This window comes from Acinonyx jubatus, chromosome B4, assembly GCF_027475565.1.
Source record: "Acinonyx jubatus isolate Ajub_Pintada_27869175 chromosome B4, VMU_Ajub_asm_v1.0, whole genome shotgun sequence".
In the NCBI taxonomy this organism is placed as follows: Eukaryota; Metazoa; Chordata; class Mammalia; order Carnivora; family Felidae; genus Acinonyx; species Acinonyx jubatus.
The window spans coordinates 129994098-130135430 of NC_069387.1; the positions used below are offsets into that span (position 1 = coordinate 129994098).

At 51.4% G+C, this 141333-nt stretch overlaps 2 protein-coding genes and 2 long non-coding RNA genes across 10 annotated transcripts; 2 read left to right on the forward strand and 2 right to left on the reverse strand.

Moving 5' to 3' along the window:
* The first annotated feature begins 28037 nt into the window (after positions 1 to 28037).
* LOC128316504 (uncharacterized) lies at positions 28038 to 33811 on the forward strand. Its single transcript, XR_008300529.1, has 3 exons — positions 28038 to 28350; positions 30048 to 30109; positions 33738 to 33811. It is a non-coding gene; the product is annotated as an uncharacterized LOC128316504 (long non-coding RNA).
* Positions 33812 to 33870: 59 nt separating this feature from the next.
* On the reverse strand, positions 33871 to 40420 carry LOC113602870 (uncharacterized). Of its 6 annotated transcripts, none has more exons than XR_008300528.1 (7): positions 39044 to 40418; positions 38275 to 38608; positions 37954 to 38072; positions 36858 to 37002; positions 36136 to 36261; positions 34842 to 35628; positions 33993 to 34239 (listed from the first exon to the last, which is right to left on the reverse strand). It is a non-coding gene; the product is annotated as an uncharacterized LOC113602870 (long non-coding RNA). The 6 variants fall into 6 exon arrangements; XR_008300527.1 differs by having other exon boundaries at positions 37954 to 38062; positions 39044 to 40416; XR_008300525.1 differs by having other exon boundaries at positions 33871 to 33997; positions 34118 to 35628; positions 37954 to 38608; positions 39044 to 40420.
* Positions 40421 to 56839: 16419 nt separating this feature from the next.
* On the forward strand, positions 56840 to 78559 carry LOC106981073 (DNA dC->dU-editing enzyme APOBEC-3F). Its single transcript, XM_053199639.1, has 12 exons — positions 56840 to 56956; positions 58239 to 58395; positions 60402 to 60681; positions 60912 to 61023; positions 67361 to 67517; positions 69739 to 70018; positions 70249 to 70360; positions 75320 to 75463; positions 76174 to 76483; positions 77135 to 77402; positions 77634 to 77749; positions 78286 to 78559. The coding sequence occupies exons 1-12, from the start codon at positions 56931 to 56933 to the stop codon at positions 78331 to 78333; spliced, it is 2010 nt and encodes a 669-aa protein (XP_053055614.1). The 5' UTR covers positions 56840 to 56930; the 3' UTR covers positions 78334 to 78559.
* An 18157-nt stretch (positions 78560 to 96716) lies between these two features.
* CBX7 (chromobox 7) lies at positions 96717 to 116873 on the reverse strand. 2 transcript variants are annotated; one of them, XM_027070708.2, is made up of 6 exons: positions 116593 to 116873; positions 114376 to 114419; positions 107268 to 107333; positions 103192 to 103258; positions 100230 to 100302; positions 96717 to 99879 (listed from the first exon to the last, which is right to left on the reverse strand). In XM_027070708.2, the coding sequence occupies exons 1-6, from the start codon at positions 116659 to 116661 to the stop codon at positions 99725 to 99727; spliced, it is 474 nt and encodes a 157-aa protein (XP_026926509.1). In that variant the 5' UTR covers positions 116662 to 116873; the 3' UTR covers positions 96717 to 99724. The 2 variants fall into 2 exon arrangements, with proteins under 2 accessions (XP_026926509.1, XP_026926508.1); XM_027070707.2 differs by having other exon boundaries at positions 100230 to 100581.
* Between the last annotated feature and the right edge of the window lie 24460 nt (positions 116874 to 141333).

Sequence of the window (141333 nt, forward strand, 5' to 3'; positions counted from 1 at the left end):
TTTTGATGTCCTTAAAAGTAGTTTTTGTGGGTAACTCATGGGAGCTACATTAGTGGTGAGCATAGTGTAACATATGGAGTTGTGAAATCTCTGTGTTGCACGCCTGAAACTAATGTTACATTGTGTGTCAACTATACTTTAATTTTAAAAATACTTTAAGGGGCGCCTGGGTGGCTCAGTTGGTTAAGGGTCTGATTTGGGCTCAGGTCGTGAGCTTACAGCTCACCGGTTCGGGCCCCACATCAGGTTCCGTGCTGACAGCTCAGAGCCTGGAGCCTGCTTCAGATTCTGTGTCTCCCTCTTTCTCTGCCCCTCCCCTGCTCGTGCTCTGTCTCTGTCTCTGTCTCTCTCAAAATAAACGTCAAAAAAAATTTTTTTAAATATGAGTCAAAGTAATAGATAGATAGATAGATAGATAGATAAAGCGATTGATTAAATAAATAAGAGTCGAAGTATAGTTAAATAAGCCAGCCAGGATCACAGAGCTGGTGCAGACACGAATCAAATCAAATTCAGACGGTCTGACTCCAGCGCCTGGCCTTAACTACTGCAGTGTGATACAATTGTTCAGAATTTCCGGAATGGAAGCAGCAAAATTAAAACACAAACAAATCTCAGACTTAACTTCCAGCTGACTTTAATAAAACCTGTGTGGATGGGTGAGGAAAAGTTTTTGCCTCTGAAGTTTTTACCACTTTTAGAATAGGATTTTATGCATGTCGACCAATTCTTTCTTTTACTGAGAGATAATTGACGTACCACGGCATGTTAGTCTTAGGGGTGCTGCATAATGATTTGGTCGTAGGTGTATATATTTAGACATTATTTTTTTTTAACCATTTCAAAAACGCCAACAGCACATTTATTCCAGAATGTGGGTGGTTTGATTTTTCCTGCTAAGAAAGACAAGGTATGCTCACAGCAAAAAAAAAAAAAAAAAATAGTACATAAAGTGTAAGTAAGAAGATAGGGGCGCCTGGGTGGCTCAGTTAGTTAAGCGTCCAACTTCAGCTCAGGTCATGATCTCCTGGTCCGTGGTTCGAGCCCAGAGTCAGTCTCTGCGCTGACAGCTCGGAGCCTGGAGCCTGCTTCCGATGCTGTGTCTCCCCCTCTCTCTCTGCCTCGCCCCGACTCGCACTCACTCTCTCTCTCTCTCTCTCTCTTTCAAAAATAAATAAACATTAAAAAATTTTTTGAAAATAAGAGGATAGGGGCGCCTGGGTGGCGCAGTCGGTTAAGCGTCCGACTTCAGCCAGGTCACGATCTCGCGGTCCGGGAGTTCGAGCCCCGCGTCGGGCTCTGGGCTGATGGCTCAGAGCCTGGAGCCTGTTTCCGATTCTGTGTCTCCCTCTCTCTCTGCCCCTCCCCCGTTCATGCTCTGTCTCTCTCTGTCCCAAAAATAAATAAACGTTGAAAAAAAATTAAAAAAAAAAAGAAAATAAGAGGATAAAAATCATCCTAAATTCTGTGACCCAGTGATAATCTTTGGTACAGTTTGGCCTTCTGGAGATCCTCGTTATGCATATATATACACATATGTGTTAGTCTCTATGTATGTATCTATCTATATCCGTCTGCTTCCATATCGATAAATACAGATCCCCATATCTCTTTAGCAGCTGTGTGGTAGCCCGTTGTGCAGGTGTGCATTGTTCAGCTACTCAGTCCCAAATGGATGGGTCTAGATGTTGTATCCGGTTGTCATTTTTTAAATTACAAACAAGCTGTGACGAAAACCCTTAAGCACACGTCTTCTTGCGTGTGCCCAATTATCTTCTTAGAATGTGTCTATCGGGCTGAGTTTAGAGAAAAATATTTTTTTTAAGGGAGGGAGAGAGAGAGAGAGAGACAGGGAGAGGGAATCTTAAGCAGACTCTCACAACCGTGAGATCATGACCTGAGCCAAAATCAAGAGTCAGACACTTAATCAACTGAGCCACTGAGGCGCCCCTTCGCATCTTGCTTTTTTTTTTTTTTAATTTGAGAGAGAGAGCGAGAGAGAGCGAGAAAGCACCCACACAAACCGGGGAGGGGGCACAGGGAGAAAAAGAGAGAGAGAGAGAGAGAGAGAGAGAGAGAGAGTCTTAAGCAGGCTCCATGCCCAGCATGGAGCCTGACCTGGGGCTCGATCCCCCAACCATGAGCTCATGACCTGATCAGAAATCGAGAGTCAGACACTCAACAGACTGAGCCACCCAGGCGCCCCTGGAGAATATACAGCAGCTCTTGTCCCAGCCAGTCCAGCTGCCGGTTCTCACTTCTCTGCAAACCCAAGGGCCCCCCAACTTCTCTGAACAGTGCTTTCATCCTGCTTGGGCCTCATGAGGGCGTAGCACAGCCTGAAATCCCAAAATGAAGCCGTCCTCACTGGCCGCCGGCGGGGGTAGCTGGCCGGGGCAGGGGGAACCTTTGCCTGTCCTCAGCTGGGGGATTTCCAAACCCTGAAATTTCCCTGTTCGGACAGACATAGTGATAGTTTGACCACAGAAACCTTCTGCCATCTGCCCTCTTTCCCATCCATCAGGGCCGGGCTTGCACGTAATGTTTTTCACTCTGTGATGGGCTAGAACATCCCATCGGAAGAGAGATAAGGAGGTAAAAGGAGTTGGGCCCAGAATTCTGCCAATAGAGCCTGTGAAGGCTTTGCCAAGACAGAGGCCCGGTTCCATGGCCCACTATTTCTTATATTTGCTGTACCAGCCAGGCTCGAGGCTGGGAGACCCAGGTTGTGCCCTTGATGACCTAGCTAGTAGAGGAGGCAGACCCATAAACGGGCTACTGAGAGAGCTATCAGGGTGATGAGAAACCTGCTCTGGGTTTTGTCGGAGGGGGCGTGGGGGACGGGAGGGCCTACTCCGTCTTCTTTAGAGAGGGCAAGACCTACCACACGGTCTGTTTCTAAAGTCCACGGGCAAATCACTCAACACAATATTCTCAAGTGTCCACCATTCACCAAATACTCTGCTGGGTGCCGGGGACCGATTTTTGTTATCATAGCAACAGAAGTTTCTGTTATCATCGCAATGGTTTGACAGTGACGTCAGCCTTCCTCTGGCACAACTAAATCACCGGCCATCTAGAAAGGCGGGGACGCTCGGATGCCCTTGGGTCTCGACAGGAGGGACCCAGGAACTAGAGAGCCACCAATTAGTTGTCCCCCAAGAATCCTTTATAGCTGGGTTTTCTACATTAGGATCCAGGGCCCAACCTGCTCACATCCCTAAATCTTTCTCAGTTGAGAACATCCCCTATTTTCCTACCGTGCATTCAAGAGATTAAGCTCCTGTTTTGTAGAACATTCTGCCTTCTGGATTCGTCTGATTGGTTCCCAGTGAGTTTAACTCGTCCTTCTGTCTCCTGGGGAGCCAACAAACCAAACAAACAAAAAGTCTGTGAGGGGAGAGAAGACAGGAGTTACAGAGTCACAAGCATCACATAACGGGGATGTCTAGAACATTCCACCAAGTAACTGGAGACATCACATACTTTTCAAGAACCCCTGGAACATTTGTTAAAACTGGCCATTTATCCCGCCAAAATGCAGTCTTTGGTTAATGTCAAAAAGCCGGGTTGAATAAATAACATTTTCTGACCACCGTGTAATTCCAGAAGTTAATCGCAAGGATATATAGAAATGAAGGGGCGCCTGGGTGCCACAGTCAGTTAAGCGTCAGACTCTTGATTTCAGCTCAGGTCATGAGCTCACAGTTCGGTTCATGAGCTCGAGCCCCACATCGGGCTCTGCACTGACAGCATGGAGCCTGCTTGGGATTCTCTCTTCTCCTTCTTTCTCTGTTCCTCCCCTGCTTGTGCTCTCGCTCACTCTCTCTCAAAATAAATAAATAAACTTAAAAAAAAACCCTCCCTTTAAACAATTCCTGAATAAAAAAGAAAGCAAAATGGCTTTAGAATATATGAGAAATGAACAATAATAAAAACTTGACATAGAATTTACAAGAGGCTTATATGAGATTAAAAAAAAAAGGCCAAAAATCAATAAGCCAAACATTCAGCCTACGAAGTTAGTAAGAGAACAGCTGAATAAACCCAAAGAAAGTAGGAAAAAGGAAATGTAACAGATAAGAGCAGAAATCATTGAAATAGAAACAACCACAAAATAGATGTGAATAACGAAGCCAACTCCTGGTTCTTAGAAAAGACTCATAAAACTGGCACATGTCTGGCCGGTCTCATTAGAAAACAAGAAATGGAATCCATAAACCCTTGAAAGGAATTGAAAGGAAACATGACTTCAGACAAAGAATAAATTAAAAACAGTAAGAGGACATTATGAGCAACTTTTGGCCAATGATTTGAAACTTTATTTTATTTTTTTTACTATTATTATTATTTTTTTAATTTTTTTTCAACGTTTATTTATTTTTGGGACAGAGAGAGACAGAGCATGAACGGGGGAGGGGCAGAGAGAGAGGGAGACACAGAATTGGAAACAGGCTCCAGGCTCTGAGCCATCAGCCCAGAGCCTGACGCGGGGCTCGAACTCCCGGACCGCGAGATCGTGACCTGGCTGAAGTCGGACGCTTAACCGACTGCGCCACCCAGGCGCCCCTCGAAATTTTAAATCGAATTTTCCACGTTTGTTCCCACAAGTAATAAATTTGGCTCCAGAAAAAAAATTTTAAATGTGAACAATGTTGTAACCATTTCAAAAATTGAATCAGTAGCCACTACACTGTGGAACCGTAGGCTCAAAAGTTGAATTGGTGATCAAATGTCTTCATATCAAAGAAACATCAGAACCATACTTTTTTTTTTAAACTAGGGAGTTTCACCAAACATTTAAGGATTGAATAATTTCATCCTAACACAGAAACTCCACATATGATTTTAAAAATTCCAAGTAAACTAAGAATATAAAGAAACTCTCTTGACTTGATAAAGGATTAAAAAAAAAAAAAGCTACATATTTGTACACCTGCTTTCTTTGGGTATTTTCCTGTTATGTATTTTTCACTTTTTTCCTTTCAAATTTAGATTTTGTGTTTCTATCAAACCTGACAAATACTCACCTTAAAAAAATTTTTTTTGGGAGAGAGAGAGAGAGAGAGAGAGAGAGAGAGAGAGAGAATCCCAAGTAGGCTCCACGCCCAGCGAAGAGCCCCATGCAAGGTCTCGATCTCATGAACAGTGAGATCATAACCTGAGCCAAAACCAAGAGTCCCGTGCTTAATGGACTGAGCCACCCAGAAGCCCCTCCCCTTTTTGTTGTTGTTGTTGTAAAATGCACGTAACATAAAATTAACCATTCAAAGTGAGCCATTCAGTGGCATTTAGTACACTCACAATGTTGGGCACCCCTCACCTCTATCTAGTTCCAAAACATTTTATCACCCCAACAGAATATCCCATAGCTATGGCAGTTACTCCACATTCCTCTCATCCCCAGCCCTTGGCAACCACCAGTCTGCTTTCTGTCCCTATGGGTTTACCTGTTCTGGATATTTCATATAAATGTAATCATACACCACGTGACTTTTTTGTCTGACTATTCTCTTAGGCTACTGTTTTCAGGTCTATCAATGCTGTAGCATATGCCAGTATTTCATTATTTTTTATGGCTGAATTCTATTCCACTGTATACTATAATTTATTTGCCATTCATCCACTGAAGGAAATTTGAATTGTTTCTACCTGTTGGCTATTGTGAGCAGTGCTACAGCATTGTTCAGTACACATGAACGTGAGTGTACGTGTGTTTATTTGGATACCGATTTTCCATGCTTTGGGGTAGCTACCTTGGCATGGAATCGCTGAGTCCCAGGGTAATTCCATGTTTAACTTTTTGAGGAAATGCAAAGCTATTCTCCACAGTGGCTGAACCACTTTACATCCCCACCAGCAATGTACAATAATTTCAATTTCTCCACATCCACACCAACACTAGCTATTGTCTGTCTTTTATTATAGACATCTCAGTGGGTGGAAAGTGGTATCTGATTGTCATTTGATTTGCATTTCCCTAACAACTAATGATGTTGAACATCTTTTCATGGGCTTATTGACTGTGTGTATGTCTTCTCTTTTTTTCATTTTTGTATCTTCTTTGGAAACATGTCTTTTCAAGTTCTTTGCTCATTATAAAAACTCTGTTATGTGTCTTTTTGTCATTGAGTTGTGAGAGCTCTTTACATATTTGGATTCTGGACAAAATGGAGTATAAAATGGTACGTTTAGAGCTGAGAGACAATAGCTCCAGATATATGATTTGCAAGTATTTTCTCCCATTCTGTGGGTTGTCTTTTCAACTTTCATGATAGTGTCCATTGAAATACAAAAGTTTTAAATTTGGATGAAGCTCAGTTTGTCTATTTTATTTGTTGCTTGTGCTTTTGGTGTCATATTTAAGAAACTATTGCTTAATCCTAAATCATGACAATTTTCTTCTGAGAAGATTTTGCTCTTTAGGTCCTACTCCATCCTCGTACTCTCCTTAACATCCTTCACTTCATGTTTCTTTATTTCTCTCTTTTTATTTTAGTTTTTAAAAATCTTTTTAAATATTAATTTATTATTGAGAGACAGATGGAGCATGAGCAGGGGAGGGGCAGAGAGAGGGGACACAGAATCCGAAGCAGGCTCCAGGCTCCGAACTGTCAGCACAGAGCCCGACGCGGGGCTCGAACTCACAAACTGCGAGATCATGACCTGAGCTGAAGTCGGACGCTCAACCGACTGAGCTACCCAGGCGCCCCTCTCTCTTTTTATTTTAGAGAGAGACTGCATGTGCAAACAGGAGAGAGGGGCAGAGGGAGAAAGAGAGAGAGAGAATCTTAAGCAGACTTCATGCTGAGCAGGGCTTGATCCCACAACAACGCTGGGATCATGACCTGAGCCAAAATCAAGAGTCAGTTGCTCAACCGACTGGGCCAGTGAGGTGTCCCTCTTTATCTCTTTTTCACCATCCTTTACACCAGCCTCTCTACTCTCCTTCACACAATCTCCAAGTTCAACCAAAACATCCAGAGACCAGACTCTTGGCTGGCTCAGTCAGTAGAGCATGTGACTCTGGATCTTAGGGTCATGAGTTTGAGCCCCATGTTGAGTGTAGAGGTTACATAAATAAACAAATAAATAAAGCTTAAAAAAAAAACGTCCAGAGACTGGCTTGCTGCTTCCCACAGTCTCCCCAACTTCACACAAAGGTTTGATTTCAATGCCATGGATTTGTTTCTACGTAAGTCTCCACCACTTCCTTCTTTTTAGTTTATACAATAGAAGCATAACGACACAGTGCCTTGCCAGCTCCTACAAAAGATCTTTGCCATTGCTTGATGTGTCAGATAACATGAACTGACCAAGCCAGCGTGGTCAAGCCAACCCCTAGCTTTGTTTTGGTAGATATGGGCAACTGTTGAAAGTTTGTGGTAGATGAGGATGCACTACTTGCTTTTCCCATCCAAATTCTGCCACGTATACAGAGACACTTAATAAACAAATAGTTATTGGCAAGTAGGTACAAAGTAGTTCTATATGCTAATGAAGCCCCAACTGTGTCCTTTCAGGTGCTCTAGCCATCACCTTGCATAGAATGTGCACTAAAGGTGGATATGACACCACCCCAGAGGCAAGGTTGTACTACTTTTAGGGTTGGTATCAGGCAAATCGAAATTCTCCTCATCATTGCCTGGGTACAGGGCATTTTAGGGCTCCGTTCTCAGGCATCATCCCTAACTGTGCAGCTTATAGGATTTGCTAAACTTCTATATCCTATTTATACAAGGATAAGAAGTGTCTTTCAAATAAGTTAACATACCTTGAGTACCCTTAATTTAGCCACGAGAGTCTTTGACTAACAGTCGTTATGCTACTTAGCAACTTGTTAATTTCATTAGTGAAAACCAATTCCTTCTCTTCAATTTGTTAATTAGCAAGTCTGACATGTTGGTCTAGATACAGATAGCAGAAGTGGTCCCTGCCTCTGCAATGTGTCTCCCAACACAATGCCAAAGTGACCACTCCGATAGGTTCAGACACATTATCTGTGGTGAAGTATTTTAGAGTAATCACAGACATTATGATAAGCATTTTTAAGAAATCTTATAATGAGAGTGTGTTGGTGGTAAACTCAGTTTTTGTCTCAAATTGTCCTTGTTTTGCTCCCATTATGGAAGGATTGTTTCACTGGAAATACAATTTTAGGTTGGCTTTTTTTTTTTCCTTTTCATGATTTTGTAGGTAGCTCAAGACTTCTGGTTTGCTGTTAAGAAATCAGGCATCATTATTCCTCTGTAGGTCATCTGTTTCTCTATACATTGGCTCTGAAGTCATCTTGTCTTTTTTTTTTAATGTTTATTTATTTACTTTTGAGAGACAGCACGAGCAGGGGAGAGGCAGAGAGAGAGAGGGAGACAGAATCTGAAACAGGCTCCAGGCTCTGAGGTGTCAGCACAGAGCCCAATGTGGGGGCTCAAACCCACGAACCGCAAGATCACGACGAGAGTCGAAGTTGGTCGCTCAACAAACTGAACCACCCAGGTGCCAGAAGCCATCTTGTCTTTGTTGCTGCATAGAGCCTCTAGCAAACACAAATAGGACATAAAGTACAATCCAATTGCCCAAAGTGAAAGCTCCATTTTGGCCCTGTGGGATTTCCACAGATTAAGTTAATCAAAGAACTCATGATCAGGGATTTGTAAGCATACAAGAAATTGAGGCAATTCGAGTTAGAGTCAGGAAAACAGCAACCATAAAAACATGTAGACTCTTAAGGACTGCAGATATTGGGAATTGATATATAATCTCAGATTAGGATTCTATATAAAATTATTTATAATACATTTAAAGAAATAAAGGATGGAGCACCTGGAGCTCAGTTGGTTAAGTTTCCGACTTTGGCTCAGGTCACCATCTCAGGGTTTGTGAGTCTGAGCCCCACAGTGAGCTCTGTGCTTGGAGCCTGGAGCCTGCTTTGGATTCTGTGTCTCCGTCTCTCTCTGCCTCTTCCCTGCTTGTGCTGTCTCTCTCTGTCTCTGTCTCTCTCTCAAAAAATAAATAATTTTTTTTAATCTCTTAAAAGAGAGCTGCCTGGGTAGCTCAGTAGGTTGGGCGTCCAACTTTGGCTCAGGTCATCATCTCACGGTTCGTGGGCTCATGTCCTGCATCTGCCTCTGTGCTAACAGCTCAATTCCTGGAGCCTGCTTCAATTCTGTGTCTCCCTCTCTCTCTGCTCCTGCTCCACTCATGCTCTGTCTGTCTGTCTGTCTCTCCCAAAAATGAATAAATATTAAAAAAAATAAAATCTCTAGAAAGAAAGAAAGAAGAAAAAAAGAAAGGATACACACGCGCGCGCACACACACACACACAATGAACAACCAACAGGAGACTGTAAGTAATAATGAACAGGTAGATTGGAAAAAAAATAAAATTTAAAATGAAAAATATATTGGAATCCAACATTCACTGAATGGATTAAGCAGCATATTAGATACAACTGAAGAGAGAATTAGTGCATTGAAATTTACCTCAAGAAATTTCCCACAATAAACCACAGAAAGACAAGAGGATAAAAAAAAAAAAAACTTGAAAGAGGAGTTGAGAGATATGGAAATAAAATAGAAAGTTCTGTTCAGAGTCTCAAAGGGAAAGAATAGAGAGTGCAAAGAAGAGGCACAGTTTGAGAAGATAACAGCAGTAAAAATTGCAGAACTGATTAAAAAGAGATGAATTCATAGATTCAAGAAATACAATGGAAGCATTTTACATCTGTTTAACAAAAAAAGACTTTCATTCCATTAGTAACAACAATAAAAACCTACGTAGAATTAAAATATATTTTAAAAACTGGCCTAGCAAAGGACAGTGGGTGTAAGGAAGTCCCGATGAACCAAATTACAGAAAATAATGGTTTCTTCATAGGAGAGTGGGTACCTGTATCAGCTTCTTTCCTCGAGGCAGGCCCCTGGTCAAGATATGAGTGTGTTTTCCACTGATCAGGATAAATTACCTGATCTTTGGATGACATCCAGTTCAAAATATTTTCTAAATTTTTGTGACTTCCTCTTTGACCTAAGAATTATTTCGAAGTGTGTTGCTTAATTTCCAAACTTGGAGATTTTCTAGGTATCTTTTTGTTATTGATTTCTAATTTAAGTCCATTTTAGTCAGAGTCCCTACTCTGTATGTTTCCAATCCTTTTACATTTATTGAGACATGATTTGTGCCCCCAGCATAAAGATAGCTTGGTTAATGTTCCATGTGCACTTGAAAAAAATACATATTTTAGTTTGTGAATGTGGTGTTTTGTGTCAATTAGATTGCACAGGTTGATACTGTTGTTCAAATCTAGTGTATCCTTGCTGATTTTTTCTACTTGTTCTATCAATACTGAGAATGAAATATTAAAATCTCCAACTCTAATTGTGTAGTTTTTCTAACTTCCTTTTAGTTTTTATCAATATTTATCAACATTTGTGGGGTGCAACTAAAGCAATTCTTAGAGAAAAATTTATAGCTTATAGCTATATGGCTTATAAAGGAAAACTGAAATGCTGATATTAGAAAAGGAAAAAAGATGTTTTAAAAATTGATAAGCTGGGGTGCCTGGTTGGCTCAGTCACTTGAGCATCCGACTTTTGACTTAGGCTCAGGTCATGATCCCACGGTTCATGAGTTCAAGCCCTGTGTCAGCCTCTGTGATGACAGCTCAGAGCCTGCTTGGGATTCTCTCTCTTTCCGACTCTCTCTGCCCCTCCCCCACTTGTGCTCACTCCCTTCCTCTCTCTCTCTCTCTTTCTCTCTCTCTCTCTCAAAAAATAAATAAACTTTTAAAAATTATCAAAATCAATAATCTAGGGGTGCCTGGGTGGCTCAGTTGGTTTAAGTATCAGACTCTTGATTTCGGCTCAGGTCATGATCCCACGTTCATGAGATTGAGCCCTGCATTGGACTCTGTGCTGGTGGTGCAGAGCCTGCTTGGGATTCATTTGTTCCCTCTCTCTTTTTCTCTGCCCCTCCCCCACTAGCACGCACATGCACACACATGCGCTCTCTCCCTCTCAAAATAAATATTTAAAAACCCCCAATAATCTAAGCTTCCACTTTAAGAATTTAAAAAAATATGAGCAAATTAAACCCAAGTATGTGAAGGAAGAAAATAATAAAGATAAAATAGAAAAAAAATAAAAAGAAAACACACAAGTGATTAAAAAAAATCTACAAAAGCTGGGAGTTGGTTCTTTTAATGGATAATAAAGTTTAGGACTCAATACTGAATAACAATAGCTTATAATTAAAGAGAGGTAAATTGATGTTAAAGAATTCTAAGTTCCTTGAATTGTTCAGGAGGGTGTAGAATAAGATATTGCTTAATTTTAGGCTTTGTAAATTATATGTGCATGGTATAATTTTAAAGATCATCCCTAAAAAGAAACTGAGTGTACAAATTTCAGAGAATACGTGAAATAGAAAATACAAATAGAAAAAAGGAATAGGAAAACAAAGAAAAATTCAGTCATAAAAAAAAAAAAAAAAGAGCCAGGAAAGAAAAACAAGAAGCATCAAAAAGAAAATGCAATGAGGAAAAAGATTGTAGAAATAAACCCAGATATACCAATAATCACAGAATTAGATAGATTAAACTCACCAGGTAAAGACAGAAATTGTCAAAATGGATTAACCACCTCCCCCCTTCCTGCTGTCTAAGAGATGTATTCAATCTAAAAGGGTATAGAAAGCTTAAAAATAAAAAGATGAAAAAAGTGTGAAAAATAAAACTGTTTTAATTATATTAACATCAGATAAAATATTTGTTAAAGAAAAGCCATTACTAAGAATAGAGAGAGTACCTAGATAGTTATAAATATTTATTTACCAGGAAGTCAATTCAAAATGTACATGCGTCTTATAAGATAAGATAGCCTTAAAAATGAGTAAAGCAGAAATTGATAGAACAATAAGAACTTGACAAGTCCATCATCATTGTGGAAGATGCTAGCACACTTCTCTTTATCATTGACAGATCAAGCAGAAAAACCCTGTAAGGATGTAAGATTTGATATATAGTTAGCAAGTATGATTGAATGTTAATTTATAGAATTTTTTGAACAGGAATTGGAGGACACACATTCGTTTCAAGCTTCTTTAGAACATTTGTGAAAATTAACCATATGTCACCAAGCAAGTCTCAACAAATATCAACAACTAAAATTATACAGATCACCTTCTGTGATTATATTGCATATGTTATAAACAGACAGCAGAAAGATAATAAGTTATTAATGTATTCGGAAATTAAGATACTTTCATTCAATCGGTTAGTCAAAGATGAAATTTCAACATTAAACTGAAAGATAATATAAAAATATCACACATCAAAATTGTGGCATGCAGTTAAAATAGTATTTAGAACAAAATTTATGGCCTTAAGTTCATACATTGGGAAATAAGAAAGACTAAAAATTAATGATTTACTCTTCTCAAGAAGTTAGTAAAAAATGCAGCAAAACCAACCCAAAGAAAGAGAAGGAAGGAAATAATAAAGGGTAGAAGTTAGTGAAAGCTAGAACAAACATACAGTAGAAGAGATCTACCAAGGAAACAATTAAGTGTTTAAAAATACTAACGAATTTGGGGCGCCTGGCTGGCTTAGTCCGTAGAGCACATAACTCTTATTCTCAGAGTCATGAGTTCAAGCCCCACATTGGGCTTGGAGCTACTTAAAACAATGACAAAAAAAAAAAATTACTAATGAACTCTTAACTATAGAGAACAAACTGATGGTTACTATAGGGGAGGTGGGGGGGAGGGGTGAAATAGGTGATGGGGATTAAGGAGCACACTTGTGATGAGCACTGGGTGTGGTATAAAAGTGATGAACTACTATAGTGTATACCTGAAACTAATATAGCACTGTACGTTAACTAACTGGAATTAAAATAAAAATTTTTAATAATAAAATACTAATGAACCTGATATACTTCTGCTAAGATTGATCAAGAGAAAGAGGGGAGGTACAAATAATATAATATCAGGAATGGAAGTAGGGGGATACAACTTCCAGGCTGCAGGTAGCCATAAGATAATAATGGGACGTCATGAACAAATTTGTACGAATATTTTTGTAATTTTATACTGGACACATTCCTAGAAAAATAGGTCATGCTAATATTGACTCAAGAAGATGCAAAAAACACAAATAGTCCTATAATCATTAAAGACATTGAATGAATAGTATATCAGCTGGGGTCTACTCAGGGAATAAAAATCATACATTATTTGAGCAGAGAGAATTTAAAAGAAACAACTATTAACTGGGTATAAAGGTATTAACTAGGTAACTGAAAGGGTAAAGAGATCCTTCTAAGATATGGAGGAAGCAACCTCAGGACGCAGCTGCCACTCCTAGGGTTGGGAAAACAACGGGAAGATGTCGGAATTATTAACATTTGGTGACTTAGAGGAAGAGCCTCATAAAAGTGAAACTCAGACCTCTAATGAGGAGGTACCTTCCGGCTGGAGCAGATGTCGCTCAGCTTGGAGGAGGAATCCAACAGGGTTGGAATTCAGACTTCCTAGGAGGGAACCCCGGGCTGGCTGGTGCTGGTGTCTCTGGGCTGTGCGTGAGGAGCGTGAAGAGGGTGGTTCTGCAGGTGTTGGAGAGACTTCAAACTGGGCTCAGCTGCCCTTCCAGGACTCCTTGGGTGACTCTCACAGGAAAAGCAAGCTGATGGGAATTAAGAAGCAGATGAAAAGTAGCCAGCCACTACCCCCCCGCCCCTGCCACACACTTTCTTTTTTCCCTCCCCAGGCCTCCTACTCTTCCCCTAGCGCCCCCTACTGTCAGAGTCTAACATGGCACCAGCTGACCAAGCTATAATACGGTTTGGAGTCCTAGGTCCCCTATCACAAAGCTGAGTATAGAAGTGTGGGTTTAGAGTTAGGAGACAATGCTTTCTCCCAGAAGTGGCATAGTCCTTCTTGTTGGCTTCTTAGCATTCACAGTCACTATTATACGTACATTTGACCTTCGCGCAACAAGAACACAACTCTATGTTTCCATTTAACATGATGCAACTATCTCTCATGCAAATAAAGACATTCTCAGTCTCTCCCCAAAATGGGAAGATACAAAGTTCCAATGGGCTGAATTCATCTCTGGTCAATGTTAACAACTTCTCAAATCCAGATCCGGGCAATGTCCCACCTGAATATCGTTATCTAAATACGAAATTGGAAAGTTACCCTCCAATAAAGGTTAAATAAAATAGTAATGGGAAGGAGGAGGGAGAAGAGAAAATGGTTAATATACACAAACACACACACCCACGATAGAGCAAGCAAGGAAGAAAAGATTCACCGTTGATTCATTCTTTGTTACTGGTCATGAGGCTGTGGTTGACATTTGTAATTCCTTCCTTCACTCCTCATGCTACATATCCTTTGTTCTCAACCGGTTAGAGTTCTTTACCTGATGAGGTGCCCTGAATCTTCATTTCTGAAGCCTCTGAATTCTCAGTGCTCCTGCCTTTTGGAATGCTATAGTTTTCCATTCATTTTTATGATGGGACACAGAAGTACCTGAGGGGCATCCTAGAATATCCTCTGGGTTTCAGATATAGTCCCCTCCATGTCCACTGTGTAGCACCAAACAAATTTCACCTTGTAATCAAGATCAATCACCCTGAGCAGTAGAGTAACCCTTTTTTCTCCTTTTGGTTTCATGGCAATCAGACTCAAAATGTCTGGTAGCAGTCTCAACTTCCAATAATGGAACTGTAGTTGTGCCCTCTTGCAGAATCTTTCCTCTCTTAGGAAACAAGGCCTCCAAACCTGCAGAGCTCAGAGTTGTGGGGAGGGAAGTAAAAACTCTTCAAGCAGGCTATTAGGGATAATAGCGAGAGGACGCATTCCTATTTCTATCCCTTAATTCCTGGTGATGAGAAAGGACGATTCATAGGTTGCTAACCCAAAGCACAAAACACACCCTGTAAGACAGAATTCCATCTTTTTAAGCTCTTCTTCTGCCTGGAAGCCTGGAAGATTTTCTCTTTATTCTCTGAGATTATGCATTTTATGGATGTGCCCTCATGTGCAACTTTCTCATCAAGCTAGACAGAACTCAGCGAGGCTTCCAATCGGTTGATAGACATATTTTCCCCAGCTCAGGAAAATTTTCTTCTAGTGTTCAGTTATGACTTATTTCCCATCTGTTCATGCTTGTCTCCATCTGGAGCAGCTATTTGTTCATTAGAGCTCCTGGTTTTGTTCGCCACATCTCTTTTCCCTCATAAATTACATTAAAAAGTCTTTCTTCTCCATGTTGTTGAGGTGTTTCCTGCATTGTCACCTTCAGGGTCACTAATTGGGTCTCAGTAATCTTTAATTTACCTGCTGCAGTTTTGAGTTGAAAATCATGTTGTATGCTCCAAGAAGCTGTGTGTGTGTGTGTGTGTGTGTGTGTGCACATGTGCATGCACACACTGCGCTTGGATTTTAGATCTCATTTTTAAACTAAGCAGTTCTGTTTCACTAAGCATATTAGTTCTCAGTTCCTTCTGAAACAAATAACCACAAAAAAAGTGACAATAACACAACATGAACGTATTATCTTATAATTCTGGAGGTCAGAACACTAAAATCCATTTCATTGGGCTAAAATCAAGGTGTCTGTTTCCTTCTGGAGGCTTCCAGGGGAGAATCCACTTCCTCGCCTTTCTAGCCTCTCCAGGCCACCTGCATTCCTTGGCTCACAGCCCCTTCCTCTATCTTCAAAGCACTTCACTCTAATCTCTGTTGCTGTTGTCACATCTCTTTCTGACTCTGACCCTCTCACCTCCCTCTTACAAAGACCCTTGTAAATACACTGGGCCCTTCTGGATAATCCATGATAATCTTCCCATCTTAACATCCTTAGCATAATCACATCTGCAATGTCCCTTTGGCTATACCAGGTAACATATTGAAAGGTGTTGAGATTGGGATGGGGATGTCTTTGGAGGGTGGGTCGTTATTCAGCCTACCACAATAGGCATGTGTTCTAATTACTCAACTGGATGTTCCTCCCTCTGACTGCAGGGATGGCTCAGTTATCTTCCTCAGTCAGCCCACTGGGACTCAGGTATGACTGTTGGAATATTCTCAAGGGTAGGAGTCCAGCAAGTGGTGAAAAGCAGAGGCATTGTGCACCGTGGCTCAGGGGTGGAGTCTGGCACTAAGCCCACCTCCCAGAAATTCCAGGAGGAAGCCTCTTGACAAGTGTCTCCCAGCCTTGAGTCAGAGCAGGCGTTCAGATCATTGAAAATTCTCAATATGCTTCTTTAAGGTCATTGTTCTACTGTTCTTTAAGATCACTTAATCTGCAGTGACTTCGTGCATTGATTTTGTGGGCTTTGTTTATTAGCATTAGATTTCTTTGTAGGTTTTGGGAACTCTGGTTTGCAGATATTTTGAAAGGAAACTTTTGCTTTTGTATCTCTCTCTTTTTTTCTCCCCTCTTCTCTCCCTTGCCCTGATTGCTCTCCCTGGTCAGCATGTTTCCATTGCTGGGTCTTTCAGGCCCCCAGTCTTGATCCCATTTCACAGTGGTAGTTCAAGTGGTTACTATTCTGCTGTTACATTGGGCTATGACTGATCCAGTTATAGAGCAGTGGGAGGTTGGCAGAGGCCCTTGTCACATGGCTGTGCTCTTATAACCCCAGGCTTCCTCATCTTCTTCTCACAAGTAGGGGACAATCCGCCCAAGATCCAAGACTGCAAACGAGCCTGGGCCCTGTCCTCCATTTTGTGAGCAGCCCTTGGGGGCAAATCAGCTTGTTTCTTGATTGGATTTCCCTCGGTGCATCTAAGCATCGCTGGTTTTCTCTTCTCCATCTATTTTCAGTCTTTCAAATTTCTTCGTTTTCTATCACTTCCCTTCCTTTCTCTTCCTAAGCATGGGTTCATTCATTTTTTATTCTTTACTATCATCTTGGAGGAGTCTTCATAGAGGAATGGGCTGCATGCATGTGGTCACCTCATCAACTTCAACTGGATGTCTGAACTATCATTTAAAACTCTATTCTTCATATATTTTGGTTCAGAAAATATTGGATGACTCAGTGACTTAGATACTTTTCTAATGAAAGGACGAAAGGTTTCATTATCAGATTTAACAAAAGAGGGAGGGACAGGAAGAATCACAGATGATTCTACATTGCTAGTCAAAGAGATTTGAGTTTAAGAATCTAGGAAGAATCTAGGATGGTCTATCATGGGACAGACAACCATGATAGTCCAGAAACCGGACTGATGAGGGGATGGAAAGAAGGAACAGAAGAAAGAGAAGCAGAAACAAAGAGGAAGAGGGAGAGAGGTGCTGTCTTGGTATGGAAGCGGGGCAGGAGGAAGAAGGAATGTCAATCAAGCAGTTTTTCTATGAGAGACATTGCTCTAAAAGCAGAGTCTTGAAGAGGGGAAGATTAACCCTTTCAGGTGCCACAGACAGACCAGCAGAAGAGGATCAGCCATACTTCTGGCTTGGTTCTGGGCTTCTCTTACTACAGCATTCCTCTGTGAACTTTTGTGCTTGCAAGTCATTGACTGGCTTGAATAGGAGGCTCAAAGCAGAAAAGCACTGTGACTTGGCTTAGAAATTGCTTTTGGGCAAATCCACAAATTCCCAGCCCATTTATATCTGCTTACTCTAGAAGCTGACAGTTGAATTTCCCCTTTCTTCATGCATTGATCCAGATGGAAAGTGTTCCTGGGTATTTTGGGTTTTCAGACTCATCTTCAGCCCTCAGGGGAGTGTTGTAATAGTTCACAACACGAGCTTTGGTGTAGATCCAGTTTCTCCAGCAGCAGGAGACAATCCTTTGAGAGGCAGGGAGACTGTCATCAGAATGGCTCTTATACAGGGGCAATAAGGCCCTGGGCTTATAGGACTCACCTGTTTTGGCCAGGAGCCGCATACCTGGTGCTGTTCATGGTCCTGAACTTCAGCTGCTGGTCTCTATTGCACTGTTATTCCACTTTCCACTGGGGCAACGGTGACTCCACTGGGGAAATCAGGTAAGCAAGGGTGTGAGAGAGAGAAGAGCAAAAAGCAGACCAAATCCTTTGACGAATCCTGCTGCTGAGACATTTCCTGAGAGAGGAAAATGGGATTTTTCCTTGCATTCATCATTTACAAAGTTTTACAGTCACCAAGATCTCTGTTGGGAAGCACATGACCCCACCATTTCTCTCTGATGGTAAGTTTATAGATGACGATGGGGACAGAGGACTGTGAATTCCTGGAATTCAGGGTCCATGCTGGATTCCCTTGTCACCTTGCCAGTATGTATGGTAGGTTTTCAGTAAGTGTTGATAAGATGTTGGCTGTAAGGGACAGAACCTGGACTTGGTTCTCAAAATAAGTTCTGCTTTCATCCTTGCTCTGAAGGAGGGCAAAGGGGCTAACATTTGAGATTCGACTATGCCAGCCATTTGAAATTAGGTTCTTTCATTTAATCCTCCTGGGAGATTTATCACAAAATTTTCAGTCAGGACTCAGGCTCATAGAGGCAAGCCTCCTGAGTGAGATCTCTTTGTTCTTGTGGTTAGTCTAGAGCTCAAATCCAGGTCTTGCTGACCCCACGGGCCATATCCCCCCCCCCCACTGGCTACTTTCTTTTTATGTGAGGAGAGACATAAATTCCACAGGGGGAAGATGGGTTTGCAATCCTTCCTGTGCAGCTTGTTTAATGTCTGGAGAAAGCTGATTTGGAGATGGCAATTGCTGATCAGGTGTTGAAGCCAGGAGCTTAGGTCTAAGGTTAAGCAGGGGGAAAAGATGGGCTCAAACCTCAGCAGGACCCAGAGTTTTTCCCTATCTCAATGCCTCATGCACGTTCCAGCTTTGGGGAGGCAAAAGTATTAATTCCCAAAGACAGAAGAAGTGTTTAGGAGAGCCCATAAAGACACAACAGATCTGGTAGGGGAGCAAGACACAGCTCAGGTGATGCCGTGTAAGCCTGGGTCTGAGTTGAAGGCAGGTGATTTTCTCCAGCTCCTGGAAGAATCAGCTTGGCAGCCACACAGACTTCAATCAGATCCAGAGGGGCAGCCAGCTGTCCCCTCATAGCACCAGAGGACAGAGGTTTTTTTCTAGTTAGTTGGAGGCTTATCCTGATTCCACACGGTATACTTGAGGGCTGCTGTCCGCTAACTGGGCAGCCTTGTCCCTGCCGCCCTTAAGAGCTGTCTTCTCATGAAACATGCACTTAGAGGAGGATGTCAAGATGTCTTCCAAAGGATCTGTAGGCACACTTTGAAGTACTTACTGAGCCAGGATCCCCTCCTCCCCCCCCCATACTGGTGGGCTCCCCAGGCTCCCATGACCAATTGGACCAGAGGTGGACACTTGATGCAAGCTGCACCAATCAGATCCTCTATTCTGGAGACTGAGACGTGAGGGGCAGTGGTTCTTAGGTTAGCTTTGGCCGCCGGACTTGGAAGTTCAGGGAGACCTGGGGCTGAGGCAGCCATTTTGGGACAGACAACCATTATAGTCCAGAAACCGGACTGATGAGGGGATGGAAAGAAGGAACAGAAGAAAGAGAAGCAGAAACAAAGAGGAAGAGGCAGAGAGAGGCGCTGCCTTGGTATGGACAGCCTGGAGGGAACATTGTGGGGGCAGAGTTCAGAGCAATGGTGTAGCAGAAAGGCTGGCCTGATGCTTCCAGCTCTCTCCCTGCCATGTACTGACTCCATTCACTATGAGGGGAACGGATGAAGGAGGGTTGTGTTAGGGGGTTTGAATTTGTAATAACTGTTTAAGCATTTGCTACGTAGGAGAACGTGGCTTTGCGAGGGATAGGCATTAGGTATCAGATGCTTGTGAGGCATAGTTACTCAAAGTTTTCACACTCCAGATCACCAATTTGTAGCAAAAAAAAAAAAAAAAGCAGAGTTGCACGAACGATTTTAAATTACAAGAGAAAACAGTATTTTAAACCTTAAGAATAATTTCCTATCACTCAGAAGGTCTCCGTCCCACCCTCCCGCCCTTCTCGCTCCAGTGTTGCTGGCCTCCTGCCAGGAGGGCAGGGGGAGGAGCAGTCAGAGGGTTCCACCCCCAGCCGCACTGTGATTGGCTCATAAGTGGACACGTGACCCAAGCCCATCCAATCCGTGGGAACCTCGGGTCTTTTTCTGGGAATTGGGGGTTGGTCTGGATGCCTTGTGAACGTGTGGGGCTTGGGCCTGCTGTACCGTTTTTTCTACCACAAGGGAAGCTGGTCTGAAAAGAAGCCAACACAAGGAGGAGAACAGAGCCAAGGCACCTGCAGGGAAATGGAGCCAGAGCCCTGACATCACAAATGATCTAATTAGTTCCATTTATTGCTTAATCCACTTGGAACTGGGTTTCTGTCATCCCTGACGGAAAGCATACTGACCTGTACGCTACCTGCTTTTTCGCACAGCATGCTGAAAAGATGTGCACTGAACTCTGCCAGGACCAGAGGATATTCGTTTTTCTTTCTTTTTTCTTTTTTTTTTTTTTTTTTTTTTTTTGGTTTTTGGCTTTAACTTCCGTTAACTCCGAATCAAGGTGCCAATGCATTTTGTTGACCATCAACTCTTTGCCGCGAATGAAGCAGCGCGAGGGGCAAGCTCTTTTATTCACAGAGCCGAGCCCTTCCTTATGGCTGCCATGACTCCTTCGACGCTGGCACTGAGCCCAAAGTACCATTTCTAGCCCATGACTCACAAAGTAAATAATCTATAAATGAAAAGCCTCTTAGCATACTTTGGCACGACAAACAAAATGACACGCCAGGCTGCATTCTCCTTCACGTTTCAACCCTATATGTGCCAAGGGCTTGTTTCACATCCGCACATGAGCAGTTTGGGCTTGCTCAAAAGCCAACGAGCCACTAGCTCGTGTGCCCACGGATTGCCTTTCTAGTCCGTGTGTTCTTGATGTTATGCAACGTCCAACGGTGTTATCTGATCGAGGGCTTTTGCCAATAATTCTTTTGGCTCTCTCCCCACGCACAATCTTTATCATTATTTTTGCAGCTGGTTTACAGGCTTTTTGGTCATTGTATGGGTGACTTTTCTGTGCATTTGCTAATACAGCGATCATTTGGAATGATGTCCCTGTGGCTCTGACCTCCTGACCTTTAGGAGCAAGAATACTCAATCTTACATTAGAAGGCATTATTTTGGGGTTGTTCTGGGAAAACTGGATGGGTTGCTTTGGGGGAAGATAACGGAAAACATTTTTTTATGGCCTCAGACTACTATTTATCCCCCATTTTAACGTTAATGGTAACATATCGAAGACTAGGGCCAAACAGACTGCGGTGCAATAAATGAAAATTTCCAAAATTTCCCATGGGACTTATCCTTATAATTTTCACTTACAGCTTCATGTGTAGGATCATTACCCAAGAATTTGCTTGTTCCTGGAATACATGGTTTCATATTTCATCGTTCCACTGGAGACCCGCTTACTTGCAATGTGTTCTGTGTCCTTCTGAGGATTTATGTTGCCATTTTCATCGCTTTCACGTTTACAATTCGAAGAACGTCTTTTGGGCCATTGATTCGTTTTGTGAACTAGAGATGTAAGACGACTTAATGGTAACCGCAGAAATTCAAAAATAGCCATCATAAGAACTTCCCAGCTAGAACCGTCTGTCGGCCTGATCCTCGTTCAGTTAGGAGAGGCAATATACCTCTCCTACCCAGTAGTTTTTAAGATTTTATTTTTATTCCTAGTCTTTTGAAGCTTCAGTGTGTGTGTGTGTGTGTGTGTGTGTGTGAGAGAGGGAGAGAGAGAGAGAGAGAGAGAGAGAGGGAGAGAGAGGGAGAGGGTGGGAGGGAGGGAGAGAGAGATGGGGGAAGGGAAGTAGAAGCAGATGAGTAAGACCTTGCAAGTCTTTGAAAAAATATACCAGGATTGTGAGACCATTAATACTTTGTCTTCAGCTCCTTCCCTCAGTTCTGGTCTTTCTGTAGAAGCTTTTTGCTTTTTCATGGCCAGGAGGAGGCGGTAGGTAAGGTGTGGAAGGAACACGCGAAGGCAAATACGTGCTTTGTGCCTGAGCCCAACACACCTGCGCTGGGTGGGACACAGATGCCAGCTTCTTCCAGGTTGTGACCTTCTGTCCACTTAGGCAGAAATAGGAGAGAAAAATAGCCTAGAAATAATGACAAATGTTTCCTCTTTCCAATGATCCTACCTCTTTCCTTTTCCTTCACTGACGTATTGGCTCGGACCTACAGCAGGAAGTTGGCTTAGTGGTGACAGATGCGATGGCCACCAGGGCTCCTAGTGAACATTCCCGTTTTTCTTCTTCTGTCACTTGGTGGGGTTCCACTTCCCCACGCCTTTGAGTTTCGGGCATGAGCAGGTGTTTTGCTTTGGCCAATGAAATGTGAGCAAAGAGACAGATCACTTCTAGGTGGAAGTTTTAAGAGCCAGGGGGTAAAGTGCCGGGTCCCTGTCAAGTTGCTGAGCAGTGTTCAGGTTGGAGGCTCAGGGTCAGCCTCCCTAGCTTAGCGAGGCCCAGGGGACCGAGCGCCCCCCCCCCCCGACCCCCACCGTGGACGGTTAACAGGAGCAAGAAAACGAATTCGGTGTTTCGAGCCGCTGAGATCTTGAGGATTGGTTGTTCCCGCAGTGTAGACCAAAACGGGGTGGGGTGGGGTGCACATGTAAATAAAGAGCACGGATCCCTTTGCCAGATTCGCTTCCAAAAAGCTGACCCCGATTGGCAGCCAGCCGTATCCTGTGCGAGTGCCTGTACCCCCACCCCACTCCCCAAAGCCCTAGTTTTTAGAGGACACCCGTATATTTTCAAGCGTTCATCATTCTAGTCGCCATTGGATTTTGTTTGCCAATCGCACACCCCGAGTCAGGAATATTGTCAGTAGACCGCTTTATTGGTATGGATTTTCAACAAACAAAAATAAACACAACAGCATTAAAAAACAAAACAAAACAAAAAACCCCTGAAGATAACGTTGGACTCCAGTCCCGGGTGGTAATTACAAGACAATGATCTGCTTAACATTCAGAAATTCCTGGGCCGCGGCGCTGCTGGGCGGCCGCCGAGTCCCCGACCCCGCCGCGCCCGCCGCGGGCCTGGCTCTGCGCGTGCGGCGGGGCCGCGGGCGCGGGGAGGGCTGCGGCGGGAGGGGGCAGCCGGAGGGCGGACCCGCCCACCGGCACGCGCGCGCTCCGCGCCCCCGCCTCGCCATCGCCCCCCGCGGGCGGCGGCCGGAACTGCAGCGAAGGGCGGACGCGGACCCAGCGGCGGCCCGCACCGGCTTTGTCCGGGTGGGGAGGGCAGGTTACCGGGAGGGTGGAGTCAAAGGCCGGTTCCGGAGACGCCTGGGCGGATCTGAGCCCAGCCAAGACTCCACGTTGTTAACCTTGAACAGATAAGGTTGCTATGCAAAATTGAGGGCTGTTGCACTTCAGGAAAATCGGTGTCTCTTTTGAAAAGGAGATGCCTCCCGGGACGTCCTTATGTTCTTACCGTCACTTGGAGTAGTGGAAGATCCTGTGACTATGGCAAAGCAGAGCGTGATTCCCCCAAAGATGCGATCACAGTTCTCCAGGGGAAACCTGAACACGCAGAGGATCTGGAAAACGAAAGCGGGGTTGCTCCCCCAGCAGTGCAAAGCCCCTTCCCTCCAGACCGCTTGTTTGTGACTCTGCACAGGCCTCCGCGTTGCAGAGACCGCGTGTCACAGAAAGGGAAGGACCTGACGCCGTGAACGAGCCGAGGAGAGAAGCGGCTTTATGGTCCTTGGCGACCCATCTGAATGGGAATTGCAGACTGAATTTGCCACGCAGGGTTTTCAAACAATTTGCATGCTTTCCAGATGCTTTGAAACCCCTCCACCCCGCTTTTTGAATAGTGTAAAATATTTTAATAGGCCAAAGCCATGTGGATTTATAAAATTTTTTTACAAGCCCTAACGGGGCCCCCTCCACCTTGTGTTTTTTGGTTGTCATTTTTTTTTTTCTTTACAGCGTTCAGATGTTGTTTTCTCTTTCACAGTATTAACGTATTTAACAGCTCCTTCTGAGGTGGGAATTGGTGAAAATGATCATTTTGGGGCCTAAGGAAATTTGACATCTACTCCAAAACTTGTTTCCTAGGGTCACAATTTAAATTTAATTTAATTTAATTCAAACTTCAGATTTGGGCTACTTTTATCTTGTCCAGGATATATTTTGACAAAGGGTTTATTTATTAAAACTTTTTTTTTAATGTTTATTTTTGAGAGAGAGACAGAGAGTGAGCAGGGACGGGCCAGAGAGAGAGGGAGACACAGAATCTGAAGCAGGCTCCAGGCTCTGAGCTGTGGGCATAATCTGGGGGGGGAGGGGGGAGCGGAGGTGCGTGAGTGGGGGAGGGGCAGAGAGCGAGCCACAGAGAATCCCAAGCGGGCCCCACACTGTCAGCACAGAGCCCGATGTGGGGCTCAATCTCATTTACCGTGAGATCATGACCCGAGGCGAAATCAAGAGTTCAACACTTACCCAACTGAGCCACCCAGACGCCCCTTGACAAGTGATTTAATTTGCTCTTTTCAGGAATTTGTCAGCTCCTTTGCCCCACCTTTTCACGACCGGTAGTTTGCCACCATCATCGTGCCATGATTATTTCCTCTACTAACTCAAGAGTAATTTACCACAAAGTGTAAGTCCACAGATCTGGGGACATTTAGGGAGACGTTATTAACGAAATGCAGCTTTCATCCTGAAATGTACTTACTACCGGCCGGGAGGGTTGTTTGCTTGACTCCTTGACTAAGTGACTCTTGTAAGATCAATTTCTCGCAGTTGCACTGTCACAGAGTCTAATATTGCACGTCTAGGGACCTCAGAACGCCTCATCTTCTACAGGTTCTTGATAGGTACTATTTCTCAAATAACTAACTTTCAGGGCACTGTGATAGACTCTCAAGTAAGGATTTTTTTTGGGGGGGGGTCTTCCATTTGCCTTTATACTCACTTGAAATCCAGAATCCCAACCAAAATACGCAGGTACTTTTTGTAAAGCTCTTCCGCTTCCTCCAACCAGGTTAGAAACGAGGGGGGACGAAATTGCCTTGTCTGAGAGGGGGGTTGGGAGAGTAAGAAAGATCCCCCCCCCACCCCCCGGCCGGTGGATTATACTTCCTGTCAATATTATAGCTGGGAAATCGTGAGTAGAAAGTAATCATAGTGAAAACATTTTGTTCTACGAGTTGTTAACCTTTTGAAAATACAACGGCTGCTAAAAATTGCGGGCTGCGAACCCTCAGTCGGTGCCGCTGCTTTGAAAATGAGCTCCTGTGCCATAAATGCAACTGAGCTAAATATGAACCTTAAGTTCACAAATGAATGCTGTTCAATGAGTAAAGTAGAAAATAGCTTTTTACCAAAGACATAATTTCATTCTAAATCACGTCGTATGATCAAATATGGTCACCCAGAAGTGCGGTCATCTAGTTTTCTTTGTATGGAAAATTCTGCATTAAAAAAAAAAAAATGAGTTTGATGCCCTTTGTTCAAGGGAAACTAGCCCACGGATTGGGGGAGGACGGTGTCTGTCAAGTTGTGTTCTGAGGTCTCTGGCCCCTGGATGTTTTTTAAAAGCAGACATTTTAAATCCCACAAAGTGATCTTTGCTGTCAATCTCTAGTGGATTAATATTTTTTTTCTTTTTCTTTTTTTTTAAATTTTTTAAATGTTTATTTTTGAGAGAGAGACGGAGACAGAGTGTGAGCAGGGGAGGGGCAGAGAAAGGAAGACACAGAATCAGAAGCAGGCTCCAGGCTCCGAGCTGTCAGCACAGAGCCTGACGTGGGGCTCGAACTCACAGACCATGATATTCTTAGAGGGAGGAATATATGATCCTATGTTACATACTCTGGAACTATTCATTTGACATATATAATATGCATAGCATCGCTGTTCACCATCTCCCAAAAGTAAAACTGGGTTATGAAATATTTATTCATCGGTCATCTGGACTAAGTTGTGCCACTTGGGTCAGGATTAGCTTTTCAGTTCCACTTAACAGACAGCCTGTCTTTAAGCAATGCAACTCGCAAAATTTCCAAGTCTCTTTGTGTATGCAGCACAATGCTTTACAACCGTCACGCTTTGAATTCGTGGGTCTTGCCCCAGAGGCGTCGGGGGCACAGTCTCACAAAAGCAGAAGAAAGACCTGAAAGGGATTTATTTTTCTTAGGAGAATAAATCCGAAATTTCAGGCTAAAAAGCGTTGCAACGACTGTAGGTAACAGAGAGCGTCTACTGTCCCAGTCCTCCAAGATTTGCACTGCTAGGACGGTCTTTGGTGGTTTTTGCACGGTGGTTGAATAAAATTAGCGAATTTTGCAATCCTACGCGCCTGCTAAAAAAAAACAAAAACAAAAACACCCAGAAAACAAACCACACACACACACACACACACCAGAATTCGTTATTGTAAATTTAGCCTTGTGGACATGAGGCAGACACAGTCCTGCAGATTTCCTTAACAGGTGACATTTTGCCAGGGGCTGAGGGCAAGGGGAAGGGAGAGTCAGCGTGTAATGGCACAGAGTTTCGGGTTGGGAAGATGGAAAGGGTCCCAAGAGGGTGGTGGTGGGTTGCCCAACCATGTGAATGTGCTTAATGCCACTGAGTTGTCCAATTAACAACCGGATATTTTGTGTTGTGTATATATATATATGTGTATATATATATATATATATATATATATATATATGTGTGTATATATATATATATATGTGTGTGTGTATATATATATATATATATATATATATGTATGTATATATTTTAGCACGATTAAAAAAAAAAAAAGGCCTCTGTGTTCTGGCTTCCCTGCCAGCTCAGCCCCCTCTCCACCCTGCTTGGCCCCAAGGTCACCTACCAGCAGCATGGGGAATTCGTGGCCACCCCCTCCCTCCCACACCCGGCTTCCACTCTGCTTCTTTTCCTCTGCTTTGCTCCTTGGTCCGTACAATGTCTCCTCTTCACCTGGCTTTCTGAACTAGAAAGTGAACAGTTGGTAGTCACGTGTCTTTTTGTTTTTTGAAATGTTTATTGCTTTATGTATTTTTGAGAGAGAGAGACAGAGAGACAGAGAGGGAGCAGGGGAGGGACAGAGAGAGAGAGGGAGACACAGACTCCGAAGCAGGCTCCAGGCTCTGAGCCGTCAGCACAGAGCCCAACGCGAGGCTCGAACTCACCAACCGTGAGATCATGACCAGAGGAGAGTTTGGCCCCTTAACCGACTGAGCCACCCAGGGGCCCCGGGAGTCACATGGCTTTTGAAAATCAGCTTCAGGAGTCCATCTGGGATCTGAGACTCCCTTCCTCTGTCCTTTTCATCTGCAGCTCAGTAGATACCTGGGCAGGCTCTGGGGACCTTGGAATTCTTGGCGTTTACCTTGGGCCTGGGGGGTAGGGCAGCAGCTGTGATGTAAACTCCCCCTTTGTTCAACAGCATCCCCCCCTCCACCTGCCTGCTATGCCACCCATCACTTCTAGAGGAGAGGGGGTAAGGTTCAAGTGTTCAAATCTGTCCTGGTCCTGGGAAGTCTCCGTCATCTTAGGGGAATGTTACCGACTGAATGTTTGTGTCCCCCTAAAATTTGTATGTTGAGGGCACCTGGGTGGCTCAGTGAGTTAAGCGTCCGACTTCAGCTCAGGTCATGATCCCGTTCATTAGTTCGAGCCCCATGTCCGACTCTGTGCTGACAGCTCAGAGCCCGGAGCCTGCTTTGGATTCTGTGTCTCCCTTGCTCTCTGCCCCTCCCCCACTCACACTCTGTGTGTGTCTCTCTCTGTGTCAAAAATAAGTAAACATAAAAAAAATTTGTTTTTAATTCGCATGCTGAAACCCTACCCCTGCCCCCACGTGATGATATCAGGAAGGCAAGGCTCTGGAGGTATTTAAGATTAGATGCGGTCATGAGGGTAGAGTCCTCAGAAGTGGAATCAATACCCTCGTAGGTGTCACCAGAGACCTTGCTTCCTCTCTCTGCCCTCTGCTATTCGAGGACACAGAGGAGGGCCCTCACCAGAACCCAACCACGGAGGCATTCTGATCTCAGACTTCCAACCCCCTAGAACCACGAGAAATGAATTTCTGCTGTTTATAAGCCACGCAGTCTATGGTACTTGGTTACAGGAGCCTGAACTAAGACAAGGAAAAAACCTGCAATCTTAGCACAATGGAATTTAAAGAATTTACAACCATGAAGCATGGCTCCAGTGCTAAGCCAAGCCAGTCTTTCTCCCGGATTCCTGCAAAACTGGATTCTGGGTGATACTTGGCTTTGAAGGGGTCAGCATCTAGCAAGGCTGAACGGTCACCACCCCTCAGCCCCTACAGCCAGGAGCACAGGTTGGTAATGCTCTGTTTATGGACCTTGAGGTGTTTGAAGTAGAAGCAAAACTCTTCTCTCTTTTTTTTAGTTTATTTCTTTATTTTCGGGGGCGGGGGGAGAGAGAAAGAGAGACAGCACAGGTGGGGAAGGGGCAGAGAGAGGGAGAGAGAGAGAAAATCCCAAGCAGGTTCCACACCGCCGGCGCAGAGCCCGACGCGGGGCTCGAACCCACGCACTGTGTGAGATCATGACCTGAGCCGCAGTCGGATGCTCAACCAACTTGAGCCCCCCAGGCGCCCCTTCTTAATCCAAAAGATCCAAGGAGACGGAGAGATGGTAGCGTACCCTCTCTGGGTGATCGTGCTTTCTGTCCCTCAGCTCTGGCTCCCACTGCTGGGGACACCAGGCTCTGAGGAAGAACCCCAGAGCCGCCCCATCTCTGGGCTGCTAAGCGGGGTGCAGAATCCTGGTCTCTTCTTGGTTCTGTGGGAGGTGCCGCCTGGAGTCAGGGTAGTGCTTTAGAGAGGGTCGGTGGCAGAAACTTGAAAAGCAGACATACGTTATGGCAGAAAAAGATCCATGACACCTCCTCCTGATGGCGAACGTTTTATTTTCTATTTGTTGAAACACTTTATTTTATTTCAAACTTGCAGAAAGTTGTATGGAACGAGCGTCCATATGCTCTTTACCCAAATTTGCCTGTTGGGAACATTTTCCCCATTTGCTTTATCATTTGTGTGCTCTCTCTGTCTCTGTTTATCTATCTATGTATCTCCCTATCTATGTATCTCTCTATCTATCTATCTATCTATCTATCTACCTCTCTGTCATTTATTTCTCTTTCAGATGAAAAAATGGACATGTTGCTGTATTCAGGTGACCCCCCCCCACTGCTATTTACCATATTCATTGCCAGAATATCTCTCTGTGACACAAGGGGCCTGGCCGTGGGTCACTGCTGTAGCCCAGGCCCCAGGACGGCCCCAGACATGGTCCTAACTCATTACTGGGAGATGTGATCACTGCGCTCTGGGGACCATAGCCTCTGGGGACTTATAACCTTTATAAGGTTATAGAGAAAAGGCAAAAGCTAGTGAAGTAATGTCACCTGCCCGTCTGCAGAGGCAGGGGTGGCATTTCTGGGCACCTTTGCTGGTGTTTTGGCCGCTGGTACAAAGGTGCCCAGAAATGCCACCCCCGCCTCTGCAGACGGGCAGGTGACATTACTTCACTAGCTTTTGCCTTTTCTCTATGACCTTATAAAAAAATAAATGCACGAGGCTATGAACGTGCAGGTCGCGGTGATAGGAAATGAAGGAAATGTGGACTTTTTTTTTTTCCATTCCAGCTATATTTTTCATTGCATTTTATTTTATTTTTAAAACACATATCTATTTAATTTAACTTTTAGTTAGTTAACATGCAGTGCAATATTGGTTTCAGGAATAGAATTCTGTGATTCATCACTTGCATGCAACACCCAGTGCTCATCCCGGCAAATGCCCTCCTGAATGCCCATCACCCATCTGGCCCATCCCCCACCCACGTCCTGCCACCAACCCTCAGTTCGTTCTCTCTTGTTAAGAGTCTCTTCTGGTTTGTTTCCCTCCCTTCTCTACACCCTCCCCTTTCCACATGTCCATCTGTTTTGTTTCTTAAATTCCACATATACGTGAAATCATATGGTATTTCTCTTTCTCTGATTGACTTACAGCATAATGCATTCTAGCTCCATCCACGTCATTGCAAACGACAAAATTCCATTCTTTTTTATGGGTGAGTAATATTCCACTATATATATATATATCTTCTTTTTTAATGTTTATTTTTGAGAGGGAGAGAGAACAAGCACGGGAGGATGCAGAGAGAGAGATTCAAGATCCAAAGCACAGACTCTGTGCTGACAGCAGTGAGACCGATGTGGGGCTCGAACACATGAACCGTGAGATCATGACCTGAGCCAAAGTCGGATGCTTAACCGACTGAGCCACGCAGGCGCCCCTACACCACATCCTCTTTATCCATTCACCAGTCTTTGGACATTTGGGCCCTCTCCATAGTTGGACTGTTGTTGATAGTGCTGTTATAAACATTGGGGTGCGTGCACCCCTTCGAATCTCTATTTTCGCATCCTTTGGGTAATTACCTAATTGTGCAATTGCTGGATGGTAGGGTGGTTCTATATTTAGTTTCAAGAACTGTGGTTTAAATAGACCTGGGGATTATGAAGCAGGAGAAAAAGCCTAACGCCAGTCTCCCCAGAGGCTCCTCCTCCCTCCCTTCTACCTCCCCTTCTCCCCTGCCCCAGCCTGGCCCCAAGGAGCCTAAGGAGTGAGGGAAGGAGACAGAAGGCAGGGGAGGGGGGACTGGGGACAGCAGAGAGCTAAGCTGACGTGGGCACAGGCACTGGGAAGGCGCAGCAGGAGCCTGGGACAGAAGGAAGACTGATAGAAAGGAGGGTCCCCCAGACGGAGGAAGGGCCAGTGAGGGGTGAAACGGGAAGGAGAGGGGGCAGCGGGGCTGAGGGTGTGTCACATCAGGACGCCTGCCAGCACCTCCCTGCCGGCTGTTCCAGGACTCACGGGCCTTCCCTGCCCCCGACCCGCCAGAGTCGGCCCAGCATCCTCTGTGGTGGGAGGGGAGACAGCCAGCTTCCATGCAGGGAGCAGAGGCCGCCCCACCACACACACCCCTGTCCAGCTCCTTGCCCTCACGGGGACTCCGAGAGATGGTCCCCGGTGTCACCTACAGTCCTAAGCCAGGACTCTGCCCCCACTCTCAGCGTGGGCCAGAATCCTCCCTCTGGGGGCTGACTGGGCCCTGCACACCGCCCCTGCTGGGCAGCTGACCTCCAGGGCCCCCTCCCCGAGGAGACCCCAGCCCTGGGCCAGGTCCCAGCTCTTGCCCATCTGCTGGGACCACCTGGAGTGGAGTCCGGGCTACAAAGTCCGCAGGCTGAGGTCCCTGGGCTCAAGTCAGGAATGTGGGCAAGGTCTGGGCACATTCACAACCGGGGCTCCGGGAAATGCCCCGTGGGACTGGGCACCTGTGCACTTCCAGCTTCGCCAGGATGCCCTCCGAGAACGCACACACGTACACGTTTCCACATGGCAGGATTCCCGCACATACGGAGGGCAAGACTGGTTGGGTCCTACACTGGGTCCCTCAGCCATTCATTCCTAGGTACCCAGGAGCCCCTACTCAGGGTCCCACCCTGGCAGGAACCTGGGATGCAGGGAAGGGACAGGCACGTCCCGCCCTCGAGGAGATCGGGGTCTGGAGGAGACAGGGGAGGGTCCAGGTGACCCCCACCTCTCCACCCCACAGACTCCCTTCTACCTGCCTGTGGACCCTGAAGTCTGGTCTTGGCCCCTGAGGTGAGGGCATGGCCCAGGACTGCCTTCCACCTTGGTCACACGGGAGTGATTTAGATTGTTTGGAAAGTTCTGCCTGTTAAATTAAAGGACATGTGGACTTCCTTTCTGAGAAGTGATAGTTTCCGGTAGGAGACTGTATCACTTCCTCTCCGCCTAGAAGGGAGCCCTTTTCTTTTTTCTTTTTGAACGTTGTATCTGAGATAAGGATATTGCTCGTAAAATCGCACACACTTCTCTACTCGCAAAGAAGCCTGGGTGCCCGATTTCAGGCTTTCCTCACCTTCCCGGGCTCAGAGTTGGGGCCCGTGGGCCGAGCACACGGGCACGTGGGTCAGCCCCCAGCTCTGCTTGTGACCTCTGGCCCCAGAGCCTCTGTTTCCTCCTGGGCGCAGGGCACCTGGGAAGGACCTGTCCTCACGGCTGGGCCGGCGGGCTGGGGGGTTTCAAAGAGCCGCTCCGCTCGCGTCCGTTCAGGCACGAGGCACGAGCCTGGTGGACAGCCGGCGCTCGGCGAGTGCTGCTTGTTCTCCCTCGTTCCTGCCTCGCACTGAGTCCGTCAAGTTTACCACGCGGAGCCAGCTCGGGATCCCGTGTCGGCTCCCGGGTCCCGTGGTGGCGCACGCTCAGGGGCCTCCAGGACCAGAGGCAGAAAGAGCAAGGACGCGGAGGGGGGGCCCCCGGAGAGTCAAGGTGACCCCAGGCTCCAGCCCGGGGGACTGCAGGCGACCAGCTGACCTGGGGTCATCGTACAGGAGGAGGGTGCACGGCTCAAGACCTGCATGTGTTCCTTTCTCTCTTTCTTTCCTTCCCTTTTTTTAAAATTTAACTTCTACATTTTATTTTAATATTGTACATGAAATTCTACTTAATTACATTGAGGAAAACGGTCATTAAAAATCCCACCGCAGCCGTGGGTGTTAGGAGAGCCGGTGACATGGGAATACACACGGGGGACAGCCCTGGTCCCGCCCCCCCTGTCCCCCGCGCCCTGCTGAGTGAGGGGAGCACGGCTGGGGGGCCTGGGACCCCACCCGGAGTTCTGGGGCTCACAAACACTCAGGCACAGTAGAGAAGTCAAACGTCAACCTAAAACATAGAGGAGAGCCGTCAAGATGGAAGAATGGAGACGTTCGAAGGGCATATGCCTCAGGCGCGTGCTGCGAATTCGTCCCCCACTAGAAAGAGAAGGCAGCCAGCCAGCCTGCCGCCAGTGGCACGGCTCCCGGCCACACGGCACACACAGAGCCGACCGGGCTGGCCACCCGATCACAGAAGAGCCCTCGGCCCCGGGTGACTGGCGGCTGAGTGGCCTGCCAGGGCGGCAGGTCCCCCCCCGACGTGTCCTGAGGTCCGGCGCGCATCCCCCGGGGAACCCAGGCGACCGCGCCGCACCAGGCGGGGAGCGTGCGCTTCGTATCCCGCTTCCCCCTCACCTTGCTGGGCACCTGCGCACGAGCTGAGTCCCACAGACATGCTAACTGTGGCCCTGCGCCTCCTGCAGCCCAGACGCCAGCCAGCTGCCGGATTCTGGAAGCCAGGGCTCCTGGGGGCTTCTGCTCGCTGGTTTCACCCAGACCGCGGGGAGGGGCCCTCTTCCCTTTCACGCCACGTCCTGGCTCACGTCCCCTCCCTGGTGGCCCCGGGCTGCCTCCGGCCCACGAGCCCAGGAGACATTGGCTGCATCACCATCCCCAGGGCGCAGGGGAGGAGAGCCAGGAACCGCAGCAGCCTGTCTCCTGTCATATGACCCCAACTTCCACCCCCTCCAGGCAGCTACTGTCGCTGGCAGCCCCTTTATCCCTGGGCTCCTCCTGCCCCATCATCCACGGTGGCCCTGTGCCCTGCTTTGCCCCTCTGCCCCCCTTTCCTTCCATGTCTGTGTCACTTTGCTTGGCCAGGTCTTCCCCTTTGGGGTGCCAGCCCTCCCTGACTGGGTCCCCCCCTCCCCGACGGCCACGGCCACCTATCCCTTCCTCTCTGTCCCTCCAAGGTCTCTCCCTAAAGGATTCCCCTCCCCCACCCCTTAGGTCACTGTGTGAGGGAGGCTGTGACACCATTTGGGCCCTGACAGGTGAGCAGAAGTGTGTGAGGAGGTACCGGGGACTCTTGCTGTCCTTCGGGAAGGCCTTGTGCACGCCCACCAGCAGCCGGGATTCCACTCAGCGGGGTCTGGATTCCACGGAGCCCGGCATGAGGGCCACGGTGAGCCCGGCGGCGGGAGGGATCCCGCCTGGGTGCCGGTCCCAGTCCCCTGGGCGTCCAGTCCCTTGTCTGTGCACCGTGTGCGCTGTGTCAGGAAGGGGCAGAGCTCGCCTTCTGGGCATGGAAGTCCCTCCCTCTGGCTTCCTCTCCGGGGCAGGCCAGTCAGGAGGGGTGAGGACTGGAGAGCCTCCCGCCCCCACCTGACCTCAGAGGGGAGGTTCCTCTCCAGCAGACTCTTTCCTCTTCTCTTGCAGAGCGTGGCTGTCACTTGCAGTCAGTGCTGCTGACAGGATGGCTTGTAGGAGGAGGTTTTTGGTCTCTAGATCCCTGGCCATAAGGGTTGCCCAGAATCAATTACAGTAATTACTTCTCTAAACTCTGAAAACTCTTCTGACAGCGCTGAGTGCAATCTTCATGATGTATATTTGGAACAGAAGAGAGATTTTCAATGACAAGCAAACCTACTCAGTTCTTATTTATTTATTTTTTTAAGACTATTTGCTCTGGGCTCATTGCCTTCTGCTGGCTTCATTACATCAATCTGGGGATGGCGGTGAAGGGCAAGTGTACATTTCTTGGGAGGAAGTGTTTTATTCTGCTGTCCAACAGAGGCCTCCTGCATTCTTAGCGGGACTGAGGCCCACCCTTCAGGCTTTCTGCTCCAGAACAGGAGGGTGAAGGTGGGTGGGGCGGGCAGTGAGACAGGTGGACAGAGGGCACACAGAAGTGGTCTGGCAGCCACAAAGATGGGAAGGGAGGGGGACATGAGGAGGTGGGGAAGCCGAGGCAGGAGGCTTGGGTGGGGCAGGGGTGGAGCTGGCACCCTGGGAGGGAGCAGGTGACCCAGAGGAAGAGGAGGGGGACAGGGAAAGGCCAGAGAGGACAGAGTGGAGGAGGGCAGGGGAGGCCTTGGGGAGGAGGGAGCTCACCTGTGACCTGCAGCGTCTCAGCAAGGTCCTGACTCTGGGAGACCAGCGTGTCCCGGGGCTCGAAGGCTCTTCCCTGATTGTCCACGAAGGGTTCCCGGCAGTGCTCAAACTCAGCAGTGGGGCGGGGCGGGGTGGGAGGAGAGCTGGGCCACAGGGGTGGCCACAGGGTGTCTGACTCTCAGGGACAGGCTTTGCCCTTCATAACGGCGCCGCTGCCCTCTGTCCTCCTGGCGACTCCTTTCACCCCCGGGACTCTTTCTTCAGCCTGCACTCTCGGCCAGCCGGATTCCCCTCCTCTCGGGACACCCCACCCACGTCTCTCTTGCAAGTCCGCTATTCTCCCCCCCCCCCCCGTTCCAGACTCCTCTCCTGGCCCCCACTCTCTCTTCCAGCACGCTCCGCTGTCCCCTGCCGTCCCAGGTCAGCCTGGCCTGTGCAGCCACCAGAGGCTTCCGCCAGGGATTCCACTCCTGCCCACGCCTTCGTAGCCAGTGCCCCCAGGCCTCTCCCTGCCCACCGCCCACCCCGGGAGCTCCACACGGACCGGTGGAGGTCATGATGGCGATGCGGGCCCCGGCCCCCCACAGGAGGCGCAACCCATTCTGAAATCCTTCCTCGGTATGGAGGTGGGAGGCGAAGGGGTGTGGGGTCACGTGTCTGTTCTCCAGGACAGAAAGCAGCTCCCAGGCCTGGATCCGCTGCAGCCGGCACAACTCCGCGTGGCAGTCCGGCTGACCTCCCCGGGCAGGCCGAGCATAGAGGAGGCAGGAAAGGGTTGTGTCATTTGCTGTGAACGCGGGGGAGGAGGGGACCAGCGTGAGGAGGCTGAGGTCCTGGCCTCCAGCACAGAATTAGAGGAGGGCCCCCTCAGCAGGCAGAGGGCGCAGGGTTGCAGGCAGCATCCAGTGCCCCCAGCGCCCCCAGCCCTCCAGGACCAGCACAGGACGGGGCGTTTGTCCAGCACCCGGACCCGGGGAGGACTTGGCATCCTGCCCCGCTCACTGTGGTCTGTGCCACTCTGTCCCCGATAGGTCTTCATTTAAATTGTTGCCATTTCACGCATCGTGGGATTGGCATGAAGTTTGGCTTTTAAGCTATTGCATTCAAATGGGATTCAACTTGACTACTGAGTTTCTGGAGCCCCGCCAGGTCTGCGCCCAAAGGAGGGGGCTTCAGGATGCTCACCTAGTGGGGAGGGAGGAGGCCGGGTGGGCTTCAGGGTCACTGGCCTGATGCCAGGGAAGTGAGTGCATCCTCCAGGGAGGGATCCACCCCACCCCAACCCCACTCCCACCTGTGGGATACAAAAGGGCTCCCTGTGCAGTGACAAGGGGGGAGGGGCGCCAAGGAGCGAGGCCCCCAGGGTCCATGGGATGAATGTCACTGTGGGGGCTCCTAGGACTGTGGAGATTGGTCCAACCTGTTGAGGGAAGGATTATCAACCAGGAACAGGGGGCGACTCAGGTCAGGAGTGCAAGTGCAGATTCTGGGGGGGCGTGATGGGTACCCCGACACTGACAGGGCCTCCCCGGGCCATGCTGGCGTGGGGAACAGTGCCCTTGACGGGATCTGCAAGCAGTTGGTGGGGGTCCTACCAGAGCCCCCTGTAATGACGGGCGGGGGGGGGGATCTTTGAGAGCCAACAGGACTCGGGCTCTCTGGTGGGAGGCTGTCCCAGGCAGAGGCCTGGGGAAAAGCTGACCCCTTGTCCAGAAGCCTTTTCCTCTGTCCTCACACTCCAGAGGCACTGCAGGAGGGGAGTGGCTGAGCCCTGGGCTTCGGGTGACAGGGGCTGATGGTGCCAGATCTTGGGCCACTGTGACTGCTTTCCCATGGGTGGCCCCAAGCCAACGACCACAGCAGGAACAGTCCCACCTGACTCCAGGCTGACGCGTAGCAGCTGCAGGGACCCCAGGTGACTGCTCTGGGGGACCCCTGTGTCCACTGGGAAACATCTCCCCTGAACGTCCCAGGATTGGGAGGCCCTGCGTGCTGTCGTCAGCCTGGGCCACTCACCTTATTGCACAGGATGTCCTTGTGTTGGCCCAGAGGGACCCCGGGGTCACCGCTGGGGAGCTCCGTCTCTTAGCAGATGTAGGCCTTATTTGGCCACCACTCAAGGTGGAAGTTTTCCAGGAAGGTGTCCTTGTCCAGCAGGCAACTGCCAACAGGGGGGTGGGGGAGAAGCTCAAAGACCGGGGCCCCCCCCGGAGGAGGGAGTGTCATCTTACTGACGTATGTTTGGAACAGAAGAGAGATTTCACATAAGACGTAAAGATGCTTACAGCTTTAGAAACCTAAACTATCTCTTCTGGGCTCATTGCCATTTGCTGGTTTCTTTGGATCCCTTACCTCACACCCCTGACCCCTGCACCCCACATACCGGCCAGACCCACAGAGGACAGGCTTCCACTCGCTTTGCTGGAGCCACCCATCCTCCCTCTGGGACCCCTTGTAGGGGCTCCAGGGGGGCCAGCCCACTCTGCTCACAGGTGCCCCCCCACCCCCCGAGCAGCATGGAACACTCAGACCCTCAGATGGGGCCTCTCTGTCTGCTCGGGTAGGCTCCCATCCCACCTCCTGGCCTCGGTGTCCCATCCCTGTCCCCGCTGACCCACTCCCCTGGGGCCTTTCCCCCTAGACTTCAAGGATAAGTAACCATTGCCACATAGTGCACCGAGGCCCTACACATGCCTGTGCCGAAAAAGAGAATACCAGAGACTATTTTTCTTAAACAATTATGGGAATTTCTGTGTTACAAAAATAATGCGTGCCCTTTGCAAAACCGAAATCGTAAAGCCGAAAGAGACTTCCTGGCCCACAGCTCCGAAGGGATTCCCTAGCAGCACGGATGGATTCCCTAGGGGGGCAGAGGAAGCTGAGGAACAGAGGCGTCGGGGATGAGTCCCCGGGAGCCTGGGGAGGCCGGCTGGACAAGCAGACTGGGCATCAGCCCCAGGGGCATGGTGGGCCCAGGACGGGCCAGCAGGAGAGAGGCAGAGAAGACGAGGAGCCCTCAGAGGCCCGGGAGGAGACCTTGAGGGAGTGGCGGGTCCCCATCAGCCCGGAGCAGGGGCTCAGGAGCAGGGGCCATGCAGGGGGCTGAGATTACCTGTCCCAGGCCCGGGCGCCAGCCTCCATGTCGGTCCCTTCACCGTCTCCGGCTCTCTGTCCGCTGCTTCTCTGCCTGGTCACGGTCTATGCCCGCCTCTCGGGGTGCCCTGTAAGGACCTGGGAGCCTTATATGCCATCAGAGCTCCTGGAAGCTGCTGAGTTGGCATCGATGGCCCCACCCCTTCCTAGACTCAGGCCGCTCGTGCCACCCTCACGGGCATCAACGTGGGAAGAACTTCTCTGCCAACTGCCATATCCCTAAGTCCTCGGGGGCAAGTTTAGGTTTTGGTTTCTCTGTTCTGACAAAGGCCCTTCCTACCTGGAAGCCTCAAGGAGTGTCCAAGGGCAAAGGAGGTCCGGGGAGGGGAGGGTCTCTCTGGGCAGCAGGGACCAGCGAGGCAGGAGGCGAGAGGACAGGTGTCTGTACCCTGGAGGAAATCCCCGACACAGGACACGGAGCCCCCGGAGGGCAGGCTTCGGGTGACCCGTCCCTGAGTCCCCTTCAGCAGCCCGTGCGGGCATGGCCTGGCCCAGGCTCCCTGGGCCTGCTGGGCTGAGACATCTGCACACCCCGCACACGACACAACACGACTGGGGCGGGTAGGGCGGGAGCGTCTGGTCTGATTAGCCGCAGCCTGGCCTCAGCCCTGGTCCTAGGAACGGAGGAGGACAAACCTGTGCCGAGCTGTCCTTAGGAGTCCCTCCCCCCCCCCCCCCCGTGAATGACTGCGACGTAGACATGGAGCATGTCACCCTTGTCCCCGCAGGAGAAACGCAAGGGTCCCAGAGGGGATGGGGCTTGGCCAGGACCCCACAGGGAGCAGGTGGATGCAGGGATGTAGGGATGCAGGCCTCCCACAGGGCGGCCACTGCGTTCTCTCCGTCCACCTCCAGGCCCCAAGGAACGAGGGGGAGTTTGCATTCCAGCCCCGAGAGGGAACCCTGAGCCCCAGCTGGCCGCCCCTCTGTCCCACAGACTCCCCCATTCTGGCTTCCCTTTGGCCACCTGGCCTGGCCCCACGTTCCTCTCCAGCCCTCGGAGGATGTGTCTTTCTCAGGGAAGCCGGGCAGCCCGCGCTGAATCACACGTTGGTCACCTGCACCGAGAGGCAGGCTGTTCACCCTCCCAGGCTGTCTGGTCACAATCCCGAGGGTGGAAACCTTAGCCGGGCGTCCCCTCCTTCTCGGGGGGGGGGGGCACCCCTGGTCCTGGACCAACAGGAGGGTGTCCCCCCCGACCCCCGGGTCCTGTGCCTTGGCCCCTCCCATCTCCTCCACTCTCTAGCCTGGACTCTGACCCCTTGAGCGCCTAGATGGTCTCCAGGTGAGAGTTTATCTGGCGGGTCCGATCTGGTGCCCACACTTCCCAGGTCACAGCCTCCGCACAAACGGACCAGTCACACCCACATTGGTCCTGCCCTCCTGAGCCACAGCCTTCCTCCCTCCCTGCCCCAAGGTTGCAGAGACCAGTCCTGGACCCCTGAGGACTTCCCAGCCGGGTCCCTAGCTCTTTCCTTCCAGTGGGAAGGATGTGGCCCTGATGTAGTCCCAGCTGTCCCTCCGGACCCTCAAAGTCTCTCCAGTCACTTGTTCCACTTGAGTGAGTGCTGCTGGTCCCAGACTCCGTAGATTTCCCAGGTGGAGATTCCTGGGCACGAAGCGCCGTGCTGGGGCAGAGGGTGGCTCGAGGAGTGTGGGGTCCCGCAGCACCAGCCCCTGGAAGGAGGAGGGAGGTCCCGGGGAGGCCCTGGAAGGGCCTAGCCCTCCCACCACCTCACCTCTGCCTTCCCAGGTGGCTCCTGCAGCCTGAACGCCAGCATCCCACTGGGCTCAGCCCCGCATCCCTAGCTCTCCAGAGTAAATGTGCCCCTTCGATCGTTCTGGAGCATCTCGTGGGGACACCGATGGGGGCTCCATTGCAGGGAGGACACTCCCCTTCTGCAGCCCCACGGGCAGTCTGCCTACTGGTCTAGCTCCTCTGCCAGCAGCTTCGAGGTCTCCAGTTCTGGAATATTCCCCCGCACCCCCCCTTCCCCGCCCCCCTGGCCCCTGCCTGGCCTGATCACCCGTGCACTGTCTGCTCCCTCCTGCCGCCCGGCTGCCCCCTCGAATGCAGACAAGACTGGCCCAGCATGTCTCCACGTCGGGAAGTTGCTTTGCAGTGAGTGACCAGAACGTAGGCGGTAAGAGGATCCATGTCCTGGGAAGACCAGAGGGCACGCCACCAGTAACAAGGTTCTTGCTCTTCTCCTGAAGGTCTACGTCCTGAACCACCTGTCTGAGTCAGGCCGTGAGGGGAAGGAGCATGAGGAAATACCGCCTGAGACCAAGGGGGCTTCACCTCTCTGTTCTCATGCCCGTGCCCTTCCGGAAGGATTCCCGCCCCAGCATCCTCCTGCACCCTCTCTCTGGAGGCAGCAGAGGCCCGGAGGCTAGTTCTCCCTGTCCCCACCTCCCTGAGCCGGTGGGGGTGGGGGGGTGGGGGAACAGGCTTCGGTAAAGGCCACAGTCGAGACTGGTGATGAACTCTGGGTCCAGGAGTAGCGCTCAACACCGCTGACGTGGCGATGATCTAAAAGCTCGAGGCTACCTCAGTCCCAGACAAGAAGTAAGAAGGAGGCGATTCTGTCCTCTCGGGGGAATGACAGCCCCCCTCTGCCAAGTCTGCCTCTGGAACGCTGAGTGAAAATGTGCAAAGATCCCTACGTCCAGCTCGAGATCTCCACCAAAGTGTGCGAGGGTCCAAGAAGGGAAGGAAGTATCTGGGTCCCCCATGAGAGTGGAGGCGTGGTCTCCTGAGCAGGTGCAGGCCATGCAGGACTAACCCCCTCCCATCAGGAAAACTGGGAACAGGGCGGGCTGCCCCGGGGGGAGACAGACTGGAGCCAAGGGAGCCCAGGGAGGGTACAGGGCCCGCCCAGCCTGAGTCTCTCTGGGACTCAGGCAATGGAAGGTCCGGTTAGTGTCTGGAATCTGGGCCAGGCTACTCTGTGTGAGGTCCCAGCTCTGTCACCCTGTAGGTGGCCTCCTTTCCCTAGAGCCAGGGGGGAGGTCAGGCTGGAGGTGCCCAGCCCAGGGTTGAGTAGTGTTCCCAGGCTGTGTCGTGTCCCCTTTCCAGCACCTCGGGGTCCCTGTGTCATGGGCAGAACTCTAAGACCAGGGTCCTGGGGAGACAGGGTCCTGGGGAGATGGCGCCTTGGGACCCTGGGGAGATGAGGTCTGGGAAGATGGGGGCAGGTCTTCCTGGAACCGGTCCTCCGCCAGCACTGACTGTGGGGACCCTTCCCCCGTGTAAGGCCATCTGTCCTCTACCTGATTGCCCCCGGTGCCCAGAGTGACCGCATCGCGGATTTTTTTAGTGACTTGCTCCCAGCGACAGAGGTGGGGCCGCTGTCAGAGTCTAGAAAGCAAAACCAAAGGGCTGATGGGATGATGCGTTTCTTCTAATAATTCTCCTTTAGGGAATGTTGACATCCTTTCAGTTCCTGTCATGGTGACAGTGCTTCTGGGTGGGTCTGCTGAGAACCCCAAAGCAGTTCCTTTCTGTGACATCATCACTCTGTGTGTGTGTGTGTGTGTGTGTGTGTGTGTGTGTGTGTGTTGTGGGTCCGGGCAGGTGCCCAGGCACAGCTGTGCCAGGCCCCACATTTGTAATGTATGGAATGCCTGAGTTCCCGCAGGGCATCCTGAGGTGAAACCACCAGCTGTAATCAAGCATAAACCGCCGGGCACAGATCCAGAAAGCCACGCCACCAAAGTCCCTGGGGACGGACACAGAACTTCCGCCACACCCTGACCCCCTGCGACCCCGGTGCTGCAACTTTGTGTCCGTTTTGCAAACACCTGCCCCACTCCTCTGTGGCGGGGGCTCTGTCTCTTGCTGGCCGCTCCTCTCTCCCTGCTCCTCTCGGGACACGGCCCTGGACACCCTATCCTTTGCTCTGCTCCTTCCCCAGGAACTGGCCTGTCCTGAATCTCAGCGGTGACCACTCCGCTGAGGCCACTGTCGCCCCTGCCTCCCTCACGCCAGACTGCACACGGGATGAGCCACAGTGTTTGGAGCACGGGGTGGATGAACTGTGAGTTGAGTGATTTATTTTCTTTTTCAGACTAAAACACAACTTGTTTTCTTTTTAAAATGTTTTTGATGTTTATTTATTTTTGAGAGAGAGAGAAAGAGAGGGGCATGGAGTCCGAGTGGGGGAGGGGCAGAGAGAGAGGGAGACACAGAATCCGAAGCAGGCTCCAGGCTGTGAGCCATCAGCACAGAGCCCCACGCGGGGCTCCTGACTGTGAAGCATCCCTATAGAGACTTTACAGTAAAGACTAAGGCTGCTGCTCAGACACTGGGGGTGCAAGAGGAGCACGAGAGGGGCTGCAGGAGGCAGGGTCGGCCCAGGAGACTGGGGGGGAGATGTCTGGATGGGGCTGCAAGTAAGGAGGGGAGAGAGAGAGAGAGGAGGGGTGTGGCCAGAGCAGGACCAGGGCCAGAAAGAAGGAGAGAGAAGAGCTTGTGGGAGGCCTGCATCCCTACATCCCTGCATCCACCTGCTCCCTGTGGGGTCCTGGCCAAGCCCCATCCCCTCTGGGACCCTTGCGTTTCTCCTGCGGGGACAAGGGTGACATGCTCCATGTCTACGTTGCAGTCATTCACGGGGGGGGGGGGGGGGGACTCCTAAGGACAGCTCGGCACAGGTTTGTCCTCCTCCGTTCCTAGGACCAGGGCTGAGGCCAGGCTGCGGCTAATCAGACCAGATGCTTCCGCCCTACCCGGGAGTCGTGTCGTGTCGTGTGCGGGGTGTGCAGATATCTCAGCCCAGCAGGCCCAGGGAATCTGGGCCGGGCCACGCCCAGGAAGAGAGAGGGTGGACAGTCCCAGAACCTGGGAGCCATCCCATCCTTTAATGGACAAGAGCCGGGTCCCACCCTGAAGGGCGGCTGGCGGGACACCCCATAATCACGGTTTCTCTCGGGGATTCCTTAGAGCCCCTCTTGGGCCGCACAGGGAACAAGATTGTCTGCGGGACTCCTGCCTGGAACATCTGGACGGTAATAGTGACCGACCGCGGGCTGTGTGACAGTTAAGTGGCCAGGGCTTAGGACGATGCCCGAGGTGGTTGTTCGCGGACACACGCTGGTGCTGGTGTGGAACAGGGGATATCTCTGCCTCAGTGGATCCCTCAGTCCACACAAGCTCCGTGGGTCCTACCCATGCTGCTCCCACCTTTAGCAGCCAGGCGCAGGGAAGCCGAGCTGGGTGGGTCGCTTTGGGGCCTCAGTAGGTGGTCATGGCTGAGACCAGGACAGGTCCGGTCCCCTCCTCGGGTCAGGAGGTTTCCCTGATAGGGAGGCCCCTCCTCCCCAGGCTCCTCCGGTCCCCCTGCCCCTCCCCCGGGGCCTGGACCCTCCCTGTGGCTCCCAGTCATGTTTCCAGGGCTGGTGCCCCGACTTCTGGGTGTCCCCCGCCTTGTCCAGCTGCAGGCGTGCCAGGGAGTGCGCGAGTCCCCAGAGGGGAAAGGGTCACAGCCACGTGAGGAGATGGATTGAGAAGGGACTCCTTTCCCTCACCTGACATTAGCATCTACCTTTTGTGGCAAACTGGGGCCTGTGTCCTGGGCTGGGCTCAGCCATTTAATGCCCGAGCCTCTCCTGATTTACCCGTCTCAGCCTGGGGAATTACTACTTAGCACACTTTGTCTGGAGGCAAAACCCTTGTTCCCCTTTCCCGAGGTTTCTAAGGCAGGATGCTCTAGATTCCAGATTCACACCTGGGTCTGTGCAAACCCACAGCCAGCACAGCACGGAGAGAACTTTCTACGACAGGCTACGTTGAGTTACATGAGGATGTGCAGAGTGGGGCAGAGAAGGACACAGGGAAGCCGGGATTTTTAGCCTGGAGGGGAGTGTGGGCTTGGCCTGGGGGAGTGCAGAGTGCCCTGAGGGACACTTTAGGGCAGAAGGAGGGACTGTGACAGGGCCAGATCCCAGGGAAATGTCTGCAGGGTCAGGGAGGGGCAGGGTGAGGGCTGGTGGAGGTTCCCAGCGAGGGGACAGGAGCATGTGTCACCGGGAGAGCTGGCGGGGAGGAATCCTTGTCGTCCTGGAACACTTGAAGCCATGGGGCCTGGAGTCTGGGTGTGTGGGGGGGGGTGGGGTGGGGAGGGCTCCAGACCCACGGGAGCTATCAGAGCACCACCAGTGATGAACGCCCCGTTGGCTTTGACTTTCAGGAAAGCAACAAGTGATTTGGAACCTACGTAACTAAAACAGGATTCACACCGCCTGCTGTCCTACATTTTCACCTGCTCAGTCTGTCTGTCCTCTTTGCTAGCAGACAGTCCGGGAACTTCCATCCGAGTGAGCAGGCTCCGCACCCTCCCTGGGGACCTTGGCCCCAGTCCTTCTCTGTGATGCCAGCACCCTGTCCCGTTCGCAGCAAGGTTTCCAGCATGATCCAAGCAGGAGTCGGGTTCCCCAGGCCGTGCCTGGCTGCGGAACATCAAGAGGGGGCGGCATCTGAACTTGGCACTAACAGGACATCCTGGAGACACACCAGTGACATGGTAGTCCCCGCCCCAGAAGGAGGGCGATCTCTGCTCGCTCCTGCAAGACAGATGTCTGCGTGTCCTTAACATTTAAACTGCAGAAAGGACTAGGTGTTTGACGCAGCACAGGGTCTCTTGTTCTGGATGGAAAAAGAGAAGTGAGTGGGCTTCTCTCAGGGGGCAAGGCTGGGGGTGGGGAGCGGGGAGAAGAACAGGGAGCCGAGCCCTCATCTTCCAAAGACGGGAGGCAAGGGAGGCCCTGGGCGGCGGACTGATGGAGAAATGGAGTTTAAGCCGGAGAGGGTGGAACTGAGGGTCAGGGAACAGCGGTGTCCCTTCGACGCTGGGAGCAAGGGAGGGGAGATCCGTGGTGCCGATTCTCAGCATCAGCAGCGAGGTCAGACGGGGTGGGTCCTGACCCAGCAGCACAGGCGCAGCTGGTAAGCCTGTGACGGACCACACGGTACAGCGAAGTGGCCAACGGTGGTGTTAGGCAGGTGCTGAGTCAGCAGGAAAAAGACACAACGCTGGGTGTGGTTTGGGGTTTTTCTGTCGCTGTGATTTTGTGAGGGTGCGTGTCCTGACCTTAGTACCTTCTCATTCCCTTCTCGACAGGGACACAGGCTCTAGAAAATGCTCTGTAATGAATGTAATAGGAAATACTCGAACTAAAGCGATATATGAAGGTGATAGGAATCCACAGGAAAGCAGTGACTGCTTCCCCCTGACCCTGATCGTTGGACTTGTAGAAATGCCACTGGGTTCACGGGGCTAGAGAAAGGGCTAAGGTAGCGTGTGGGGGACGGTGACGCAGCCAATGTCTCCTGGGCTCGTGGGCCGGAGGCAGCCCGGGGCCACCAGGGAGGGGACGTGAGCCAGGACGTGGCGTGAAAGGGAAGAGGGCCCCTCCCCGCGGTCTGGGTGAAACCAGCGAGCAGAAGCCCCCAGGAGCCCTGGCTTCCAGAATCCGGCAGCTGGCTGGCGTCTGGGCTGCAGGAGGCGCAGGGCCACAGTTAGCATGTCTGTGGGACTCAGCTCGTGCGCAGGTGCCCAGCAAGGTGAGGGGGAAGCGGGATACGAAGCGCACGCTCCCCGCCCGGTGCGGCGCGGTCGCCTGGGTTCCCCGGGGGATGCGCGCCGGACCTCAGGACACGTCGGGGGGGGGACCTGCCGCCCTGGCAGGCCACTCAGCCGCCAGTCACCCGGGGCCGAGGGCTCTTCTGTGATCGGGTGGCCAGCCCGGTCGGCTCTGTGTGTGCCGTGTGGCCGGGAGCCGTGCCACTGGCGGCAGGCTGGCTGGCTGCCTTCTCTTTCTAGTGGGGGACGAATTCGCAGCACGCGCCTGAGGCATATGCCCTTCGAACGTCTCCATTCTTCCATCTTGACGGCTCTCCTCTATGTTTTAGGTTGACGTTTGACTTCTCTACTGTGCCTGAGTGTTTGTGAGCCCCAGAACTCCGGGTGGGGTCCCAGGCCCCCCAGCCGTGCTCCCCTCACTCAGCAGGGCGCGGGGGACAGGGGGGGCCGGGACCAGGGCTGTCCCCCGTGTGTATTCCCATGTCACCGGCTCTCCTAACACCCACGGCTGCGGTGGGATTTTTAATGACCGTTTTCCTCAATGTAATTAAGTAGAATTTCATGTACAATATTAAAATAAAATGTAGAAGTTAAATTTTAAAAAAAGGGAAGGAAAGAAAGAGAGAAAGGAACACATGCAGGTCTTGAGCCGTGCACCCTCCTCCTGTACGATGACCCCAGGTCAGCTGGTCGCCTGCAGTCCCCCGGGCTGGAGCCTGGGGTCACCTTGACTCTCCGGGGGCCCCCCCTCCGCGTCCTTGCTCTTTCTGCCTCTGGTCCTGGAGGCCCCTGAGCGTGCGCCACCACGGGACCCGGGAGCCGACACGGGATCCCGAGCTGGCTCCGCGTGGTAAACTTGACGGACTCAGTGCGAGGCAGGAACGAGGGAGAACAAGCAGCACTCGCCGAGCGCCGGCTGTCCACCAGGCTCGTGCCTCGTGCCTGAACGGACGCGAGCGGAGCGGCTCTTTGAAACCCCCCAGCCCGCCGGCCCAGCCGTGAGGACGGGTCCTTCCCAGGTGCCCTGCGCCCAGGAGGAAACAGAGGCTCTGGGGCCAGAGGTCACAAGCAGAGCTGGGGGCTGACCCACGTGCCCGTGTGCTCGGCCCACGGGCCCCAACTCTGAGCCCGGGAAGGTGAGGAAAGCCTGAAATCGGGCACCCAGGCTTCTTTGCGAGTAGAGAAGTGTGTGCGATTTTACGAGCAATATCCTTATCTCAGATACAACGTTCAAAAAGAAAAAAGAAAAGGGCTCCCTTCTAGGCGGAGAGGAAGTGATACAGTCTCCTACCGGAAACTATCACTTCTCAGAAAGGAAGTCCACATGTCCTTTAATTTAACAGGCAGAACTTTCCAAACAATCTAAATCACTCCCGTGTCAAAATACAAACCCACCATTAAAATGCTTTCTTAAAAGTTTCCGTAAGTAAAGATTTAAATGTGAACGCCCAGTGTCCACTCCCCGACTTGAGAAATGAAGACAAGAAAGCCGACTTCGACCCCGGAGCCTCCCATCTCCTGTCAGCTGGAAAGTTCGAGAAAATCAGTCCCCCCTGACTTCCAGCACAGAGCTAAGCCCAGGAATATTCTTGTGTTTCTTCTGCCTCATTTTGTTTTTGCTTAATTATCTTTGCATCAAAGACCATAGAGGGTAGCCCTGAAAGGCGTGTGGTCACAGATGTCCTGGGTTCAACACCCAGCTCTTCCCCCTCCTACCTGTGTGGTCTCGGCTGAGTGACCAACCCTCTCTGTGCCTCAGCACTGGAGTCAGGAGATTTGAAAGAGTAAAGGGAGGAACACAAGTACAGCACTGGCCTCAGGGGCAGCCTCTGTACCACAAATCATCAGCTGCCCTTCCCTGGAAAACCTACTGTGCGCACAGTTGGGGGCCTGCTTTCGCCCACACATAGCATGACACACACATTCCCCCAAGTTTTAATATGTGTCATAAAAGGAATGCATACTCTTCGAGTATTGAGACAACGGCATCAATATTCAGAAGGATGCAGAATACTCTATGTACGGATGGGCCCCGATTCAGGAGTGGGTATGCCAGTCCCCCAATGGAGCACCCTTGGGTCCTTTCCAAGTGTTCGGTACGTTCAAGAAAGCTGTGGCGCTGAGTTTTAGAAACAGTCTGGCATTTGGACACACGGTTGTAGGAAATCCCAGAATTGGATACTGAAGCTTGGTGCACTTTGACAGACTTCCCCATGAAAACCTGCTTGGAGATCCTCTCCCCGGGTTGGCCCAGAGACACACCTGGTGAGACCCCTGCCTGCGGTGCCCCACATCTGGGGTGTCATGGCAGGGGAACAACAGGACCGCCCCGTGGCTTGGGAGGAGATCAGCCCCAAACCAAGTCCTGGCTGCTATTCTGGAACAGATCTGAGCTCAGATCACTCTGATGTAGGCCCCACCTTCCACAGCTGGGCTTAGCGGAGTTACCCAGTTAGAGGGTCCCATGTTGGCCACCTAGGGCTGCTTGCTAAAGGAGTAGGGTTTCAGGTTGGGACCCATGGAGTCAGAGGTCATGGGCAGGGGAGAAGCCCAGTGGACAGGGGGATCAGTGGCCTGGGACAGGAGGCCTGGGGACAGTCATCACACAGAGGGGGGCCTGAGAGAGGGAGCAGACAGCCACTGGGTTTCAGGGGTGACCACGTTCCCAACTCCAACAGAGAAAAGCATGAGTTGTGGCCACAGGGAGCAGCTGAATTCAGGGCACATTGGCCTGAAGGCTGCCAGCAAAGGCAACGATAGCTTCCCAAGCTCGTGTCAAGTGGTTGGAGACGCAGAGACAATAAGGCAGCTGCCCGGACCCCAGAAAGCCCTTTGCACCGCTCTTTTTATCTCCCCTCTCTGGCTCCAGGTGCTCGGTGTCCCTGAAGTCTTTAGCTTTCACGGACAGGTGGCACAAAGCTCCCCTACGCTGCCATCTGGTACAACGGGCCAGTGACACCCGTCTTGCTTCACATCGATGTCCTTCACAGCTGGGCGCCAGGCAGGGACAAGCCCGGACGTGGCCGATGTGCAGGGGGAACGGCGAAGCTCTCCGGTGGGCTTTTCACAATCATATACCCATCCTCCATCACGCGGGAACAGAGATGGTAGCAGTGTGGAGGTGGGTGGGGCCAACCAAGGTGGAAGGCGGTCCTGGGCCGTGCCCTCAGCTGAGGGGCCAAGACCAGATTTTGGGGTCCACAGGCAGGTAGATGGGAGTCTGTGGGGTGGAGAGGTGGGGGTCACCTGGACCCTCCCCTGTCTCCTCCAGACCCCGATCTCCTCGAGGGCGGGACGTGCCTGTCCTTTCCCTGCATCCCAGGTTCCTGCCAGGGTGGGACCCTGAGTAGGGGCTCCTGGGTACCTAGGAATGAATGGCTGAGGGACCCAGTGTAGGACTCAACCAGTCTTGCCTTCCGTATGTGCGGGAATCCTGCCACGTGGAAACGTGTACGTGTGTGCGTTCTCGGAGGGCATCCTGGCGAAGCTGGAAGTGCACAGGTGCCCAGTCCCACGGGGCATTTCCCGAAACCCTGGTTGTGAATGTGCCCAGACCTTGCCCACGTTCCTGACTTGAGCCCAGGGACCTCAGCCTGCGGACTTTGTAGCCCGGACTCCACTCCAGGTGGTCCCAGCAGATGGGCAAGAGCTGGGACCTGGACCAGGGCTGGGGTCTCCTCGGGGAGGGGGCCCTGGGGAGTCAGCTGCCCAGCAGGGGCAGTGGGAAGGGGGCCCAGTCAGCCCCCAGAGGGAGGATTCTGGCCCACGCTGAGAGTGGGGGCAGAGTCCTGGCTTAGGACTGTAGGTGACACCGGGGACCATCTCTCAGAGTCCCCGTGAGGGCAAGGAGCTGGACAGGGGGTGTGTGTGGCGGGGCGGCCTCTGCTCCCTGCATGGAAGCTGGCTGTCTCCCCTCCCACCACAGAGGATGCTGGGCCGACTCTGGCGGGTCGGGGGCAGGGAAGGCCCGTGAGTCCTGGAACAGCCGGCAGGGAGGTGCTGGCAGGCGTCCTGGCGTGACACACCCTCAGCCCCGCTGCCCCCTCTCCTTCCCGTTTCACCCCTCACTGGCCCTTCCTCCGTCTGGGGGACCCTCCTTTCTATAGGTTTTCCTTCTGTCCCAGGCTCCTGCTGCGCCTTCCCAGTGCCTGTGCCCACGTCAGCTTAGCTCTCTGCTGTCCCCAGATCCTACCCCTGCTTGCGGTCTCCCTCCCTCCCTTCTTCTGTTCTCCCTACCTACTTCCCTCTCTCCCTGCCTCCTTCTGTTTCCTTCTCATGGATCCTTTGTTTCTCTCCATTTGCCCAAAGGGTTTTATCTTCCTCTTTGATCCTGATTCTTTTTCCCCACCCCATGTTTCTCCTCTTCTCCCTCATGGCTGCCTCTTTCCTCCTCTTGGAGCTTCACCTCTGACTACTAAAGTTTTGTCTCTCTTAGATCCAGCATGAACTAAGACCTTTAACTTCTCCTTCCACTCTCTGGAACTTTCCTCTCCAAGATGACTGGCATGAGTCATCTCAGATGACCTCGGCCTGAAGAAGCCCTTCTTTGAGATGCTACCTTGAACCTTGAGCCACGTCCTTGGATCACCACAGACAGCAGACGCCCCCTTGTGTCTCTGTGTCTGGATGTCTTTCTGGGCTCCTCAGTAGAATTTGGAGTCTGGTGTTTCATCCTTGCTCTTTTAGAGCAGGAAACAGCATCCTTTGTTCTCTCGTGTTGATGTCCAGCTTCTACCAAGTGGCTGCCACAGTCCACTTGTCCTGTGATGCCCAGCTCAGTCCATCTTGGAAAGATTGTGTACCTGTTGCAACAATGGACAGAGACCCTGGTCCACCCCACTGCTCATTCAGTCCTTGGCTCAGCAACTCTGGTTACAGGCTATGTCCTTGGCTTTCAACTGGGTCCCATAAAAGGAGGACTCCTTAAAACAATGGTGGGATACATTAGTTACCACAATAAGGAAAGTTATTGGGAGCTCATTCTTCTATATTTAAAAATTTGGTGGGGTGGGGGGGAATGCCTGGGTGGCTCAGTCAGCTGAGCGTCTGATTCTTGTTTCCAGCTCAGGTCATGATCTCATGGATCGAGCCCCATGTCTGGCTCCACACTGACAGTCTCCCTTTCTCTCAGTCCCTCCCCTGCTCATGCTCACTCTCTCTCTCAAAATAAATAAACTTAAAAAGATCTGCAAATCTTCATAAATACTGAATAATGTAAGATAGAGTTGAAAATGTCCCTCCTCAACACCCCAGCAATTGAGGAAGAGAGATCTTGCTGTGTCATAGAATTAGTTCAAAGAACTAGTTCGATAAATCTGAATACGAGATTAAAATCTCACATTCACTGAGTATCAGTCTTGATTTTCTGTGCTATTGTGTGAACACCAACAGCTATTACCAAGTAGTATAGAGTAGTAGTGGAAGGAGAGACTCTGGAGCGGCTGCCTGAGTTCCAATCCTGCCCCCACCACTTACTGGATTATGACATCTGGCAAGCTGTTTAGCCAAATTGTAGGCATGTAAAATGGAGATAATAATAGAACTTTCACCTACGTGGTTGTGAGGCTTAAATGAATTTGTTTATATTTATATCTGCATATATTCTGAAGAGTGCTTGACCTATAGTCAACATGATGGAAGGTTTTGCTGTTACCTATTCCTAGAAATCTGTCTCTGAAAACAGCACTAAACATCATCTTGAAAAAGTTGTTTAAGACCCGTGCACTGAAAAATGCAAAACATTACTAAGAGAAAGCAAAGAAGATGTGAAAATATACAATGTTCATGGATCAGAAGACTCCATATTGTTAAAATATTAATTCTGTAGATTCCATGTAATCCCAAATGCATTCTCAGGGTTCTGCCACCTTGCAATAGTTCTGATGCAAGGACTTGGCCAGGCTGAACTACATTTGCCCGAATTCCCCTTACAGTAGTCTTAGATTGGGCCTAGTTTGGCCAACTAAAGAAGCAGCCTTTTTTAATGTGCTCTCGTGTTGAGGTACTGACTTGACTCACCTCCTTTGTGTGAAGCCACAACTATGAGAACCTCCCCCACATCCTCCTTGAGCTTCTCCTACCCTGGAGCAAGGCATGTGTTCTAGCTTTGTGGTGAAGGGAGTGTTAAGAAAGAAAAAACAAATACAAAATGGAGTCATTCACCACCCCCCCCACCCTTGACAGCAAGCCAAGACTTAATTACAGATGCAATCACATCCTAGGAATGTGACCTTTTAATAGTCAATCTGAAATTTCATGATCAGCATTAGTGAGGTCATCTGCATGATAAAAACACTGCTGGTCCCTTCACTCCCCAAAGAAGATGTCCTGGCCTGAAACAATCCTTTCTTTTGTTTGCTAACAACTTCCTTACTCCAGTCTCTATGAAAACCTTCATTTGTACAACCCCTCAGAACAACTCTACTTGCTAGGTGGGGTGCCACCCAATTCATGAAGTGCTTAATGAAGCCAATTAGATCTTCAAATTTACTCTGTTGAATTTTGTTTTTAACAAGACCCCACAGGACACCCAGACCACTGAAATCAGGGACAAGAAAAAGGACATGGATTTCTGCTGTTCCCCACATGCTCTACAGCTCATCCTTATACTCTCCAGTTTGTTCTTGCTCTCCCACACCCTACATCCACCATCCTGTCACAAAGTGTTTATCCCATGGACTTTATGTCTGTTGCACACCAGACATGAAGACAATACCTCACCGACACTCCTTAACCTGCCCCTACACTGGCATAAAGTCAGAGTCCCATAAGAAGTCCTTTTATGTTCCATATGATTCAGCAATCCCACCTCTGGGTATATATCTATAGAGAGCAAGATAGTCATTCCTGTCAAGCAGAGATCTAAGCAGCCAAGGGATGTTGCAGGTAAGACCAGATATCCTCGAAACCAGCACAGGCTGACAACACCCAGAACTGATAACCAGCAGAACCAAAGGAGGTCTGCTAAGGCCCAAGGCTGATAAAACTCCAACGAGCTTAAAAAGGAGCTGCAGCCAACAGTCAGACTCTCCAGATGCTGACCCTTTCGCATCTATCTGACTGCATCAGAAAGGCAACTGTGGCCAAAGGCTCTGCCAGATTGATCTCTGAGCATAATACAGATCCTCCACTGCTTGAATATGATAGGCAGCAAATGCCAAGAGCTGACGCAGATCAGATGGAGGCCTCGTCTCAACTATGCGCCCACAGACTGGCTTCAAGTTAAGTTCATTAACTTCTTACCCCTTGTAACTTGTTTGTTGTGTGACTTTGTCTTGTGCTTTGCTTGGCACGGTGTGTATGAAGCCAAGTTAAATGCATTATGAAATGTCATTGAGTTTGGAATCCTGAACCAGTTTTACAATTACATTAACATTGTTGTGACTGAATAACGCTGACATTGTGGAAAGACAACTTGTGTGTGCATCTTCATAGTGTGCTTGTGACAATATCTAAAGGAAATGAAATCAATATTTTGAAGAGATATTTGCACCCCTGTGTTCATTGCAGCATTATTCATGATAGCCAGGATATAGAAACAACATACATGCCCAACTGACTGATGAGTAAAGAAAATGTGGGAGATATATATATATATATATATATATATGAAATGGGAATAACAAAATTTGATTTTGATTAAAATCAAAACCTGGTACTTTGAAAAAAAGTAATGAAGAAAGAAAGCAAAAACTATATTATCAGTGAAAAATGGGGTCATCTTTTTTAAAATATAGATAGATTTATTTATTTATGTATTTATATATGTATGTATGTATGTATTTATAAGTAAAGCTCATAACCCTGAGATCAAGACCTGAGCTGAGATCAAGAGTCAGACACTTAACTGACTGAGCCATCCAGGTGCCCCAAAAGATTTTATTTTTAAGTAATCTCTATACTCAACATGGGACTCAAACTCACAACCCTGAGATCAAGAGTCACATGCTCTACTGACTAAGCCAGCCAAGCACCCCTGGGGTTGTCTTTTATAGAGGTGTAAAAAGTCAGAAAAGAATACTGTGAACACACTTACACAATCAATCTGACAAATGAGACTGAATGGACAACCTTCTAGAAAAAATATGATAAAAATGATACCAAAAGAAACACAACACACGGATTAACCCTAAACCATTAAAGAAATGCAATTATTACTTAAAATGACTACATAAACAACCATATCAAATTACCAGACCCAGAGGTTTTATGGTGAGTTCAATCAACCATGTAAGGATCAGAATTGAGCTTTCCTAGGAAATTGGAAAAAAAAAAAAGCCAAACTCCCCAATTGATTTTGGGCAGCTACAATAATCTTGATTTAAAATTAAATAAGAAGAGGGATGTCTGGCTGGCTCAGTCAGTGGAGTGGGTGACTCTTGGTCTCAGGGTTGTGGACTCAAGCCTGGTTTTGGGTGTAGACATTATTTAAAAATAATAATTATAAAAAAGCTAAATAAGGAGAACATGAGTAAGAAAAATTACAGCCATATTTATAATCATAAACGCAAAAATCATAATTAAATGGTTAGCAAACAAATATTCAAGCCAAGAAAGATTTAAAGAATACGGGACTTCGACTATACTCAAAAAATTATTTTTTAAAAAAGATAAATGAAGAATTTGGGACAGTTTTCTATTTCCCTCTTAGAAATATTCCCCTAAAAATAGAATGACACAAAAGTCCCCTTTATGATTGTCACTGTTCAACACTGTGTTGTTGTCCAAGCCAGTGCCCCACAGGCTTCAATAAAGGACAAGAGCTGTGGGGATCGCAAAAAAACACAAAAAACAGAAACTATGAGAAACAGCAAGCAAATTCTCAGTGAGGTTGGTAGATCCAACTTCAGTTTAGGAATATTAATAGTGTTCCGAGACACTAGCAACAAACAAAAGTGTAGATAAAGGTAAAGGTAGATAAAGGTTACAATATCTCCCAAAGAGTTTACTAGAAGTGAACCTAACAAAATGTGTGAGGCCTTTATTTTAAAAAGTACAAGATTCATTGAAAACATAAAAAGAAGAACTATATAAATTGAAGTATGTACCATGTTCATGGATAGAGACCTTCAGTGCCACAAAGATGTCTATGCTTCCCAAAATTAACCTGCACGTTGATAGCAGGATTTGTCATGGAACCTGAAAATTTGTCCATAAATTCATGTTGATCTATAAAGAGCCAGTACAATTTCGAACAATTTGAGGTTTGTTCATGTGTCCCATTTCTTTTTTAATTTACTGAGGTGAAATTCACATAACACAAAAAGAGGCTGGACAGGTGGGCACAACACTGAACTTGTCACTGGATTTCCTGTTTCTTTGCTCCATGGACTCTGGCTGTTCAGCGGGACCCTGCCCACCACAGGAGCCCTTAACTGAGCCAGCCCTCAGAGCTGAACCTGACCTGGAGCCTGGGTCACGCAACCAGTGACAAGGGACAGGGATCGAGGGGTTCACCGGCTGTAGATCAAAACAGACACTCTGGCACTACCTTGTTTCTTGAAACCTGGAGCCCGCTATACCATCCCTGCCCCTCTTGCCCGTCCTTCCAGAGACCTGCCTTTCAGTTCCACTTTCCCTGACTCACGCAGGCACCAGTGTTCCTGAGAAGGGCCTGGGGCTCTCTGAGGGAGCACTTGAAACTCTGGGAACCAGAGATTGGTTGGAAATGCAGAGAGACACTCAGGGTGAGTGTGGGGAGAGGGCCATGAGCGGCCAAATTCTTCATGGGGTCCTCAGAGAGCTGCATGTTGATTTCACCTCCGTTCACTTGGGCAGAGCAAAGGTGAGACAGCGCCCAAGGGGAACTACCTCCATGATGGCATGGAAATGCCACCTGTCAAGACTGGGCCTTGTGATAAAGGGTAAAGAAGCACCCAAGGGAACTTGCCCAGCCAAAGAGCTCAGGTGGGTGAGGTAGAAGGAGGGACCCACTGCCTATCACTCCTTTGTCACGATTGCACCCAGGGCACAGTGTGAGGACTCCCCACAGCCTCCGCCTGAGACACCGGCTTCAGTTAGCTCCTCTAATGCACATCCATTATGAACCTACTTCCCAGCCAACACACCTTTGCTTCTTTTATTCCCACCAGGAAATCTCCATCCTGCTAAGGGCAGCAATGGCCCAGCTACCATCACTAACATTCTGGGCCTCCCGTGAGGAAGTGGTGAGCACGAACTCGATCCTCCAACCTCCAGAAAGGCAGCACCAGGGCCTAGAGACTCAGCTCTGAGTGTAAGGCAGAACTCACCCCTCATGTAGCAGTGTGATGACACATCAGCCATCCTGTCCCTGAGTCATCGAAAGGAATCCTGTCAGTCACAACTGTCATGGGTTGAAAGATTGTATCCTCCAGATTCATATGTTGAAGCTCTAAACTCCTGTGGGATGGTGTTAAAAGTAGAATCTTTGGGGTGATTCGGTTTAGATGTTATCATGAGGGTGGGGCCCGTGAGGGGATTAGTGTCCTTCTTCTTTTCTTTTTTTAAAATGTTTATTTGGGAGAGAGAGAGACAGAGACAGAGACAGAGACAGAGACAGAGCGTGAGCAGGGGAGGGGCAGAGAGAGAGGGAGACACAGAATCCCAGGCAGGCTCCAGGCTCCGAGCTGTCAGCACAGAGTCCGACGCGGGGCTCGAACTCACAACAATGAGATCATGACCTGAGCCAAAGTCCGAATCTTAACTGACAGAGCCACCCAGGCGCCCCAGGTGTCCTTCTAAGAAGAGAAGAGAAACCTAAGCTGTCCCTCCTTCTCCCTCTCCCTTCCTCCCTCTCTCCGTCTCCACCTGTCTCTGCCCTCTATCTGCCACATGAAGGCTGAGGGGATTTATGCAGAGGACCAACCACAGAATTAGGAACCCAAAGCCCATCTGTGCCTTTACTACTGTGGAGTCAGGAGAAAACACAGGAGTTCTGACATAAAGTACACACAGCATCCTTACCTTCATTCTTTCAACAGGCTTGTGGAGAGCAACACCTGGGCCCAGATCTGGGGACATGGGGACGCAGGGGTGACGCGGAGAGGGCTCACCCCGAGTCCTCAGAGAGCCTGCCCCTCCCCAGGAGCCAGCTTCTGTCTTGCTCTCTCCACCCAGTCTGTTCCAACCCCCTCTGGTATCCTCCTTTCTCTTTCCCTTTGCAATAACTCAGCCCAATGGGGCCGGTCTCCTTCTGGGGGCAGCTGTGCCCAGGGGAGAGGCTTCAGAGGAGAGGCGAGTCTGAACCCGAGGCAGTGCAACCACCTGAGGGCTCCCCTGAGAACAAAGCAGGAAGGAGGTGGGGCTTCTGAGGAGGCAGCCTGGGAGGTCACTGTCACACTGGGGCTTTCCCAAACCAAGGCTGGAGAGAGGAATGGAGCCCTGGCGCCCCAGCCCAAGGTACCCCTGCTCTCTGCTCGCTCTGTCCTGCTGAGCCCCCTTCTGTAGCCCCTCCTTCTGGCGGCCCTGCAGCGTGTGTCTCTGTCCTTGGCCTCCTCCTCCCCGCTGTCCCCCTTCCCTTCTCTCCCTCTCTGGGCTCCTTCTCTGCAGGACCCACTCCCAACTGGATCCTCACCCTGTTCCCGGGATGTTCCCGGGATGCTCCCGGGATTGCTTCTGAACGCACCCCTCCCGCCTCCCCCCCCCCCCCCACCCAGCCCTGTGCCTCCCCCCCAGGCCAGCCTCTGGGTCTGAAAGTCTGTTGGGCATGTCTGGCCCTGCCTGTGCCGGGTGATGCCCACTTTCAGAGGCTTCCGGAAGTTCCTGTGCTCTGTTAAATGCTTCGAATCTAACCACAGGGTGGTCGAAGCAGTTGGTGGATTTCCTTTCAAGCACTTGAATCGATTTTCTCTCATATTTATGATGTGGTTTGAAGTGTAGGGGTTCGGGACCCCCCAAGGAAGAATTCTTGAAACATCTCTGGTGCAAAAAAAAAAAGTGGTTTTATTAAAGCGCGGGGACAGGACTCATGGGCAGGAAGAGCTGCACTTGGGTTGCTAAGAGTGAATGATAAGGGAGTTAGGGACAACATAAGACTCTAAGGCATTTTGGAAACAAGGTTTTCAGGATCTTGAGGGGCTAGCTGCTGTTAGGACAAGGTCATTTATTACTGTTCAGTAAAAACAAAGTGAGGAGGGGTGCCTGGGTGGTTCAGTCGGTTAAGCATCCGACTTCGGCTCAGGTCATGATCTGGTAGTTCTTGGGTTCCAGCCCCACATCGGGCTCTGTGCTGGCGGCTCGGAGCCTGGAGCCTGCTTCAGATTCTGTGTCTCCTGCTCTCTCTGCCCCTCTCCCACTCACATTCCGTCTCTCAAAAATAATTAAATTTTAAAAATTAAAAAAAAAGAATTAATTGAACTGAAGTCTTCACAGAGCTGTTCTTTTGGGATAGAGAAGTTTCTCTTTCTCTTTGCTATTTTTCTAATGGGTTGGGGGTAGGGCGGGCAGGAAAACAGGAGTATGTGTGCTACTGGAAGGAGCAGGGCCCAGGGGGCCCTAGAGGTGGGGTCCCTGTCCCTACTGTCCCTGGAGGCACGTCCCCCTTCCAGCCTGGAAAAGCAGCAGCACTGCGTAGGGCCCAGGAGGGCTGGAGGGAGCCACCGTGCCCAGGGCAGGCAACCCACCAGGGACAACTCCAGAGGGCACTTTCTGCATTTTCTGTTTTCTCTTTTTTTGCCCCCAGAAACCCAATGGACAGGATAGATCCTAACACCTTCCGTTTCCACTTTCCAAACCTGCTCTATGCTTCTGGGCGGAAACTCTGTTATCTCTGCTTCCAAGTGGAGAGAGAAGACTACTTCTCGTGTAATGACAGCGACTGGGGAGTTTTTCGGAACAAGGTACGCACCCCCCCCCCTCCTCCCCGGGGCCCTATCAGGCAGGAGCAGAGTCAGGGGGCAGTGAGAAGAAGAATGTTATAAGTAAGATGCCAGATGGGGGCTCTTAGTGGTGGATGCTCCTTCCCACGACGTTGTCCTAAGTCATGGACCCAATGAGCTCCCTGCTTGACCCTCTGAGAACCTGATACGGGATGGCATTTGACCCATCCAATGAGCCTCGTTCAGAGAGTCTGCTGGCATTCCGGCCATCTTCAAATCTTGTCCTGGACCTTGGCCTCTGGCAGTCTTGGATGAAAAAGCATCTTTCGAAAGTCAGGGCCTGTTGGACACCATTGCCTTCTCTGCCCTGGTAATGGCTCCGTTGGTAGAGCCGTCCCCTGGCCACACGGCTGACTCCTCCATTCCCAGGCCCTCTGATCTCTCAGAGGACAGCCCACACCCCTCGTCCTGCCTACCCCTGGCCTGCTCCCAGCCACAGCCTCGATGTCCCTGGAAGGAGGTCACGGCACCAGTGACCAGCATCAGCAGTTGCTACACCCAAGCCACCACCCTGCAGCCCTGTCCCCTAACCACTGCCACTCCTGAGACAGGTCCCACCACACCCCTGCCCTCTCCTCTCCCCTGATACTGCGGACTTTGCAGAGTCTGTTTCCAGGAGAGAACCATGATGGGCTGGGTCGAGGGTATGCTTCAGCAGTACTAACAGGTGAAAGGTCGTTTCACCTGTTCTAGTACCCGGTGTTCAAAGAGCTGAAGGCAATTTATGAAATTAGCATTGATAATGTATTAGGCAATATATCTAAGAGATTCTTTCAAATTGTAATGAATATAAAAGTTCTTCATGAGGTCATTTACTTTCTTCTTTTTTACTACGTTGTTGGAACGGGATGTGTATTTACACTTGCCCCCCCCCCCCCCTCAGTTCACACCAGCCAGGTCAAGTGGTCTGAAGATGTGTGTGGCTAGTGGTTCCCCTGTGGGGCAGCATGGCTGCCAAGGTGCCATCACCCAGGAAGCCAGCCTAGACCCCAAAGGGCATGGCTCAGGGCAGGATGGATGGAAGGATGGATGGTTGGATGGTTGGATGAATCGATGGATCGATGGTTGGTTGGTTGGATGGTTGGATGGATGGTTGGATGGTTGGATGGATGGACGGATGGATGGATGGACATACAGTTAGACTGATGGACAAATGGATGGATGGACGGTTGGACTGATGGACAGATGGATGAATGGACAGTTGGACAGGTGGAAGGATGGTTAGATGGTTGGACGGATGGACAGATGGTTGGATGGTTGGATGGATGGTTGGATGGATGGCTGGGTGGTTGGATGGACAGATGGACGGATGGACAGATGGACAGATGGATGGATGTTTGGTGGACTGATGGACGGATGGTTGGATGGTTGGAAGGATGGATGGATGGATGGACGGTTGGATGGACGGATGGATGGTTGGATGGATGGATGGATGGTTGGATGGATGGTTGGATGGTTGGATGGATGGATTGATGGATGGATGGATAGATCGATGATTGGATGGTTGGATGGATGGTTGGTTGAATGGATGGATGGAAGGATGGATGGTTGGATGGTTGGACGGATCGATGGATTGATGGTTGGTTGGTTGGATGGTTGGATGGTTGGATGGATGGATGGATGGATGGATGGATGGATGGTTGGATGGACGGATGGACGGATGGATGGCTGGATGGATGGTTGGATGGATGGTTGGATGGATGGATTGATGGATGGATGGTTGGATGGATGGATAAATGGATGGAAGGAGAAGAGATGTTAGAATTGATGCATGGTGGATAACTATGGGAAGGGATGGCTCAGTAAAAAAAGACAGGGCAGGGAGAGATGGAAAGGAGCGATAAATCAATGAACGACATACCCCTGAGACTCCGGCCCCTTTACCCTTCCGTCCACGGCACCCAGTCCTGCCACACTGTCTGCTCTGCCAGCCAAGAGTGTCCCCTTCTCTTCTCTACTTCTCCCAGGTCCATCCCTGGGCTCGATGCCATGCAGAACAGAGCTTCCTCTCTTGGTTCCGTGACCGGTATCCATGCCGTGATGAATATTACAATGTCACCTGGTTCTTATCCTGGAGCCCCTGCCCCACCTGTGCAGAGGAGGTGGTCGAGTTCCTGGAGGAGTACAGGAACTTGACGCTGAAAATCTTCACCTCCCGCCTCTACTACTTCTGGGACCCAAATTACCAGCAGGGGCTTCGCAAGCTATGGGACGCAGGGGTCCAGCTGGACATCATGTCCTGTGATGGTGAGAGCAGAGGGGAGCTGGGGACCCAGACTGTGGGAGAGAGTAGTACCGAGCCAGGGGTGGGGGAGGATCTAGAATGTCCCCAGGGCGAGTGAGTGGGAGGAAACTGAGGCAAGACTGGTGGCACTTGGCAGGGAAGAGACTAGGCCCTGAGGAGGGGGGCACAGAAGGGTCAGGAGGAGAAGGCCTCCGAGGGCCCACATGACTGCTCTCTTCCCTCTTTATCTCAGATTTTGAATACTGTTGGGACAACTTTGTGGACCACAAGGGAATGCGCTTCCAGAGACGGAATCTGTTAAAATATTATGATTTCCTGGCTGAAGAGCTTCAGGAAATCCTTAGGTAAGTGCATGCTCAGCCTCCTGTGCCACTGCTGTTCCTTGCGACTCCCATCGCTGCACCTCCCTCCCCAGTGCCTCAGGTCTCCACCCCCTCTGCCCCACCCCCACTTCCTCCTGCGCATCCTCCCTCCTCCCTCAAGGCCTCCTTCTCCCCCATGAGGGAGCCCCCAGCCTGGTTCCTCCCATCTCACCACATTCACCTTCTTGTTAATAAACTGAATGTAAATGGGCTTGAGTATGTCTAGCTGTGAAAATTGGAAGATGTGAGTAACATCCTTACCGGGGATGTGACTTATCAGAGAACCAGGGTCCTTGAGGACAGTGACCACATTCCTCTGCTAGGGCTTCCAGAACAAAACCCCACAGACTGAGGGACGTCACGGCAGGTGTTCGTTTCCTCACAGCGTGGACACTGGAAGCCCGAGATCAAGGTGTCCCTGGGTCAGGCTCCTCCTAGGGCCTCTCTCCTTGACCAGCAGAGGGCCACCTTCTTGCTCCGCCCTGGCATGGTCTGTTCTCTGTGCTCACTGTGGGGAGCCCCTGGTGCCCCTCTGTGTGTCCCAGTTTCCCCTCTCATAACAACATCAGGCAGATTGGATCAGGCCCATCCTAAGGGCCTCCTTTTAACAACCATCTCTTTAAAGCCTGTGCCTCAAATGTAGTTACATTCTGAGGCACCAGGGGTTGGGACCTTAGCAGTTGGATTTGGGGGACACACGGTTCAGCCTCTTGGAGCTAAGAGGGTGGGAAAGAGCAGGATCCTTGTTCTGTGTACCTGTCTCCTGAGTTCTGCCTGACCTGCCACCCCCCGCCCCGGCTCACCTGCTTCCATTCCAGCCCTTGCTGCCCTGGACCCCCCACCGCCTGTCACCGGGTCACCGCCACACTCATCCTGGCTCCCTTGTCCCTTCTCCCCTTTCCCACGTGGCTGCCAGAGGGAAAGTTCTGGACAGGTTGCAGCCTGGGGATGAGGACAGAGAGTGAGCAAGAAATTAGTTATTAAGGAAACATGTAAATAAGTGTGTTTTATTTTTTTTAAACATAGCATTGGGAATGGGAGGACTTTTCCATAAAGCAGAATAAAAAGTGGTAGGTGGCTGAGAGTCAAGTTGGGGACACAGGGAAACAAGCAGAAGCATTAGAGGCAATAAAGCAGAAACAGAAACAGAAACAGAAACAAACAGAGGGAACACCTGGTCCTTCGACCGCCGAGCTGACTACCGCGTGAACTTTGGAAAGTCAGTGGCGGTGCCCCACGGGGTGGCCTGGACCAGGGCACGGTGAAAAGGAGAAGAGATCAGCCTGAGATGCTGGGATTCTGGGCAGACAAAAGCCAGGAAGGAAAAGCAGCAGGGCAGGTGTGCGGTTGGTCACATCCAGAAAATCACTGTGGAGAGCGTCTTGGGTCCCACATGGACCCGTTGTTTCTTCCTCTGACCTTGGCCCATTAGGTGTGCATAGCGGTGGCCCCCGACACTTGTCTCTTCACTCCCTTCCCTGTCTGCACTGCTGCCTGGAGCAGAGGGCACGGTGCAGAAGAGTTCTGGCTGTTCAGTCAGTCTGTCCCGCTGGTCTCCCTGGCCACGCGTCCTCCAAGCTGGGGGGCACCGAGGGCCACACCCGTGGACCACACGCCTCTCCACTGTCCCGGTCATGCAAACGGGCCCCCGTGGCCAGCTCACAATATCTGCTCCTTCTGGAGAAAAGAACAAGGCAGGAGGCCCATCTTAGAGATCCACAGGGGCCTCCGGGAGGTCTCCTCCAAGAGTCACTGTCGCGCTCTGGCACAACCCCCTTCTCTGCCCATCTCCGAGGGCTAGCGGGAGTTCTCCAGGCCAGAGCTGCAGGAGTGCTGTCACGAGGGAAAGGCGAGAAGGGCTTTGAGCCTTGCTGCCCACCCTTAGTGCTTCTCGGGCCAGAGGCCGTGTAGCTGTCAACTTGAGCCACAGCTGAGTGTGCAGATCTGATCACTCTTTTGGAAGGGCCCGGCTCATTCTGGAATCTTCCATTGGCTGCAAACTCTGGACACTGAAAGAGATGGGAGTGGAGGGGACGCCATTCCCGGGAATCCTCCAACTCTTGCCCACGCTCTTGTTACCCTCCCGCCTTGGGGCCATCCCAGGGCCGGTGGGCAGAATGAGGTGGTGTGGGGGCACCAACCGGAAGAAGCTGTTTGGGGATCGCATGCGTGTGCGGTCTGGCCTGGGGTGACAGGTGTCTGCTCCAAGGCCTCCTCTTCCTGTCTAGGAGTCAACTTTCCCGGTTGCTCTTTGTTTCTCCATCTGGGGTCCTGGTGGACACGTGGCGAGGCAAGCACACAGCTCACCGGATGCACGCTTCAAGCCCAGATCCCTGATCCCTGACCTGGGAGGCCTTTAGGGGCAGCAAGGGCCCTCCCCTTGGGCCCCCCACCCACTCCTATCCATGGAATAATGAGGAAGCAGGAGGAGCCAGGCCAGGCCCCCTGGAAGGCATTCCAGCTCGGCCATTGCTTTGCTGAGTGGCTCCAGAGAGTACCTTAGCCTCTCTGTGCTGGGACCTCATCTAAGATGGGAGGGCAGTGATCGGCCCCCCCAAAGCTCTTGGGGGCTGTGGTAGAGGATGTGCTCAACACACCTGCCTTCTCCTGGAATGGGGATGAAGATCTGCAGGGCTGAGCCCTGGCCCTCCCTTTCCAGACACCCAGCGTCCTGCTGGGGGACTGAATGGCTCCTAAGGGTCACACAGTGGTGGACAGGAGAGGGCTCATGCCACTCAGAGAGCCCGCCCCTCCCAGCCACCGGCCTCTGTCCTGCTCTCTCCAGCCAGTGTGTGTCCCAACCCCCTCTGGCAAAGTACTTTCTCTTTCCCTTTTCATTAACCTGGGTCCTGCTGCCCAATGGGGCCCATCTCCCTCTGAGGGAGGCTGTGCCCAGGGCGGGGGGAAGGCCTCGGGAGAGGAGGCTCTAAGCCTGAGGAAGTGCAACCATCTGAGGGCCCTCCCACCCCTGGGGCCAAGGCAGGAAGGAGGTGGGGCTTCTGAGGAGGCAGCCTGGGAGGTCACTGTCACACTGGGGCTTTCCCAAACCAAGGCTGGAGAGAGGAATGGAGCCCTGGCGCCCCAGCCCAAGGTACCCCTGCTCTCTGCTCGCTCTGTCCTGCTGGGCCCCCTTCTGCAGCCCCTCCTTCTGGCGGCCCTGCAGTGTGTGTTTCTGTCCTTGGCCTCCTCCTCCCCGCGGTCCCCCTTCCCTTCTCTCCCTCTCTGGGCTCCTTCTCTGCAGGACCCACTCCCAACTGGATCCTCACCCTGTTCCCGGGATGTTCCCGGGATGCTCCCGGGATTGCTTCTGAACGCACCCCTCCCGCCTCCCCCCCCCCACCCAGCCCTGTGCCTCCCCCCCAGGCCAGCCTCTGGGTCTGAAAGTCTGTTGGGCATGTCTGGCCCTGCCTGTGCCGGGTGATGCCCACTTTCAGAGGCTTCCGGAAGTTCCTGTGCTCTGTTAAATGCTTCGAATCTAACCACAGGGTGGTCGAAGCAGTTGGTGGATTTCCTTTCAAGCACTTGAATCGATTTTCTCTCATATTTATGATGTGGTTTGAAGTGTAGGGGTTCGGAGTCGATGGCCGAGAAAACTCTTGAGACGTCTTGGGTGCAAAAACAGTGGTTTTATTATTTTTTAAATTTGTTTTCAGTAAAAAAAATTTTTTTTAATGTTTATTTATTTTTTGAGAGACAGAGACAGAATGTGAATGGGGGAGGAGCAGAGAGTGAGCCACAGAGTCTGAAGCAGGCTCTAGGCTCTGAGCCGTTAACACAGAGCCTTATGCAGGGCTTGAACCCATGAACTGCGAGATCATGACCTGAGCCGAAGTCGGATGCTTAACTGAGTGAGCGATCCAGGTGCCCCCAAAAAGGTGGTTTTATTAAAGCATGGGGACAGGACTCATGGGCAGGAAGAGCCACACTGGGGTTCTGAAGAGTGAATGATTACATACATACAGGTTGGGAGGGGGTTAGGGACAGCATAAGTCTCTAAGTTATTTTGGAAACAAGGTTTCCAGGACTTTGAGGGTCTAGCTGCTGTTAGGACAAGGTCATTTATTACTGTTCAGTAAAACTCAGTCATGAGACCCTTCACGTGTATATCGGTCGGTCATATGTCTGGAGGATGATTGCCAACATACGTCTTGGGGGGTAGAGATAAAGGAGGTTCCCCAAGGAATTTGTATATGTTAAAGTAGACTTAGCAGGTCCTAGGGGTTGGGATAATGTTTAGCTAAGATTCCCTTTGGCCCTTAGCAAAGTGTCATCATTGAGGCAGCTGAGCTCCTAGAGGAAGGTCACTCTGCCTGTGCCAAGGACTTCTAAATGGGCCATCCGCAGTAGGAAATTGAAATTTTTTCTTCTGCCTTTGTTTCCCACATCATTTACAATACAATAAGCACAGTGTGAGGATAGCTCTCAGAGGCAAGAAGAGAAGTCATCTATTGCAAAGCTCTCTCCACCACAGAGGAGTACAGTAAAACCTTGGTTTGTGAGCATAATTTGTTCCGGGAACGTGCTTGTAATCCAAAGCACTTGTATGTCAAAGCGAATTTCCCCATAAGAAATGATGGAAACTCAGGGCGCCTAGGTGGCTCAGTCGGTTGAGCGTCCAACTTTGGCTCAGGTCATGATCTCGCAGTTTTTGGGTTCGGGCCCGGCGTCGGGCTTTGTGCTGATGGCTCAGAGCCTGGAGCCTGCTTCGGATTCTGTGTCTCCCTCTGTCTCTGCCCCCTCCCCCCTGCTCACGCTCTGTCTCTCTCTGTCTCAAAAATAAATACAACATTTTAAAAATTTTGTTGAAAAAAGAAATGATGGAAACTCAGATGATTCATTCCACAACCCCAAATATTCATATAAAAATGATTACAAAGCTGTAATAGAATACAAAATAATAAGGAGAATACAAAAGAGAAAGAAAAAGAAACAAATTAACCTGCACTTACCTTTGAAAACCTTCGTGGCTGGAGCGAGGGAGACAAGAAAGAGGAGGGTTATTGGTAGGACAACTTTCACTATTACTAATGGATGTTGGCTATATAGTACAGTATTAATAAACTCTTGTCATAGACTGTATTTAATGCACCTGGCGATAAGGCAGCAGAGGAAAGGGTCTATATCCGCAGGCAGCCTCACCTGGAATGAAGCAAAGCATTCCTAAGCTTACTCTTGTCTGGAAAAGCAAAGGACTGTCCATAGGAACTTTGAAGAGACAAAAAAACACATTAGTGCCAGTTGTGGGCACCTTCCAACGTTCTGAAAAATCACCGATTTCTGCCAAACACACCTGCCTGAGACCGAGCATCCGAGCATGGGAGATGATCACCCACCATCCTGCAGCCAGAGAGAGAGAGAGACAGAGAGACAGAGAGACAGAGAGAAGAACCATTGGCTCAGTTGTGATCGTGTGACCTTTGGCATCGCGAACTACTCATATTGAAAGACATCACTCCTTTATCAAGTTAAACTTTATGAAAAATGTTTGCTCGTCTTGCAGAACACTTGCAGAACAGGTTACTCGCCATCCAAGGTTTTAGTGTAAATGCAGACTGTTCTCAACCTTACCCACAACCTAGGGGAGAGAGCTTCATGCTTCACGTTTGTAACTACCACCAGCATGCATCCGGAAAGAAGATGCCTTGGCTGGAAGGAATGTGCCTATTTAAAAGGAAGTAGAAAAAAAGACACATTTAAGACTGCATATGCTGCTGCGGCAGCCATGTAAGGTCCCTGCTGGAAATAACCTGTCTGGACAGGTGCCCCAGCTCCATCACTTACTAGCCGTGCACTTGGCTAGGCTGCTTCACCTGCCAGAGCCCCTGCTCCTGTCCCTCTAAAGTGTGGGTGTGACTCCCCCAGGATCTGGGAAGGAGTCGGTGAGTTCAGATATTTGAGGCACTTGGAACAGTAGCCTGAGCCTCCGAACTTAAGCATTAACCTGATACTTAAAAAGAAAAAACAAACAGGTGAAAAATCAGGAATGAATTGAACTGAGGTCTTCAAAAAGCTGTTCTTTTGGGATAGAGAAGTTTCTCTTTCTCTTTGCTATTTTTCTAATGGGTTGGGGGTAGGGCGGGCAGGAAAACAGGAGTATGTGTGCTACTGGAAGGAGCAGGGCCCAGGGGGCCCTAGAGGTGGGGTCCCTGTCCCTACTGTCCCTGGAGGCACGTCCCCCTTCCAGCCTGGAAAAGCAGCAGCACTGCGTAGGGCCCAGGAGGGCTGGAGGGAGCCACCGTGCCCAGGGCAGGCAACCCACCAGGGACAACTCCAGAGGGCACTTTCTGCATTTTCTGTTTTCTCTTTTTTTTGCCCCCAGAAACCCAATGGACAGGATAGATCCTAACACCTTCCGTTTCCACTTTCCAAACCTGCTCTATGCTTCTGGGCGGAAACTCTGTTATCTCTGTTTCCAAGTGGAGAGAGAAGACTACTTCTCGTGTAATGACAGCGACTGGGGAGTTTTTCGGAACAAGGTACGCACCCCCCCCCTCCTCCCCGGGGCCCTATCAGGCAGGAGCAGAGTCAGGGGGCAGTGAGAAGAAGAATGTTATAAGTAAGATGCCAGATGGGGGCTCTTAGTGGTGGATGCTCCTTCCCACGACGTTGTCCTAAGTCATGGACCCAATGAGCTCCCTGCTTGACCCTCTGAGAACCTGATACGGGATGGCATTTGACCCATCCAATGAGCCTCGTTCAGAGAGTCTGCTGGCATTCCGGCCATCTTCAAATCTCATCCTGGACCTTGGCCTCTGGCAGTCTTGGATGAAAGAGCATCTTTCGAAAGTCAGGGCCTGTTGGACACCATTGCCTTCTCTGCCCTGGTAATGGCTCCGTTGGTAGAGCCGTCCCCTGGCCACACGGCTGACTCCTCCATTCCCAGGCCCTCTGATCTCTCAGAGGACAGCCCACACCCCTCGTCCTGCCTACCCCTGGCCTGCTCCCAGCCACAGCCTCGATGTCCCTGGAAGGAGGTCACGGCACTAGTGACCAGCATCAGCAGTTGCTACAGCCAAGCCACCACCCTGCAGCCCTGTCCCCTAACCACTGCCACTCCTGAGACAGGTCCCACCACACCCCTGCCCTCTCCCCTCCCCTGATACTGCGGACTTTGCAGAGTCTGTTTCCAGGAGAGAACCATGATGGGCTGGGTCAGGGGTATGCTTCAGCAGTACTAACAAGTGAAAGGTCGTTTCACCTGTTCTAGTACCCGGTTTTCAAAGCTGAAGGCAATTTATGAAATTAGTATTGATGATGTATTAGGCAGTATATCTAAGAGATTCTTTCAAATTGTAATGAATATAAAAGTTCTTCGTGAGGTCATTTACATTCTTCTTTTTTACTACGTTGTTGAAATGAGATGTGTATTTACACTTGCCCCCCATCTCAGTTCACACGAGCCACAGGTCAAGTGGTCTGAAGATGTGTGCAGCTAGCGGTTCCCCTGTGGGGCAGCATGGCTGTGTGACCCTCCCCAGGTGCCATCACTCAGGGAACCAGCCTAGACCCAAAAGGGCCTGGCTGAGGGCAGAATGGATGGATGGATGGATGGATGGATGGATGGATGGTTGGATGGATGGTTGGATGGATAAATGGATGGATGGTTGGATGGATGGATGGATGAGTGTGTGGATGGATGGATGGATGGATGGATGGATGGATGGATTGGTGGTTGGATGGGTGGATGGAGAGATGGATGGATGGACGGATGGATGGATAGATTGGTGGTTGGGTGGGTGGATGGACAGATGGATTGGTGAATGGACGGATGGATGGATAGATTGGTGGGTGGTTAGGTGGATGGATGGATGGATGGATGGTTGGATGGATGGATGTTGGATGGTTGGATGGATGGATGGATGGATGGTTGGATGGATGGATGGATGTTGGATGGATGGATGGATGGATGTTGGATGGTTGGATGGATGGATGGTTGGATGGATGGATGGATGGTTGGATGGATGGATGGATGTTGGATGGTTGGATGGATGGATGGTTGGATGGATGGTTGGATGGATGGACAGATGGATGGATGGATGGATGGATGGATGGATGGATAGATTGGTGGTTGGGTGGGTGGATGGACAGATGGATTGGTGAATGGCCCTGGGAACGGACAGATGGATAGATTGGTGGGTGGGTAGGTGGATGGATGGATGTTGGATGGATGGTTGGATGGATGGATGGATGTTGGATGGTTGGATGGATGGATGGATGTTGGATGGTTGGATGGATGGATGGTTGGATGGATGGATGTTGGATGGATGGATTGATGGATGGTTGGATGGATGGATGGATGGATGGATGGTTGGATGGTTGGATGGCTGGATGGATGGTTGGTTGAATGGATGGATGGAAGGATGGATGGTTGGATGGTTGGACGGATCGATGGATTGATGGTTGGTTGGTTGGATGGTTGGATGGATGGATAAATGGATGGATGGATGATGGTTGGATGGATGGATAAATGGATGGAAGGAGAAGAGATGTTAGAATTGATGCATGGTGGATAACTATGGGAAGGGATGGCTCAAAAAAAAAGACAGGGCAGGGAGAGATGGAAAGCAGTGATAAATCAATGAACAACATACCCCTGAGGCTCCTGCCCCTTTACTCCTCCTCCCACGGCACCCAGTCCTGCCACTCTGTCTGCTCTGCCAGCCAAGAGTGTCCCCTTCTCTTCTCTACTTCTCCCAGGTCCATCCCTGGGCTCGATGCCATGCAGAACAGTGCTTCCTCTCTTGGTTCCGTGACCAGTATCCATACCGTGATGAGTATTACAATGTCACCTGGTTCTTATCCTGGAGCCCCTGCCCCACCTGTGCAGAGGAGGTGGTCGAGTTCCTGGAGGAGTACAGGAACTTGACGCTGAGCATCTTCACCTCCCGCCTCTACTACTTCTGGGACCCAAATTACCAGCAGGGGCTTTGCAAGCTGTGGGACGCAGGGGTCCAGCTGGACATCATGTCCTGTGATGGTGAGAGCAGAGGGGAGCTGGGGACCCAGACTGTGGGAGAGAGTAGTACCGAGCCAGGGGTGGGGGAGGATCTAGAATGTCCCCAGGGCGAGTGAGTGGGAGGAAACTGAGGCAAGACTGGTGGCACTTGGCAGGGAAGAGACTAGGCCCTGAGGAGGGGGGCACAGAAGGGTCAGGAGGAGAAGGCCTCCGAGGGCCCACATGACTGCTCTCTTCCCTCTTTATCTCAGATTTTGAATACTGTTGGGACAACTTTGTGGACCACAAGGGAATGCGCTTCCAGAGACGGAATCTGTTAAAAGATTATGATTTCCTGGCCGCAGAGCTCCAAGAAATCCTTAGGTGAGGGCGTCCTCAGCCCCCCTGCAGCTGCTGTTCCTTGCGACTCCCATCGCTGCACCTCCCTCCCCAGTGCCTCAGGTCTCCACCCCCTCTGCCCCACCCCCACTTCCTCCTGCACATCCTCCCTCCTCCCTCAAGGCCTCCTTCTCCCCCATGAGGGAGCCCCCAGCCTGGTTCCTCCCATCTCACCACATTCACCTTCTTGTTAATAAACTGAATGTAAATGGGCTTGAGTATGTCTAGCTGTGAAAATTGGAAGATGTGAGTAACATCCTTACCGGGGATGTGACTTATCAGAGAACCAGGGTCCTTGAGGACAGTGACCACATTCCTCTGCTAGGGCTTCCAGAACAAAACCCCACAGACTGAGGGACGTCACGGCAGGTGTTCGTTTCCTCACAGCGTGGACACTGGAAGCCCGAGATCAAGGTGTCCCTGGGTCAGGCTCCTCCTAGGGCCTCTCTCCTTGACCAGCAGAGGGCCACCTTCTTGCTCCGCCCTGGCATGGTCTGTTCTCTGTGCTCACTGTGGGGAGCCCCTGGTGCCCCTCTGTGTGTCCCAGTTTCCCCTCTCATAACAACATCAGGCAGATTGGATCAGGCCCATCCTAAGGGCCTCCTTTTAACAACCATCTCTTTAAAGCCTGTGCCTCAAATGTAGTTACATTCTGAGGCACCAGGGGTTGGGACCTTAGCAGTTGGATTTGGGGGACACACGGTTCAGCCTCTTGGAGCTAAGAGGGTGGGAAAGAGCAGGATCCTTGTTCTGTGTACCTGTCTCCTGAGTTCTGCCTGACCTGCCACCCCCCGCCCCGTCTCACCTGCTTCCATTCCAGCCCTTGCTGCCCTGGACCCCCCACCGCCTGTCACCGGGTCACCGCCACACTCATCCTGGCTCCCTTGTCCCTTCTCCCCTTTCCCACATGGCTGCCAGAGGGAAAGTTCTGGACAGGTTGCAGCCTGGGGATGAGGACAGAGAGTGAGCAAGAAATTAGTTATTAAGGAAACATGTAAATAAGTGTGTTTTATTTTTTTTAAACATAGCATTGGGAATGGGAGGACTTTTCCATAAAGCAGAATAAAAAGTGGTAGGTGGCTGAGAGTCAAGTTGGGGACACAGGGAAACAAGCAGAAGCATTAGAGGCAATAAAGCAGAAACAGAAACAGAAACAGAAACAAACAGAGGGAACACCTGGTCCTTCGACCGCCGAGCTGACTACCGCGTGAACTTTGGAAAGTCAGTGGCGGTGCCCCACGGGGTGGCCTGGACCAGGGCACGGTGAAAAGGAGAAGAGATCAGCCTGAGATGCTGGGATTCTGGGCAGACAAAAGCCAGGAAGGAAAAGCAGCAGGGCAGGTGTGCGGTTGGTCACATCCAGAAAATCACTGTGGAGAGCGTCTTGGGTCCCACATGGACCCGTTGTTTCTTCCTCTGACCTTGGCCCATTAGGTGTGCATAGCGGTGGCCCCCGACACTTGTCTCTTCACTCCCTTCCCTGTCTGCACTGCTGCCTGGAGCAGAGGGCACGGTGCAGAAGAGTTCTGGCTGTTCAGTCAGTCTGTCCCGCTGGTCTCCCTGGCCACGCGTCCTCCAAGCTGGGGGGCACCGAGGGCCACACCCGTGGACCACACGCCTCTCCACTGTCCCGGTCATGCAAACGGGCCCCCGTGGCCAGCTCACAATATCTGCTCCTTCTGGAGAAAAGAACAAGGCAGGAGGCCCATCTTAGAGATCCACAGGGGCCTCCGGGAGGTCTCCTCCAAGAGTCACTGTCGCGCTCTGGCACAACCCCCTTCTCTGCCCATCTCCGAGGGCTAGCGGGAGTTCTCCAGGCCAGAGCTGCAGGAGTGCTGTCACGAGGGAAAGGCGAGAAGGGCTTTGAGCCTTGCTGCCCACCCTTAGTGCTTCTCGGGCCAGAGGCCGTGTAGCTGTCAACTTGAGCCACAGCTGAGTGTGCAGATCTGATCACTCTTTTGGAAGGGCCCGGCTCATTCTGGAATCTTCCATTGGCTGCAAACTCTGGACACTGAAAGAGATGGGAGTGGAGGGGACGCCATTCCCGGGAATCCTCCAACTCTTGCCCACGCTCTTGTTACCCTCCCGCCTTGGGGCCATCCCAGGGCCGGTGGGCAGAATGAGGTGGTGTGGGGGCACCAACCGGAAGAAGCTGTTTGGGGATCGCATGCGTGTGCGGTCTGGCCTGGGGTGACAGGTGTCTGCTCCAAGGCCTCCTCTTCCTGTCTAGGAGTCAACTTTCCCGGTTGCTCTTTGTTTCTCCATCTGGGGTCCTGGTGGACACGTGGCGAGGCAAGCACACAGCTCACCGGATGCACGCTTCAAGCCCAGATCCCTGATCCCTGACCTGGGAGGCCTTTAGGGGCAGCAAGGGCCCTCCCCTTGGGCCCCCCACCCACTCCTATCCATGGAATAATGAGGAAGCAGGAGGAGCCAGGCCAGGCCCCCTGGAAGGCATTCCAGCTCGGCCATTGCTTTGCTGAGTGGCTCCAGAGAGTACCTTAGCCTCTCTGTGCTGGGACCTCATCTAAGATGGGAGGGCAGTGATCGGCCCCCCCAAAGCTCTTGGGGGCTGTGGTAGAGGATGTGCTCAACACACCTGCCTTCTCCTGGAATGGGGATGAAGATCTGCAGGGCTGAGCCCTGGCCCTCCCTTTCCAGACACCCAGCGTCCTGCTGGGGGACTGAATGGCTCCTAAGGGTCACACAGTGGTGGACAGGAGAGGGCTCATGCCACTCAGAGAGCCCGCCCCTCCCAGCCACCGGCCTCTGTCCTGCTCTCTCCAGCCAGTGTGTGTCCCAACCCCCTCTGGCAAAGTACTTTCTCTTTCCCTTTTCATTAACCTGGGTCCTGCTGCCCAATGGGGCCCATCTCCCTCTGAGGGAGGCTGTGCCCAGGGCGGGGGAAGGCCTCGGGAGAGGGGGCTCTAAGCCTGAGGAAGTGCAACCATCTGAGGGCCCTCCCACCCCTGGGGCCAAGGCAGGAAGGAGGTGGGGCTTCTGAGGAGGCAGCCTGGGAGGTCACTGTCACACTGGGGCTCTCCTAAAGCAAAGCCGGTGAGAGGAATGGAGCCCTGGTGCCCCAGATAAAGGCAGGGCTGCGACAAATCAGCTGAGGAGGGACAGCTGCACAGGGCCCGTCAGGGGCAGGTAAGTCAGGAGCAAAGAAGGGGGGTGGGAGCCCAGAGAAGCAACACCAACCTGGGGCCTTCCATCCCTGCTGTGTCAGGCAGGAAGGGGCTGGGTCCACCCTCAGACTAATCTGGGAGGACCCTCACAGATAAGGGGCTTTCCCAAGGCCAAGGGCAGCCTTGTGAGAGAGAACTGGTGCTGGAGAGCCCAAAGCCCAAGGCAGGATAGGACAAGCCTGCCCCCGAGTCTGCTGGCTTTCCTCTCTGCCCTCGTCCTGCCCCAACCCTCGGTCCTCTCCTTCTCTGACACCTCATCCGCAGGGTCTGCTCCTGCCTCTGGTCTGTGGGCACCGCCAGGGCCGATGTCCCACCACTAGCACCCCCCTCCCCGCCTCCAGCGGCCCCTCTGCCTCCCATCCCATGGGGGTGGCCATGGGTCTTTCTAAAGTGCTTTGTTTAGGCTTCGTTACAGACTTTCCATTCAAGGATGATTGAGACAATTGTTGGAGTCAGCTATAAAAGCTTATTCATGCATTTTATTCTAAAGACTTGCACAATTTGGCCAAGAATCCTCTTGTGTCTGTAACCACCCTGAGCAAGAGTTCATCTGCCGGATGCTCAGGAAACCAATGAGACACTGACACTGGGCTTCTGCAGGGAAGAGAGGCTCGCTAAGAGTGTGGCGCCACCCAGGACAACAGGGGGCGCATGTTCCAGAGTCCTGAACTCCCCTAGGGTCTGCAAGTGCTTACGGGCAAAAATTAAGGGTCAGGGGTCCAGGGCCGTGGGTTCTTCTGATTGATCAGGGGTTAGGTAAACGTCAAGACTGATTAGCTTGGCTTTCTGGCACCCACCGGTCTGGTTTCATCCAGATTGCGGTCCAGGTCTGAGGACCATCTCGGCAACGTGCATCAGCGATGCTGTCTTTGTTGGCAGAAGCAGCCCAACGCCTCCTGACCGTGACGACCTTGCGGGCTATTTCACTGTTGTTCCCTGGGTAGCATTCATCATCTTAAGCAAAGCACAGTCTTAAGTTTCCTCTCGGTGTTTGTCCCGTATCTCTAACCGTGGGCGTCGCGCCTTTCTGCAGACTTCATTCTGTGGATGGTTTCGTTTCTGTTCTGTGGACGCAACACTCATTTGCAAGACAAGAAGATAAACTGTTTCCCATGAACTCGCTACCAGCTGTGAAAAACTAAATTAGTCCTGAAATGTTTCTTACAAGTTGTTTCTATCATCCCTGAATTTTAGCCGTTCAAGGTCAAGCTTCAACATTTATGCTGTTACCATAGTGCACTTGTCCAAAACTTGAAGTGTTTCTGCCTTGAGCGTCTGGGTTTGCCAGGGACTGGGGGAGTTTCCCAGAACGTGGGAACTTCAGTGCTAAAATCAGGAAGCGAAGCCCTGGGCCAGTCAGCTGTCCTAAGTGTGCTATGAATGGGGGTTTTCAACCCAATCCTCATGGTGAGGGCAGCTGGGGTCTCTACCTGAGAGTACCAAGCTTCCGGTGAGGTCGCTGAGGGGTGATCCAAAGCCACGAGGCAGACATGGCTTCTTCAATGACAGTCATCCAAATCCACCTGAAGCTTTACAAATGCCCATAAGAGACATCAGAGATGGGTTTCCATTGATGAAATTGGTGGCTCTGTTCATCAGCAGATCAGAGGACAGAAATGGCTTGGTTGGTGGAATCGGTGGTCTTTCAAAGAGTTGGCCGGAAATCTGGGGAAGGCATTTCTGGCCTTGCAAGGAACACGGAACGGACCCCATAGTCTGTGCCCTGAGCAAGGACACCCGCGGCTTGATTCCTGTGTCCAGTTCCAAGTGTCTGTGGTCACCTGAGCCAGACTCCGTGGTCACCCAGGTCGCGTTGCCTTTGGCTGGAGTGTCCGGAAGGAAAGCGGCTGGGGCTCCATCAAGCTCCCCCAGTTTCTTCAGACCGTTCGGTGTCTGCTTGGTCAGTAACGTCCACACGCAGTGGGGCTCCGCCAGACGGAGATTCGCGCACCTGTCCCGGGCAGGCAGGCAGGCAGGCAGGCTCCCAGGTCTGTCCACCTGCCTCTATCTGTGCAGAGCCAACAGCATTTATCAAAAAGAATCCGTGCACGTACGCCCACATGAGCCACGTCACTTTGCGATGTGACATTAAATGAAAACACAAAAAGCAAGATACGGGACGGAAATGTCTATAGAGTGTAATCACCGCTCGGGGGAGGAAAAGCTGTGTGAGTCCTGTGGCCAAAGTCACCATCACAGCTCTCCCTCGGTGACAGCAGGTTTTCCTGTTCACCAGCCTCTCTGGGCTTTGTACTGACAAAGCTGTGATACCCACGCCTAGGCAAAGAGCACGGAGTTAGAAGTGCCAGTGCACCCCCTCCCGCCCCAGAGAGAAGGGATCTGCACTGGACGTGTCAGGGTTGAGACGCCTGTGGGGCCTGAGCAGAGGGGTCTGGGGCACAGGACAAGATGGGTGAGCCAAAGAAGCACAAGTGACGCTGGTTCTCGGGGCGGGGTCCCCCACCCAGCTCAAGGCATCCTGCCTGCTAAGGCCTCCAGGGTGGGTGACGATGGGCGCTCCACCAGACTGGAGGTGGGGCCGTGTGTCGCCGGGGCGGGGGGGGGGGGGCGGCGGGCACTCACTTCACCCTCTTCCTTTTCTCTCCCCAGTCCCGGCCAACAAAGAAAAAGAGACTGGCCCTTCCCTCCCCGCCCAGGGGCCCAAGTAGACCCAAGGAGTTGGGTTCAGGAGGTGACAGAGCCTGGGATAAACACCAGAAGACACTCTCTGCACCTTTTGGTTTCCTTCCTCTTGCCCAGACCCACAATGAATCCACTACAGGAAGACATATTCTGCCGTCAGTTTGGCAACCAGCACCGAGTCCCAAAGCCCTACAACTACCGGAGGAAAACCTACTTGTGCTACCAGCTGAAGCTGCCCGAAGGCACCCTAATTGACAAAGACTGCCTTCGAAACAAGGTGCTGAGCGGGCTCTCTGGACACAGGGCAGGCTTAGCCGGGTCTCCGTTAGCCCCGCTCCCCAGGAACTCTCCACAGTTTTCCTGTCCCCGGGCCTCTGCAGAAGCTGTTCCCTCCAGCAGAATGCTCTCGCTGCCCCTCTTTGAGAATTTAATATTTACTTGTCTTCTGGATCTCAGCTCAGTCGTCGTTTCTGAGAAGCCAAGAGGTCCTCCAAGGACGGAGCGCTCGACCCCACCTGCGAGAACCCCCTCGTATCCCTGCCCTCTGTTTTGCTGCCCGCCTTCCCGCCTGCCCTGTCCCGCCTCCCTCCCATTCTGACCCGCTCCTCGCTCCTCAGGACCCCCCCCCCCATTCAAACATCTCCAGATGTCCAAAAGGCGAGGTCTGCAGAGCATTTGAGACCGTGTTGTAGGGGTGTCTGTGGCCGAGGGGGGGGTGCTGCTGGGTCTGATTCAGATCAAGCCGCGGGTGCTTTGGGGGTACTCAATTAATGGGTGAGTAAGAGAAGGAAGGAGGGAAGGAAGGTTCTTTCCCTGTCCCAGGTGAGTTCACAGAGCAGAGCCTGTCATCCCCAATGGCACCCACAGCGAGTGACCTCTGGCCTCTGCCTTGTAACCAACCCTTCTCTCTGTCTGGGACACTCCCTAGAAAAAGCGCCATGCAGAAATGTGCTTTATTGACAAGATCAAGTCACTGACGCGGGACACATCCCAGAGATTCGAAATCATCTGCTATATCACATGGAGCCCCTGCCCCTTCTGTGCCGAGGAACTGGTTGCGTTTGTCAAAGACAACCCCCACCTCAGCCTGCGGATCTTTGCCTCCCGCCTGTACGTCCACTGGCGCTGGAAGTATCAGCAGGGGCTGAGACACCTGCACGCATCCGGGATCCCAGTGGCTGTCATGAGCCTCCCAGGTGGGGAGAGGGCACAGCTGTCAGGGGATGGGAGGGTTTGCGGTTCCAAGAGGGAAAAGCCACTGCGGGGGGTGGGTGGGGAGGCTGGACCGAAGCGGGGTGCCCCAGCTGAGGCCCAAGATGTGATGCCGCCCGGAAGGGAAAAGGAAGGAGGAGCCCCTGGCTCTGCAGGCTGCAGGCAGGCTGCTCCCCTGTCCTGGGACCTCACTGCCTTCTCCTCCTCCGTCTCAGAGTTTGAGGACTGCTGGAGGAATTTTGTGGACCACAAGGACAGGTCGTTCCAGCCCTGGCACAACCTGGAGCAATACAGTAAAAGCATAAAACGTAGGCTCGGGAAGATCCTGACGGTGAGAAGCTGTCCCTGCTGCAGGCACCTGGCCTCCCTCTCCCTGGGACTGCCCTTCCCAGCTCACCGCCCCCTTCTCTCTGTCCTTGCTCTCTGTCCTCAGTGCCCCTCCACACCTTTCTCTTTTCTTGAGACACCCTTCCCCCCAGTAGAGGCTCCCAGGTTCCCACTTCCTTCCTTAGCTCCCTTTTCTTAGGATCTTGGGGCACCTGGGTGGCTCAGTCGGTTAAACGTCCGACTTTTGATTGGGGCTCAGGTCACGATCTCAGTTTGTGAGTTCCAGTCCCGCGTCCGGCTCTGCACTGACAGCAAGGATCCTGCTTGAGATTCTCTCTCTCTGCCCCTTCCCCCCACCCGCCCCCAATATAAAGAAACATTAAAAATTAAAAAAAAAAAAAGGATCTCATCAGCTTTCCGTTTCCTTCAAGGCCTCCCTGGCCTCTTTGACCAGGCCCCTCTGGTCCCCTCTCCCTCTCTTGCCCCCTGCACTGCTTGTTGCCAGTGACACTTTAAACTGTTCTCTTTCTCTCTCAACAGCCCCTGAATGATTTAAGGAATGACTTCAGAAATTTGAAACTTGAATGACCATCAACCCCCCACCACCACCACCACCCACCCTGTTCCTGCAGCATCTCAATGCTTCATAAACTGCTGACTCTTAGGAGCAAGTTGTGAGCTCCACGTGCACACCAGGCCCTCCTCCCCGAGTCCAGGAAACCTTTCTTTTCCCCTTCATTCTTCTGTTTTCTTGTGTAAGTGGGTATATATTTTTGTAATTGAAAAAATAAAGATGATTTTCAAGTCTGTAAAACTTGGGTTACTTTCTGAAAGGGAAATCAGGGCTTTCCTTCGTAAAAAATGAGCTTAAAGGATTTTCATTTTACAGCACCAAGAAAAAAAAATGTGTTTGGGAATTTGCTCTTGTAGTCTAGAATAGCTGGATCATTTCATCGCCCAAATATGCTCTGTTCTTTCTCAGTATCTACTATGTATCTAAACAAATAGGGTAAAACTGTTGAACGCACACAGTTGCTCATAGACTTGATTGGGGAGGGGGGAAGAAAACCACTTGGAATAGTGTTATTTGGTGTTCTTAGCTGAAGAAATAGGCACCGACTCTGGCTGATTAAAGCAGAAAAGAAAGATTTGTTAAAAAGATGTTGGGTGATTCCTTGAAACTCTAGGAAAGAGGGAGAGCTAGATTTGGAGGCTCCCAAGCCAGGAAGGAGCCCCCACACTGTGCTGCAGAGCTGGTCTAATGAAGGTGGCATTGCCAATGGCTGCGTGCTCTGCTCACCCCAGCCGTGCCTGGAAGCCGGATGCTGACACAGAACGGCCTGCCTTAGCTGCCTCCACTAGGGACAGCCCTGCCCAGGATGGAGAGAAGGAAAGAAGAAACAAGTGACAATAAATAATGAACACAGCAGAAGATGAAAAAAGTAAAATCGAGTGTGTAACACTAAATAAGAACAGAATAAATTCTTCCATGCTGCTCCCAAGAGGCACTCTTTAAAAAAAAAAAAAAAAAAAAGGAAACAGAGATTGAAAATAAAAGGAATGAACAAAGAGAGCAGGCAAATAAAAAAAAAGCAATATTGGCAATATCACACAAGGTATACATTAATGGATCGAACAGGTTAAAGGACTTAATTAACATAATGATATAAAGGAACAATGAAAGAATAAAATAATAATCAAGAGGCGGAGTTAAGATGGCAGAGAAGTAGGGGGACCGCGATTTCCCTCCTCCTTCAAACAGAGCTGTATTGAGGTCAGATCACTTGGAACACCCAGGAAATCAATCTGCAGTGGCAGAAGGATCTCCACGTTGGAAGGAGACAGCTTGGCGGGATCAAGGTGCGGTGCATGTATGTGAATTGGGGGAGATAAAACAGAGTAGGCACAGAGGGGAGGGAACCGGTTCCGTGGACAGACAAAAGGAAGAGAAAGGCAGAGAGGAACTGTGAAATTGAGGTACTGAGTTAGCAGAAGAGGAAAACCTCTCCGGACCATGGACGGGGAAAGAGAAATACAGAGAGAACTGGTTTCTATTTTGCAAACAGCCTTAGGAGCTGAAACTTGGAGGTTCCAAAGTGTGGGACTTTCTTCAAAGTGATGCCGCCGCCGTGTGCACCCACTGTGGGGGAGCCGACCTCCAGCCGGTAGCGATCTGGGGGTGCACTGGGAGACAACAGTCCCCTCCCTCGAGCACTGTGGGAAGAGGGTCTATTGCCGCCCCCCCCCCGTCCCACAAAAGCAAAAGACTCTGCAGACACCAGCCAAAGGCCTTTGTCGGCTGGGCAGAGTGGCACTACCCCAGAACTGGGTCCACACAGTGCAGGATCCTTTAAGACAGCGGGTTTTAGATCCCAGCTGAGCACCTAGGAGGCACAGGACACCTTACAGCAGGACAGATGGCCCCACCCGCTACTCTCTGAGGGCCGCTGGAATAGCATGGTTGGAGACACCCATCCTGGGGAGGGGAGATTGGGGTGTTTCCATTTTTCTCCCCATCACCAACACGATGGGTCTTCCAGGAGTAAATCAGCAGCCCCCAGTGGAGGCAGGACCCGTCTATACCAAACCCCGCCCCTCTGTGCCTGGTAACTGCTTATCTACACTGACCACACTCCAGACCAGCACAGCTACTGGTCCCCAGGCACCACCAGACAACTGTTTTTGCTTGTTTCTTTTCTGTTCTGTTCTTTTCTTTTTCTTTCTAACCTCTTCTTTTCTCCTTTTGCAATCAAGCTATAGTTTCTGATTTGTTTTTAGTCAATTCTTATTATATATATATGACACACACATACACACATGTAATTGCTTGTTTGATCAGGCATTTTTATTCTATTCTTTTTACACCTTTTCTATTTCTTCTTCTTCTTTATTTTCCTTTCTCTTTCTCTGGATTTAGTCTTATAGTTTTTTGATTCTCTGTTTGGTCTTCAGGGGGAAAGCTCTCCGTTTTTCCCCATTGAGGATGATATCATCTGTGGGCCTTTCATATATGGCTTTTATGATGTTAAGGTATGTTCTTTCTATCCCATCTTTCTTGAGGGTTTTTAACAAGAAAGGATGCTGTATTTTGTCCAATGCTGTTTCTACACCTATTGACAAGATCATATGGTTCTTATCTTTTCTTCTATTAATGTGGTATATCACGTTGATTGATTTGTGAATAGTGAACCAGCCTTGCATTCCAGGAATGAATCCCACTTGATTATTGTGAATAATTCTTTTAATGTACTGTTGAATTCAATATGCTCATATCTTTTTGAGAATTTTTGCATCCATGTTCATCAGGAATATTGGCCTGTAATTCTTTTAGTGGGGTCTTTGTCTGGTTTTGGAATCAAGGTAATGCTGGCTTCACTGAATGAGTTTGGAAGCTTTCCTTCCGTTTCTACTTTTTGTAACAGTTTGAGAAGAATAGTTATTAACTCTGCTTTAAATGTCTGATAGAATTCCTGCTAGGAAGCCATCTGGCCCAGAACTCATTTTTTGGGAGATTTTTGATAACCGATTCAACTTCTTTGCTGGTTATGAATCTGCTTAAATTTTCTATTTCTTCCCATTTGAGTTTTGGGAGTGTGTGAGTGTCCAGGAACTTGTCCATCTCTCCCAGATTGTCCAGTTTGTTGGTATATAGTTTTTCTTAATATTGTCTTACAATTGTTTGTATTTCTGTGATGTTGGTTGTGATCTCTCTTCTTTCATTCATGATTTTATCTATTTGGGCCCTCTCTCTTTTCTTTTTGAGAAGTCTGGTTAGGGGTTATCAATTTTGTTTATTCTTTCAAAAAAACACAGTACTTTCATTGATTTGTTCTACTGGGCTTTTTTGATTCTATATCATTTATTTCTGCTCTAATCTTTATTATTTCCCTTCTTCTACTGGCGTTGGGCTTTATTTGCTGCCCAAACCTAGCTCCTTTAAGAGTAAGGTTCAGTTGTGTACTTGGGACTTTTCTTGCTTCTTGAGACAGGCCTGAATTAAAATGTATTTTCCCCTTGGGACTGCCTTTGCTGCATCCCAAAGGGTTCGGACTGTCGTGTTTTCATTTTCATTTGCTTTCATGTATTTGCTAATTTCTTATTTAATTTTCTGGTCGACCCATTCATTCTTTAGTAGGATGTTCTTTAACCTCCATGTATTTGGGGGCTTTCCAAATTTTTTCTTGTGGTTGATTTCAAGTTTCATAGCGCTGTGATCCGAAAATATGCACGGTATGATCTCAATCCCTTTATGTTTGTTGAGGGCTGTTTTGTGACCCAGTATGTGATCTATTTTGGGGAATGTCCCATGTGCACTCAAGAAGAATGTGTATTCTGCTGCTTTAGGATGGAATGTTTTAAATATATCTGGTAAGTCCACCTCATCCAATGTGTCATTCAGAGGCATTGTTTCCTAATTGGTTTTCTGCCTAGATGATCTGTCCCCTACAATTATGGTATTATTATCCAAAAGTATTAATTGATTTATATATTTGGGTTCTTTCATGTTGGGGGCATAAATATTTACAATTGTTAGCTCTTCTTGGTGGATAGACCCCTTAATTATGATATAATGCCCTTGTTCATCTCTTGTTACAGTCTTTGTTTTAAAGTCTAGTTTGTCTGATATAAGTATGGCTACTCCGGCTTTCTTTTGATGTCTATTAGCATAATAGATGGTTCTCCATCCCCTCACTTTCCATCTGCAGGTATCCTGTGGTCTATTTTTTTTTATTTTTATTTATTTATTTTTATTATTAACTTGTTTTATTTTTTATTTTTTAAAATTTACATCCAAATTAGTTAGCATCTAGTGCAACAATGATTTCGGGAGTAGATTCCTTAGTGCCCCTTACCCATTTAGCCCATCCCCCCTCCCACAACCCCTCCAGTAACCCTCAGTTTGTTCTCCATATTTAGGAGTCTCTTCTGTTTTGTCCCCCTTCCTGTTTTTGTATTATTTTTGCTTCCCTTCCCTTATGTTCATCTGTTTTGTCTCTTAAAGTCCTCATAGGAGTGAAGTCATATGATTTTTGTCTTTCTCTGACTGACTAATTTCACTTAGCATAGTACCCTCCAGTTCCATCCATGTAGTTGCAAATGGCAAGATTTCATTTTGATTACCAAGTAATACTCCATTGTATATATACATACACCACATTGTCTTTATCCATTCATCCATCGATGGACATTTGGGCTCTTTCCATACTTTGGCTATTGTTGATAGTGCTGCTATAAACATGGGGGTGCATGTGTCCCTTCGAAACAGCACACCTATATCCCTTGGATAAATGCTTAGTATTGAAATTTCTGGGTCATAGGGTAGTTCTATTTTTAGTTTTTTGAGGAACCTCCATACTGTTTCCCAGAGGGGCTGCACCAGTTTGCATTCCCACCAACAATGCAAAAGGGATCCTCTTTCTCCACATCCTCACCAACATCTTTTGTTGCCTGAGTTGTTAATGTTAGCCATTCTGAGAGGTGTAAGGTGATATCATTGTGGTTTTGATTTGTATTTCCCCGATGATGGGTGATGTGGAGCATTTTTTCATGTGTCGGTTGGCCATCAGGATGTCTTCTTTGGAGAAGTGTCTATTCATGTGTTTTGCCCATTTCTTCAATGGATTATTTGTTTTTTGGGTGTTGGGTTTGATAAGTTCTTTATAGATTTTGGATACTAATTCTTTATCTGATATGTCATTTGCAAATATTTTCTCCCATTCCATCGGTTGCCTTTTAGTTTTGCTGATTGTTTCCTTCACTGTGCAGAAGCTTTTTATTTTGATGAGGTACCAGTAGTTCATTTTTGCTTTTGTTTCCGTTGCCTCCGGAGATGTGTTGAGTAAGAAGTGGCTGCGGCTAAGATCAAAGAGGTTTTTTCCTGTGCAGGTATCCGGTGGTTTTAAAATGAGTCTCTTACAGGCAGCATATAGATGAATCCTGTTTGTTTTTTTTTTTAATCCATTCTGATGCCCTATGTCTTTTGACTGGGGCTTTTAGTCCATTTACATTCAGAGTGATTACTGAAAGATATGAATTTAGCGCCATTGTGTTATCTGTAGACTTCGTGTTTGTTGTGATGTCTCTGGTCCTTTGTAGTCTTTGCTGCTTTCCACTTACAGAGTCCCCCTTAGGATCTCCTGCAGGTTTGGTTTTGTGGTCATAAACTCCTTTAGTTTCTGTCCTGTGCCTCCTAAGTGTTTGCATCATGACTGGCCTGTATCTATCATGTAACCCTATTGCCCTTTGCCACATGTTAGCCTCTCTTGAAGCTAGGAGTGCCTTGTGTCCCACTTATGACCAATCAAACATAAGAAAATGTCTACTAGGAGAGCTTTTTGGTTTTGTTTTTGCTTTAGAAAGACATTTCAGGCAAGTAGGGTTTCACTGCACTGTCCCTCCCTTGTTTTTCCTATGAGTGGGAGAGAACACGTGATGACTGGAACTGTGGCAATTATTTTGCAACCATAAGATGATAATGCCCATGAGGAAACAGAGCCAACATATTGAGGATGGTGAAAAAGCTAGAAAAAATATGAGTTTTTGATAACATTGTTAAGCCACTGGAAGTAGAAACATCTACCTCCAATCTCCCTTTAAGTAAGATAATAAATGTCTGCATTATTCAAGTGATTGTGAGTCAGATATTTTGTTACTTGTAGCTGAATGTGCCCTAACTGATGTAACTTCAAACCCAAATTTAGAGAACACAGCAAAAGTTATACTCAGAGGGGCACCTGGCTGGCTCAGTCCATAGGTAGAGCATGAGTTTTGATCTTAGGGTCATGAGTTTGAGACCCACATTGGGGGATAGGGTTTACCTAAAAAAAAAAAAAAATGATTTAGGGGCTTGGCTTAGGGGCTGTTTATAAAACATGGCTTAAAAAAAAAGTTAGGGGCACCTGTAGGCTCAGTTGGTTGAGCATCCGACTTTGGCTCAGGTCATGATCTTGCAGCTTGTGGGTTCAAGCCCTGCATTGGGCTCTGTGCTGGCAGCTCAGAGCCTGGAGCCTCCTTCAGATTCTGCGTGCTCTCTCTGCCCCTTCCTTGCTCATGCTCTGTCTCTCTCGCCCTCTCAAAAATAAACATTAAAAAAATTTTTTTAATTAAGAAAAAATTTTCAAAAAGAAATTAGAAAAATGAAAGGAACCAAAAATTGGAAATTAATAAAGATCAAAGTTGAAATTAATTAGAAAATTTTAGATGGTAAGAAAAACAAATAAATTAAAAAATCTATTCCTTGAAAAGATTAGTGAAGTAAATAAATCCAGCAAGAACCTGATGGAAGAAAAAAGACAGCAAAATATACAAAAATAAAGTATGAGAAAGAAAATATAACCTTGATACAGAAAAGACTAGAAGAATTACAAAAGAATATTTCATGTTAATTGATAGAAATGAATTTGAAAACCTTGAGGAAATGAATAATTTCCTGGCAAAACATAAATTAATAAAACTGACCCAAGAAGAAATCGAAGACTTGGATAAACCTATTCTCATGGAGGAAATTGGAAACATAATTAAAGGTCTACCACTAAGAAAGAAAGAAAGAAAGAAAGAAAGAAAGAAAGAAGAATGAAGAAAGAAAAAACAAAAAAAAACCCACCAGGACCAATTGTATTCACAAATCGTTTTTTAATTTTTTTAATGTTGTTATTTATTTTTGAGACAGAGAGAGACAGAGCGTGAACAGGGGAGGGGTAGAGAGAGAGGGAGACACAGAATCAGAAGCAAGCTCCAGACTCTGAGCTGTCAGCACAGACCCTGACGCGGGGCTTGAACTCATGAAGTGTGAGATCATGACCTGAGCTGAAGTCAGACGCTCAACTGACTGAGCCACCCAGGCGCCCCAGAAATCTTTGTATCATACATCTAAAGAATATATAATTTCAGTGTTACTAAGAGATTAAAAGTTATAGAAAAATATGGAAAATTTCTCCCAACTCCTGTTGTAAAGAAATAGCCTTAATACATAAACTGATAAAGATAGCACCCAAAACAGAAAACATTAAGTTCTATAAGTCAATATCACTTATGAATATAGATGCAAAAATTATAAATAAAATATTTACAAATAGAATCAACAACGTATGAGGAGAACAATATATTATGACCAAGTAAGATTTACTCCAAAAATGCAAGTATAGTTACACACAGGAAATAGATCAACGTGATCCATTATATGACTGATTAAAGAAGAAAAACCATGTGGTGTCACGTCAATAAATGCTGAACAGAATTTCATAAGATGTGGCCAGCGTTAAAAGATTAAGCAAAAAGAAAAATAAAAAATGCTGAAGTGTAGGAAAAGATTTTCATGGAAAATGCAGCAATGAATATTATAAATGGTAAAACATTAAAATCATTTCAATTAAATTGGGAATATGACAGGGAGGGCACCTATCACCATTTATTCCACGTTTTCTTGGAGTTCTAATGCATGAAATACGACAAAGAAACTCCATAATTAGTGTAAACACTGGAAAAAAGATATTAACTGTCTTCTGTTGTTGACAATTTGACACCCTCCAAACCCAAGAGACTCCAGTTTGTGGGGAAAAAAGAAAGAGTAAATAAGACAGCTGAACACAACATAAATATATAAAACCTTTTCTCTATATCAACAACAATCATCTAAAAATGGAAAAGGGGAAAGTATTATACTTAGAATAGCAATAAAAAGTATTAAATCCAATTCATACAAAAATCGATTGTACATCTATCCACTAACGAACAATCTGAGAAGGAAATTAAGAAAACAATCCCGTTTAAGGAAAAAGACTAAAATACTTAAGAGTACGTTTCATCTTTTTATCATACATCTAAAGAATATATAATTTCAGTGTTACTAAGAGATTATAAGCAGGCATAAGGCCTGGACATGGCCAGTTTTAAAACACTGCTGAAAGACATTTAAAAAGACACAAATACATTCAAAGATGCCTCATGTTCATGGATTAGAAAACTTAATATGTTAAAATGTCAAAACTACCCAAGGCGACTGACAAATTCAGTGCAGTAACTATCAAAATCTTAAGCTCATTTTTTGCTGGAACAGGAAAAAGTATCCTAAAATTCCAGTGAAATCTTAAGAGACCCCAAATTGCCAAGCAAACTTAGAAAATGCAGAAATTCTAAGAAAGACGCCAAGTTTCAAAAATAAAGTCTCGATGACAAAGGGAAACGTAACAGTCCCTGATGATGCCACAAATAAATATCACAAATTCATTGTTAAAAAAACCAAGCCTAACAATCGAAGATTTCAGTCTAAATTTCCTTCGTGTGTGCATTCAGTAAAGAATCAGTCTAGATTCCTCAGTCCTGAAATCTCAATCAGCCTAAAATAATGTTTGACCTGTTATTTAAGACACCAAAGGGTTGGGCATGTGGGTGGCTCGGTTGGCTAAGCGTCCGACTTTGGCTCAGGTCATGATCTCACGGTTCATGAGTTTGAGCCCCGTGTCGGGCTCTGTGTTGACAGCTCCGAGCCCGCGGCCAGCTTCCAGTTCTGTGTCTCTGCCTCTCTCTGCCCCTCCCCTGCTTGTTCTGTGTCTCTCAAAAATAAATAAACATCAAAATCTTTTTCAAATGTCTAAAGGGTCTAAAAAAATCAATCACACTAGATTTATAATTGCCATTTAAGTTTTAAGGACGTGTAATTAATCACATTAATAATAATGTTTAAATGTTCAAGGAAAATTGATTTCCAGAGTTCTATTACTTTCATAAATTGTCCAATACACTAAGTACCAATACAATTGAGTGCTCCCCTCCGGGCACAAAAACCTACTGGATATTAAAGAACTGTCAAAAATGTACTCGTGAAATCAAGACTGCCTGAAAGTAACTGAAAGCCCCCAACTAGAGGCTGAAACCAGCCGGGAGCAGGGGCCTCTGAGGATGGTCTGTTCACCTCAAAGCTCCAAGGTCTCCTTTCTGTCTTCTACCGTGTGAATGCACCCCCTAGGTTTGTGCAGTATGGGACAGTATATGCAGTATGGGACGCCCTGGGTGGAGGTTTATCTCAAACAGAAAAGTCCAGATATAAGCTGCAGAGGTAGGACGATCTGTCAGCCCGGCTGGGGAAGCGGAGGAGAAAGGGGCAAAGGACCAAGCTGGCTGTCTCTTAGGAAGGGTCCCAGAAGCTGCCATTTGGCCTTTATTGTTACATCCCATTGACCAAGACTTAGTCATTCGGCTACATCCGGCAGCAAGGGAGTCTGGGAAATGTAGCCTTTATTATGTATGGAGGGCCATGTAACTTGCAAAAACTCAGGGGTTATACAGTGACAAAAAGGAGAATAAATAGAGTGGAACAATTAGTAGTCTGTGCCACATACATGAGAAAGTATCTAATAAATGTGAAATGTGTATGTGTTGAGTTGGATCATATTCCCTCCAAAATGCATATCCTTTCCAGAACCTCCGAATGGGACCTTATTTGGAAACGGGTCTTTGCAGACATAATCATTTAAGATAAGGTCACAATGAAGCAGCATGGGCCTTTAATATGACCGGTGTCCTTATAAGAATTGGAGAGGGGCCTCCTGGGTGGCTTGCTTGGTTAAGCGCCCAACTTCAGCTCCGGTCATGATCTCATGGTTCAGTTCATGAGTTCAAGCTCCCCCATGAGTTCAAGCTCCCCATGAGTTCAAGCTCCCCATGAGTTCAAGCTCCCCATGAGTTCAAGCTCCTCGCTGAGAGCAGAGAGCTCATTTTGGATCCTCTGTCCACCCCCCCCCCCGTCCCTCCCCCACTCGTGCTTTTTCTCTCTCTCTCTCTCAAAAATAAATAAACATAGAAGAAGAAGGAGGAGGAGGAGGAGGAGAAGAATTGGAGAGACTCAGGGGCACCTGGGTGGCTCAGTCCTTAAGTTTCTGACTTCGGCTCAGGTCATCATCTCACCACTTGTGAGTTCAAGTCCCATGTCAGGTGAGCTCGAGCTCCACTTCCGGGTGAGCCCCGGTTCTCTCTCTCTCTTTCTCCCTCCCTCTTTCTCTCTCTCTCCCCTCCCCTCTCTGCCCCTCACTCATTTGCACCCTCTATCTCTAAAAAACAAAACAAAAACAAAACAAGAGAAGAGACGCAGACAGACTTTCAGGGAGAAGGCCATCAGAAGGGCAAAGTCCCCATGTATAGAAGATGCGAGAAAGATCCTCCCCTAGAGCCTTCAGAGAAAGCACAGCCTGCCTTGATGACAGAATTCCAGCCTCCAGACCGTGAGAGAATTGATTTCCGCTGCTTAAAGCCGCCCAGTTTGTGATCATTTGTCACGGCGACCTGGAAATGAGTGCAATGTATATATGAATAGGGGTCCTATGAACTAACAATCTCCAACTTAAAAATATTCATGTGTGGTTAGTGGGGGGATACTATTCACAACTGTCACGAAAACTGTGACAGGCAGAGGAAAAGCCCTGAGACGAAATAGGTACACTTTATGAACATAATTTAAAAACTTGAATAAAGGGCATAAAAATAGAAGCTACGCGAAGGGAGGCAAAATGCAATGTCCTTACAGAAAATATTTTACTTTTTTTTTTCTTTTTCTTCTCTAAAGTCACAGGAATCTTAACCAAAGTTTCCCTTTGAATTTTTTTTCCCCCATAATTGGCCATATCAGTTTTCATCTCAGTATGAGAAGAGAAAATCTTCAAGAATAGCCAAGAGAATTCTGGAAAAGAATAACAATGTGGGGGGGAGGGGGGGAAGGAGAGGAATTGCCCTGCAAAGTATTTTTAAAACCTTAAAAATATTGAAGATTAAACATACCCTAAAGCTAGAGTAGCTAAACGAGTTACAAGGGCTCCCACCAGCCAAATCTGAGAAATTTTGAGCATTCAGGTAAATAACGGTACAGCGAACGACAGCCCGTTGAATGAAATAGGAAGCCATGAATCCATACTCATAAATACATAACTACTTTGCAAATGTGGGGAGGGATCTTAACCGAATGATCCAAGCGGATGCCAGGAGCGGTGGGACAAACGGACACCGGGTGCTCTGTGCCAGGGTACCCTGAGAAGAACACAGCATCACTTTGGTCATGTCCCTGTGGAAGATGCATGAGGACCGGAACCTAATCATGAGGACGCATCCGATGAGCCCCAGTCCGGGGCCGCAGACTCTACAGAGCGCTCACCTGTTACCATCGGTCGGTCGTATAGCACCCCTAGCGGTGGGGGAGCTGGGGAGGGAGGTTGGGTAAGTCGTGGCTTCCACTCCTCGCAATTGAATGAAGCTTCTGTCAGCAGCAAGATGAGTAGGGTGTTGGTGGGCAGGTGCGATGGGCTGGAATGTGTCCCCTGCAAAATTCCTGTGCTCAAGTCTGAACCGCCCGGACCTCAGGACGTGACTGCATTTGGAGACAGAGCCTTTAAAGAGATTAGGTTAGGGGCACCTGGGTGGCCCAGTCGGTTACGCTTCTGCCTCTTGATCTGGGCTCAGGTCGTGATCTCACGGTTCGTGAGATTGAACCCACGTCAGGCTCCACGTTGACAGCGAGGTGTCTGTTTGGGACTCTTCCTCTCTCTCTCTCTCTCTCAAAATAAATAAATAAACTTTAAAAAAATAAAATAAAGAGATTCAGTGATGTCATATGGGTGAACCCTAATCCAGTATGACTGGTGTCCTTATAAGAGGAGGAGATTAGGGCACAGACACGCACAGAAGGAAGGAGAGGGCAGGAGAGATCAGACTTCCAGGAAAGCGCTTCAGAGCTCAGGGCTGTTAGGATCACACCAGGCTCAGACACCGTCCTATGCCACCTAAGCAGGGGGCCCAGGAGAAGACGGAAGGCCCTGTCGTGCGGTGTGGGGAGGGGGCGGGGAGGTGGGGCTTGCAGCCCCCAGTCCGGGGACCTGGCTGTCTCTTCCCCTTTCCAAAGTTGGGAGCCTTTGCAAAGCCAGGGCGGCCTCCCTCTCCTTTCCCCCACCATCAGCCCGCCTCTCCTTGACCGTAGCTGGCCCTCCCCGAAGCCTCCCCTGGGCCGGACCCTCCCTTCCTCCAGACCAGGGTCCAGCCTCTGCCCCTTTCTACCCCCAGCTCCACTGCCCCCCCCTTTCCTCCCACTGGCCTTAAATCCTCCCTCTCTTGCCTCGCTTTTCTCTCCCACCTCTTTCTTCCTCCTCCCTCCCTTCAAACTTCTTCCTCAGCCTTCAGCGAAGCAGGTGGCGGTGGCGGGGACTTGACAGATGGCAGGGAGCTCTCTCAAGGCCACACCCGGGAGAAGCCGGCAAGGGCCTTCTAGGAGGGCGGAGGGCATCAGACCCAGAGCCCCGCCAGCCTCCGTCCCAGAGTCACAAGGGGAAAAGCGGCGGCTCTCAAGTGTGGCCCGGGGATCCTCTCAGGGATCTGCAAGGTCCAGAGGTTTTCCTAATATTGCTTGAGATCAAGTCTGGCTGAGGCAGCCCGTGGGCGCTTTTTACACTGTGGCCTCTGCTTTGGGATAGGTTGGAGCTTTTTCACCTTAAAAGTTTTAAACCTGAGGCGCCTGGGTGGCTCAGTCGGTTAAGCGTCTGACTCTTGATTTCGGCTCAGGTCATGATCTCACCTGAGTTTGTGAGTTCAAGCCCCGCATCGGGCTCTGTGCCGACAGCAAGGAGCCTGCTTGGGATTCGCGCTCTCTCTCTCTCTCTCTCTCTCTCTCTCTCCCAATAAATACGTAATCATTTTTTTTAAAGTTTTAAAACTAAGAGACTCCTTCAAACATGTTTATCTCCCCAAGCTTCAGCACGGCATGTGGACTGCTTTTGGGACCTCTCTACACACAGACACCTTCAACTCAGAATGAAAAACGTGCCTCTCTCTTCTACTGCACACGTTTCTGGGCTCAACTCGGTCCTCTCGCCCGCATTTCTGATTTTACCTCCGGCTGGGTGGACGCCCCCCACCTTCACCCCCGGCCTGGGGGGCTCCTCTGACCCTGGGTGGGAACTCCCTTGCCCTCTGCACAGCTCGGAAGTACAAAGGAGTCGACGCCCCTTGACATTGAGGGATAGAGGCCTGTGAGTGAGCAGGCCTGTGTGGGTCCTTCCGTAGGAGAACACTGGAGGGAGAATCTGGAGGCTTCTCAGAAAGTTCAGGCAGAACCAAGCCCCCGTTTCCTACAGCATCAACCTCAATGACCCCCCGTCCTCACTCTTGCTTCCTAGGACCACCTCCCAAATACGGTGCCTGCACGCTAGCCTCGTCTCAGACTCCATTCTCACGGACGCGGTAGTGGTTCCCTGGGGCCTCCGTAACAAAGGGAGACCAGGCGGCTCAAACACCAGAAATTTATTTGCTCAACGTTCTGGAGGCTGAAGTCTGAGGCCAAGGTGTTTGGCAAGGTTGGTTCCCTGAGGCTGTGAGGGAAGGGTCTGTGCCAGGTCTCTGTCATTGGCTTGTAGACGGCCTTCCCCTCAGCGTGTCCTTCACATCGTCTTCCCTCTATCTCTGTCTCTGGGCCCCACATTTCCCCTTTGCCTAAGGGCATCAGTCACATCAGAGTAGGGCCCATCCTGTGGCCTCATTTTCACTTAACTATCTCTGTAAAGAACCTGTCTCCAAATTAAGTCGTATCCTGAAGTACCTGAGGTTAGGGCTCTAATACATGAATTTAGGGAGGCAGGGGGAGGCGGGGACACAAGTGAACCCGTAACAGGTGAGGGTGCTGGGATAGCGAGGGCTCTAGTCTTTGAATGGTGGCGTTGGAGAAAGAAAATGGCGGCCTCAGACCAGCCACCATCAACTCTGGTTATGCTGTGAAAGCTCTTGTAAGTTTTTTGTTTGGGAAAATAGTTATTTTTCATTTATACATATATATATATATATGTCATATAAAAATATGATATATATATAGACATATATATAGACATATGTATATAGCATATATATATAGACGGTCTATATGTCTATATTATATATGTCTATATATATGTGTCTATATATGTGTCTATATATATGTCTATATATTTTTTTTTTCATGTTTTATGACATATATTCATATTTATGACAGCGTTTAAAGAGCCCCTGATCTCCCAAAGCCCTGGGGTACGTCTTGCTGACCGTCAGGCCCGATATTTAGCTACAGGAGGTGCAGACAAGGCTGGGCACATTGCCTTGGCAGGCCTCTTATTGGGGACCCTGACAGGGAAGGAACAGAACCCTAAGCCCCGGGATGGAAACATTTGGGATAAGGTGTCTGAGAAACTTGACCGCCAGAGTCTCCTGACCCCTCAGGCTGGCATTGGAAGCCCATCACCCTGACTGGGGAAGGGCAGACCCCTCGCTTGGTGACCGCGTGAAGGCCTCACCTGAGACAGATACCCCTCCAGATTACACTCTTCCTTCTCAAGGTTCCCCTCTGCCTCCTTTCCTTATCCCGGTGTGGACCAAGCAGGGAAACACGCTCCCTCCCCAGGAGGAAATTGTCAACTCGCTCCCAGGAGCCGGGGCAGCCGCGGACACAGCGGAGCAGGAATGCGCAGCCCGCAACGCGGGGCTGGACTGGAGGGTTTGAGACTTAGTGGCGCGAATAAACCGTACAGGAGATGTCGGCGTGAGAGCGTCCCCAGGCCGCAGGATCTCCCCAGCCGACAAGGACACCTGGTGACAGCGCTGGGGCACGGCCAAGGTGGCCCCGCGAAGCCTGGCCCTGACGGCCTACTGTGGGATGGAGATGCTGTCGGGAGGGACCTGAATCCCCATCTTGGTGTTTAACTGCTGCCAGCTTTTAAGCCTACATCTGGGCAAAAGATTCAAACCCGGCCAGTACCGGGGAGCTTGGCCCCGGCCCGCCCTCCCAACAGCGAGAAAACCCGGGCCACTCTCCTCTCAGGTCATTCTGGGCCCGCCTGAGAGACACCCCGCCCCCACTCTCCCCAGAGATCTCAATTATGCATGTAATCGGTAGTTCCACACCCTTCTGGTGTGTGTGTGTGTGTGTGTGTGTGTGTGTGTGGCATGAATCTCAACATCTGAACCAAATTTGGGAGGGGGGGCGGGTGGGGCTCATTTGCCTCTACAGGTGACCGCAACAGGTGCTAAAACCCGCCTGGGCATAGTTGCCAGGGAGGGGTCGGAAGGCTTGGGTTGGTGGAAATTTGGGGATGGATTTCTGACATCTGACCCTGCTCTCCCCTGAAGGGGGCACATGGTGACGGCCCGTCACCACAACGCGATGATTGGAGAAAAACACCACGCAGAGCTATGCCAGAAATAACAGAGCCTTGAGAAAATGTGTATTGGAAGGTCTCTCTGGAGAGGCGGCCGATGTACGTCGCGAAGCCGAGCAGCTGGGAGACCCGCTCAAGGTGGACCCGCCGCTTGCCTCTTTGGTCTGTACTTCTCCGCTTCCTCAGAGACCACGACCACCTGCCACGGATCCGATTGGGGTCTCTGTGCTCGCTCGACCCTAGATGACTCCCGCCACGCGCTTAAGCGAGTTCTGTCCTTCTCCGGAGAAGGCTCTTTGAACGCTGTAGTGAATCTTGAAGTCTTTTTGTTGATGGTTCGCACTTTCCCGATAAATATGGGAATGAGGAGCCGTGCGGGGCGACTGTCCTTCCAACTGTCGACCCCTGCTCCCTTTCTCTTGCCCCTGACTTGTTCGTGCCCCGTTCTTCTCTCGTGCGCCGCTGGATTTGTGCCCATTGGAGAGCACTCGCCAGAGAGGATCTCACAAGGAGGACAGGGTGAGCCATCTATCCATCTGACAGGGGACGACAGCCAGCCTCTGCCCTTGACAGCCAGTGCCTGCACAGTAAACCCACCAGTGGAATGACCATAGTGGGTGTGACACGGAGGGTGTGCGTGGCCTGGCCGCCCGGGCTTCCTTTCACAAAGTTGTCCCGAGGCTAGTTCCCATCACTGATGAATGGCCAACCTGTCAGAGGCAGGTGCTGAGGGTTCGCCCTCGATATGGCATCATCCTTCAAGGAGATCGGCCAGACCCTTCGTGGCAAGGGTCGATGACCCTTCGATTACACTGGCTTCCTTCCCTGCTGGAGAAGTCGGCAGTTCGCGCTTACCAGATCGGACACCAACATGCGATGAGGGTTTGTCTTCTCTGCCCACACCACCCATCCATCCCATCACCGCCACCATCGCCCCGCAGAGCTGGGCCATTGCCCGCCAGGACCTAGTGTAGACACCAACAGTGCTGTGTCCAGGGAGAGCCGAGGGGCAGACGCTACACTGGTCCTCCCCACCGCGGCAGTGTAGACCCTGGTCAATCAGAGGTCGACCTGGTTTCCGGCACAGGGTAAGGAATTCCTCGGAAGCTACAAGTACCAACCGGTCACTTTGGCGAAAAGCGTGGTTACTTAACTGATGTGGCGAACTGACCTCGCTTACCCGAGATGCCAGGGTCACTGCCACATGCTGCGGGTAGAGAGGTCACTGAGGCATCTCTCGGTGCCCGGTGGCGACTTTAAACGGGCACTTGCGGCAAACTCAGCTGATCTGACAAAGACGAGTCGACAAGGACTCAGACTCTTCGTGGACAAGAGGCTGGGTCACCCCACCGGGCAGACAGCCTGGACCAATGGGAACTCGGGCTGAGTGAGGGAGATGGTGAGGGTCAGACACAGGCTTGGGGTTGGCTATGGCACCGAGGACTCTCGCTGCTAAGTCTTTGTTTAGAGAGTGTAACTGGCCACCGCCTGGAAGACTCCACGAGAGTGAATTTGCGTGGCGAACGCACAGAGGAGCGGGGTGAGGCGTGGGCCGTGTCAGACGCCTTTAGTGGCCCCCCGGGCACACTTGGCCTCGGCTCTGGGTCAGCTGTGGAAGGGGACGGTTCCGCGTGTAGACTGGCAGCGCGTCTGCACTTTCTGCCCCAGGCTCTTCCAATAAGACAGATGGGGTAATGGACGGTGGCCGCCAACATGTGCAAATCTTGGAAGTTGGGGGCTGGGTTCGCAAACCCTGGGGCAACCCTTGACCAGCGCTCAGGGAATAATGCTCCTGGCCCTCATCCTTCGGGAATGGGCGACTCTGGGCGACACGTGTGTCCTTCTGGGGTGACCTCAGGTGGAATGACACGGTAGTGCCATAATGGTGACCTCAATAGCCCACCTCATTGCGGCTTCTCCTCCTTCCCTGACCCATTCTACCCCCCTCACCCCTACTCCTTGGATCACTTCCCAAATAAAGCCCCTGTCTTGGGCTCTGCTTCTGGGGGTGACCAAGGCACCTCCAAACCTGCTTCTCCTCCTCTAGCCTCCACCCACACGAAGAACCACCATCTACCCAGTTGTCCAAACCAGAAACCGGGGCATCATCGTGACGCCTCCCTCGCCCTCACGCCAAATCGTTTCCCAAGTCTTGGTAATTCTACCACCTAAGTCTATCGCCAGCCGATCCGTTCTCCCTCTTTCCCTGACACATCCGTGGCTGTGGGCACCACCACTCCCCACCTGGGCGGCCACTGGGAGGGTTGGGACACAAGTTGACTCTTACCTGTTCTCTGTTACCAGTCCTGCACGCTCCTGTTCGGTCTCTACCCTGAGCCCAGCATGAGCCTAAATGCAGAGGAGGGTAGCGGACTCTCCCAGCCCCCACTCATGTTTGCTCTGACCGCCACTTTCTGGGCCCAGACAGTGTGCCGAGCTTAGGTGAACGGTAGGTGAGCATCAGCCTGCAGGGTTCCAGAACCTGCAACTGCAGACTCGGGATATGGACCACCCCTGGGTTCTAGAAAAGAACACTCTTGGCAGGAAGCAGAGAAAAGGTGAAGGGATCCCGGCCTCTGATGACACCCTGGAGGGACTCTAATGGTGGGCGCCTGCCCATCTATGCTCCAGCCTCCAGTCCCCAACCACTTTCCCACCCCCACCCAAAGTAATCCTGCTGTACATCTGGAGGGCTCAGAAAATGTCCAAGATCACGGTCAGCAAATGGCAGACCTGGGACCTAAATCCCTGGGGGCTGGAGCTCCTTCCACGGCCCAGCTGTGACTCCGCTGAAAACGAAGGCTTGAATGCAAGAGCTTTTTTTTTTTTTTTCAAAATCATCTTTAATGTATTTTTAATAATTTTTTTGCCTCATTTACCAGATAAATCATCTAAATAAATAGATGCTATACAGTCTCTTACCAATATCAGTACAAAAATAAACCGCGCTCTGCGTCCGCTCTAGCCCTCCCAGCACACACTCACTCGGAAAAGGCATGTGCTTGGAATCAACTCACACCCCCAACCCTCCCAAATACATTCACGTTGTCTGAACAAAGCTCGACGCTCATTCCGCGCAAAGGCAGCGTTCCTGTGCTGAGACGTGGAGGCCGGGCTGGCCACTTACAAAGCAAAGCTAAGCCACCTGACACGGGCATAGCGGCCCCCGCAGGAGGGAAGTCAGCAAGGGGATCATCACCCCGGAGGGATGACAGGGCTCGGCTGGGCATCACAAGTGGCCGTGTGGGGGTGGAGGAATCCTCTCCTCGCCCCATCCCACAGCAAGAGGAAAGTACCGACCGGGCTCTCTACATTCAAAATGGGTGGGGGCTGGAGGTGGGGAAGACAGGGGGTCCAACTCTTTCTAAGAACCCCCACCCCTGCAAGTACTGGCCTTCTGGGGAGGGGTGGGGTGGGAGCTCAGTGTCCCAGGCCCCACTGGGACGCTCAGGGCTGGGAAGAGGCCTGCCAGGCCGCACCCAGCCCCTCATAGAGGTCTCCATCCCAGGGAGCCGCGGGGAGCCCCGGCTCCCAGGGTTCTGCCCTCTCTGAGACGCGGGATGCTGAGGAAGGGGCAAGAAGCATTTTGCTGCAGCAGACAGAACATCAGCCGTCTCACTCCACAAAGAGCCCCCCAAATCTCCAGGCCTGCTAATTGCACAAACAGTTCTTTCAAAGTGCCCATGAGGCAGGAAGAGGTCCCATGTCCCCTGGGGGAGGGGGGGGTTCCTTCTATTGCAAGCCGCCAGCCGGGTCCCAAAGCCACGGGCGACGGCATTCAATCAGACAGACCCCCACCCCCAGCCACCCTCCCCACCACCCTCACATCTGTCGGGAGCCCCTGTCCTGGGAGACACCCCCCCAATTCCAAACTGCCCTTCCCCGACCCAGGGTCTCCCAGCTGGTCAGGGTGGAGGTGTCCAGCTGCCCCTCCTTCCCTGGTCCACCCCCACATACTCCTCTAGAGTCAACTTCCCAGGCTGGGAGGAACCACCAGAGGGGACCACCCCCCAATGGAAGCACTGAATTGACCCTGGACAACGAAGGATTAAGGAGGGAGGGGAGAGAGAGACTCAGGGATTTAGGAATCTTGCCAGCAGGGCACCCCAAACAAAAATGGGGTACAGGCTGTCTTTGGTTTGGGAACTTGGGGAGAAGGGGTCTGGGGGAAGAACCGCCCTATCCTTGCCTCAGCAGGGTTCTGCTGACTTCCTCAGGACAAAGCAGAGTGGGGAGAGAGCCCTGGGAGAGGGCGGGCAGGCCCCCCCCAAGCGCCCCCACTCTGATGATGGGGGAAAGGGAGAGGGAGCCAGCCTTTTACTTTTGCTCCCCTGGCTCACCGCCCCCCCCACCCCCCACCCCCCCCCCCCCCCCCCCCCCCCCCGGCCCCTGCCATCTGGCTTTTTCTCCCTTACAGGGCTGGGGCAGGGGAGAGGGGGAGAGGACGCTCCTCATCGCCTGGGAAGCCACTTGCCCTCAGGGCACATTTGCGCAAACCAGGAACCGAGGGCCCCTCCTCCTGGCAGCCACAGCCCCTTGCCGGGTGGGCCCGGGGCTTACACACAGCCTGACCCACCGTCCACCGCAGCCAGACGGCAGAGAGACTCGGCAGAGGTCCCCCCAAAAGGAAAACTAGGTCGCTCCCGGCTGTGGCATTTCGGACGAATGGGAAGGGGACACGGAATGGGAGGAGGGAGAGTTTCGGGAGTTGAAGGCTGCCCTGAGAAGGTGACGGACGCTCCCTCCCTCTCTGGGAGGGCAGAAAAAGAGAGGAGTGGGTAGGGTTGAAAAGTCACCTGAGTCAGAGAAAACAAGAGCCCCTTGGGGAAGAAGGACAGGGCCCAAGTGCCTCAGAGCCAGTGCTGACCCACGGCGCACCTGCACAAACACGTGCACACCTGTGGCCGGTCAGGTGAAGCCACAAAACCCCACTGCGTGCTGGGAGCATCGGAGGCCATCCTGCCCTCTGCTGACAGCTGTGAGCAAACGGAGTTGGGACAGAGCCCGTCACACACGATGTGCTGTACAAGGGTGGTTAAGGGTGGGGTGCCCCCGACAAGTTCTCAGGTGCTGCGAATCGCCCCGCATTCCCCAGGTCAGGGTTTCTGAACAGGAGATTTGCAAGGCCCACGGCCCACGCCTGCAGGCAGCGCGCGTGGTCGCGAGGGCACAGGGCCGGGTGCGCCCACCTCACGGCTCAGGCGATGCGGGTGGGGGAGCTCCCCGGAGAAGGGGCTCGGCAGGCAGCCACCCCCAGGGGAAGGCCTCTCTGAAGGGTCTGGAACGCACCCCAGCGACCTCAAAGCCTTCCTCCTGCCCCCTCATTTTGACCCAGTCCTTTTTGGCCAAAGCCAGCCTCCGTATCCCGCCACAAAGCTGGGGTGGAAAGTGACACACAGCGACCCACCCCCACCCGCCGCCCCCAAAACGGAAAAGGGAAACCAACCGAAAAGGCGGGAGGGGGTGGCTCAGGGGGAGGGTCTGGGCCTTCCCGTTCTCCTTTGGTTCCTGGGACCAGCTGCTGCGTCTCTAGAGAACACTGGTGGTGGAGGCATCCAGGGGTGGGGGGCCCAGAGATGGCACCCTGACCGACAGAGCGATGCCGGGCCTCCCCAGCCCCCCAGACAGACCACCGAGCCTTTCTGTAAACATCACACGCAGAGAAAGGGGCGAGGTGGCGGGAAAGTGTCAGGATCTTCCCCCCCTTCTCCTGTTCCATATATTTTTAAATAAAATAATTACCCCGCCCCCAACCCCTCCCCATCTCTGGAAGTCCCCACCCCAAGCCCAAAAGCAAACAGTTTACGAAGAGTAAAAACGGTGACTCAGAACTTCCCGCCGCGGTCCCGGAAGAAACCTTCAGCCGCCTGGGCCTCGCGGAAGGTGACGGTGACGGAATTGGCGGTGATATCGGTCACTGTCACTTCGCTCGGGGGGAGCACAGGAGTCCAAGGAGGGGGCCCCTCGGCCAGGTCTGCATCTGCGGCAGCCACAGGAGAGAAAGGCAGAGAGATGGGGGACAGCGTTGACGACAGCGTAGGAAAGGTGGGAGCGGGAGGCGGCATGCAGACCCCCGCCAGCCCAGCACCGGGTCCCCCTCCACGTCCGCGGCCAGGTCGGGGCCTAGCTCAAGGCTGGACACACGGGACGATGCCACTACATTTATCTTCCCTGCCTGGACCAGTTCACCCACAGTGGGACCACGGGAGGAGGGGGACCAGGCTGAGCCGGGCCCTCTCTGGGCCTTAGGGCAGCTGAACCTGATGACTCGCGGGGACTTTCCAGCTCTGAGGGGCTCTGGGACTGGGCCTCGGGGCCTGGCCACCTTACCCTCCTCCTCGGGGGGCTGCTCAGCAGGCTCCCACTCGCTGGCCGCCTGCAGGACGTCCGGGGCTGCTGGCTCCTGCAGGAAGAGCTCCCGTGGATGGCTGTGACTCTCCAGGTCGGGCCCGCGGGGCGGGAACTTCTTGCGTGAGAGCCGCAGGTACTTGTGGGCCTTGCGCGGCTTGCGGAGCGGGAAGGGCAGGGTGGGCACCAAGGGGCCCTTGTCCACCAGCTCGGGCGCCCCTGCCTTGACCACCCCCTCAGGGCTCCCGCTGCCGAGTGGGCGCGTCAGGGAGAAGCACAGCTTCTCCTTGCCCTTGGCCTTGTGGGAGCTCCGCAGGTCCATGCTGTACAGCCGCTGCGGGGGCAAGCCAGGGCACGGCGGGTCAGCCCTGCCCTCCCCGCCACTGCCGCGCCTTTGCTCATGCTGTCCCCCCACCCCCCCCCCCCCCGCCTGGAGTGCCCTTCCCTGCGTTCCATGGCCCGGAGCCGGCCATCACCCCGACCCCCACCCCGGCCCAGAAAGCCAGCCCCGAGCAGCCCAGCCCCAGCCCTGGCCGGGTACAGCCACTCATCCTGGCCCACGGGGCAGCCTCATCTCCCCAGGGGGTTGTAGGTGGCACCGGGATGGGGGCTGCAGGGAAGATTACTCTGGTGCACAGCAGAGGAGCGTACAAGAGGTACAGACTGAACATCGACCAAGAGAAACCAAATCTTGGTTCGTGAAGCAGACAAATGAAGGAGTTCTTCTTCATCACAGGAAAGGCACTTCTGCTTACTAAAGGACCCCCAAAGCCGAAACAGCCAGGCCGTCGAGGAGATGGTGTGAGATGGAGGCCCTAAGGCTCCCGGGGCAAGTAACCAGGGGCGCGTGCGGCACTGGGCGCACGGTCACGCGGCCACAGGGACAGTGCTCTGCCAGCAGCCTACAGGTGCTCCTCCCCCTGAGCGGCGCGGGCCCAGCCCCCTGCCGATGCCCCGTCTCACTCTCGTGAAAATGGGGCCGGAGGGCACGTTCTCCCACCACGCAAGGGCTGGATTTTTGTACTCCGGGGATTTGACTAATTGACTTTGGCAGAAATTTAGACAAATCCACGAGAGATCCCTGGTGCTAAGGCGTCGGGAAGGCGTGGATCACGCTGGGACGGTACCTTATGCTGCCACCTGTCACCAGGGGCCAAGAGTCTCCACGGAGAGTGAGGCCCTCAGATGGGGCCTGCCGGTCAAACATCTCCCAGTTGGGAGCAAAGCCCACATGCGCAGGCTCCATTTGCCAGTGCTGCCCACTAATGCCCGTCACATGGCATGGGGCATGGGTGGTTATGGGACAGGAGGCGGGCCGACCAGGCGGAGATCGGGACAACACTGCCATGCTGGGAGGGCTTATCCGATGGCAGCTTTACCAAAACCTGCTCCTTCGGCCCGGCTCACAGACCATCACGAGCCCAGTAAGCTCCTCCCTCCTGCTGCCCACAGAGCGAGAACCTGCGGCTGCCCACAGCCATCCAGGAGCACCCAGGGCCAGACCTGGGTTTGAATCCAGCTCTGGGTAAACTACCGGCCTCCCTGAGCCTCGGTTTCTTCGTCAGTGAGACGACGAAGAAAAGAGTGGCCAGCCTCTGAGACCGCCCCAACGATGCCCGCCTCGGGGAATTCACAGCCATGGGCAGTCCCCTGGAACCCTGGGCACTGTGGGTTGGGACCTCCAAGGCTAAGTCAGTAAAGACCCCGTGCTCCCACCTTCCCCGTGCTCTCTCTCTCTCTCTCACATCATCCACTCTGGGGGAAGCTAGTGGCCACGCTGCAAGGCCACCCGGGAGCCCTTGGAAAGTACCAGGCCTCTTGTCAACATCCCGTGCTGACCTGCTGGCACGCGAGCAGCCGGCCGACGGTCCAGCCCCGGTCAAACCTCCAGATGAGTGCGCCCTGGCTGACATCGTGACCCTAACCTGAACTAGAAATCACTAAGGAACCAGCCACAGGACCCCTGACTTCCTGACCCATCGGGACTGGGTGAGGTACTAAGTGTCTATTGCTCTAAGTTGCTAAGTTCGGGGCTAGTTTGCTACTTTCCTTCCTGGGACCCAATTCACACCAATCCCTGTGAAAATACCCATCGCATGAAGGGAATCCCACCTTATCTGGCAAAAGTCCCAGGTGATCTCTAATCAAGGGTGGGCAGGAGACTGGACATGTCTCCTCACCCTGCGTGGGGACCAAGAAGCCTTATTTTTGGCTTCAAATACCCGGGTGAACCTTATTCACTTAAGGAGGGCAGGTACGCTGATCACCCCAATTTTACAGAGAACGCTCGAGCTCAGAGAGGCAGAGAGACCTGCCTCAAATCACACAGCCACATCACTTCAAACTTCACCCGCGTTCCAAGCAGACCAGTGATGTCAGCAAAGTGGCCCCAAGACCTGGGTAACTTGGGGTGTCCCAGAGTCTAGACACAAACCCCTGCCTGTGGCAGAGGATTGGAAAAGGGGGCCCCATAGGTTTCTTCTCACTCAAAAACGACACATTTCTAGGGCATTTCAAGACTACGGTCTCAGAATTCTGAGTGTCCTTTTCTTGGATTCTAAAATCCCAGGCTCCCACGTTTCCTCAGTTCTAACGTGTATGTGTCTGAGGCTCTCCAATGTTACAATCTTGTGTTCTGGTGACTTTGAGCGTGATGAAGGCTAATTTACAAGATTCTAAGCTTTCAAAAGTCTAGGCTCCCACCAGCCATAGACCCATCTTCCCCCGTACCCACAGCACCTCCCACCCAGGCTGTTTTCCTTCCTCACCTCCCCCCGTGGAGACGGACCCACTAAGTCCCCACCCGCCCCCGTGCCCTGGGCAGAGCAAAGAGGTTAAGTGGTTCGGCTCCACTGGCTGGTGCAAATGCATGGGGTGGGGGAGGCTGGTAGGAGGAACAAGGAGGGGGGGGCCTGTGGGTGGGCACCAAGGCTGGTGGTGTTACCTGCAGCAGAAGCCGCTTGGGTTTCGGACCTCTCTTCCTATACCCCGACGCTCGGTCTCTCTCCTCCCTGGGGTGCAAAGCAGATGGCAGAAGAAAAGCAAACACTGGTGACATTTAAGGGAAAGGAAAGCATCCGCTCCGCCCAGCCCTCCGCTGTCTATGGGGAAAGGGGGCACCCACCACAGGCCAATCCCCGACCCCGGAGTAGGGGCTCCTCCCCATTGCCCTCGTTAGACCGTAACAGTGGGGTCCCATGTTCATATCCCAGGGCCTCAGTCTTCCCCTCTGACAAAAGGGGAGGGCACAGCCACCGGTCCTAATGCTGAGGAGGGACGTGGGCGACATCTCCAAAAGCAGGCGTGTCTTTACCAGGCTCCAAGGTCACGCCAGAGCCCCGCTCTGCACGCCACTGGGAACACCCTCCAAAACAAAACAGTTTCCACCCTCAGGAGAGTTGTATAGAAGCCTGCCAATCAAATTTGCCTCAGACGTCCCAGGGGGGCTGATGAGCACGGGCACGGTCCTTCTGTAAGCGAAGCCCTGCCCAGATGTCCCCCCATTTGGGATCTGCATGAACCTGGTGGAGAGGACAGGCCCTCACTGTATCACCTGGTTGGGGAAAGGGAGGAAAGCTCGCCTGTTCGGAGTCCCTGGTGGATGCCAGGTTCTCTGTTGGGTGCCCTCCCCACAACCCACCTGCACAAACACACACACAACCCAAGGATGTGTACAAAGTCACAGGGGACACATGCGAGACATCGCAACAGAGACTCCAGCAACAGCTTCAAAGCCATTTTCATTCCACCTTTTCATTTCATTCCATCCCACTTTCTATAGCTAGCCCCCACCGCAGAGGCCATGTGGGCAGGAGAGAGAATGCGGGGGCCGGGAGCGTGCCCCCTTCCCGCTGCGGGCTGTGTGACCCGGGGCGGTCTCTCCATCTGAGCTCAGCAAAACCGGCGAGTCCCAGGCAGCTGTTCCACCGCCAGCCCTCCTCGGGGCGGCAGCTGTCTGCCGTCTCCAGGGGTGCTGGGGAGACGCACCTCGCGTGGGGCCCTCCCTCCCTGCCTGTGCGCTTGGCCGCAGCAGGTCTGCCCCGGGGCCCCGGAGCCGGTGTCTGAAAGCAGCAGCCAAGGCCCTGTGATAGCAGCCACTCGGCTGCCAGGAGGGACCTGCCAGCCTTTAAGGGTGAGAATCTTCTCTCAGAAGCTGGTGCTGGGCACCAGGACACCCTGTTCCAGGCCCAGCTCTCCCCTGATCCACGGGAGACCTTGGCCGGTTGCTTCCCCTCCGGACCTCAGTGTCCTCATCTGGAGCGAGCGGTCGCTTCTCAGCCGGCCACCAGGGCTCCTGGGAGAAGCAAGAGGGGTCCCTGGGATTTATCGAAATAGGGGAGAGAAAAAGCTAAAATGATAAAGTGAGGTGGAGGAGGAAGGGAAAAAAAGAAGAGAGGAAGAGGAGGAGGAAGTAGACAGGGGGAAAGGGAAGGGCCTTAGGGGAAAAGAATAATGATGGGAGTGTGTTTGTGACATTAGGTAAGTGTGGCGTATGATCATCACGTACCGGACGCTCTGCACAAGGCACTGCTCTACCTAAGGCCCCTCTGTGAGGGAGCCACTATTACTATCCTCATTTTATAGTTGTGGAAACTGAGGCACAAAGACGCTAAATGACTTGCCCCATGCCAAAATTCTGACAACTTCTGCCGCTGAGCTCCGGGCTCCAGGCCTAGTGAGGGTCAGGCCCAGGGTCCAATCAGGGCCCCCAGGGCAGGCCTGGAGCCCAGGCCACACGATCCGGGTTTCCAATCTGCAGTGTGCATGCGTGCGTGTGTGTGAGTGTGTGCACGTGCATGTGTGAAGGGGGAGAGGTCCATTCTATCCAGTCCTTACCACCCAGGGCCTGGTTTCTGCCAGCCTTGGCTCCTACCCATCAATGGCCAGTGCTGTAGGGCTGTGGCGACTTAGGAGTCGTACCCTCTCGGCCTCTCCCTGCGGGTGGGACTCCCCAAAAGAGCCCCCTTGCCAGACTCCCTCTGAGTCTCTTTAAAACCCTGCAGAGCAGGTGTTCAATGGACATCATCCCTCTTTCACCTCCTTTTCACCAAGACTGAGAGAGAAGTCGGCTGAAAGTCACACAGTGGGTCTGTACAAGCTCTTCGTTTGTTCCTTAACTATTGACTTTCCTGACTCACTCAAAATAACATCCGGATCTTGCACCAGGACCTACACGGCCCTCCCTGAGCTGCGCCCCCCATTCCCTCAGCTGCCCCATTCCTGCCTCATCTCCCACACCTTACCCGGCTCACATCACCCCAGCCAGCCACACTCACGGCCACGCTGGCCTCCGTGCTGTTCCTTAAACACTGGCTCTCACCCCGGGGTCTTTGTACTGGTTGTTCTCTTTACCTGGGATGTCCTCTAAAATACTCACTGGGCTCAATCCCTCGCTTAATCCGGGTCTCTGGTCACACCCCCCACCTAACCACCCACTGACCCCTGCACCCCTACCTATCCCCTCTCTCTGCCCCCAACCCTGTCTTTGCAGCAGTTATGACCATCTGATACTGTACACGGGGTTTTTGTTTTTTTTTTTTTGATGGTTTTTTATTGCCGGTCTCTGCACTGGAGCCCATGAAAATGGGGTTGTCTGTTGGTTTCGTTCCTTGCTGTGTCCCCAGACACCTGGAATAGTGTCTGGCACACAGCGGAACCTCAACACCTGTTGCACAAATGAATGAACGACCCTTAGTTACCATCGGGAAGATAATTCACACACGTGTGCCCACACTTACTGGCCTACAAAGTGCTTTCAGAAACCTTGGTCCCCATGAGAGCCCCATGAGATCAGCACTCTTATCCCCACTTCACAGATGGGGAAGATGAGGCTCCAAGAGGAAAAGGCCTTGCTCACCGCCACACAGCTGGCGAGTAGCAGAGCTCGGATGCTAACCCAGGACTTTGGCACATGCCCGGCACTCTCCTCGCTACAGTCCGGGACATCCCACAGGATTTTCCCAAGCACCCAGGGGCAAGAAAGAAGCTGAGGGACAGGGACACCCTGATTTTTAAAGGAAAGAACCATGGAAGGTTTTCCTTGGAATCGGCAAGAGGAAAGTTCCTGGGGGAGAAGCCATGGGAAGAGGGCAGGGAGGGCCAGAGGAAGGGCATCTGACTTGGGAGTCAGAAGCCCTGGGTTAAGTCCTAGGCGGGCTGCTTCCCAGCTGCGAGACACCCGGACAAGCTCCTCAGCTCCTCAGAGCCTCAGTTTCCTCACCCATCCAATGAGACCCTCATCCCTGTCTCAGGAGGCTACCGCGAAGGGCCAAATGAAAACAATTTTATGAAAAGATCCCGCCCTGCAGGGTCTCCAGGGAAGAGGCAGGAGGGTTTGGGCTGCCTGCTGGCAGGGAGGTCGGTCAAGCTGGAGCTCATGCAGCAGACGGGGATGGCGAGACTCAAAAGGCTCCCACATCAGGAGAAACAACATTTTGTCAAAGGCTCCCCGCTGAGATGCGCCCTCACTGCCCACCGGTGGAGCTGCCGATCGCTAACCAACCTTCGGAATCGGAGCAGAGCACTGGCAGGTAAGGGAGACTGAGGTAAGGGAGCTTTGCCCAGGGCCACTGAGCTGGGAGGCGGCCAAGTGGGATGGACCAGAACTCAGATGTCCTTGCTCCAAAGCCATGGTCCCTGTCCCTTCTCCAGCTTCACCGGACCTCCCTTCACTTGGTGGGAGAATCTCTCTCTGATCTGTCCCCAACGCCATGACTGGGCATTACTGATACTGTGCCCCTCACACAGGACATCTGTGAAAAGCATTTTTACACTCTTCGCAGCAACTGAAACCCCAACTTTAGGGAAACCGGGGCCGGTGTTATTACAGACGGCCCATTTTACAGCAGAGAGACCGAGGCCTGGGGAGGTTAGAGAAGTGGCCAGCGTCACTCAGCGACAGGAATGGGACCCAGGACCCCCAGCTGCAGACTAGACCAGGCTGTCCCCACCAAGTCCCCGAGCCCCATGCCCATGACCCTCATCCGGAGCCAAGCCAGCGGCAGGCTGAGGCCCCCTTACTTCTCCTCGTAGGCCATGACCAGGCGGGGGTCCAGGATGTGCTCTTCTGGCTCCCATGTGCTGTACCTGGGGAGAGAGATGAGAGGTCAGACGCGGCCCTGCTCCCCACTGGCATTCACAGGAGCTACGGCAGTTCCACCTGGGCCCACTGGGGGCAGGGGCGGGGCAGGCTTTTGCCCCTTCCCAGGTCCAGCATAATTGTCACCAACTCCCGAGAGCTGTTCCTGGCTGCCCAGGCTGGGTCAGGAGGCTCCCACGACACTAGGACTGCCCTCATTCTGAGCACCGATCACATCAGCCTCTAAACAAGTGTGTCTAACTCCCAGTTAGACCTCGTGTTCACCTCAGAAGCCCAGGGTCCTTCTCCCAGGATTCCCTTCCGATGAGAGGCACGAGCATGTGGTCAAGAGTGGAGGCTCTAGAGCCAGACCAGCTGGGTTCAAATCCCAGCCCTGCCCTTGCTCGCCACACAACCTTGAAGGATTTCCTCAACATTTCTGTGCCTCCATTTCCCCAACCATAAAGAACTCCCGTGCTGCTTAATGCATTCACCTAAGGGCTCCGTGCCTATTCCTTTTGTTGTCCCTAGCCATCCTCAAGCCCTGGCCCCAGCATGGCCCTCTCTGCCTGGGCCGAGCTACTCCCTCCCTCCTCGGTACACATCTGCACCTTCACGGCCAGGTCTGAAGTTCCCTTGTCGGGCCCGGCACGCAGCAGGAATTTGGTAGACGTCTAGTGACTGGTACAGAGATGCCACGGCAGGCCCCTTGGTATTTCCACCACCCCCACACCAGAGACCATCCCCTGTTGGGACAGATCTGGAAGTCGGAGCTCAGGAGTTCCACAGCTCAAGCCACCTTTGTTCCACATGCACTATCATTTACTTAATATCTGCCTTTCAAATAGATCACTTTTTTTTTAAGTGTATTTATTTATTCTTTTGGAGACAGAGTGTGAGATGGGGAGGAGCAGAGAAAGAGAGAAGGAAAAAGAATCCCAAGCAAGCTCTGCGCTATCAGCTCAGAGCCCCAAGCGGGGCTCGAACTCACGAACCACGAGATCATGACCTGAGCCGAAATCAAGAGTCGGACGATTAACTGACTGAGCCGCCCAGGTGGCCCTAAAGCAGATCAATTTTTTTAGTTTAATCATTTTACTTTAAAATCAAACTTTAGGGGTGCCTGGCTGGCTCGGTCAGAGGAACATGCAACTCTTGGTCTCGGGGTCGTGAGTTTGAGTCCCATGTTGGGTGTAGAGATTACTTAAAAACATAGATTTAAAAAAAACAACTTTATGTCACTTCATGAATGGAAAAACTAGTATAGTTCACCATAAACAGATGCCAGTGCATAAAAAACTAAAAGTTTTAAAACACAAATCTAAATGTGTGTATGCATACACATACTCAAACATACAATACACATACAAACATATAAATACAGATGTGTGTTCATGTGTGTGCACGTATGCATACAAACAACACCAGAGCCACGGACTATGATTCTGACCCAGGTGGCCCCCAGCTGCGCTGGGTAAGAAGGGGGGTGAGAAGTGTCACGGAGGTGTTAGGAGGCAGAAAGAGGCTGGGGGCAGCCCCTCCTCGGCCTGCCTCCTAATCAGCGGAGCTAAAACCTTCACCTTCAACTGTCCTGGGACACTGATACCCACCAGCAGTCCAATCCGGATTCAAACAACAAGCTACCCAAGGACAGAATCCTTTCCTCCTTCCTTCCACGGATGCCTCTGCGCACCTACTGTGCATTGGGCCCCGTGTCAGGCTCTGTGGACTCAGCGACAAAGGTCTGTGCCTTGAGGACCTTATAGCCCTTACCCAGGTGCCACAGGCCCAGCCTGATCAGGCACAATGACACCTTCCTTGTACGTGCTGTGCTCTCCTCCTGACGGCCAGTCCCTCGGTGACCACCTCCTCATCCTTTAGGAGCCAGGCCCTTGTAGCTTCCCCTGACATCCTCTCCAAGCTGTCCCACTCCCAGCCTCCTCCCTGCTGCTCGCCACAGCCTGGGCACTTGGTACTTCCAAAATTATTGATGAACCCAGCTGGTATCTTGGTTGGCAGGCTGTAAGCCCTCCCCAGGGTGCCCAGCCCAGCCCCAGTCCCTCGGTGCTCTGGGAAAGGTGACAGAAACCACTGCAGAGTTTTGCTCACCCTGAAGAAATGCTAAAAGTGAAACTTTTTTTTTTTTTTTTAGTAGTTGGAGTAATGCCCAAAGTGTAAGCAACCAGAGACTGGCAAAGACTCCAAACCTTCCTCTCCCAAAACAAAGGTTGACTTTCCCCAACTGTAACTAGAAACAAGAAAAGAGGAATCTTGTGTTCCTCCTGTGTCCTCTGTCCTCTGCCTCGCCCTCTCTGCTCTGTTAAAATATCCCTACAGTGTTCTAGTCCTCTCTGTCCTGCCCACTTCTCCACTGCCCTGCCCATTTCTTTGTTGATGGAGGTGCTGTGTGGTTCCTGGCAAGTCCCCAACCTCCTCTGGACCTCAGTTTCCTCATCTTAAGAATCACCACCATCATGGTAACAGCACGACTGCCAGGGACTCCTCAATTCCTCACAAAACCCCTATGAGGTAGGTTACCCCACTTAAAGACGAAGAAACGGAGGCACAGAGGGTAAGCATCTTGCCAAGGTCACTGAGACAGCACGTGACCAGTCTATGGTTGGAACTGTTGAATCTTGGCCACCCTCTACCTTTGGGTCTCTCACATGTCACTGCATCTGGCTCCCCGCCGGACTGTAATGTCTTCGGAAGAGGGGCAGTGCCCGACTGACCATGCCCTGTGTCTGACGGGGGCCTCGTACACAGTACGTGCACAGAAAGGGTCAGTGGATTCAGGGGACATTGTTACTGGGCTGGGGCTGCTGGGGGTCTGAAACAATGGGAGAGGGTCAGACCAGGCAGCAGGCCAGGTCCTGCTCCGTGCTGCGCGAGAGAAAAAGGAGGGGGACTGCGCTACGTCTCACTTCCCCCGACATCCCTGTCCCATGAAGTGGAGGCCATTAGCCCCGCTCCGCAATGTGGAGAGAGAGACCACGTCGAGGGCAAACCCGCTTTGCGAAGAACTGGGCGCGGGCAGATGAGCACCCAGCCGGCGGGGCCCACAGCCTAGATACCACGGAGCTGAGTCTGCGGGTCGCAGGGCGGGCTGGGGCGGGGCGTGCAGGGGGGCGGGCGCGGGCTGGGCGGGAACGGAGCGCTCCGCGGGGCGGGGCGGAGAGCCCCACTTGGCTCCGCCCCGCCCCCTGCAGCGGGGCCGCCGTGAACGCGCACGCACGAGGGGCGCGCCCCGGACCAGGCCAGCCAATGAGGGGCGGGGGCGGGGACGGCGCGCGCCGGCTCCGAGGTAAACACGGCCACGTGACCGACCGCCCCGCCCCCTCCCCCCCGCCCCCCGAGTCCGGGTAAACAGGCTCGCGGCCGCCCCGCCTGGGCTCCGCTGCGCAGGCTCCCGCCGTGCAGGGGGCGGGGCCCCCCAGAGCCAGGCCCGCCCTAGTACCCCCACCCTCCCATTTAAAGCCCTCCAAAATACGAAGCAGCGAGGCGGACTCGGGTGCGCCAGTAAGTCCGCCGCTGGAGCCTCCAGTTACTCATCCGTGAAGTGGGACTAATGTGAGAATTAGTTGTGCGAAGCCACGTGAAGCACTTAGTTCAGCGTGACACATAATAAAAGCAAATACTCGTTAAGAAATCAGTTCCAAGCAAGTGCAAAAACGTCCCAGGCCCCAATCCTGGACTCTGCTGCTGCTGCCCAAACCCTGCGCTGGAAGGAGATGACGCCCTTCCTCTGCCCCTGGCATTGCTGTGAAACTTTTCTGGTCTCAGGCAGCCTTGCCAGGGTCCTGTGAGGCTAGGGCGCCATTTTACAGGTGGAGAAATGGAGGTGCAGAGGTTGAGGGCTTTGCCCTGGGTCACACAGCTTGTAAATCTACAGAACGAGGGTTCAAAGGCAGCCTGGTCTGCCTAGGCACTCCAAAGCCTAGGCACTTCTTACTGAATAGTCAAAAGACCAAAGGACAAAAGATCCTCAGTCACCTTTGGCAGAGCTGACTGTGTATCACAGGGGCTAGGTCCCCAAATTCTGGGGTCAGACAAACCATAGTTCAAATGATCCCAGCTGTAGATGACCCTGGGCATGGCCTCCTCTGCTGTGGATTTGTTTCCCCATCTGTAAAATAGGTTGCCATGAGGCAATTAAAAATGGGCCAATACCTGACTCAGACAAGGTGCTTACTGACCAGCAGCCTGATTATTGCTGCTCCCACTGACAATATCATTACCAAAGCTCCATGGAGGCAGTCCTCCCTAAAAGATGGGGTAGTATTCACAAGTGGTAAAAGAAGGAAGGAAGGGAGGAATGCATTCCCAAAAGGGGAACAGCAGTCCTGGGCAGGCTGAAATAAGTGGGGTATCTGACAGTCTCTGTGGGGCAGAGAGCCTGTACCTGGTGACTTAACATCCATCACCCTGTTCCCCTGGCCCCTCCCTGGGCAATTTGCAGTACCTTCCAGAACAAACAAGATAGCTCCTCTGCCCCATCTGCTGGGGATGAAGGGCAGTCATTTGTCTGCAGTTGGGGAGAGAAAATGGGCAAAGCATGTAATGGCCTAAAAGGGGCCTGGCACAGAGTGTTTGTTTAAATCATGGTTTCTGTTATTAACATAAGCCTCCTTGGCCACGGCGAGGAAGGTGCTGCTGAGCAGGAGAATCAGACTCTCCCCCCAGCCAAGGCTCCCAGGCCTGCCCAACTACCCACTCCCCAGCCTCTTTCTCAGCCTCTTCTCCAAGCAAGGCCCCCTGAGAAGAGGAGACTAAGCCCCAGTGGATTATAAAAGGGCCTGGGTTCTCCTGCTCTCCCCCTGCCTGAACCTGTCTTCCCCCAAGTCAAGTGGGGTGATACAGCAGGTGGCATGGGGTTGGAAGTTATACTCTTGTAACGATCCCCCCTTTGGGCCTCAGTTTCCCCATCTGAGGACTGACCCAAATCATTTCTAAGGCTATGTTGAGTTTTTGTGGCGAATGGGATTTCCCAGATCCCTTTCCTGGCTGCAGGGAAACCTAGAAGCTGAGCTGTCTGACTTTGTGTTAACGACAAACATTTCCTAAGTGCCTGGTCACCTGAGAAAGCACCAGTACTTTATCTCCATCGTCTCATCCTCACAACAATGCTGTGACACAGGCCTCATTATTCCAACCTGGAGATGAGGGACCACAGGCCCCACCATGTTGGGGACCTGGACGGCTGTGAACCAGGCCAGGAACCCAGGACCAATGTGCAGGAGAGTCAGGGGTGCCCCAGGTCATCTGGTCAAACAGGACTCCCAGAACCTTTGGGGAGCCACCAAAGGCAGGCATTAGGGCCCCCCTGGTGGTCTCGGCCTGTTAAGAAACAAGTGGCATCGGGGTGAGGGGCTCAGGCCAGCAGAAGCACGAGGGACTGCCTTTGGAGTGCCAGGCCCTTCTCTCCTGGCTGACGCTCTGGTAGGCAGACATATCCGTTTGGGATTTAAAAAGTGGAAGAAGGAAAAAAAAAAAAAATAATAATAATAAAATAAAATAAAAAAGTGGAAGAAGGAACTTTTCATTGAGAGGTACCTCTGTTTAGAGAAGGAAATCTTTCAAAAGATGGGAGTCTACAGAGAAGGAAAAATAGCCAACGGTGCTGTGAAGGCCAACAGGCTGGTGACCACACCCCAGTGCAGTGCCTTCTGGAGCACAAGCTGAGTGGGGAGCGTGCACCCAGGGAGTCAGCGCTCCTGCGGCCGACCCTAGTAATCTTCCTTTTCTAGCTCCCCCTCAACTCGTAACTGCTTCTTCACCCCGATGAGTCCACCTCTCATCTGCCGTGAGGAGCAGGGGATCCCCCTCCAGTTCTGGGGTGTTGGGGAGGGGGCAGCAGGGGCAGCGGGAGCCAACCAGCGCATTATCTGGTGGGCCAGCCACCGACCCCAATCCTCAGGACGCCTGCAGGGTGCCCTGAACACACGGGCCCAGGACTTTCACCCGCAAGGTGAAGGAGCCTGGGAGAGGGGAGCAGGGCCTGGCCTAATGAGCCTGTTTTGTAGAAAGGGAAGCTCAGGTGACATAGGCTGTATTCCCCTCTGCTCTGTTTCCCCACCAGGCTCCCATGATGCTCCTAGAATCCAATACCAGTTCAGCCCTCAACATAAACACAGCAGAAAGCCCCCTGCACAGACAGCAGAGGCTCTGGGCCAAGGGGGTTTCCAGGAGGCAGGGCACCCACAGACCAATGAAGAGGCCCCACGACTTGCTCAGTCCCTCCCACTCCCACCGCCCTGTTGGGAGGTGATTGGCTACTAGGAAGGTTCCTGATTGGACCTTAGCAGGAGAGGTGGAGCCACTGAGAGAAGTCCTGGATCCAGCACCCGGTCCCCCAACTCCAAGATGGAAGAGGCACAGAGGAGACATCCGCAAGCGGGGAGGCCCAGTTCAAGTCCCACCTCTGCCTCCACTTGCTGTGGGACCTAAGGCAAGGTGCTTACCTTCTCTGAGCAAGCTTTCTCATCTTTAGAGATCACCACCATACCTGCTTCACAAGGCTGTATGGAAACCTGCTTGGTAGACCGGGGAATGCTGTCCAAAGGCATAGGGGGCTCAGGCTCTGCCCCTAGCTCTATGGCACTGAGGACTCATGCTGCACTGGCTAGACGTGCCTAATCCAGCCCCACAAACCCGCACTCGGCCTGTATTTGTTCTGCCTCCACCTGGCGAGCAGCCGTCTCTGAAGCCAAGACGCTGGGCCTTCACCTCCCAGGTGCCCGGAAAGGCCAGAAGGAGGGGAGGGGAGGCTGCAATCAGTAGATGAAGCTCAACCCAGAGAAGAGCAGGAGAGAAGAGGAGCTGGGGCCCACCTTGGCCCTCATGTCCTTCTAGCCCCTCAGCTGGCAGAGGGGACACTGAGACCCAGAGAAGATGATTTAACCAAGGTCCAATGGCCAATTACTAAAGCAGCTAGCTAAAAGCTAGGCAGGAGAGAGGCAAGAGGCATAGAGAAGGGTGAACAGGTAGGCAGACACACAGACACACGGACAGACACACACACACACACACACACACACACAGGAGCCTTACTTTGGAGGCCATCCTTTCCATTTCACCAGATATTCGACTTTACCCTGGGAAGAAAGAAGAGCAGAAACAGTGAGACACACGGCTGCCCCAAAAACCACTCCCGGGACAGTAAGGCCCAACCCCTACTGTGCACTGATGTTCCCCCAACACATACACAGCCCAGGGACACGCCCCCTCCCACAAGATCCCCCACCAACCCAGAGACACCCAAACTTTGGCTGCTGCGTGATCACCCCTGGACTGTCCTTCCTGCGAAAGCACAGGTGCACATCTGGCCCCAAACATTTCTGGGGCTCCTGTGGCAGAAGCTCAGAGCTCGTGTCACACATGGGGAAACTAAGACCAAATGGGGCAGGGGTCGCCAAAGATCCAGTGTCCAGAGTCCCAGTGCTAAGACCGTAAGTCTTAACTTTTTAGAACAGAAGACTCTCCAGGTCCTAGAAAAATTCCTCACTGGTGTGTTTCCCGTGGTGCTGGCCCCACCAGCCAGCCCCCTCTCTGGGAGAGGATGCCTCCGGCCCAGAGGTGACCCCCAGAGACTTTAGGACTCTCAACTCAAAAGACCCCAGAGAAGACTAACAAAGTCTCCACCTTCAGAAGTGGTGGTCACATCTCTAGTAGTTACAAAATAGAGCCTGACCCCTCCCTTCCTCACTGACCGGGCCTGGCTTTCCAGTCCAGACCCATCCACACCGAAACGTTAAGACCAAGACGTGTCACCTCCTCAAAGAGGCCTGCCCTGACCAACCTTGCTAAGGCCATCTCTCCCACCTTCCACCTCTCTTTCTGCATAGCACAGGGCCCCACTTGAGGACATCTGCATGTATTTCCTCGTTCGTTATGTGTCTCCTCTGCCAGAATGCCAGCTCCATGAAGGAAGGGATGCAGTCTTCCCTGGGGCTGAGCATGCTGCCTGGTACATAACAGGCCCTCGAAAAATATGTTTTGAATGAAGGCTGAAGGAACGATGTTCCTCACCCTCCACGAAGAAGGAAGGTAACCGCTGTATCTGCTTAGGCTGCAGTGCATGGAAAACACTGGGCTTTGTGGAATAAATTAAAATCGAGGAAACCTTGGAAGAAGGGAGAAGGAGGTGGAAGGGCAGCCCCAAGAGTTCAACCCCATCAGAGCTGGGGGAAAGAAAATCCCCACCTCAAACTTCACCCTTGGCCCAAGATGCCGGGACTGAGTTTTCTCTCTCCAAAGAAGATGAGCTAGCAATGAGCCAACTTGAGCTCCCGCTCTACCCCCCATCTCTAGCTTGCTGTGTGACCTTGACCAGGTCATTTCCTCCGCCTGGGTCTGAGTCTCTGCCTCTGTCAAACGGGAGGGAGAAGGCGATCTCTAAGACCCCTCCCAGCCCTGCCACTGAAGCCTCCCAAGGGGCTGCAGAGAGGAGATGAGGGGACAGGATGGTGGTGACTGCCAGAGGATGAACTTTCCCCAAGGGCTTCCATCCCCAACCTCCAGCGCGAGGCGACCACTCTGCAAACAGGTGCACAGGACGTACGGACCGCCAAAGCCAAGCCCTGAGGCGCGGGTACCCGAACCCAGTGGAATAGATGCCTCCTTAAATTGCAGGCCGTCTGTTTGGGAGGCGAAGGGAAGGGGGAGGAGCTTAGAGGATGCCCCGGCGCCGTAGGCGGCTTCACTGAGCCTGGCCGGGCGGGGCTGAGAGTTGGGGTGGGGAAGACAGAGAGGTGTGCGCTGGAAGACCGGGAAAAAGACCGAGGTGGGGGTAGAAGGGATCCGAAAAGGTCGAAGTCCAGAGTTAGTCTTCGGAGGCGGGAGGCTGAAGCTCCGCCTCCAACTTCAAAGGTCTCGGTACCGAATCGAGAGTCTTGAGTTCGAGACCCAGCTCCGACGCTAACACACCAGGCAAGCCTTTTCCTCAACTTGGGCCTCAATCTCCCCTTATTTAGAATGAGGGGAGGTTGAGGAAGGATGGCGTTCAGGATCCCTACAGTCTGATCCTACTCTCCAGCTCTGGCGGGCTCAGCTGCCCCCAGGATGCTGGGGCGACAACTTTTATTCTACTCCGTCCTACAAGGCGGCGGGGGAAACTGAGGCACGGACTGGGGAGACGAGCCCAGCAGCGCGGAGCTGCCTGGGCCCCCCGCCCCACTTTTCCCCCTCGCCGCCAGCGTGGAGGGGACGGTGCTGGGGACAACAGGGGACCCCACAGGGGTCCTGGGAGCCGCCCCCAGGCAGCCTCACCTTCCGCACGCGCTTCTTCCGGATGCTCTCCACCGCGAACACCTGCTCGCCGATGGCTGACAGCTCCATGCGGGGCGGCGGGCGAGCGGGCCCGGGGCCGGGCCGGGCCGGGGGCGGAGCTGCGGGGCCGCGGCTGAGGCGCGCGATGCTCGGGCCGGCGGGGACCCCGTCACCCTCGCCCGGGCGCGCACGCGCACGCGCACGCGCGCACACCCCCTCGCGCTCCCTCACGCCGCCGACGTTCCATTTTTGAACCTGCGCAACGTTTTCCTCTGCGCGAGCGAGCCAGCGAGCGAGCGCGCGAGGAGGGGGCGGGGCGGGGGCTCGGCTCGCGCCCGGCAGGTCACGCCCCTCCCTCCCGGGCCTCCCTCGCCTCGCCGGCCCCGCCCCCTGGCCCCGCCCCACGATGGAGCCCCGCCCCACCCGCCGCCGCCGCCGCGCCGCGGGCCGCGAGCTCCTGTTCTGCGGAGCTGGCCCGCGGGACTTATTTGGCGCCGGTGTTGCTTGGCACTGGGGCGGAGCGAGATCTTAATACCGAGATGCGTTTCTTTAAATGCTCCCGGCGACCCTGAGAGGCCGGAAACGACATGCCCCGGTTGGGCAGATGAGAAGCGGGCCGACCTCGGAGGCCAAGCGGCCCACCTCCTACCGGGGACGGGCGGGGCCGGGGCGCGGACCCCAGAGCGGCGGGAGGGCGGGGCCAGCCGAAATTTCCTTCTGAAGACAGAGGCCTCTAGATCCGGGCTCCGCGGCGGCGTGGTTTGGCCAGTCCTAAGCCGGCGCCTGCCTGTTCGTCAGTCTGTCTGTCCGTCCGTCGGGGGCTGTGCGGAGGGCCCCGGCTAGGCGATAATTCGCGGCAGGTGTGGCCGGGGCGGATGGAACGTGCACACCGGGACCGGTTTTGCTGCCACGCGCTTGGCGCTGGGCATCCAGTAGCCGCTCCACTGTTTGTGGAATGAATGGATCTCGAGGTCCCAGCCTCACCCACCCCAACCCGCTTCCGTTTTCGCTCCCGCGCCACCATTCATCCCCGCCCGGAAGCGCGCCCCTCCGGCTCCCACCGCCTACCTGCATCCATCCCAAGTCCTGCCTCTCTGCCCTCTCCCCTCCACACCCCTCGTCCTTTCCTCTGGGCTGCAGCCCTTTCCGAGCCCGCGTCCACACAGTGCCAGAGAGCGCTTTCTAAAATGCAGATGTGACTGGGTCACCTTAGTGCTTAAAAACCTCCCATAGCTCCTTATTCCGCTTAGGATAAAGTCCAAAAGCCTCAGTCTGGAGCACAGAAGAAATGATAGATTTACACTTGATTTTTTTTTTTTTTTTTTAATCAGAAGCCAGCCAGAAGGCGCTGGAATGATTTATCTAATGTCCCGGGAAAAAATAACCATCATCTTAGAATTATATACCCAGTGAAAATTTATTCCAAGAATTATGTGCCCAGTGAAAATATCTTTCCAGGAGGAGGTGGAATAAGATTTACAAATGCTAAGAGTAAGTCTTTGCCACTAGCAGACCCTCCCTAAAGGAAATTCCAACGGAAGAACTTGAGACAGGAAGAAGATGATCACAGACAGGTCTGATGCAATAGGGAATAAAGAACAATGAAGAACATTGATAATATAAAACAATAACAATGCCTTCCGGATAAAAATAGAATTAAAATACACAAGAACAATAGCATATAACTTGGATGAGCGGAGTTAAAGGGTTCTAAAATCCTTTTTTTTTTTTATTCAGGAGGACAATGGAGATATGAAATAACACAGACTTGTTAAGAATGTAAGTTGTCATTACCAAGGTACACTAAAAGAATGGAACTGCAGTTTATAATATTTATTTCTTACAGGAGGAAAATAGAATGAGAAAATCAACCCTCTCAATCCTAAACCCAGTGAGAATGGAGAGAAAAAGAAATACAAGACAGGTGGGACGAATGACAGATATAAATTCAAATGTGCTGTAATTCCATATATGCAGGCGGACTAGATGTTGTTAAAATACAAAGACGGAGCACTTGGGTGGCTCAGTCGGTTGAGCGTCCGGCTTCAGCTCAAGTCATAATCTCTGGGTTCGTGAGTTCGACCTCCGCATCGGGCTCTGTGCTGACAGCTCGGAGCCTGGAGCCTGCTTCGGATTCTGTGTCTCCTTCTCTCTCTGCTCCTCCCCTGCTTGTGCTCTCTCTCTCTCTCTCTCTCTCAAAAATAAATAAATAAACATTAAAATAAATTTAAAAAAATAAAATACAAAGACTATCAGACTGGGTAAAAATCCTACTACATGCAATTTGGAGAAGACATCCGCAGGAGACACTTCCCAAAACAAGGGTAGAGAGACGATCAAAGTGAATGCATGGAAAAGGACATCATACAAAGGCTAACGAAAAGAAGGCTGATTTATTCCCTTTAATTCCGGTTGGGGGGGGGGGGAGCCTCACTAGAGATCAAGAGAGTTGCTTCATAATGAAAATGATCCAATTTGCCAGAAAGAGAGAACAATTTCATATCTGTGTGCAAATTCCATAATCTTAACATATAAGAAACATGAAGAAAGCTACACAGAAAAATAAACCCACAATTATGGTGGGAGATCTAAAAACACACCCCTCTAATTGGTAGAACAAACAAATATATTCAATAAGAATATGATGAAAACATTTGACTAATGGACTTTCATAGAACACTGTGGCTACAACAGCAGCATACTTTCCAAGACTTGTGGGATATTTACAAAAACAGTAAATCTCAAGAAATTGCTAAAGTTTGAAATCATACAGAGTACATCCTCTGACCACAATGCAAATAAGCCAGAGATCAATAATGAAACGATTTACGATTTCTTCTTTGGTCCATCAGTTATTTAGAAATTAAGATGTGTGTTTCTAAGTAACTGATAGACCAAAGAAGAACTCATAATAGAAATTATAAAATACTTTTAACTGAATGGAATGGAAATATTACATATTAAAAACTGCATGGGTGCCTGGCTGGCTTGGTCAGTAGAGTGTATGACTCCTGATCTTGGGGTTGTGAGTTTGAGCCCCATGTTGGATGTAGAGACTACTTAAAAATAAACTCTTTTTTAAAAAGTTTTTTAATGTTTATTTTTGAGAGAGAGACACACACTCAGAGTGCAAGTGGGGGAGGGGCAGAGAGAGAGGGAGACACAGAATCCGAAGCAGGATCCAGGCTCCGGGCTGTCAGCACAGAGCCCAGCAAGGGTTTCCAACTCACCAACCGCGAGATCATGACCTGGGCTGAAGTCGGACGCTTAACTAACTGAGTCACCCAGGCGCCCTTAAAAACAAAGTCTTAAAAAAAAAAATTTAGCAGGATACAGCTAAAGCATGACTCAAAGGGAAGTTTATGGCTTTTAATGCTTATATTAGAAAAGAGAAAAGGCTGAAAGTAGTAAGTGCCCATCTCAAGAAGCTGGAAAAAGGACAGTAAAGTAAAAGAAAACAAAAGGAAGGACAGAGTAACAGCAAAAGCAGAAGGTGATGGAAAGGATCAGCAAAAAACCAAAATTACTCCGAGAAAAACACTAATTATATCTGACAACCGCTGGTGACATTGATCAAGAAAAAAGAGCGAGGGCACAATTAACCAATATCGGGAATGAAGAGCGAGAGAGTCTGCTGAGGTTGAGAAAAAGAAGATAAAAGATAATTATGAATAACTATTACAGTAACTTCAAAATTTTAATGAACTGGGAACATTTTTAGAAGACTGTAACCTACCAAAACTTATTTGAGAGAAACCATGAATGAGCACCCCTGGTCACAGTACCAAAGTATCTAACAACGGGGCACCGGAGCATTCATAACAGGTGCCTGCCTTAGCACTGAGCAGAGTCCAAGAGACCCCTGGCTATGCCAGGCATTAACTCTTTTATCTATGTGTCATCAGAAGGTCTGGGGGATCTGGGGCAGCCATGGGGTGGCTGTGGCACTTGGCGGGTTGGGAGTGGTGGCTCTGTACCAACGGATATGAAATTATCTTGGTGCTATAGCAACCTGATGTCCCATGGAACCAACTGAACATCGGATCTCCCCATAAGCATTGAAAGAATTGACTTGACCATCAGTAATGTTCCCACAAGGAAAACTCAGGCCCAGAGGGCTTCACCTAGGAGTTATTTAAAGAAGAAATCATTCTAGTCTCACCCCAACTATTCTGCATGCCACCAGTACAGCGCCAAAAAAAAAAAAAAATTATAGACCAGTGTCACTCAGGAATATAGATACAAAATTCTTAATCAAAACATCAGCAAACCAAATGTGGCAGTGTAGAAAAATGATACTACCTCATGACAAAACTGGGTCTCATCCGGAAATGCAAGGTTGGCTTACCATTTGAAAATCAGTCGATGTAATTCACCACATTAAAAGTTCAAGGAGAAAGACGTAGGGCCATCTCCACAGATGCAGGGAAAGCTCAACATTCATTTAGGTCTTAAAATGTGTAGCAAACTAGAAATCCAAAGAGAATGTCTTTATCCTGGTAAAGGTATTTCCAAAAAGCCTACAGCAAATATCCTGATTAATGGAGAAATATTGAAAGCATTCCCCTTGAGATTAGTAACAAAGGCAAGGGTGGTTGCAATCTCCGTTTCCATGAGACATGACACCAGATACCCTAGACCTGTGTTGCCCAATATGGTAGCCACTGGCCACCTGTGATTATGAGAACATCACCTGTGACTAGACCCAATTGAGTTGTAAGGGTAAAGCTTAATACTTATTGGACTTTTAACGACTTAGTACAGAAAAAAAAACTTCACGCCATAAAATGTTTCATTAGTAGTTCTATATTGGGGCACCTGGGTGGCTCAGTCGGTTGGGCGTCAGACTTTGGCTCAGGTCATGATCTCATGGTTCATGAGTTCAAGCCCCGCGTTGGGCTCTGGGCTGACAGCGCGGAGCCTGGAGCCTGCTTCGGATTCTGTGTCTCCCTCTCTCTCTGCCTCTTCCCTGTCCACGCTGTCTCTCTCTCTCTCTCTTTCTCAAAAAGAAATAAAGTTTAAAAAAAAATCGTTCTATATGGGTTACCTGTTGAAACAATATTTTTTATATACTGGGTTATATGAAATATAAAAATGAATTTCACCTACTTCTTTTGACTTTTTTTAATGTGCTAGCAAAAGATTTCACATTATGCATGTGGCCTGCATAAATGACCCACATTAGGTGTCTCTTGGACAGTGCTGTCCTAGACAGCAAGACAACAAAATGAAAACAAAGGTAAGAGGATTGTTTTACCTTTGTAGAAGTGTCATTGTTTTCAGATTCCATGTAGAAAATCCAAAAAAATTCTTCAGATTATTTTTTCAGGTTAATAAAAGCATTTAGCAAAATGGTTGGATTTAAGAAAAACAATATACAAAAATCTGTTGTTCTGTGCTTCTCTATGCCGGTAATAAATGATTAGAAAATGAAGTACAATAAGCTATCACTTATAGCATAATACAAATACGTAAAGTGCCTAGGAATAAATCGAGTGAAATATGCAAAGTCATTATGGAATAAAATTTTATACTGAGAGGGGTGCCTAGGTGACTCAGTCAGTTGAGCATCTGACTCTTGATTTTTGCTCGGGTCATGATCTCACGGTTCATGAGATCCAGCCCAGGGTTGGGCTCTGTGCTGACAGCCCAGAGCCATTTGGGATTCTCTCTCTCCCTCTCTCTCTCTCTGCCCCTCCCCCACATGCACACATGCTCTCTCTCTGTCTCCAAATATAAATAAAGAAACGTTTAAAAAAATTCTATACTGAGAAACATTAAAGACTAGATCAAAATGGCTGGCTGGCTCAGTCCGCGAAGCACGCGGTTCTTGGGGTCGTGAGTTTGAGCCCCATGTTGGGTGCAGAGATTACTTAAGAATAAAACCTTTCATAAACAAACAAACAGGTGGTTACCAGAGGGGAGGTGCGTGGGTCGGGGGTGGAGGAAATAGGTGAAGGCTTACGAAGAGTACACTTAACCACGATGAGCACTGAATAATATATACACAGAATTGTTGAATCACTGTATTGTATACGCCAAACTACTCTAACACTGTGTGTTAAGTACATGGGAATTAAAATGCTTTAAAATGGAGAGTTAAGCCGTGTTCATAGATTGAAAGACTCCGGACTAGAACCATGTCAATTCTCTCCAAATGGATCTGTAGAGTCAAAGCAATCCTAATCAAGATCATCCAATTTGGGGGAACTGGAGAGGCTGTATGGAACATTTATTGGGAAGTGCAAAGGACCGGGACTAGCCAGGGCACCCTTAAAGGAGGAGATGGTGGAGAAGAAATTGTCCCTAGCCGCTAGCAAGACATTACCAAAACACTCAACAAACACATACAGAGATTTGGAGGGAGGGAGAGAGATGGAGATCGCTCAGTTGAGCATGTACTTTGTTATAAATGGTGCTGAATAATTAGTGATTCATATGGGGGGAAATGCCATCATTTCTCCTACATCACGAAAATTTACTCCATATGACTTTCAAGCCTAAATGTGAAAAGCAAAACGCTGAAACTTTTAGAAGATGATATTTGGAAATATCTTTATTCACGTGAGGTAGAGAATAATGTCTTGCCTGAGACACAAAGAACATGTCACACAGGAAACAAATCAATCACTCCGACAACATCCACATTATGAACGCTATCAGAGACTAGATAGTTACAAGAGGAAGAGAACAGGGTGTCTGGGTGGCTCGGTGGTTAAGCACCTGACTTCGGCTCAGGTCATGATCTCATGGTTCGTGAGCTCGAGCCCTGCTTCGGGTGAGACCCACTTCTCTCTGTCTGTCTCTCTCTCCGTCTCCCTCCTCCCATCGTCTCCCTCCTCCCATCGTCTCCCTCCTCCCATCGTCTCCCTCCTCCCATCGTGGGACAGACTCTCTCTACCCCTCTCTCACTTGCGCCCCCTCCTTTCAAAAAAGAGAGAGAGAAAAGAAAGAGGAAGAAAACATTTAAAATACTCATTAATTGACAAAGGAGACTATGTAAGGAATTCCTATGAATTGATAAGGAGGATAAAAAAAACTGGGGCACCTGGGTGGCCCAGGGCTTGATCTCAGGATCTGAGTTCAAGCCCTGAGCCGGGCTCCACACTGAGCGAGGAGCCTATTAGAAAAAAAAAAAAAAAAGGCTAGGCACGATCGTCTCCTAGGGACACACCTCAGAGCGACGCTTGTACACATGCACCTGAATCCCTGTTTTGTTTTGTTAAATGTTTATTTATTCTTGTGAGGCCGGGGGGGGGGGGGGGGGGAGTAGGGAGAGATAGAGAGTGAGGGAGACAGAGGACCCCAAGCAGGCTCCGCCCTGACAGCAGAAAGCCCCGATGCGGGGGCTCGAACTCACAAACCCTGAGATCATGACCTGAGCTGAACTGGGGAACTGGGACGTTTAACCTGCCTGAACCACCCAGGCGCCCCCAAAAAAACCTGTTTTTAAATGTCTGTACCAACAATACTTGTGAAAACCAGGAACTGGAACCAGCTTCGAAATCCAGTAGGCTGAGCAAGGAAAGCCTGGACTATTTATACACTGGGTTATTATCCGGCATTGAGATTTATTATTGCAGAGATCAAAATAGTGATTCCTCCTTGGGGAGCGACGTGTGTATGAACACAGAGGAACACGCAGTCCTGGTGATGTGCCCTTTCTTAATTTGGAAGTTGTTTATGTGTTATTATTATTCTTTGAATTTCTGTATGCTTTGTACACTCTTACATATATTATGTGTCGCAACCCAAACATTAAATTATATTAAATTTTTTTTAAATTTTTTTTCAACGTTTATTTATTTTTGGGACAGGGAGAGACAGAGCATGAACGGGGGAGGGGCAGAGAGAGAGGGAGACACAGAATCCGAAACAGCCTCTAGGCTCTGAGCCATCAGCCCAGAGCCTGACGCGGGGCTCGAACTCACGGACCGCGAGATCGTGACCTGGCTGAAGTCGGACGCTTAACCGACTGCGCCACCCAGGCGCCCCCATATTAAATTTTTTTAATGTTTATTTATATTTGAAAGAATGGAGACAGAGTGTGAGCAGGGTAGGGGCAGAGAGAGAGAGGGGGACACAGAATCCCAAGCAGACTCCAGGCTCTGAGCCGTCAGCACAGAGCCCGGCTCGGGGCTCGAATTTACGAACTGTGAGATCGTGATCTGAGCCGGAGTTGGATGCTTCACCGACTGAACCACCCCGGCGCCCCCCCCCCCCAAATTAAATTTAATTTAAAAGAAATGTTTCTGAAACTGTAGTCAGGGGGCCACACTCTACAGGGTAGTATTTCAGGCTATGTTGAGGATTTTTGTCTTTATCCTAAAAGTAGCAGACAGTGCGGGGGCAAATTGCAGCTGCAGGAGAAATATAAAGAGTGATAGAAAAAAATCACTCAAAAGAAAATAAAAATAAGTCAGGATATTTGGGATGAAAGCTCCTCAGAGATATTTTAGGAGACACCCCATGAGCAAAACAAGAACGGGCTGCTTTGAGAAAGGAGCAGTCAGAAAATGAGAACGAATTCTTGGGTGTGGAAAACATCACTGCAATTTTCAAACTGGATGAAGAGTTAGTGGATCCCAGCACACGGCACGAAGATGTAGAACACGAAAGAATAAAACAAGAGCTATAAAGGATCCGTCGGGTCCAACATTTGCTATCAGGAGTTTCAGTAAGGGAAGGTAGGGAGGCCACAGGGAACGAACTAGAAAAGAATTTCCCAGCGCCGAGCAGATACCACCCTGATCTGAAAAGCTTGTCAGCTGACGGGCAGGATGGATTTTCAAAAGGCTAACGCTTCTCCACGCTAAGAAATGTCTGAACACCAAGGATTTAAAAAATTAAAAGCTTTCCATTTAAAACAAAATCACAAAGCAAGGAGTACGAATCAGTCTGGCATCACCAGTAACAGAGGCCAGAAGGCAGCAGAGAAAGAAATCCAAATTCTAAGGGGAGATTACTTTGAACCAAAAATTATATACCTTCTGGGCCAGTTGCAAATGGTCTGCAGAGGGGCGCCTGAGTGGCTCAGTTGGTTCAGCGTCTGACTCTTGGTTTCGGCTCAGGTCACGATTTCACGGTTTGTGAGATCGAGCCCCACGTCAGGCTCAGCGCTGACGGCATGGAGCCCGCTTGGGATTCTCTCTCTCCCTGTCTATCTGCCTCTCTCTCTCCCTCTTTCTCAAAATAAAAATAAACTTAAAATAAAAATGTAAAAAAAAAAATGGTCTATGTAACAAAAAATAGTGGCTGACTGCACCACAAACTACTAGGAGGCCACTTTTCTCGTCTAATAAGACACATGCAGGAAGTCTCGCTTTCTTGTTCCATGGATCAGCGACATTAGGAATATTCAGCTGAGGGGCGCCTGGGTGGTTCAGTCAGTTAAGCGTCCGACTTTGGCTCAGGTCATGATCTCACGGTCCGTGAGTTCGCGCCCCGCGTCGGGCTCTGTGCTGACAGCTCAGAGCCTGGAGCCTGTTTCGGATTCTGTGTCTCCCTCTCTCTCTGCCCCTCCCCTGTTCATGCTCTGTCTCTCTCTGTCTCAAAAATAAATAAACGTTAAAAAAATTAAAAAAAAAAAAAGGAATATTCAGCTGATAGAGAAAGCAAAGAAGGCATGTCACTTCCTCTCTCTCTCTCTCTCTCTCTCAAAAATAAATAAACATTAAAATTTTTTCTAAATAATAAGAAACTAACGGATTTATCCAGAAGTCCACTGGAAATGTACCTGCGGCAGCATGCCTAGGAAGTTATTTTCACGTCTCTTCGGTAGCAACCTAGGAGCAGAGTCACCGGGTTGTAAACTTTCTGAGAAACCGTCCAGCTGTTTTCTACACCGGCTGGACTATTTCGCGTTCCCCTCAACACTGTTGGAGAGTTCCAGTTGCTCCACACCTTTGCCAACACTTGATATTGTAAGTTTTTTCCACTTCAACTACTTATTGTACATGTGCTGATAGAGTGGAAACAACTTGCGTTTCTCTAATGACTTGCGACATTGAGCATCTTTTCATTTGCTTACTTGCCCTTCTGTATCTTCTTTGGTAAAATGTGCTTTCAAACCTTTTGCCCATTTAAAAAGTCAGGTTGTTTGGGGTGCCTGGATGGCTCAGTTGGTTAAGTGTTCAACTTCGGCTCAGGTCATGATCTCACAGTTCGTGGGTTCAAGCCCCATGTGGGCTCTGTGCTGTCAGCCCAGAGCCTGGAGCCTGCTCTCGATTCTGTATCTCCCTCTTGTTCTGCCCCTCCCTCACCTCTCTCTCTCTCTCTCTCTCTCTCAAAAATAAACCTTAAAGAAATATTTTTAAGTCTGGCTGTTTGTCTTATTTCTGAGTTATAAGAATTTATAAATTTATTCATACATTTCAAGTCCTTTACCAGGTAAAAGTTTGCAAATGTTTTCTCCCAGACTGTGGTTGTCTTTTAATTTTTTAAGGTGTCTTTCAAAGAATGAAAGCTCTTACATTTAGGTATATGACCCTTTATGAGTTAATTTTTGTATATGATGTGAGACGAGAATCAAGTTTCATTTTTTTCCATGTAGTTACCCAGCTGGCCAATTTCTACACCCCCCCCCTCCCCCCAGAAAAGGCCTGATCAAATTTCTATTGAGATTATGCTGAATTTGTAGCTCTTTTTTGAAATCACTGACACCTCGATAATATTCAATTTTCCAATCCATGAAATGTTATAACTCTCCCTTTAACAACATTTAATATTCAGTTCTTTCAACAATGTTGAAATTTTTAGCAATGTTCTGTGGTTTGGGGGATACTGTTGCTACACATTTTTTATCAGAGTTATCCCTAAGTGTTTTGTGGCTGTTGTGACATTTTTCAATGTCAGTTTTCAATTGTTCACCACTAGCATACAGAACTAAACTTGATTTTTTTGATATTGACCTTGTATCCTACAACATTGCCAAACTCGCTTATTAGCTCTATTAGCTTTTATGTAAATTTCACCCACTTTTCTACATAGATGACCATGTCTGAGATTAAAGACAGTTTTCTTTCATTTCGAGTCTGTATGCCTTTCTTTTTCTTGCCTTATTGCACTGGCTAAGACCTTTAGTATGATATTGACTAGAAATATTGAGATTGGACATCTCTGCCTTTTTCCTGATCTTAGGGAGAAAGCACTCAAAGTTTTACCAGTATTGATAATATCAGCTACAGATTTTTTTAAAAGCACCCTTTATTAGATTCAGAGAATTTCCTTCTTTTCCTAGTTTGCTTAGAATTTTCATTATAACAGAGTGTTGAATTTTGTCGAACGCTTTTCTGCACCTGTTGAGATGAACATATGGTTTTTCTTGTCTAGTTAATTAATATGGCAAATTAGCATGTGATTTTTAAAATCAAAATAAAGCTAAATATAGTGTTTAAAGTTTGAGTTTAAATATAAAAAGTGCAGATTCTCAGGGTGAAGGGTGTCCCAGACCCTCCTTCTGGCTCAGCTCCCACCCAGCTCTCAATTCCATCCTCTTCTCCCAACCGGGATGGTCACTACCACACCATCACTCTACTCTCCCTCCCAGATCAAGCCACCAGCGCCCCTCCCCTTGGTCCCTGCCACCTCTTCCATCCAGCACTTGTAGCCAGAGTGACTGCATCATTTCCTACTAACCATTGATGATATTGTGATACTAATAAGAAATATGTATTTGGTCTTCTGCCCATTTCTGGTACTGCACTTGGAATTCCTTAAATGTTAAGAGCCATAAAGATGTCTCGATATCTATGACAAACCCCTTTCAAAGCACATCTGAGTTGATGTTAATGAAGTGACTTTTGGAACGCAACTAAGGATGGGGGCTGGTTGCCAAGGGAACCAAGCGGGTGATTCCAGGACACCAACTTTCAGCCCCACATCCATGACTTCCAGGGAGGGGAAAAGGGCTGGAGGTTGAGTCAATAGCCAACGGCCAATGATTGCATCAGTCGTGCCTGTATAATAAAGCCTCCATAAAAACCCAAAAGGATAGAGTTCAGAGAGCTTCTGGATTGGCTTTCACCTGGAGGTCTCCGGAGAGTGGTGTGCTGGGAAAGCATGGAAGCTTCCCACCCCTTTCCTCAAACCTTGTTCTGCGCCCCTCTTCCATGTGGCTGTTGCTGAGCCATATCCTTTTATCATAAACCGGTGGTAATCTAGCAAGTCAACTGTTTTCCTGAGTTCTGAGAGCTGCCTTGGCATTTGAACCCGAGGAAGATGTCATGGGAACCTCCAAGTTATAGCCGATCATTTGGTCAGAAGCACGGGTGACAAGGTGGCGTTGTGATTGGCATCTGAAGTGGGAGCTGGTGGCGGGGGCGGCAGGGGCGGGGGGAGACTTATGGGACTGAGGAGCCCTTGGCCTGTGGGATCCAACACTATCTCCAGATAGATAGGATCAGAACTGAGTTCATTGCTTGGTAGTGTTGGGAAGAACACATACTGGACCATCCTTCAATGGCTCCCAGCTCAGGACCTCCATACCTCCTGCCTTTGCGGTTCCTTTCACCGGCCTTCCTCCCCACCCGTCCCGTGATTACTGAGGACCTCTGCCAGTCGCTGTCGTGTCCATCTTTCAAAATGAAGCTCAACCATCTCCTGCTCCGTGAAACATCCCAGGCTACCCTTCTGCCTGATCCCCGGCAAACCCTCCGGGCTTCCCCTAGTCACAGCCCGGATCTTGCCGTCTGTTTGTGTGTGTCTCCCCATCAGACCGGGAGCTCCTGCAGGACAAGGAACACATCCGGTTCATCTCAGCGTCCTGTGCCCTGCCTAGAGCCAGACACTGCATAGGAGTTTAGTGTTTGTTGAGTGAATTAATAATGCTCAGTAGGAAGCCGGCCTTCAGAAATGCATGGGGAAGAGGGCAGAAGAATGGGGGGTGGGGGGCAGGTGGAAGGGGCGGTATGAGAGGAAGCAGGGGCGTGGGGGGGGGGGCTGTTAAAGGGCCAGCTCCAGCGGAAAAAGTAATTGCAGAGAGATGGCTACAGGCTGTCAGGTGCCTCTTCCGAGTTGAGAGCTCAGGAGGACAGTGGGACTCACTGTGACCACCAGGTGGCACCAGGCTCCCAGGCGTCTGACTGCCCAGCTCCTGCTGCCCCGCTTCCCTCAAGGTACGGAGCCCCAAAGAGGGCAGAGCCAGAACCCGCAGGACCCACAGCAGCAACGAAAGAGGTGTCCCCTGGTGTCACTTCAGATCCTCAGGGGGGTCTCACCCCACTTGCTTCTCTGTGCCTGAGATTCCACCACGGGAGATGGGATGCCCGCTCTTCTCTGCAAAACCCCTCGGGGAGGGGGAGGGGGAGGGGCGTGTCACAAGGAAAACGGAAGGGAACAAACTCAAGTCCCCACTCTGACACTTACTGGCTGTGTGACTTGGGGGCTCTGAGGCTGGGTTCTGCTACACGCAGGCACATTCTGAGTGCTTTCCATTTATTCCTCAGTTCCTTCCCCGCCCCCCCCCCCATCACCCTCGGACGTAGAAACTATTAGCCCTGGTTTCCAGGGGAGGGAACTGAGGCACAGAGAAGTTAAGTAGCTAACTAAAGGTTGCACAGCTCGGTTGTGGTTGTGGGTCGCGGCCCACTGAGCCCCTGCTGGGGAGGGGTTCCACATGGATGTGGTGCCTGGGCTGGGAGGAGAAAAGAGGGCAGGGTTGAGGCCCCAGGAAGGCCCCAGAGGGTCCAGGCTGGCAGCCAAAGTCAAGCAGACTGAGGAAGAGCCGGTAGGGGCGGATCTTGGAGCCAAGCAGCTGGGAGACACGGAAGGCGCTGAAGGCCCAGGAGAGAATGTGGCCGGTTCCAGAGTGCTGGCCACGGCATCTGGTGAAGGTGGAGAGACAGAATGGACAAGAGGGAAGGGGGAGAGGGCTGGGTCAAGGGCTTTGTCCGTTTGTTCTAGGGCAGACTCTGAGGATGAGTCTAGACTGCCGGGGGAAACCCAGCAGAGAGGTGGAAGCTGGTGGGAGGGCAGCTGATGATTCTGGAAGGGGAAGGCAGGCGAGGGGAACGCCGGGAGCCTCTAGAGTGTGATGTCCTCGGGTCCTCGTTCCACTCTCCTTCTCCAGAGGAGCACACTGGAGTCTGGAGGGGTTAGGCGACTCACTGAGAGCCCAGGCCATGACCTCTCCCCCCAGGACGTAGGCCTCCCCGCGAGCTCAGGCTGTGTGCCGAGCCCCACCCAGCGCAGGGAGGGAGACAGAAAAGCAGGACCCAACGGCCAAGCCCCAGGACCAAGATCACTGCCAGGAGACCGAGGCCAAGGGAGGCGGTCCCAACCTCTGGGTCGGAGAGTTTCCCACTTTCTCTCCGTCTTCCTCCGCCTCTTCCCATCTCTGTCCTGAGGGCCAGGAGGGACCAAGGTCCAGAAGTAAAACCGTCCCTGGGGATGCCTAGTTAGAAGGCATCTGGGGATGGTTCTCTGGACACTTACAATCTATACTGTTCTGCCAGTGTGGGCGTATTTACTCTCTGGGTCCTCCAGCCCCCGCAGAAGGTCGGTCTGACCCCCAGACAGGCCAGACTCTTAAGCACAAGACCAGCTTGCTGCCCGTTCTGACAGCACCATGCCTTTCACAGATGAGGAAACTGAGGCCCAGAGGGGGAAACAGCTCAAGAGATCCCCCATCCCTGGTGTAGAGCAGAACCAAAACGGGACTCTGGCCTGGTGGCTCCAAGGCCACTGCCCCTTCCTCAGCCATGTGTGATGCCCCTCTGTCCCCTCCTGTCCTAGAAGACAAGCCTTGCTCCCATCTGGCCTCCCGTGGCCCCCACTCCCCCTCCCTCCGCCCCCCACCAAGCTACAGTTCCCTCACCTGCCCCAGACACAAACCACCCACAGGGCTCTATCCCTTTCCTGCATCCCGTTTCAACAGCCCCCGTGAGGATTTCCACCAGGGATTGGAAGAGATCCTGGCCCTGCCCCAGTCCCGAGGCAGGTGCATGAGGGGCGCCGGATGAGGGGGCAAGAGGACCGGTATGGGCGGGTCCTCTCCGGGGCACACCTGAGCCCTTGGGTGGGGCCCAACCCCCCAGCCACAGTGTTGGGAGCCTGGCTTCCAGCTAAAGGGCCAGGGCTTGGGACTGGTGTCCATTTCCTCTTGGACCCTCAGCACCCCTGCTCCTGCCCCTCGCCCAGCCCAGGTCTCTGCTCCTTTTCTCAAAGGACACCCCGCAGTTACCTGATCTCTGCTCACGTGCCCTTCCTTCCCTCCTCCACATCAGCTTGTCTTTCCCCCAGCCGGGCCCAGGACAGCCTCCCTGCCCTCCACAGTGGCTCCCCACCGCCACAGCTCGTCACTGAGGCTGGTTGTGTGGCAGCTCGGAGGGACCTAGGGCTCCCTCTGCCACCCCTCAGTCTGTGACTGGGCAAGCTGAGGGCACGAACCCAACGGGCTCCTCAGAGGCACGGCTGGGGCTTGACCCTCCGTGTGTCCCCAAGGCCTGGCATGGAGCCAGCACAGGGTAAGTCCTACAGGGTGGCATGCCTGAGACGGCAGGTGGAATCAGCTGGGGCTGGAATCCAGCCGACAGGCTGTGCAGCCTGGGGCACGTCCCTCAACCTCTCTGAGCCCCGGCTTTTCATTTGTCAACACTGGGAGGAGCGAGGCCTCCCTCACCGGGTTGTAGGGAGAATTAGTTAAGACAACGCATGCAAACTGTGCATCTCAGCATCAGGTGGTTGTTATTCATTCAGTAAACACTCATTGAACACCCAGTATGGGTCATTGATTCTGAGTTCCAAAGGAAAGAAACCAAGTCAGCAGACCCCAGCTTCCCCGATCTCCCACCCTGTTGGTCTTTCCTGGTGCACCTGCACCCTGTCTTCCTACTCTGCCCAGAGACGGCCCCCTAAATGGTCCAACTGCACATATCACTGCCCTGCTCAGAAGCAAGCTGTGGGCACTGGTGCCTGGAGTATGGTGAGCTGACTCCTGGGCGTGGCAGTCAAGACTCTCTGGGATCTGGCTCCGACGTCTCTTTCCCATCAACTCCCCCCTTGTTTGGTGACACCAAGTTCCGCTGCAGTCACGTGGGCCCAGTGCCTATGCCCAGAACACGCTGGGCTTTCTCGTCAGCACACCTTTGTGCCCTGAGTAGAACAGCGACCCACTTTATCACCGCCAGGCCATCTCCAGGCCACCATCAGCCTCTTCCTTCTCCTCTGTGTGGCTTCCCTGACGGCCGGGGCCAACCCCGAGCCCACATCAGGCTCCTCTGAGCGTCCCGTCCCTCACGCCCCAGCTCAGGCCCTGCACTGCCTCCTGGGTCACTAACTTGGGCAGGAACTGCCGGGCCCACGTTGCAGGATGGCCTGTACTCTGCCACGGTCATTCATATTCATCATGTTCCGAGGGCCTTGAAGGGTGGCCTCCGCCGTTCCAGAGCCCGATTAGCTTTGTCCCAAGTCCTGGTCCCCTTCCGGGTAATGGAGAGAGGCCTGGGGTCCCGCCACTTCCAGCTGCCCTCCCGAGAGGTAGGCTGTCCTCCGTAGTCCCAGCACCTGGCGGGGAGACCCGATTAGATTGACTTCTCCAGACAGAATCCCTGGACCCGCCCCTCAGCTGGTGGAGGGAGGGATCCCCGAGGCCCCTACGCTGTACCCTCCCCCACCCAGGGCTGGGTCCCCTCTCCAAGGCCTCAAGTCTTGTCAGCCTGAATTCGCCCATCTCTACTGACCGGGAGCTCTGTCCCTTAAGGAACATCTTGTCCATCTCTGTTCACACTGAGCTGAAAACCCCCTCCACGTAACTTCCGCCTGGCTCAGTTGTCCTTCTTCTTGTTCAGCCGGCACGCATGGAGCACCTACTGGGTGAGAGTTGAAGCACCCACTCATTTAAGCTTCGCCCCACCTCAGTGGGCTGGTGAGGCTGAGGCTGATGGTGATGATGGCCAACTAATGACGAGACTGAAGTTCAAGAGCGATGTCTCCGCACAGAATCTCACAGTCAGGAGCAGTGGGGCCGGGAGGGGTGAGTTTCCATCTGAGGGCTAGACGGCCTGTGCTCTATCTTCCACGGGGCTGGATGCCTCCCTCTCAGGCCCCGGGGAGTAATGATGCCGTGGGGAGACAGGGGTCCCCCAAAACCTTCAGTGGAGGTTACGGAGCTGGGCCTTGGTCAAGGCTGTGGAGGGGAACCAGGGGGAGCCAGGCTAGCCTTGGGGGCCTTAGAAGTTGGGAGACTCAGCAGAGGAGCCACTGGGAAGGACCCTTCTTCCCCAGGAGCCACCGACATTGTGTTGGGAGGGGAAACACGGGGTCCTTGGAGCTCAGCCAGCCTCCTGCCTTCAGGCTGTTTGGCTTTGTTTGTTTTTTTGGCCTTTTTTTTTTTTTTTCCTTTTTCTTTGGGCTAATTGTTCTCCTTAAATCTTTTTGTCCTGTTTTGTTTTTTACGAGGCTGACAATGCTGCGCCCTGCTCAGCGCAGCTTCCTGTGTTTCTGCCCCAGCACAGGCCTCCGCGGGGGCCTTGCTTCCTGTTGTGAGCTGTCGCCATGACGACTCAAGGCCCGGTGGGCTCCGTGGGGTTGGGGGGGGTGGCTACCAAGGTTGACATCACCGGGTGAGGAGGCAAGGGTCCCGTCCGGAGGGGGTTGAATGGGGGCCGGGCAGGCAGTGGCGGGAGCCTGGCGCATTGCTGAGGGGTGACTCACAGCCTGGGAAGGGGAAGAATGCCCTCACATTCTTTTGGGAGGTAATCAAGGTCAGGGAGTGCGGCTGGGATCCTGTTTACCTGACCCTGGCCCCCCGGGGGACCAGGAACCAGTGCGGGACAACACGCTGGAGCAGAACCAGCCAGACCTCTGGGGCTAAGGGACCAGGAGGGAAGGCCAGGAGAAGGTGAGGGGCCGGTGGTTCTAGCTCAGACACCCTTCTAGAAGGCCAAGACAAGACTGGGATTCAAATTACAGCTCTGCCAGGTGACAGCTCTGTGACTTTAGGCAGGGCACCTGGTCCCCCTGAGCCTCGGTCTCCCCTGTTTTCAATGGGCTCATCCCCCTGTGTAGATGGCTGTGTTCTCCAACCGCTTGGAGGCCAGTTTTGGGGGGACTGGGGCTGGGCAGTTCTGCAACACAGCCCGGTGTTCTGCAGGCCTCTCTGTGGCCCACCTGCCGGCAGAGCTCGGTCCAGGGCTAGGCACTCCAGACTTCGGGCCAGTGTGGGAGGGCCGCATCTGACCCTCCGGGCGATGCCCCCGAGGTGCAGCCCAGCGGAAGGGCCAGGGGCAAGCCGGTCTCGGGAGGGAGGACACGTGTGCACAGAAGGCAGAGGAAGGGACACCTATGGCATCACAGGGTGGGGTCACTGGAGCTCACGCTCTCCACCCCCCCCCCACAACCTCTGCATCCCCCTTCAGCCTTCCCAGAGCCCCACCGCCTCTCCCTGAGCATCCCCGCCCGCCCCGCCCATCACAACCTCCCCTGCCCATCACAAGGGGCCCAGAGGAGCCCCTCCTGAGCCAATGGAATGTATCCTAGATTCGCTGGTGCTGGGACCTGTGCAGGAAGAGCCAGGAAGAGGCCTAGCACTGGCCTGCCAGCCCCTGTATCTCAGAGACAAACCTCCACACCCCGACCCTTGGCCAACTACAAAACAGACCAGCTGCCAGGGAAGGGGCTACCTCTCTGCAGCACGCCCCACCCCCATCCTCTGCAGGGGCCAAGGGGGCCACCAGGAGACGGCCCCCGGCGGCCACAGTGGCATTGAGACCACCTGGCCCCGTGGCCGAGAGCAAGGACATCAGTGTCAGGCTGACCTGGATGGGGTCTGGCTTTGCCACTTGCCAGCTGGTGCCCTCCAGGCAGGCTCCTTAGCCCCTCCGAGCCTCAACTTCCTGATTTGGAAAACAGACTCTCCCAGGGTGACTGCGAGATTAGGGAGTCGATGCCCATGAAGCACCTCGCACATAGTAGGTCCTCAGTACCCAGCTGAACCCACACAGACCCACTGTGTCCTCCCCTGCCGTGCCGGCCCCCTAGCATCCTGTGCACCGAAAGCCCATCCCAGGGCAGGAGCGGTGCCCACCACATACCCTGAGGTTTTCCCATAAGGGGGCTGGACTTGGGCTTCCCTGTACAGGGAATATCCTGTTCTAGGAGGTGGGGGGAGGAAGAGGAGCGGGAAGGACACAGCCGCTCCGCATTCCTGGAATTCTTGGCGGCAGCCCCGTCCAGCTGCCTTGAGCTGCCACTGCCGGGGGCACTGGCCCAGGGCCAGGCTGTCTCGGCACGGCAGGGCGACATCCCACTTGGGGTGCCACTTGGACATGGGGTGATAGGAGACCCCCCCCCCCGGCACCCGTCCCACTCAGCCCCTGCCATCGCAGAAACAGACAGACCTCCACCCTGGACCCTGGAAAGAAAGTTTGGGGAGGTCTCGGGGCATTCAGTCAACAGAGGAGGGTTTTCTGTTTGGGGTTCTGCCTTCAGGGGTTCCCCGGTCTCCTCCCTTCACCCCCAGGGAAGCTCTGGAGGGTGGCCAGAGGGCAGAGGTGAATGGGTACAAAAGGGAGAGGCAGAGGGATCCTCGGTTCTAGTCTCTAGTGCCCGGGACAGTCGTTTTCCTTCTCTGAGACTCAGTTTCTCCATCTACAAAATGGGAGGGCTGTCTCCCTCCTTTGAGCAACCTCAGCACTTGCTACATTGTGGCGTTGTGACCCAGTAATCGCGTCTTTGCAAAGCCCCTTCCCCTGACCCAGGGGAGGAACCCAGCTCGTCTCCCCACTGAGCCTGGCCTCGCGCTGGGTAGGCAGTTTTCAGTGTTTATCTAGGGACCCTCCATCCACAGCAATGGTCTGCAGGCTTCGGAGACTTGGAGAAACAACACGGTCCCAGGGTGGTCTCGCTCTGGAGCCTCGTCCACGGGTGTGTCCTGGGGCTCCCGGGAGGCAAATGACTTGTCCAAGATCCCACAGTGAGCCAGGTCGAGCTGACTCTGGACCTCATGTCTTTTTTGCTGCTCCTCCCAGGGCCGGGTTCATTCTTTTCCCAGTTTCCCTGCAAACAGCCTCTAGTTTCAGACCATGAGAGCCAGAGCAGTCTGGGAAGGGAGCCTGACAGGGCAGCTCCCCGAGGGACCACACCAGAAACCTCCGCTCCTCAGGAGACCAAGCGTAGGAGCAGGTGACCTGGATGCTCCTCTCCCTGCACTGCCCTCTGCAACTGGGGAGCCAGGAAGAGTCACACAGGGCCCAGCAGGGAAGGCAGAGTGGCTACACGAGGGTGGACATATCTGGGGTCAAGCCTGGGGTGCCAGTGTCCGGACTCCCTCCCTCTCTCCTCTCCTGTGGCTCAAGGACCACCCCCAGCCCCTCTGCCCAGTCCTAGAGACCCTCCAGGGCACTGCCCTTAATGCCCCTGCAGAGTTAAAGAGCTTACTCTGGCTCTGGGGACAGAGGCCAGGGGAAACCTGGTCCAGGCCACATGGGGAGGGCAGAAAAGCCTCTTTGCCCAAACCAGGAGTCCCAAGAGGTCCCTACACTGGACCTCAGCACCTGCCATCGACCGTTCGAGAGTTGGACAAGGGTATCCCTCTGGGCCAGTCCCACTGAGGTCGTACTGAGCCCATCTGTGGTCCCAGGATTCTGAAGTTCAGGTTTCGATTCTGTGAACATTTACCTCACTCTGCATACCCTTAAGAGTATGAAGCAGAGGAAGCACTGTCCTGTCACCTGCCTTTGTCTGGGACTTGCCCCTCAGAGTACAGCCAGGGTCCTGCTCCCAATGACCCCACCCTCCCCATCACCTGATCCCCCTGAACGCCCAGACGCCCCCAAAGCCATTGCCTCCACGTGGCCGGGGCCCCTCTCTGCTTCCTGCCTGCTTGTCCTGTGTGTGTCTGTCCCGACATCTGTCTGTCTGAGGGACCATAAAAGGAAAAGGCTGGAATACACCCTGCGGGGTCCACATGACCTGTTTACTCCTCACCCTCCGCTGGGAAATCACCTTGATTGTGGAGACGGGGAGCCGCGGCCGTGTGCGCCAGCGTGTCGGCGGGCGTGGGGGCACGTATGTGTGTGGAGGGCGGCACAGGGCAGCGCGTGGGACCCTCGGGAAAGCGAATTCTGAAAATCTGAGTAGAATGGGTGGAATGTCAGACACCCATTAAATACGGTGTCTTTGAAGAATCGTGGTGACGTGAAAGGTGGTCACGATATAAGATTTAGTCAAAGAGAAAAAGTGCACCCAAAAGAAAAAGTTGAGGCTAATACATCACATGCTAATAATCATTTATCTCCGGATTCCTAAATCATGAGTAATCTTGTCTTTCCCTTACACTCGCGGATATTTTCGACATTTTCTGCAGTGCGTACTTGATTTGCGATCAGGAAAAGGAAAGAGAGGTAATAAAAAAAAAAAAAAAAAAAAAAGATGAACCAGAAAACAAATACACATGATTGAAGATAAAAGAAACTGAGGTCTAATGAAAACTGTTACACATAAAACTAAGCCAAACGTTCAACCCAAGATAGCAAACCCTGAGTGAGCACCCACCGTATACAAAGTTCTGCTGAGCCTGGAGAGATCTAGGTAGCCCTTCCTGGCAAGTGCACTGTCCATCGGGAGGGTGGGACAGTCCCCAGTCACAGATACCACAGACACAGGTATAATGTGGTTCTCCCCACCCCTTGGAGGGCACCAGAGAAAGAGAGAAAGTGATGGGTGAATCAGGAGGGCTGCAGGGAGGAGGTGACTGCTCACAGGAGGGTTTTGGGAGGGCACGTGGTAACGGAGGAAAGGTATGGTGGGTACTTGGGGGACCACCTTTGTCTGGGGCACGACTGACAAACAGGCTGTAACTCACCTTGAAGTCTGTAGTGCTGGGTTGAGAGACACTCTGAAATTAAGTGGGCATTCGAGGGGGAAAGAATGCAAGGATCGATGAGCAACTCATTCATTCATTCAAGAAATATTTCTTGAGGATCTACTCTGTGCCACGCACGGCCTGGGGGTCGGGCAGTGCAGCCTCTATCTCAACGGAGGGAAACAGGCAACAGAACAATTAATGGGTCGAATATATGGTGGGCCAGATGGTAAGAAGTGTGACGAGGAGGGACGAGGCAGTGGGAGGCAAGGACGGCGGGGCTTCGACAACTGGAGGGCAGCAGGCACTGAGGTCGGGCGGGTGAAGGCTGAGAGGGGCAGTGGTGAGTCTGACACATCCCTAGGGCACAGTGGAGCGGAAGTCAGACGTGGGAGTCTGAAGTCCGGGTCCCAGCTGGGGACACCCATTTGGGGGTCATTGGCTTGTGGGTGGTAGTTACCCCAAGAGATAGGATGAGCTCACCCCGGGAAGGGATGTAGGCAAAGAAGAGGTCCAAAGATTGAGCCCTGGGCTCCCCGCAACGATTGCCATTTGGAGAGATCAGGGGAGACCAGCTATGGAGGAGGGGGAGCTCAAGACAGTGGGACAAATATAGTTCCCGCAGAGAGGTGGGTGCAAGTCTGATGGGAGGGGGTTAAGCTGGGCACAGGGGAGAGGAGCTTAAAAGAGCAAGTCAAGACAAATCTTCCCAGGAAGGTGGCTATACAGGGAAGCAGCAGTTGCGCCCTGAAACCCAAGCAAGGGGCTCAGAGGGCCCCATAAGTCACCCCCCCCACCCCCCTCCCCAGCGGTGGCCAAGGGGTAGCTGTTTGCTGTGAGGGTGGGGAATGGTGGACAGAGCTCGATCTGGGCTGGGAGTCCACACGCAGGTGCTCGGGGTCAAGGTGTGGGTGGAACCCAAAATGAGAAAAGAAGGAGGCTGGGCTGGAGACCAGTGCCAAGGCCACAACCACGGCCAAGGCTGGCTCCCCACCTGCCTCTGTGTTCCGGGAGCGGGAGAATTCTGAGTCCAAAGTCTTCATTAAGAAGCTCGACTTCTGTCGTCTCTGAACTGGGAGCAGCTCTCTTTTCACAGCCCCACAGCCCCTGAAAACGTCTGCCTGTGCAAAGTTCGTCTCCACCTCCTTCTCAGTCACGAGCACCTCTCAGCTGTTGAGCCGATCACTGTCTACAGTGGTGCTAAAACCACCACCGGAGACACTGACAGATGACAGCCTCAGCCAGCTTGGCAGCCCATCTCCTGACCTCACTTATTCCCAGCCGCAGCTTCCGAACCAGCGCCATTTTACGGGCCGTAGACACAGCAGCCAAGTTCACTGGGGCTGGGGCTGCCGCCGCGGGGGTGGCTGGCTCTGGGGCTGGAACTGGGGCTGTGCTTGGGAGCCCCATCATTGGTTGTGCCAGGAACCGCTCTCCGAAGTAAGAGCTCTTCCCTCCACCATTCTGGGCTTTGCCCTCCAAGAGGCCACGGACTCTTGTGACGGTTGGTGACCTTTCTCCTCTTCACCATGTGACAGAGCTGTTTCCACCTCCCGTGGGTCTTTCTCCCATCTCTCGTCTGCCTTGTAGGTTCCTTTTCCGTTATTTCCCCAGGCAGCCTGGGGAAAGCGGGTGGCTCAGGGTTTAGCAGAGGGGAGACAAATAAATACTATACGAACAAAAAAGAAGATCTACCTGTCAAGTAGAAGGAGCCTGTATTTGACTTCACAGGTGCTTCCCGTATTTATGTCGCTTGGATATTTAGACTTAGATACGCGGACTTCCATGTGGACTCTTGCCCCAGGCCCTGGCAATGTTGGGGTTGACCTGGGAGCGGACAGCATGAGTGGTGGGGTGAAGACAGGGTTGTTTTTCGGTTTGGTTCAGGTTTTGTTTGGTTTTTAAGATGGGAGAAGGACTGGCATGCTCGCCCGAAGAGCGAGCCCGGAGAGGGGAAAATGGCGGTGCAGGTCGAGTGCGGACTGCAGGAGGCCTGGGGTCCAGCATGAAGGAGACTCACAGGTACTCCACCAACAACGAGACCAGCAGGGAAGGCAGCCTGAGCAGGTGCTGAGCCCAGCAGGAGAGTGCGTGGAGCACGTGGACGTTCTCCCATGATTCCTTCTGTTATTTCAGTGCAAAAGCAGCAATACCACGGGCTGCAAATAAGAGGAAAGGGTCCCGGAGGTCTGCGGAGGGAAGGGAAGGTGTGAAAGAGTCCTTGTACATAGAGGGGGACCAAGGGGACCCGAGAAACGTAGCTGCAGTGCCCAACAGCACTCTGGCAGGTGCATTTTCCCCAGATGGCCGCAACAATATCTCCCATCCCACAAGCGCTTCTAGAACCTTCCATTCCCCCTTCACCAAAGAGTGAAGTCGAATTCCCCTTCCCTGGAACCTGGGCAAGTTGGTGACTCACTCCTTAGCAATGGAATGCGGTGGAAGTGACGTCGTGACCCTCCTGAAGCTACATGGGAAACACTTCCATCTTGTAGAACGCTCCTGCCAAAGCCCTGAGCCGCCATGCTGTGAGGAAGCGCAAACTAGTCCATGCAGAGAGACCACATGGGAAGGCTCTGAGGCCATGGAGAGAGAGAGAGAGAGACAGAGAGACAGAGAGATGTCCCGCCAGTGCCCAGATGCTTCAACCCCAGCCACCAGGTGACTGCCACTCTGTGAAACCCTGAACAACCCAGCTGAGCCCCTCCCAGATCCATGACCCACAGACTCCACAAGAGATAACACAATTACGGCTGTCTTAAGCCTTTCCTTTATGACCCAGAAAGAGCTCATCAGAACAAACACCAAGGGCCAACTTGAGATTTATGGTCACGATTTTAAGGTGACACCCCCTTAGCCTGGTGACACCCAACACATGTCTGTAGGGACAGAAGGCTAGACAGTTGACACACGCTTCCCTTCCTGCCTCCAGGGAGGAG

Excerpts from the sequence above, each read along its gene's own strand:
- LOC106981073 (XM_053199639.1), top strand. The coding sequence starts at position 56,931 with ATGGAGCCCTGGCGCCCCAGCCCAAG. Across the intron at positions 60,682-60,911 it reads GGACATCATGTCCTGTGATG|ATTTTGAATACTGTTGGGAC; the intron begins GTGAGAGCAGAG and ends TCTTTATCTCAG. Across the intron at positions 67,518-69,738 it reads GGGGAGTTTTTCGGAACAAG|GTCCATCCCTGGGCTCGATG; the intron begins GTACGCACCCCC and ends TACTTCTCCCAG.
- CBX7 (XM_027070707.2), bottom strand. The coding sequence starts at position 116,661 with ATGGAGCTGTCAGCCATCGGCGAGCAGGTGTTCGCGGTGGAGAGCATC. Across the intron at positions 103,259-107,267 it reads GTCATGGCCTACGAGGAGAA|GGAGGAGAGAGACCGAGCGT; the intron begins GTAAGGGGGCCT and ends TTTGCACCCCAG. Across the intron at positions 100,582-103,191 it reads CCAAGCGGCTTCTGCTGCAG|CGGCTGTACAGCATGGACCT; the intron begins GTAACACCACCA and ends TTGCCCCCGCAG.